Source organism: Cervus canadensis, chromosome 15, assembly GCF_019320065.1.
Source record: "Cervus canadensis isolate Bull #8, Minnesota chromosome 15, ASM1932006v1, whole genome shotgun sequence".
NCBI lineage: Eukaryota > Metazoa > Chordata > Mammalia > Artiodactyla > Cervidae > Cervus > Cervus canadensis.
The window spans coordinates 7,532,315-7,643,785 of NC_057400.1; the positions used below are offsets into that span (position 1 = coordinate 7,532,315).

General features: G+C 42.8%; 3 protein-coding genes across 5 annotated transcripts; 2 read left to right on the top strand and 1 right to left on the bottom strand.

Annotated features, from left to right (window-relative positions):
• Positions 1–22,255: 22,255 nt before the first annotated feature.
• DBI (diazepam binding inhibitor, acyl-CoA binding protein) lies at positions 22,256–27,358 on the bottom strand. The gene is made up of 4 exons (XM_043487912.1): positions 27,217–27,358; positions 26,088–26,205; positions 23,878–23,940; positions 22,256–22,544 (listed from the first exon to the last, which is right to left on the bottom strand). The coding sequence occupies exons 1-4, from the start codon at positions 27,223–27,225 to the stop codon at positions 22,471–22,473; spliced, it is 264 nt and encodes an 87-aa protein (XP_043343847.1). The 5' UTR covers positions 27,226–27,358; the 3' UTR covers positions 22,256–22,470.
• Positions 27,359–27,362: 4 nt separating this feature from the next.
• Positions 27,363–98,869, top strand: C15H2orf76 (chromosome 15 C2orf76 homolog). Of its 3 annotated transcripts, XM_043487909.1 has the most exons (9): positions 27,363–27,492; positions 51,072–51,328; positions 63,033–63,102; positions 64,045–64,212; positions 64,390–64,534; positions 74,061–74,111; positions 82,683–82,720; positions 90,644–90,725; positions 98,671–98,869. In XM_043487909.1, exons 5-9 carry the CDS (start codon positions 64,402–64,404, stop codon positions 98,745–98,747), a joined length of 381 nt encoding a protein of 126 aa, XP_043343844.1. In that variant the 5' UTR covers positions 27,363–27,492; positions 51,072–51,328; positions 63,033–63,102; positions 64,045–64,212; positions 64,390–64,401; the 3' UTR covers positions 98,748–98,869. The 3 variants fall into 3 exon arrangements, with proteins under 3 accessions (XP_043343844.1, XP_043343845.1, XP_043343843.1); XM_043487910.1 differs by lacking the exons at positions 51,072–51,328; positions 64,045–64,212 and having other exon boundaries at positions 27,368–27,492; XM_043487908.1 differs by lacking the exons at positions 51,072–51,328; positions 64,045–64,212; positions 64,390–64,534 and having other exon boundaries at positions 27,368–27,492.
• LOC122453749 (signal recognition particle 14 kDa protein) lies at positions 87,816–88,655 on the top strand. The gene has a single exon (XM_043487911.1). It carries the CDS (start codon positions 87,862–87,864, stop codon positions 88,192–88,194), a length of 333 nt encoding a protein of 110 aa, XP_043343846.1. The 5' UTR covers positions 87,816–87,861; the 3' UTR covers positions 88,195–88,655.
• Positions 98,870–111,471: the final 12,602 nt, after the last annotated feature.

The window sequence follows — 111,471 nt, forward strand, 5'->3', positions numbered from 1 at the left end:
CCCCCCCACCCCCTCCCCGGTTCAGGCCCACATCCTCCTCCTGTCTGTTCCCTGACATCCTGTTCCACACCATCCTCTTCTGTCCCCGGCTCTAGGCTCCAGCACCTAACGTGGGTGATGTTTAACAGCCTCCTGCTGGACCCGCCTGCCTTCACTCTCAAGCTCCTCTGTCCCTGCATGTAACTTTCCATTCCCTTCTTCCCCAGGCCCGCGAGGCTGCTGGCTGCTCTGCCCTCAGAGCCTCATTCTTTCGGCTGGCTCCGGCTGCATGTGCCCACTGGCGCCCTGCGTGGGCAGCTCTGTCCAGTCTTAGGGTCCCTATGCTCATGGTCCCCTGGCGTGACAGGCCTTCCCTGGTGACAGCTGGACAGGCTGTCACCTCTTCAAGGACCTCCGTTGACTTCTCCAGCCAGAGTAGCACCCCACACACTTGAGCCTGTTACTTTCATATTTTTTTTCTTTTCTTTTGTATACATTATCTCACTCTTCAAAAAAAAAAAATGTATTGAAATACTGTTGATTTACAATGCTGTAGACCTTCATATTCTCTTGATCATTAGCTAAACTTCTCTACTGGTCTGTTTCCCTCTCTAAAATACAGCACGCAGCCTCAGCACTAGGCCTCTCTCTCACCCCTGCAGGCCCATGGCCGTAGCAGGGACTGGTCCATACAGCTTGCTATTTGATGAAGCAGCCTCAGATGCACTGTGGGCAAATCACTTCTGTTCTGTGAGCCTTGTCTTTCTGTCAAATGGGGAAACACATCCTTCTTTGTGGGGGTCATGGGATTGGACGGGAGCAGTGGGTGTGTGGGGTCCAGCCAACTGCCTGGCACAGAGTGTGGACTGACCCCTGACCCCAAGGAAGCTTAGAGGGGGCAGGCGGCTCTGCTTGGACGTTTAGTAGGCTCCTGCCCTGGGGCTTTCTCTTTTCAGGAGCTGGGGCACAGGGTCTACAAGATGAGGTGGGGCAGACACCCAGGGAGACTCAGAGGCAATAATGGGGAATCTGTTAAGAGTTGCCTAGTTCACCGGGCACTGTCAAAGCTGATGACTACCTCTGCCTGCCTTAAGCCTGGACGTCGGTTCCCTCCAACTCTCACCTGCCTTATGGGTCAGCCCCCTTGCCTGACCCCTGTCCTCCCCACCCCCTCCCCACCACTCTGCCCTCACCCACCGGGTCTTCCTTTTCTCCTCGCCCCTTCCTTGAGGTTTCTTGATTCCAGCCCAGTCCCATCCCCTCCATGCCAGACCTCCCTCGTACTTTGCCTCTCTTCCTGAAGGTCCAGCCCCGCATTCTGACCTCCTCCAGGGTGCCTGATTGCAACACAGACTTTGTTTACTGCATTCTAGTGGCCCAGGGGCTTCTCTGCCTGCCCTGGGGCTTTACTCTATAGCACGTCCCCCATGGCCAGGCAGGCAGCAGGTGTGAGGGCCCTAGGGCATCAGTGATGGTGACAGGGAGGTGGGGGAGGGGATTGAACTGACCAGTGGAAGGGATGAATGAATGAAGCAGGAACCAGACATCTTACCTGAGCATCCCTGTATATCAGAACCACCTCTCTGCCATGTTGTCTGAAGGTGAAAGGGAGTGATGGAGGTGGGCTTGGAGGGTGGTCTTTCTGTAGGGTCTTCCCTGTCTAAATTCAAGTCTGCCCTTGAAAATGGGTGCCCCTTGAGGGCACCAGTACCTGCATATTTTCAGGCAGAGTCAGAGATATTTCTAGCGCCTTCTCTTTTTTTTTTTTTGACTATACCGCAGGGCCTGGGGGATCTTAAGTTCCCAGACCAGGGATTGAACCCATGCTCCCTGAAGTAGAAGTGCAGAGTCTTAACCGCAGGACCACCAGGGAAGTCCCTCTAGCATCTTCTTTGCAGGGTTGGGCCTTGGACTTACCAGCACTCACTCTGAGACACCAGTCTCTAGGGGATGGTCTCCACTAACCAGACACACTCGACATATCCAGGGTGCTTATACAGAGCAGACTTCAGGCCTGTCCCTTCCCAACATGCACTGGTGCTCTTTCCTAATCAGTGTACCCCACCTGTCAGATCAAAGGGTCCAAAAAGCAAAATTAGATGCCAGGAATTGATCATGAGCGTGAATGGTGACAAGGGAATTTAAATGATTTGGACAGGGCTTCACCTAACTACTGGGGAGGCCCAGGCAATATCCTACCACCCACTTAATAAGATTTGATGTTTACAAGGAAGGCAGACTTCCCTTCCCTCAGAAGGTCCAGAGGAGTGGTAAGGGAGAGAGGTATGGTCTTCCTGGGGAAGTAGAGAGATGGGGTGGGGGGTAGCTTCCAGGCTTTGAGCCAGCAGGGTCTCGGAGTCTGGCTACTTACCACCTCAGTCTGTAGACACGTTAAAAGCAAAAAATGTTGTCAATTCAAAACTTGGGAGGTTTGGGGGACTTCCCTGGTGGACCAGGGGTTAAGAGTCTTCCTGCTAATGAAGGGGACACAGGTTCAATCCCTGGCCCGGGAAGATCCTCCATGCCTTGGAGCAACTAATCCCATGCCTCACAACTACTGAGCAGAATCTAGAAAGAAGATGATTTGGACCTCCAAGGGTCCTTTCACTGTGTGAACAGTGGCCACTTTGGATGACTGCCCTTTGGATGGATGGCCTTCCCAGGAGGTGCTAGTGGTAAAAGAACTCTCTTGCCAATGCAGGAGACATAAGAGATGCAGGTTTGATTTCTGGGTCAGGAAGATGCCCTGGAGGAGGGCACAGCAACCCACTCCAGTATTCTTGCCTGGAAAATCCCATGGACAGAGGAGCCTGGCAGGTTATAGTCCATGGGACTTCAAAGGAGTCAGGCACAACTTATCAACTGAGCACGCATGCCTTTGGATGGACTGTTCTCTCTGGGGCCCCCAATCTTACCCTCATATCTGTTCACTTCACCATGTTGCATGCCTGGCCCTTGTAGAATTTAAGTTGATAAGCCCAGACCTGTGTTGTGCTGGTAAATGACCCAGCCACACCTTCAGGGTCTGTTTCCACCACTTCTTCCCTGCCAGGCCCCAGATTTTATTCTCTGTAACTCTGCCTGCTTGAGACCCAGCCAGCTCTCTTGTTCAGATTTCAGAACTTCTGCTGCAGTTTCACCCCCATGGCAGTGATGGCCCCCTTCCTGGCTCAGGTTCCTGAGAGAGAATCTCCTTAGTCCAGGAAAGTGAGGTTGCTCGATGTAAAGGAAGCAGATGGCCTGAGTAGGTCACTCTGGGGCTAGGGGTCCAATCTTGTCCAAAAGAGCTGTAACCAAGAGCTGGGGTCAGGGCATCCTGCTGACCGAGCAGCAGAGGCTCTGGGCAAGAAAGCAATGAGGCAGGGGCTGTACGCTCAACAGAGAACCCCTCCCTGGAATAATGGTACCCCCCATCCTGGTTCCCTCCCCTGAAGTGGCGGAGAGTACGCTGTTCAGCCAGGCCTCTCAGACTCTCCTCTTTGCCAGCCTCCAAGCCAACTGTCTCCTTTCCACCTGGTATCAACTCGTGCGTGGTGAGGGGACCCTTCCTCCTCTTTTCAAGCTTTGCTCTGGGTGATATTTTGCCTCTGACCTCATGAACTGATCGTTTATTTACATTTCAAGAATTCTAAACACAGCATTTTCCAACTCCGATATATCTCCTGGCTATTCACGTGATTCTCAAACTTCTCCTGTAAATGACCCACCCTCATCTTGTGTTGGACTGAGGTTCAGAGCCCAGCCAATCATTCTTAGACCATAGCACTTGAACATCCAGATCCTCTTGGAATTTCTTTTCCTTTTTTCATTTCTCCAATGGGACTGCCTCCATGTGTTTGATGTATATCCTTAACCATTGTGTATCCTTGTGTGTGTGTGTGTGTGTGTGATTTTTGCTTTCCTAAGTGGCATTATGCTATAAATCTTGTTCTGTTTCCCACTATTCTAACCCAACAGCATCATGAGAGGTCATCCTTATTGATAATATGTATAAATCTGACTCAATGTTTTATACATAATACGTTGGGTCCCAGTAGTGGCTGGTGAGATCAGTTCTGCTGGGGCATAATCTCCATATACAGGAAGTGAATACAATATACAAGACAATATCAGAGTGCCTCAAACATCATCAGGGTAAATATTGTTTCATGGGAGCTTCCCAGGTGGTTTAGTTGTAAAGAATCTACCTGCTAATGCAGGAGCTTAGGAGACCCAGTTTCAATCCCTGGGTGCAGAAGATCCTCTGGAGGAGGGCATGGCAACCCACTGAAGTATTCTTGCCCGGGAAATCTCATGGACAGGGGAGCCTGGCGTGGTGTGGTCCATGGGATCACAGAATCAGACGCGACTTAGTGACTGAACACACACACATTTTTCCACGGATTTTTTTCCAAAAATAGATTGATTAGACTTTCTTGATGGTCCAGTGGTTAAGAATCTGCCTGCCAAAGCAGGGGACATGCGTTTGATTCTTAGTCCAGGAAGACTTCACAAGCCACTGGGCAACTAAGCCGATGCACAACAACTACTGAAGGCCGCTGCTGCCTAGAGCCAGTGCTCTGAAATAAGAGAAGCCACCAACACAAGAAGCCCTCACACCGCATCTGAAGAGTCGCTCCTGCTTGCTGCAACTAGAGGAAGCCCGAATGCAGCATTAAAGACCCAGTGGAGCCAAAAATAATACATAAAATGTTAAAAAAATACTAATAAAAAATAGATCGACAGATATAGGTTGCGTTGTAAAAAGTATTCTTTACTGAGGGTCCCAATAAGAAAACTTTAAACAGTCAAGTTCATTGCTGATTATTGCTTTCGATTGCTCTGTTATTCATCCACTGCATTTTATTTCTTCACCTTAGTGATGAACAATAGGTCACTCCAGGACCCACAGCCTACCACCAGCCACACTGATGAGTATCTTAATGTCTGTCATGTGAGCCCTCATGTCTTGGATGCCTCCAAGCATAACACCAAACAGGCTGAGCCAGAGTTCACAAAATAGAAAGGCTCATAGGCCAAATTAGACGCCTGGATCACACAGACTAATAAGTCAATTTAAAGCACACAGTGAGAAGACCAGGTGGGCAGGAGAGATGGAGTGGGTTCACCTGCAGACCTAGGATGCCGAACAAGAGGCTGGGAGGTATGTACCACCTGAACCTTGGTATGTGGTCCTCACCTGTCTTTTCCTTCTTACTCGCTCTGGTATTAGCCTTTTCCAAAGAAGGTGAATTGTTAGTGCAACTGCTGAGGTTTGAGCCAGGGTCCCAGCAGACAGAAGGTGACCGAGGGCAAACACTCATCCTATGAGAGTCAAAGGACAAAGGATGAGTAGGTCTGGCCACAGCTGTAACTCAACATTTAGTCTGGTAGACAGCCCTGGGCTTTCTGCAGCAGAGGACCCTTAGGGCAGAATGGCTGTCACCGAATAATAGCTGCATCCAGACCATGACTATTATGTGCCTTGTATGTACCTAATGTTTATAGTCTGTGCCTCATGAAAACGGAGTGGAGCATCTTCTGAGCATCTTCTGGGCCCTCCACCTCCTTTCATCTATATCCACAGTGTGTTCTCTGGATCTGTCTCATAGCTCTTATCTACCTATACTTCACAAACCTTCTGAGTTTCAGCCTTCCCAATTGCCTGACGGAGTGGAATGTTCTCCAGCACCCTGGCCGATGCACATTACCTGCTCCCTGGCCGCCAGGTCAGCGGCACATGAACACACTCAGATTTGTTACACGTGCCCGTGGCTGCACAGAATGACCCCTCAGTGGACACGAGCACCCAAAGCTGCAGAGTTTTCATCACCCAACATCCTGGCCAAATGTGATTTTCTCCTCCTGCTAACATTTGCTATTTTGATGGGTATAAAATATTGTGATGGGTACATAACTTCATAACCTCACCGCTTGGTGTCCTGGGTGCTCTTCTTAAAGGGTTTCACAAATCTATCTCAGATATTTCCTAGAGACTTTGCAGAATGCCAAGCCATTGAGATGGTGAGCGGGGAACCAGAAAATGCCCCTCTCTGGGGAAAATATCAGTGGGGACCGGTTGGAGCGGGAGAATTGTGGATCTGGGGCTCTCAGCCTACCTGTCCCATCGCCCCAGGCGGTCTGGCCCGGCTAGGCAGTGCTACAGACAAGGGAAGACCCCTCTGTCACTCTTCCCTCCCTTGCCACTCCAGGTTGCCACCCACAGGACTGGTCCCAACTGGGAATACATGGGGCTTCCCAAGGCTTGTCTACTTGGGCAGGATGCCACAAAATCCCAGCAAATCACTACACCTCCCTCTGCTGGCCTCTGCCTGGTATTGTTACTGAAAGGAATTCGTGGGTCCGGCTGCTTTCCACTCAAAAGGCAATAAACAAGTCAGGTTGGTGGAAAGTTTGTTTTATTTCAGAGCAGGGCAGGGTGGTGGACATCTGTCCAAAGGCCCCCTCTCTGCCCCTGTCAAGAGGGGGGTAAGAGCTTTTACAGACAGAGTTGCCAGGGGCGGGGGTTGCGAGGGGGCGGGGCGTGTTACAGGCAGAAACAGCACAGTCATCTCCAACAGTCATCTTCAAATTGGTTATCAGTGGTCTGACCAGCATCGTCTTGATTGTTTTAGGTCCAGTTAATTTTCAGTTCCGGGGTGCACCTGTTCCCACTTCTCTGTGGTCCGTTCTCAGAACTGTGGCGGCTCAAGTCCTGGGTATGGCCATCATGTAATTAACTCCTCCACCTGGGGTTTCGGTATCTCTAAGACAGCTCACAGGATATGGCTCAAAATATTATCTATAGCCCTTGAGAAAGAACTGAAGGTCCTTGACCATGTTTAATGACTATGTTATTATTATTTAGTCTCCTTTGACTGTTTTCCTCTGTTTCCGCATTTCTCACATCTCTGATTAAACTTACAGTTTGACTAAAGTTTTCCACGGGCAAAAGGCAGGCAGAGGGCATGGCACGGGGTGGGGGGCCTATGGTCCTGCTCTGTTCCAGCACTACAGTCAAAGAATCCACTTGTAAGCCCCCCAGCAAAGCCTGGCCCCCCGCTGCCTCCTCTAAACACACACCTCTGCTGACGCTGCCTGGTTCTCCTGGACAGGTACGGGCGTGGGGGTTGTGGGTGGAGTCTTGTCCTCTTGTCCACGTCACTCCATCCCACTGAAGCCAGGATCTCAGAATCCATGCCCTGACTGCGACAATAGGCACACAGTCCGGGGCAGCAACAGTGATGGGCCTGATGGGCGGACACATAACCCAGAGGGGGCAGTCCTGGGCTCCACACATGTACACTGTCCCAGTCCCCTTGCCCTGGGTCTCTCAGGCGGGTCGTCAGCCTGGGCTGTGTGTGGCCTCAGCCCTCCTTCTGGCGTAAGGTAACCCATCCCGGGCAGGAGGGAAGCAGGCCAATGTCTATTTTCTATAGCAGAGCATCACAGCTCCTGGATCCAGTCGGTGTCGGCTGCCCAGTTCCTTTCTTGAGAGCAGGGTTTGCTGTGGGAGTTGAAACAAGTGGAGAAGACCCCCTAAGAGGAAGCTGGGGGCTCCATAGAGGGGTGGTCACTTTCCATCCTATTTTTTGGATATTCAAGATGTATCATATACGAACATATATTTTTTGGCTGGCAGGATCTTAGTTCCCTGACCAGGGATCGAACTTGGCCCCTCAACAGTGAAAGAGCCAAATCCTAACCACTGGACAGCCAGGGAATTCCCAAGATGTATCATATTTTAAATCTATGATTATCATTTTGTTTCCAGATATTTTATAGCTGGTATGAATGCAGATTACTTTCTTATACGTAATAATACAATTGAATAGAGAGGGTCATGAGCATAATGTTCTTCCTTATTTCTTTGTATTTTGAGAAAAACTGTTAAGTGAGAGAAAAACACAGTTTGAGCCCCTTCCTGGCAAGGTCCAAGGCATGACAACTGTGTCCCAGTGCTTCAGATAGTTGTCTCTTTCTTGGAGTCATCTCTGGCTCTCAGTTTCCAAATTGAGACAAGTCCAGAGTTTTCCAGTTTTATCTTCTGCTTCAGTTATTTGTGACTATGATCAAGACTGCATCGTAGTTAACCACGGAGGATTTTATTCCAATCAGAGTTGCCATACTATGTATCTTAATAGGTTGACGATCCAGCAAAGAATGTGATGGTGGAAATGGGCATCTCTTTTCTAGGAGAGAATAGGTTTTCCTTTCCAGTGGCCTAAAAGACTGATGACGCTCTTGTTCTTCAGGCTGTGGCTCCAAAGAATGAGGCATGTCCCTGGCAGGAAAGCAGGCATGGCTGGAGCAGGGCATCGCCAGCTTCATCCCCGGAGAGGCTGAGGCACTAGTACATTGAAAGGCTTTGCATCCCGGCCAGGAGGGAGCGCATGTCCTCCGACTATTGACCCTGAGCGTCCTGCTTGGCCTTCAGTGGCCGGCAGGTGGCGCCAGAAGCTTCCTGTCCTCTGCACGGGCGCATGCGCACCTCTCCGGCGTCCTTGGCAACGGAGCAGATTTTCCCTCAGGAAGACCGAGGGCCCGCCACGGTGGCTCTGGGGCAGTTGCCTGGCTTGGTCGCGTCCGAGGAGGCAAAGCGCTTCCGGCTACGCCGCGCGTCTGAGGAGGTGATCCTGTGAAGGGGCTGGTTGTGCAGCGGGAGCCGGTGCGGGAGCCGGGACGGAGGTCGTGCTGCCGAGATGTCGGTCAGGCGCAGGGTGGTTTGTGGGGGACCGCACTGACGTGTCGTCCTGGAGCGAGACGCGTGCTGGGGACCTCGCAGCCTCGGGAGAGGGGTGAGCGGGACGCGGGGCCGGCCTGGGGAGACGCGGGATCCCTGGGCAGAAGGGAAAGTTTACGGTTAGCCCCGTTCTTCCGTTACTGTTTCCTCACCTGCCCTCGAAAGGTTATAAAAACGTCTGTTTTCCTTAGTGACTGAGAGTGTTTGCCTCCCCTTGTCCTTAGGGCACTGAGCTATTCAGTCACTGGTGCAAAGATCTTTACTCAATTCCTGATATGTGCGGACAATACGGATACAATAGATTAGTAGTTGAAAAAATACTGAAAAAGTGAAGAGGAAGTGTGTTACATTACTTTAATATTTTAAGTATGCAAAAGCCAGAATTTTCTATAACTTTAATTTCCTGACTTTAAAGGAACACAATTATCTAAAATACACTTAATATACTTCTTAACCTCATTTCCAGATTAAGATATTGCCATGCTTGACAGTTACTTTTAACACACTGACCATCTTAGATATGTGTAAATATTAGGTCATTGAAACATCTTTTGCAGAATTACAATGCAACTAGACATGTTAAAATAATAATATTCAGGCCACTACCAAGTTTTTATAAGAATATAATGAAGATACGGCAAATCACTTTTAGAAGATCCAAAGACAGTTGTGATTTTTTTAAAAAAAACTAGCCATTGTGTATTACTTAAGACAATTTAAGATGAAATATATTAAAACTCAAAACTTTAGCATATTTAAGAGCTGAGACAATGGGTGCTTTTTGTAAGTTGGACACTTTTGTTGCAAATTAGAAACTTTTGTAAATTATAAGCTTTCTCCTAATAACTTCAATATCTGAAGGCATTTAGATTAATTTTGTATATCTCTATTTGAATGGTAAATTAGAGTGTCTATAATCTTATTTTTTAATAAGCTCCTTTCCCAAAAGAATTGATGTTTTTATATGTAGTTCTTCATTCCCCATTTCTTTACTTTTCCTTTTTGTTATTTTTTAGATCAGAAAATGTATGTCTGTGTCTTGTTAAAGCTTTTCATTCTTCTGACGTATTTCAGGAGGTGCATTCTCTTCCTGTAAACAAGGAGAGAGCCCTTCTAATAAGCATGTATTATATATATAATCAGGATTTTTCCAAGGAGCACGTAACAGTTTCCACTTGGCTTACAGTATCTTCCTGTTTTGAATCCCGCATAAATATTTGTACAATAATGTCCTGTTACCAACACGCTTCTGGTTTCACCATGGTGTATTTCCTGATATGACTTTATCTTATTTTTCATTTCACTTTATGTTCTTTATTGGAGTGGAGTTGCTTTACACTGCCATGTCAGTTTCTGCCGTGCAGCAAAGTGAATCAGCCACATGTACACAGATATCCCCCCACATATCCTGTTTTTGGATTTCCTTCCCATCTAGGTCGCTATAGGGCACCAGGTAGAGTTCCCTGTGCTATCCAGTAGGTTCTTCTTCTTAGTTGTCTACTTTATACCTCAGAGGTTAAACCATCTGCCTGCAATGCAGGCAGAAGACCTGGGTTCAATCCCTGGGTCGGGAAGATCCCCTGGAGAAGGAAATGGCAACCCACTCCAGTATTCTTGCCTGGAGAATCCCATGGATAGAGGAGCCTGGCAGGCTACAGTCCACAGGGTCACAAAGAATCAACATGAGTGAAGCAACTTTGCACACACGTGGTGTATATATGGCAATCCCAATCTCACAATTGATCCCACCCCATTGACCCCGTTAGTGCCCATATGTTTGTTCCCTACATCTGTGTCTCTATTTCTACTTTGCAAATAAGGCCATCTATACCATTTTTCTAGATTTCAAATAATGGTTTTATTTTAAATATTAATCTAATAATACAGTATTTTTTACTTTGTTTTGTATCATATACTAATATATGCTTTAAGAGGACACATATTAATATTTGCTAAATGTGGTTAGTTTTCATGAGATGGTAGCTGATTGCATTTCATCTTGATGCCCATTGGACATTCTTATGAGTGTTTAAAGTACTTTTTAGAACAGATATGAAAATATCTCCCATCAGGAAGCTTCCACAAGCCTTTTATCTGTCAGCGGACAGACAGAATGAAAACCACAATCACAGAAAACTAGTCAAACTGATCATATGGACCACAGCCTTGTCTAACTCAATGAAACTATGAGCCATGACATGTAGGGCCACCCAAGACAGACAGGTCATGGTGGAGAGCTCTGTCAGAATGTGGTCCACTGTAGAAGGGAATGGCAAACCACTTCAGTATTCTTGCCTCGAGAACCCCATCAACAGTATGAAAAGGCAAAAAGATAGGACACGGAAAGATGAACTCCCCAGGTTGGTAGGTGCCCAATGTGTTACTGGAGATCAGTGGAGAAATAACTCCAGAAAGAATGAAGGGGTGGAGCCAAAGCATAAAACAACACCTAGTTGTGGATGGGACTGGTGATGGAAGCAAGGTCTGATGCTGTAAAGAGCAGTATTGCATAGGAACCTGGAATGTTAGGTCCACGACTCAAGGCAAATTGGAAGTGGTCAAACAGGAGATGGCAAGAGTGAACATCGACATTCTAGGAATCAGTGAATTAAGATGGATTGGAATGGGTGAATTGAACTCAGATGACCATTATATCTGCTACTGTGGGCAGAAATCCCTTAGAAGAAACAGAGTAGCCATCATAGTCAACAAAAGAGTCCCAAATGCAGTACTTGGATGCAGTCTCAAAAATGACAGAATGATCTCTGTTCGTTTCCAAGGCAAACTATTCAATATCACAGTAATCCAAGTCTACACCCCAACCAATAATGCTGAAGAAGCTGAAGTTGAATGGTTCTATGAAGACCTACAAGACCTTCTAGAACTAACACCCAAAAAAGATGTCCTTTTCATTATAGGGGACTGGAATACAAAAGTAGGAAGTCAAGAAACACCTGGAGCAACAGGAAAATTTGGCCTTGGAGTACAGAATGAAGCAGGGCAAAGGCTAATAGCATTCTTCCAAGAGAATGCACTGGTCATAGCAAACATCCTCTTCCAACAACACAAGAGAAGATTCTACACATGGACATCACCAGTTGGTCAATACCGAAATCAAATTGATTATATTCTTTTTAGCCAAAGATGGAAAAGCTCTATACAGTCAGCAAAAACAAGACCAGGAGCTTACTGTGGCTCAGATCATAAATTCTTTATTGCAAAATTCAGACTTAAATTGAAGAAACTAGGGAAAACCACTAAACCATTCAGGTATGACCTAAATCAAATCCCTTACGATTATACCGTAGAAGTGACAAATAGATTCAAGGGATTAGATTTTATAGACAGAGTGCTTGAAGAACTGTGGATGGAGGTTCATGACATTGTACAGGAGGCAGTGATCAAGACCATCCCCAAGAAAAAGAAATGCAAAAAGGCAAAATGGTTGTCTGAGGAGGCCTTACAAATAACTGAGAAAAGTAGAGAAGCTAAAGGCAAGGGAGAAAAGGAAAGATATACCCATTTGAGTGTAGAGTTCCAAAGAATAGCAAGGAGAGATAAGAAAGCCTTCCTCAGTATCAATGCAAAGAAATAGAGGAAAGCAATAGAATGGGAAAGACTAGAGATCTTTTCAAGAAAATTAGTAATATCAAAGGAACATTTCATGCAAAAATGGGCACAATAAAGGACAGAAATGGTATGGATCTAAGAGAAGCAGAAGATATGGCAAAAATACACAGAAGAACTATACAAAATACATCTTTATGACCCAGATAATCATGATGGTGTGATCACTCACCCAGAGCCAGACATCCTGGAATGTGAAGTCAAGTGGGCCTTAGAAAGCATCTTTGTACTCTCTTAATGGTGTTTCCCACTGTGGTTTCAAATGAAATTCTAGGTAATGAACAGTTTTCTTTCATCTCAAGTGAAAACTTGCTGGTGGGCCCTATAGTTTGATACTTTCCTCTCACATAATAAAGTGTCCTTAGATGAAGTGAAATAAGCCTTACACAAAGGATATACAGGTATGATTTCACTCACATGAAGTTGTAGAACAGGCAAAACTAGTTTATGGTAGAAAAAAATGAGAGTGATGTTTGCCTCTGGGAGCATGATGACAGACTGACTGGAAAGGAACGTGAAGGAACTTTTTGGATCAATGATAGCGTTCTATATTTTTGTTGCAGGAAGGGGGACCCCTTTCAGGGCCCTAGACTGAGCTCTTGTCTAACACTCAGAAATGGATTGTCCAGTGCTGACAAAGCAAGAGACTTTATTGGGAAGGGGCACCCCAGTGGCGAGCAGGAGGGTAAATGAACCCAGGAGAACTGTCTGCCATGTGGTCTGCAGTCTCCGGTTTTAGGCGATGTGCTGTCCAGATTCTCTCTGGTCAGTCATTCTGGCTCCAGGTCCTTTGTGGTATACACATTGCTTAGCCAAGATGGATTCCAGCAAGGAGGACTGTGGGAGATTGGTAGGACTTTTGGCGTCTCTTGTTGACCTTTCCCGAATTCCTGTGGTTGGTGGTGGCTTGTTAGTTCCATGTTCCTTGCCAGGACCTCCTGTTGTAAAGTAACTGGTGCAGATGATTGCTATCTGGGTGCCTGGCCCAGGGCGAGTGGTTTCATTCAGCATTTCCCCTAAGATTTTGATAGGGATCTGGGTTGTACAGGTCCGTGTACTTGTTGAAACTTACCAGTTGGTATATTTAAGATTGTGCATTTTATTATAAATAAATTTTATTCCAAAGAAATAATAAAACTGTAAGCAAGTGTTGAACTGTAATTAATAATATTCCATAACATCTTACAGAAACACCAGAATGAACTTTTTGGCCAACCCTATGTATACGCTTAAGTATTCAGGGAGAAGCATATGAATGCCTGCAAGTTACTTTGAATGGCATCCAAAAAATGGCTCAGGTTGCCGGATAGAGTAGTGGATCTAGCTATATGATAAAACAGCTAGAGTAAAATGCTGTGGTAAAAATCTAGGTAGGGAGTACTCAAGAGCTCACTGTAAAAAATAGTATTTTCACTACATGTTTTCAGTTTCATTAAAAATGGGCAGGAATCAGTTGAAAGTCCTTGAAACGTCCTTTAGGGTTCAGGGAGCCTAAAAGAAGGCCAGCTTCTCTTGCTCTGCTGTGCTGTGCTTAGCCGCATCGGACTGTTTGCAACCCCACGGACTGTAACTCGCCAGGCTCCTCTATCCAGGGGAGTCTCCAGGCAAGAATACTGGAGCGGGTTGCCACGCCCTCCTCCAGGGGACCTTCCCAACCCAGGAATTGAACCCAGGTCTCCCACACTGCAGGCGATTCTTTACTGTCTGAGCCACTAGGGAAGCCCAAGAATACTGGAGTGGGTAGCCTATCCTTCTCCAGAGCATCTTCCCAACCCAGGAATCGAACTGGGGTCTCCTGTATTGCAGGTGGATTCTTTACCAGCTGAGCCACCAGAAACTCCCCTCTTGCTCTGCAGTCACCTGTTTCTGCAGATTCTTTCTCAGTCTGTGTCCTCCTGTCCTGCGGCTGCCAATGCAGGAGAGCGGCTTCCTCCCTCCTAGCCAGCAGCTCGTATTCCCATGCAGGCTTGTGTGTCTTGACCGGTCAGCCTGGTGGAGAAGGACTGAGTCCTCACCTACCGCCTGCGGTGACTCCAGGAAAAGCTAGGCACTTAGCCTTCTTCTCCCAGCCTGTGGCACCCGGCCTGCCCAGCCCCGGGGGAGGCACCTCCGCCCCATGCCCCTTTCCTGGGCGCAGTCCAGCTCTGCACTCCTGCCATCTCCAGGGGCTTCCTAGTTGACCATTTCACATACATGGCCTTGGTTAATGGAAAACGTCTGGCCTTGTGCTCCCTGGCAGAATGAGACTTTGGAGAGCAGAGGTGAAACCGAGAAAGAAATGTCTGCTCCAAAGAAATGAGCAGAAACTGTGCAAGATGGTGAAAGATGGCCAGGAGGTTGAGAGAGAGAGAGAGAGAGAGGGAGAAAGAATCTGTAGGAGCAGAGGTCACTAAAGAACCTGGAAAAGACAGCCCTCAAGCACTCTCCCTTTCAAGGAAGTCTCAAACTGCAAGACACCACTTTTTACCTGCCAGATTGTAAAAACAAAAGAAATTTTAAGTGATAATATTCAATGCTGGCAAGGAAGTGATAGTGAAAAGGCACTATTGTACATTAGCAGTAAGAACTTTTTATGGAAATAATTTAAAAATATGTATAAAAAATGATACATTTTGAATCAATAAATTACATTCTAAGAGTGAAAAATCAAAATGTTTTCAAAGATTTGTATATAAAGATGTTTAACAAATTATCATACTAATAGCAAAAAGTGGATATTATCTATCAGGTTACAAATTAAATTACAGTCCAACAAAGTAATGCAACTATTTTGCAAACATTTTTCATGAAATGGTTTTAGGAGAGAAAAATCAGGTTACAGAATTTTATATACATGTGATTGCCATTGTATGCTATAAGATTATGAGTTAACTTGTTCTCTTTTTCACATTTCTGGCATTTCCCAAGTTTTCTGCAATGCATGCGCATTGTTTTTCAAATCAGAAAATTTGCTTAATTTTTATTACTTATTTCATTTTTGGCTGCGCTGGCTCTTCATTGCTTTGCACGGGCTCTCTCTGGTTTCTGAGAGTGGGGGCTGCTCTTGATTGTGGTGCGCCGGCTTCATGCGGTGGCTTCTCTTGTTGTAGCGCACAGGCTCTGGGAAGCTTGGACTTCAGCAGTTGCGGCATGTGGGCTCAGTAGCTGCTGAGCACGGGCTTAGTTGCTCCGAGCATATGAAATCCTCCTGGACCAGGGATTGAACCTGTGCTCCCTGGATTGGCAGGTGGACTCCTGTTCACTATGCCGCCAGGGGTGTCCAGAAAAAAATTGTTTTTAAATGCCGCACAGCCTGGGACTGGGATATGAGAGCGATGTCTGCATAGGGATTTGGGATATGTTGTAAAGAAACTGTATCTGAAAAGACTTGTTTAAAAACTCTTAAAAAAATCAATTTCCAAAATCTTTTGCTTATAATATGAAAGTGCAGGTCCCAGTTTTGGATCGTGTTGATGTCAATGTTAAGTTGATAGGTAGAAGGAACAAAGATTACTGCTTATAAGCAGAGCTCTGTCTGTACTGGGCTGGAGCCATGTATTACAAATTTCCTGAGTGTACTTGTAAGCACAGGGTATGAACTGCCCATGATGATAAAGGTTGCTGCTACTGCTGTTTTGCAACATAGATGGCATTAGTTGCAGATTCTCACTATCCACAGGGGAAATCAGTCATGGGAAGGAGTGGGGGTAAGAGAACTTCCAATTATGGAGCTCCTATAGTTTGCACTGTGCTGTGAGTTTTGCAAGCATTAGCAACCATCTAATCCTTAGAGTAGCCCTGTGACATATTGTTATAGTGTTGTAACCAGGAAGTGACAGAAACCCATGTTAAACCAGCTGAAGCAGAATGGGAGTGTAGTGGTGTAGTTATCTGGAAAAGACAGTTTGATGGCGGCCACATGCTATATGGTCATAAATCTCTGGCAGGTTATATTAATATTTTCCCAAAAGAGCAGCAACAGTGTCTCCCATCTCACCAGCCTTTCCTACATTGTGATCATGAGACCTTCCATCAAGAATGGGGTCCGTGTTCTTTCTTCTTGAATTTGGGTTGGCTTGTGACTATGGTAGGGGTCATGCCACGTGACTTTCCAGGCTAGGTTATAAAAGGCAGTACGATTCACCCTGAGTCTCTTGGGACACTCACTCTGGGAACTCAGCCACCATGCTGTGAGGAAGTCCAAGCCACGTGGAGAATTGTGGGTCGGTGTCCTGCTAACAGCCAGCATTAACCACTAGACATGTGAGTGAGGAAGCTCTGAGGTGACCCCCATCCCCACCATCATCTAGCCTCAGCCGTATGAGCCATCCCGAACAAGAGCCACTCAGCTGAGCCTAGTTAAGTCCAGAACCATGAGAATGATAATGAAATCGTTGTTAAGTCACTAACCTTGGGGGTGACTTAACAGCAACAGATATCTTTTTTCTTCTGGTATCCAAATAGAATCTCAGGTAAGAGATTTTATTGAAATCATTCTTTGCTGTGCCAAACAGCTTCTTCCATGCTTCTGGGAAAGATGGCAGCAAGCAGCTCCCACTTATAAAGTCCCTACAGTCAGAGATTTTGGAGGATGGGCGAACTTTCCAACAAGGCCTGGCCACTTAGGTTCTATGCCCCTGGCCTTGAGATTGGTTCAAAGACAGTCAAGTGACCTAGGCAATCATTCTTCCCTAGGATTTTCATGCTGGGACCTTCAGGAAAAATGACCCTTCTTATATTCTAGGACTCTGGTGGACTAATTGCCCTGGAATAGGGGAGGGGGCATTATTCCTCAAAAGCAGGAATGCCAGTCCAAGCACACACGAGCACAAAAGGTACACAGTTTAAGATCAGGGAAGAGTCTGGGCTCTCTCAACCAGAACCTCTCAAATTTTTATACTCTAAATAGATGAATCCATTCTTTAGTCATCCTAAATGCTTTTTTTGATAGTGTGTATTCATTTTTCTCTTTTGTGTTAGGCGTTTATTAAAATCTCCACTCAATTCTGCACCATAGAGATTATCCCTATTTTACAGACCCCCCCCCCCAAAAAAAAATTGAGGCTCAGAGAAAATAAGCTGGCTCAAGGTCAGAAAGAGCAAAAGTAGCCACTTTGTGGTTCAAATTTAAATCTATCTGGGAAGCCCATGCTATTTCCACCACTACATATCTTCTGGTGAACTGAGTGTCCCTCAGGGCCACACTTAGGCAAAGCTGTGTGAAGGGCTGAGGTAATCCTTCTCTCCGACCCCCTCTCACTTTGTAGTCCCCACCCTCTTTTGGTAAGTTTCATGCCCTGGTGCCCGTGGGTGATTTCTAAGTGTGGTCACCTTAGCGGCAACCTGAGCTCTAGCTTTTTCATGATTTCCACCAAAACCGTGCTGGCTCCCATACCTTAAGGCTGGTGATTTTTAATTGCTGCTGCTGCTAAGTCGCTTCAGTCGTGTCCGACTCTGTGCGACCCCACAGACGGCAGCCCACCAGGCTCCCCCGTCCCTGGGGTTCTCCAGGCAAGAACACTGGAGTGGGTTGCCATTTCCTTCTCCAATGCATGAAAGTGAAAAGTGAAAGTGAAGTCACTCAGTCGTGTCCAACTCTTCGCGACCCCGCGGACTGCAGCCCACCAGCCTCCTCCGTCCATGGGGTTTTCCAGGCAAGAGTACTGGAGTGGGGTGCCATTGCCTTCTCCGGACTTTTAACTGAGGTGAGCCTAATCAGGTATTCGCCAGAGAGCCCTCTGGCTACTGGTGTCTCATTTGCACTTGACAAAGGCCTTAAGGGTCTTCTGAAGAAGGGCCACTGCTGGATGAGACCAGCCCACCGACAGCCATATGAGGATTATTAGCAGGCATATTAGTTTCCTGGGGCTCCTCTGACAAATCACATAAACTGGATAGTTTAAAACCACAGACATTTATTTTACTACAGTTCTGGATGCTAGAAATCCAGATTCAAGGTGTCGGCAGGCCTGGTTCCTTCTGGAGACCTAAAGAAGATCTGTCCCATGCCTCTCTCTTAGCCTCTGGTGTTGCTGGTAGCCCTTGGCATTCCTTGGCTCCTAGATGCCTAATTCTAGTCTCAGCCCCTGTGTTTACATTGTCTTTCTGTCTATGCATATCTGTGTCTCAAATTTCACTTTCTTTTCTCTTATAAGAATAACAGTTACTGGATTAGGGCCCAGCCTTAATCCAGGATGATCTTGTCTTGAGATCCTTATCTCAATTGCAACTGCAAAGATCCTCTTTCCAAATAAGGTCACATCCTGAGGTGTGGTGTGTGTATTTGGGGGCGGTGGTGCTTAGTACTTGGACCTATATCCTGAGGGAACACCGTCCACCCCACTCTAGCAGAGCATTTGGAAGCCCCACAAGTTACACGCTGAACCTATTTGATATTACCCCTCCTAACTGCAGAGTCCTTTACCGTCTTTGATATCTCACTGATTACTCTGGAAAGGCTTTGCAGGGGTATCTAAACGTTTGCAGGCTAGACTTTATTAGTTCATTCATTCCTTACTCACACTCACTCCTGAGCAAGGATACTTATCAAAACATCATAAAACAAAAAAGGTGTAGGTCTTCTATTCCTGGTCCTCCAAGGATCGAGTTGCATCCGAGGCAGGAGGGTGTTGTGAAGCAAGGGGGGTTCTCTGCTGGAGGTGCACAGAGGGCACTCCCGGGCCCTTCTGGCGCGCTTCCTGGTTTACAGCTTTCAGAACAAGGAGGGCATCTGGTGGGGCTTTGCTCATTTGGGGGGTCGGTTCTTAGCTACCCCACGTCCCTTCAAAAGACAGGTTGTGTGTACTCACACAAATAAATAAAAGGGAAGAACCGTTCTGCCCCTTTCTTTCCTGGGAGCTGCTGAGGGCAGAGGTGCTGTTCTGCCCTGAGCCAGTCCAAAGCCTCAGCTCCTTAAAGCCTGCCTCCACTGGTTATTTCTTTTGGTTCATTCTCAACTCTGAATACCTGTAATTTTACTTTACACCTTTATGCTCCTTAAACTGTCCCCTCAAAACTTTCCAGCCTGATTCCTGCAAGCCAGGAACCCCTGGGGCCTTCTCATTCCCCTATTCTGCTCCCCTTCCTTTCTGTACTGGACCCCATGACCTTCTGCTCAGCCCCAATTTACTGATGAAGAAGCTGAGGCTTACAGAGTTGACACAACTTGCCCTATGTCTGTGTAACTTGGGCAGTGCTTAGCCAAGGTCCAGTTGCAATCCAGGGGCCTAAGATGTGTGCCCTAAGATGTGTCCCCTAAGATGCCTGGTCTCTAGCAGCAGTTCCCAGGCTTTTTGGATCTTGGAACTACTTTAGTGTAGGGAAAACATGGTGACCTGGCACCCCGCCCCCGGCTAGGGAAGGCCTCCAGGCTGCTAGCAGTCACTGTTTGCTGGGCATTGTGCCAAGCACTTAACCCATTTTATCGGCTCATTTTCCAGATGGAAGAAAATGTGGCTCAAAGAAGATAGATGATTCAGCACCTGAGAGAGGCTGGAGTGGGATTCACATGTGAGTCTGTCAATCGCCTGCAATGCAGGAGATCTGGGTTCGATTCCTGGGTCAGGAAGATCCCCTGGAGGAAGGCATGGTGACCCACTCTATATTGTTGCCTGAAGAATTCCATAGACAGAGGAACCTGGTGGGTTGCAGTCCATGGGGCCTGTAAAGAGTTGGACACGACTGAGTGACTTTGACTTTATGTTAGCCTAGCGAGACAGGGGTCACCAGGTAATGAGTGGTGACTAGAGGGGATGTGACAGACGTGGACAAGCAAGGCCTTCCTGGTCAGAGAGCCCTGGGTTTGGATCAGCTCATCACCTGAGCCTTCTTTTCCTCATTTGAATAATGGGCATGGTAACACAGCAAAGAGGTACAGTTCCCACCCCAAGGCACCGTGGATAATTTCAGAACTGAAGCAAAGAGCCTGACCCTGCAGGTCCTTTGCAAATAATGGCCATTCATCAGAGGCATGCCCTTGGTGGGCAGAGGGGCCTTGGGTCTGTCTTTTCACTCCAGTGTCTCTCCCATTGGCATCCACTGGAGAAGAGATTCGAGTCGTCATAGTGCCATCTAAGCAGTAACTGCAGAGGGCCACACTGTGCTCTTTGTCCGGGCTTCCCTAAGCTCAGGTCCACTCCTCTGGGATCCTGGCTGGCAACGAGGCAATGAGATGTCTGAGCACAGGTCTGCGCTGCCTTTCCAAGCTGGAAATAGGGCAGGGTACCAGGTAGTTGATTTTCTTACCCACACCATCTCCAGTGTTAGACTCGGGCTAGGTCCCTGACTGATAGATACTGCAAGGGATGCTGCCAGGGACAAAAACTGGTTTGAAGGAGGGTGAGAGAGAAATTCCTGATAAAGTGCTACACACGTGGTACCTCCTTTATGGCAGGACCTCCTCACACCCCCTGGAGGCTACACGAGGCCTGACCCTGGAGCCAGGTCTATTTAAGACAAGCGCCACACCTTGGACTTGAAGATTGTTTTTCCTCTGGCTTACTCCCCAAAACAGCCAATAACTGAGCAAAGATGATCTAAATATGGGTCCAGGTGGGTGGCTACGGCTCCTTACTGCCTCCCTTGGGGCTCAGAGGTGCCCCCTGTGCTGGGTGGTCTTGGCAGCCTGGGTGGAGTGGAGCCGGGTGGGAGGCCAGGTTCCCTGCCTCGGATGCCCTTGATCACATCAGCACCTAGGAACTGGCACTGCTCCTCAGGGCATCCCCTCACCTCCACCGCACATCTGAACTGTGGGGCTTTGTTTTCCATGGGCAGCCTGGGCTGGAACTGGATGACTCACTATTCTCAATAATCACTGACAGTCAGACTGACCGTCTGAACGCCTTGACCCCTGCAGCTCCCCATCACCTATGGTCAAATTCTGTACTTTTAAACTTGGCTGTCAACTTCCCACTACCTAGTCTCCTTCCACACTGAAGGCACGCTGTATTCCAGCCATACCAGATGCCCTCCCTGCTTGCTCCTGTTTTTCCCCCCAGTGCTACTCACTTCTTTGAGGCCACCTTGGCTGGTCAGGTATCTGAACCAAGAAGACCTGCACCTGAATGCTGGTCCTGGGTTTCTTTACCAGCTGAGTGACCTTAGGCAAGTCACTGCAGTGCCCAGGTCTCACTGTTCTGGAGCAAGGCTGACTATGTCTAGGAGCAGGGCACTGGCTCTGGAGGGGAGATCTAAGAGCTGCCTGGCCTCAGAGAGCCTCTTTAAATTCCTTTTTGCCTCAGCATCCTCACCTGCAAAATGGAAATATGACTGCCTCCCTGGCAGGACTGTGGAAGTGACTGAAGGGGAACATGAGGCACAGAGGGTCTGACTGCTGTCTCCTTTTGTTCCTACTGTTCAGCCACCTGCAAAGTCAGGCCTCAGCCTGTCTTCTTTGCAGCCTTAACCCCTTGCCCTTCCGAGGTCCTGATGCCCTTCTCCCTGCTGAGCCCTCACTTCCCCTGCTTGCTTTCTGCCTGCCCAGCTGCATGTCACCAAGCTTCCCCGATGGACACTGGGGGTGCTCCCTGAAAATGCATGTTTCACCCTGACTGGGGCTTCCCTCCTTGCTTGTTTACCCTGCAACCATGGACTGGTTGGACCTCAGCCAGACCTCAAATGCTCATCAACCCTGCCTTCCTCAGAGTATGAGGCCAGCAGTGTTCTTGACAGAGGGCTGGCAGTACCTGCAGACTGACGTCTCAGCCCACCTGACTGGTGTAGTTGAAGTTGGGGAAGATGGAGACAGTGAAGGCCACTTCTGTGATAACTCCTCTGCACCGAGGTGAACACATGCCAGGTCTGAACAGGTGGGTGCGCCTGCCCACTCCAGCAAAGTGTACAGGGGGAGCTAGAGAAGTTCAAACACTTCTAGATGAAATCTTTAGAAAAAGTGAAGAAGAGAGATTGGAACAGAGGACATTATTTCAAGAGCCCAAGTTATCAAAGACGTAAAGTAACAAAGATACTTTTAATTCATCTACTGATAAAAATTACTCAGCAAGGATTAATAACTGTTTCAGCTCCTAATCTGTTAGAGTCATATCCTGGGCTGTCTTGAGCTCCTGGTTTAGCTAGTTATCTATTAACTTCATCCACAGTATTAGAAAAACAAGGCATTAAATCAGTTTAGGTGAAATGAATGGCTGGCAGCCAAACCCAGTCTCTTATATTCCATATTTTTTCTTTAGTTCTTCTGCTTTGTCAACGTAAGCTTTCATGGCATCTTCTTTAGAAGTCCCTGCAAGGCATCAACAAGATTATTTGTCAGAGAGGCAGTGCTATAGAAAGGCAGCAAACTTTAGAGCCCCAGGTTAATGCTGCGAGCCTCAGTTTCTCACCTGTGAAAGGGCTGGGGGTTCTACCACCTACACCTCACAGACCTGGCCGGACATGACTTTTGAAGTCCTTAAGGAGCTTGGCCCACAGGGAAGGCTCCATAAAGCACTGAGCTCATAATGTGTGTGCAGCTGCCTGAGGCCTGTCACTGGCTTGCTGGCCAGATGAGTATCCCACTGGGGACACAGGTTGTGTTCCACTGACTTTCACGATTGGCTTTGATCTATCAAGTGTTTCTCTGTTGGGCCCTTATCTCTCAGAGCTGTTAAGCTGCCAGGGAAGAAACAAAGCCAGATACCCTCTTCTCCCCAGAGAGCAGCTTTGGGAGCTCTGAAGACAAGCAGCTGGCCCTTGGAGGGGAAGACAGAGGACACTGGAGATATCTCTCAGAGATAGTGATGCCTGGTGTCCTGGATTCTACGCTGAAGGAGAGACTCAGTGGGAATCAGTGTGTGTTCTGGAGTAGGGGCGAGTACATGGGGCCTCAGAATGGTATGGAAATGCCCAATGGGAATGGACAGTCAGAGGGGCATTCCTGTTTCACTTACTTGCAGATCCTAGGAGTGTATTTATTGTATTCTGGCCCCTTTTGAATTCAAGGGTTTCTCATTTGCAGGAAGACAGAGGGCTTATTCAGAAACGAGCAAGCTAGGACACAAAAGCTGGCAGGCACTTCAGTGCCAGCTTCTGGGTCTTGCCGCCGCAGGTGGCATGTGATTAAGTCACAGCTGGGATACTTCTTGGCCTCTGTTCTTAGCATATAATAGCTCCATTCACTGAGGCTACGATGTGCCAGCAGCCTGCCATGCATTAATTCATTTCTTTTTTTAGGTGTCTTTCTGGCTGGAAGGGAAATAGGGAGGGCTACTTGGGCCAGGGGGTCACTGCCTGGCCTTGTGAGGGAAAGGAAGTTGTGGACAGGAAACCATCCCTATTCTGAATATTGTAAAGCCCAAGGCAACTTATCACCTCCCAGTCTGTTTGTCAGTGGCCTGGGCCCCTGCCCCTGCACTCTCCAGATGATATTGTGACTCAGAGATGGTGTTTTTGGAAATGGCACAAATGGTATCATAAGTGGTCTAGTTTTTTTTTTTTTACCATTCTGGTCTAGGTCAGATTGGTTCCCAGCATGTGCCTCATCCATTCTGTTCTCTCTCCTCACCCCTTACACTCCTTAATGAAGAGTATTTTATTACTGGGGTTCCCAAATGAGGGAAGCGTATTAGAACAATTACCTTTCAGCTCATTCCAGGCATCCCACTTGGCCTTGCCTTTGAAGTCCAACATTCCAGGACGTTCTTAAACAAGGGAAGGAAAGACATTAGACCTGCTGCAAGTTCTGATGGGGAACTTTATCCATTTTCTTGCCATGATAGCCATATTTTATCTTCTTTTTCCAGGCTTTGCTATGGAGTTAAATGGGTCTGATATGGTGGGTTCTGCCTTCAGAAACTCACATGTACAGAAATTCAAACTTAAAATCTAGAGAAAATAGGAGGAAAACTGTTCTCATTACTGGAGGGACCCTTTCTTATAAATTTATAACTCCAAAATTTCTTTTAAAAACTGTACTTTATTTTTTTTAAACAAGTACCACAATCCATTCACCTGGCTTGAAATTCAAACACCACAAAGGGATTACTATAAAGTTTCCTTCCACTCTTCCCACCCAAGGTCTCTCTCCCATGTTATTGTTATCAGTTTTGTAGGTGTCCTTTTCTGTGAACCGTCTGTTCATATTCTTGCCCCATTTTGCTACCAAATTGTTAGTCTATTTCTTATTGTTTTATGGGAATTTTATTCCCCCCCACCCCACCCCGAGGGCAAGCTTCCTTTAAGATATACCCTGGTTTTATACCTGCAGACCTGTTATCAGGTCTGGGGAAGCTGTTCCCCTGGGGAACACACTTACCACCTCCCCGCTGACCTAGTTCACTGCCATGCTAAGAAGAAAGCCCAGGGGAGCAATCGCAGTGTCCACAGCCAGGACCACAGTGTCTGAGAAACATACAGTCTCCCCCGAAGTGCTTGCCAGGAAGCATTCCCAGGGACACCTGAGGGAAACTGCGCCCCAGAATCATCATCAGAATCTGAGATTAGCACATCCCAGTAGCCCTCTCATGATGATGCAAAGGTGGTACATTTGCACTGTCTAACTCAGGGTGCCAGCTGAGCACCTGAAGTGTGACTGGGGAGTGAACTGTTGACTTGATTTTAACTATTCTCAGTTTAAATTTAGATAGCTGCATGTGGCTAGTGGCGGCTGTATTGGACCGAAGAGGCCTAGAGTGAGCTGATCAGGAAGTGATAAGAATCCCAAGCCAGTCTACCTACACTAATGCGAAAGCAGGGCAGAGGACAGTCTCTGTGACAATCATGTTTGTCAGAAAAGTGTCTCAGTCACTCTGGCCACCCCCACTTCATTTCCCCTGCCTCCCTGGGAAGGCGCAGAGTTTATAAACCCAGGGTAAAACTCACCTTCACCACAAGACCTTTCTTAACTAAGCTCTCCCTGTGATTTTTATTTTAAAATATTTTATTTATTTGGCTGTGCTGGGTCTTAGTTGCTGCATATAGGATCTTTAATTGTGGGATCTAGTTCCCTGACCAGGGATCGAACCTTGCCCCCTGCAGTGGGAGTATGGAATCTTAGCCACTGGACCATCAGGGAAGTTCCACTCCCTGTGATGTTTGATTTGGCACTGCCCAGGATCCTTAGCAGCCAGCCCACCTGCTCTACCCTCTGCCCTAACTGCAATGGAATTAGGGGCTACGCTCACCCTCCTAAACAGGAGCGAGGGGTGACCTCCTCTATGCTACTGTGGCCACCATCTCTGAGTACCTGTGTACAATGCATCATGCTATTGCCTTAGGGGCAGAATGAAAACTGTCCAAGCGAGAAAAGACATTATAGAATATGGTGGTCCAAACCAAGGTCTCAAATCTGTACTTAGATTTTTTGACAGGGAACAAATGGGGAATTGCTGTCAGAAAAAATGCTTCTGACCTGACGCAGAAAGCCAGCCTACTCTGGCTGTAGCAGCTGACATCAGGCTTGGCCCAGCTGCCAAGCGCCCTGACTTTGATCCTGTCTGACTGGGGTGGAAATAGTGTGGTTCAACAAAACTACTACTGAGCTGAGAGCTTGGAGCAAGTCTCTTCAAAGCTGGGATCTTTGTTCCTCCCAAATAGATAGAAAATGCTGGTGATAACGAGACAAGTCCTCAGACTGGGATTTGAATTCTGCTATCTGAGCCACCAAACCCCACTCAGGAACATTATCTTTGGGCAACCTCTCCCAGCTTAAACCCCAGGAACCACCTTAAGTGTAGGGCTGTGGGTGGTTTTGAGAATGAAGTTGCCAGAGATAACAGTTTCAGTACCAACCAAAGCTGCCAAGCCTACTTTGATGAATCTGGGCCCTCCCAACTCCACCTCAACATACCTGTATTTACGTCACCCACAGTTGCCTGTTTGTAGTGGCTGTAGAGGAACAGCATCTCCTCATCTGCCGGCTTGGCCTTAAGCTGCTTAACTTCCTCAGCAGCTTTGTCAAACTCAGCCTAAATATGAGGGAGAGAAGAGGGCTGACTAGAGTTCGGTAATGAGGATGGAGGGGTTGGAAAGGAAGCACTCTCTTGCCCTGCTGGTGAGGAAAAGCAGTCTTCCTCATCTCCTCAACAGGGCAGCTAGAGAGATTCAGCAAAACCAGGAGGATAAACACATGCCTTCACTCACTTGGACAACTATGTATGGGGCTCTCTCACTAAACCAGATATCACGTGCTGGAAACAGAGGTGAAGGAGGCAGGCTGACGCTGCAGTGGACACACACTTCACAGAAAAAGCACGGCCAACTGGCTGACCCGACAGAGGTCTCAGGACAGCCCTGACTTGCGGCATTGGGTGACTGAAACAGCGGAGAAAACTGCATGAACGCAGCGCTTCAGCGGCCAGAGCCCGCTGGCCCCCTCCCTCCGAGGCCAGGGGATCCGGTGCCAATCCCTGTCCCAGCGTCCGGACTGGAGACGGGGGAGGAGCCAAAGATCGCCCCCCACTGCTAGGTCCCGGGAAAGCGTCTACAGTCAGAGAAGGGAAAGGCCTCTAGGTCACCCCTCCTCAGGCTGCGACCCTCCCCTGGCCTCGCGCTGGACACTCGGCCCCTACTTCCCCTGACCTCCAAGCTCTCAACCGCGGCCTCCTGGCTTCTCCACTCTATCTGGCACCCCTACTCCTGCCTTGTCCTTCCGGATAGGGCACTCTGTCCCCTTAGTCTTTCATTCTATGAAAACCATTACATCCCATCTGTCCATGTTGGACGCTAGCTTCCGACCTCAATTCCTGCTTCACTGCGAACGAAGTCTTCCATATGGCAACTTGCCAGCCGTTGCGGGCTCAGTAACCGGAAAGTTCCGCTTACAGGGCTCTGTTCGGAGTCTGGGCTGGGCAAGGGTCCAGAAATAACAGCAGAGCACGGAAGGGAAAGACCCTGCGGGGTTGTGTCTGCGGGATAATCCCCGCACCAGCTTCCCACCTCGTGGCACCTTCGTAGCCAAGGCTGGGCACGCGTATTACCTGAGACATGCCGGCGGTGTTGCAAAGATTCCAGGAAGCCCGCGGAGGCGGCGAAAAGCAGCAAGCAGTAGCACGAGATACTCAACTGACAGCGCCTTTGGAAGCGCAGCCTTAGGCCTCTCCAGCGGTGCTCGGACCAGCGAGAGACAGCCAATCAGGAGCTAGATGTACGCTGGGGGCGTGCCCAACCGCCCCTCGCTGCCAACCCTGCTTGAACCCGCGGGGTTTGCTTGCGCAAGCGCAGCGGGGAGGAGCCGAAGGGGACGCCGGGAGCAGGTGAGGATCGCGGAAGTAGGGCGCTCTCGGTAGTGACTGCCAGGTGGTCAGAGCTGGAATTGGGTTCCCGGGTCACCGTGGGGAGTGACCCGCGAGGCAGAGAGGGGGGGTGGAAGCTGAAGAGCGGAGGTTTTAAAATTTGTTTCATTAAATCGTGTGTCCTGCGTGAGGTGCCGGAAGTCGCGCCGCTGGACGAGTAACGGCTCACGCTTGGGGAGGGCGAGGGGCCCGGTCCTTCTGTGGGGACTAGAGACTTTCTGGGGGTGGTCCCTGGAGAACTGCGCGAGGGTGGGAAGCTGGAATGGTTCCCAGAGGGTCGAAGCCAAGGCCTCTTCCTCTGAGTGATTGACACGTTCTGTGACTTGCCATTGGCCGTGATTTGCAGTCCTGTTTTGTGTGCGGTAATCTATCTGGTGCCCTCAAGTCAGGGACAGTGTCTTATTTGTCTTGACCTGCCTGGTGTCTCAGACGGTAAAGAACCTGCCCAGCAGTGTGGGAAACCCAGGTTGGATCCCTGGGTCGGGGAAATCCCCTAGAGGAGGGCACGGCAACACCTTCCAGTATTCTTGTCTGGAGAATCCCATGCACGGAGGAACCTGGAGGGGCTACAGACCATGGGGTCGCAAAAAGCAGGACTCAACTGAGCGAGTAACACTTTCACGTTAACAGACTCGGCCCGGACTAGGTGCTCAGCAGACAGCTGTTAAGACTTTCCTTCGTTCATGAGTGTGTACTGAAATCTTGTCAGGTTACTTGCATTGCTCCAGACCGTAGGGTGAAGGATTAAGGGAAGGTAACTTTTGAGAAAGCCCCTCAAGAGGAAGCATTCCAGGCAGAAAATGAGTGTAAATGTATGAGCAGGAAGTGAGGGGAGGATAGGAGATGAGGCTGGAAGGTTAAGGAGGTGGCAGGCTGGCTGGATGATGCAGAACTTTTGAGTTTTATTCTGAGTGAAATGGAAAGTTAGAGGCTTTTGAGCAGAGGATAAGGACACTAGGGCAGTTTTGCAAAGTTGTTGCAGAGGCTAATATTCTCCGTGGGAGAAAGGTGGGTGGGGAATTTGAAGGTGATACCTAAAGACCAAAGGGAGAATTTTCTGGCTGTGGTTACAAAGGAGCTAGGTGAAAGGAGGGAATTGATGGAAAATAAGTCTCCAGAGATCTTTTGATAGAGACCGTTCCTCTCCAGTTCCTAATTTGTAAAGAGGAGTGGACTGCAGATCAACCTCCAGCTTCTTCCCACATTAGTTTATAGCTGTAGGTGTTTAAAGAAAGTCCAAGTAGACGCTTTCAGATATAACTTACTAACTTAATGGAGGTCAGGCTTAATGAAAAGGGGAGAAGTGGAGATGTAATAGCAGGGAGCACATCTCGAGTCTTCAGCCCATGTGTAATTTTGTTTGAGAAAGCAAAGCCAAACGAATTAACAAATTTTGGAGCTAACTTTGGGGAAATTACATTTGAATTGTAAGAGATGTGAATTTCTTCCCAAATGACAATTCAGAACTGTCTTTTTGCCCTTAGTCCCATATGAAACTTGGGTTCACTTTTGCCTCCATCCTTTGGTGCTCACAGCTTCCTTGATGAGATTCAGGTTATTCCCTGTGTGGATCGTATTTGCAGTCAAATATATTTTCTAGTAGGCAGGTTTTGTGCTTCCCTGGTGGCTCAGTGGTAATGATTCTCCCTGCAGTGCAGGAGCCCCAGGAGGTGTGGGTTAACACAGTTATTGTGTTTGTGTTGTGTTTGGCACATTTGAAAAGATTAGGTGCCTCTGAAAATGGAATTTTCTTTTTATTCCTCCAAGGTTGGCTAGTGTGATTGAATTTTGACTGAAGTTAAACATTGCAGAAAGCAAAGCTAGTGTTTTGAATTAACTTGGTAATCTCCAGCTTAAGTGGGGTTGATTTTTTGGTTGCTTCTTTGGAATATATGCCACTTTAAAAAAAAAAAACTGACCTTCCACATGGTGGTTTTGTGCCCAGGTTGCTTAAAGTGACTGAAGTATGGAACTGGTCTCAGGGAGCCTGAGTTTGCAGCGGCTTCAAGTGGGGCTTCAGTTCCTTAACCAGAGATTGAGACTGGGTCGTTGTGGTGAGAGCCCCAAATCCTAGCCACTAGACCAGTGGTCAGTGACAAGGGCTCTGGCCCTTCAGCTTTGCAGAAGAGAATTTCCACAAAGTCAGAAAGTAGTGAAGCAAGTGGAATATTTATTAAGAGGAAAAAGAGTACATTATATGTGGATAGGGACACAGGGGGACTGAGAGAGAGTCCCTGAGTTTTACCTTCGTGGTAATTTGAATTACTTTTATGGGGCATTTCTTCCAAGTTTCTGTTGGCCAGTCATTTTGAATTGCCTGGTTCAGAGTCCATGTTTGATACATCTCAGGATCCTCTCATGTGTGTGCATGTATCTCTTAGCCAAGATAGATTCTACCGAAAAGGCCTAAGGGTAGAACATCTCTTATCATCACTTCCCTTTTGACCTCCACTGAACCCTTTTGCACATATGTAGCTGGGGAGTCGCCTGACTTCAAGAATGGGAAATATGTGGTCTGGGCAGGGAACAGCCTCCTCTCTCAATTTTCCTGTTATTCTCCTGGTGGAGTTTTGGCCCACAGAAAATGAATCTTCAATTGCTTTACCCTGGGGGGTGGGTGGGTGGGAGGGGAGCCATGGCATCTGCCTCCTGCCTCAGAACTAGTAGTGATTGCAGATCCCAGGGAACCGGGTGCTATGTGATCTTGAGGAGAAGGAAGAATGTTTTTCCTTGTTGGGGATCCAGCCTAGGCCAAGTTTTGAAATAGCTGAAGGCATGCTTGCCTTGTGCTTCCTTCCCTCACTTTTCAGTGACTTCCGCCTATGGAAATGCTGCTTTATGGCCTGTTACCATCTCTGCTCTAGGGAATTGGAATGTCACTCAACTTTTAACATAAAGAGAGGGTAACACGTCAGCAGCCGGTATTCAATTTTTAAAAGTGAATTTTAGAGTATATTTGGGGTCAATAGATTATATGAATTTTAAAAAAACAATTTATTTGTTTTTGGCTGTGCTGAGTCTTGTTGTCAGGCAGGCTTTTCTCCAGTGGAGGCTAGCAGGTGCTGCTCTCTAGATGTGCTGTGAGAGCTTCTCATTGCAGTGGCTTCCCTTGTTGGAGAGCATGCACTCCAGGGCACACGCAGGCTCCAGTAGTTTCGGCTCCTGGCTCTAGAACATGGGCTCGATAGTTGTGGTGCACAGGCTTAGTTGCTCTGCGGCATCTTCCCGCACTAGGGAACCATTCTCCGGCACTGACAGGTGGATTCTTTACCGCTGACCCCCCAGGGAGGCCCAGAATTTTTTTATTCTACATTTTGACCCTCCTGGAAGGGTCTTCATATTCCCAAGAAAGGACAAGGTTGTTAGCTCTGTTCATCTTCTTGTTAGCAGCTATCACAGTTGGTGATTATTTTTTGTAATTATTTTATTTACAATCACTTTTATTTTAATTTACTCCTCTACTGTCTGAGCCCCTGCCCTACCTAAGTCAGGGAGGATACGGATCACTGAGTATCAGTTGGTGCTCCGTCTCCAAGTACCTGGCACTTAAATGGTGGGTGAATGAACAGAGTGCTCTTCTCTCTATGAAACATTTTCCTTCTGATTAGCCATGAACTTAGAAACCAACCAAGTTTATTAGAACTAAATGTGAAACTACGAGCTAGAGTAAAGCAGGTGAACTCTGGTGCAAGGGCTGTGTCATCTCTTTGTTCTGCCCTCAGTCTTGGAAATAGAACACTTGAAATGTTAGGGGAGATGAGAACCTGATGAGCTGACTTGTCAGCCTAATTGACCCTCCGAGTTAGTGGAGGGGCCCTAATCATTACTGCAGTTTCCCCCACATCCTTGTCTTGCAGTTTTCCCCCACATCCTTGTCTTGCCAGTTTTGGCTACTCACAGGCTTCACTTTCTGGGTGTCAGTGTAAAGCCAGCCAGGCAAGTTATATTAACAGGTGAAAGCAGTTCTTGCCCAGTGGGTGTGAATAGTAGTTTAATATTATGTTTCTTGGTGTAAACCAAACCTCTAATTTCTAAGAGTAACCTAGTCATTAAAACGTGAAAATCATTACCAAAAGCTTTATGGTAAAGCTTTACTAGAAGGCAAGGGTTAGGGTATTCACAAATGATGAATTATATTCATTTTGTATTTATTTTCTGGTTTCTTGACATAAGAGACTGGGGTTAATCATTTTTGTGACATTTTATAATTGTAGTTTCTAGTTTCGGGAGTCAGGGAGCTCTGGTTTACCATTCTCTGGCCAGGTAGTCCATGGCTTGGGGTTCTATTAGCTCATGTTGTCCTGGAGAAACAACCTGAGTTTGTTCATTAATGATGATACCTATAATAGCAATTTTAGAAAGATGTTATCAGTAACAGCGATTGTAGTCATCTGACTCTGGTTGCTTACTGCTCAGTACCCAATTGAGGTCAGAAGGGATAAAAAAGGGAATAAAATTTTGGATAGAGAGATTAACCATAAACTTGGTAAGGGAACTTGATTTTAGGGGGACTTGGGTTCAGAGGCACTTGGGAACTGCTGCTGGGATAGGAGTGGGGAGAGCTGGATAGAGTTGTGGCCTTTATTTTGTGAAGGTGGGGGAGCTGACAGCTGAGGTGAAAATGTACCTTTTCTCCCGCCCACCCCCCATCCCCCTGCCTTTTCTCCTCTTTTGTCTCTTTTCCTTTTCTGATGAAAAAACTGGTAAGAGGAGGCCTGGTTACCAGAGATCTTAACCAGCCCTTGCCCTTTGCCGTTCTTTTCTTCCTTTGGGTATTTATATTTGGAGAATTGGGTGAGAGAACGGGCACGTGGGTAAGACATCCATGAGTGTGTGAGTCTCACCTTGCCCCTGTCCTGTTTTTGCCCAGCCAATATGGGATTGGGGGGTGGTTTGGGCTTAGTTGAGACATGAAGACCAGGGCTTGCGTAGAGGTGGGGGTTTTCCTGGCAGGAAGTGACCTTCACTGGCTGGGAGTTAAGAAGTAAGGAAAGTTACTTATAAGTTGGTCATGCGCTGGTGATGTGCTGCCTGTGTTCTATTTAGAAATACTTACAAATGTGGGCAGGCATAATGAAGTGCTTTACAAAGATAACTTAAGTTCAGTACAGTAGTTCCTGTTCAACTTCACTAGAAATATAAACTCTCCTCTAAATCTACTTTGTCTTCCTCACTTTGCCTGTTTCCCTAGTTTCAAGTTGTACGTGACAAACTCTTGGTAAATGCTTTGAAACTAGGTTGTTAGAAATGAATTTTCTAGTGTGCTTTCCTATTGTCTGTCAACAACGACAAAAAATAGAAGTATTAAAATTTGATAACAAATGATTTGGCTGGTAATTCCTTTGGAGATAATGCAGTTTTATTTATTTGCTTATTTTTGATTTTTTTTTTTGGATGTGGGCCATTTTTAAAATCTGTATTGCTTTTGTTCCAATATTGCTTCTGTTTTTTGTTTTTCATTTTTTTGGCCCCCAGGCATGTGGAACCTTAGCTCCTTGACCAGAGTTTAAACCTGTGCCCCCTGCAGTGGAAGTGTGGAGTTTCTTAACCCCTGGGCAGTCAGGGAAGTCCCTCTGTGCTGTTATCCCTTACACTCTTCACCTGTTTCGTCCTGGTGGTAACGACTTGCACAGCTATTGTACATACCACAAATAGTACATTGACAATAATAGGTTGAAGATACAGAACATTTTCATCATTGTCCTTTTATTGCCCTGTGATAGCCACAACCACTTCCCTCCTGTCCTTACTCCTCCTCTGCTCCTGACAACCAGGAATTTATTCTGTTTCTATAATTTTGTCATTTCAAGAATGTTATGTAAGTGAAATCATGTAGTTTGTAACCTTTTGGGATTGGCTTCTTTACTCAACATAATTCTCTAGTGATTCATCCAGATCATTGTATGTACCCGTAATTAATTAATTCTTATTGCTGAGTGTATTCCATCTTTTGGATGAACCAGTTTGTTTAACCATTAACTTGTTGAAGGACATCTGCACTGTTCCCACTTTTTAATTGTTACCAATAAAGCTGCTGCTAGTCACTCATGTACAGATTTTTCTGTGAATGTTTTCATTTTTCTGGAATGAAAGCCCAGGAGTGCAGCTCTGGGCCATATGGCCATTCCATGTTTGGTTTTGTAAGAAATTGTCATTGTGTCTGTACCATTTTACATTCCTATCAGTAATAAAGGAGAGATTCAGTTTCTCCACATCCTTGCCAGAATTTGGTGTTATCACTTTTTTATTTTCAGTTCAGTCCAGTCACTCAGTTGTGTCCAACTCCTTGCAACCCCATGAATCACAGCATGCCAGGCCTCCCTGTCCATCACCAACTCCCAGAGTTTATTCAAACTCATGTCCATCGAGTCAGTGATGGCATCCAGCCATCTCATCTTCTGTCATCCCCTTCTCCTGCCCCCAATCCCTCCCAGCATCAGGGTCTTTTCCAATGAGTCAACTCTTCACATGAGGTGGCCGAAGTATTGGAGTTTCAGCTTCATTATCAGTCCTTCCAATGAACACCCAGGACTTAATCTCCTTCAGGATGGACTGGTTAGATCTCCGTGCAGTCCAAGGGACTCTCGAGAGTCTTCTCCAACACCACAGTTCAAAAGCATCAATTCTTTGGTGCTCAGCTTTCTTCACAGTCCAATTCTCACATCCATACATGACCACTGGAAAAACCATAGCCTTGACTGGATGGACCTTTGTTGGCAAAGTAATGTTTCTGCTTTTTAATATGCTATCTAGGTTGGTCCTAACTTTCCTTCCAAGGGGTAAGCGTCTTTTAATTTCATGGCTGCAATCACCATCTGCATTTTTTATTTTAGGCATTCTTACAAGTGTGTAGTGTATCTCATTGTGGTTTTAGGTTTGCATTCCCTAATTATCAATGATGTTGAGCATGTTTTCATGTGTTTATTTGTGCCATGTGTATAATCTCTTCTCTCAATTTTCTGTGTCTTTTGCTTGTGTTTAAATTGAATGTTTTTAAATGTTGAATTTTGGGAGTTCTTAATATATTCCAAATACTATTCCTTTGTTGGATATGTGGTTTACAAACATTTTCTTCCAATTTTTAGTTTGTTTTTTCATCTTCTTAACAGTCTTTCACAAAGCATAAGATTTTAATTCTGGTGAAATCCAGTTTTTCCAATTTTTTCTTTTATGGATTACACTTTTGGTGTCATGTCTAGTAAATCTTGACCTAGCCCTAGATTCTGACAATTTTCTCATTTTTTTGTAAAAATTTTATAGTTTTGCATTTTAAAATTCACGTAATTGATTTTGAGTTAATTTTTATAGAAAGGTATAAGATTTAGATTGAGGTTCTCCTCCCCTCCCTCACCTTGGATGTCTAATTGTTCCAGCACCGTTTGTTGAAAAGATATATTTCCTTTAATGAATTGCTTTTTGCACCTTTTTCTGTAATCTCTTGGGCATATTTATGTGGTCTTTTCTGGGTCCTGTCTTCTGTTGATCTGTGCATCTGTTCCTCCACCAACACTACACAGTCCTGATTATTGTAGCTGTGTAATAAATCTTGAAATAGGGTAAACTAATTCTACTTTATTCTCCTTTTTCAGGATTGTTTAGTTATTTTAGTTCTTTTCTCATTCCATATAAATTTTAGAATAAACTTGTCTATGTCTAGAACTTCTAGCACTATGTTCTAGAACCATAACTATATTGAATAAGAGTGATGAGAGTGGATACATAACTTGCCTTGGATTTGTAGGGAATATTGGTCTGTGGCTTTTGTTTTTATAATGTTTTTGGTTGGTTATCCTGTAACTATAAACTTCATAAAATGAATTAGGAAAGGTTCCCTCCTCTTCTGTTTTCTAGAAGAGAATGTGTAGAATTCTTCAGTGAAACCTTCTGGACCTGGAGATTTCTCTTTTGGGAGTGTCAAAATTATGGATTTTCCTTAATAATTTCCATAAAAGTTCCATTCCGATTATCTATTTCATATTGGGTTAATGGTGGTAGTTGGTATATTTCAAGAAACTGGCCCCTTTAATCTAAGTTGTGAAATGTGTGTATGTAGATTTGTTCATAGTATTCCCTTGTGATAGGTACAGAGTCTTAGTGAATATTTCTTGTTTCATTTCTGATATTTATCATTTAGATCTTCTCTCTTTTTTTGGCCAGTCTTGCACAAGATGTGACATTTTTTTTTTTTATCTTTCTGAAGAACTAGCCCTTTTTTCATTGATTTTCTCTTTATTGTCTTTCTGTTTTCAACTTTATTGATTTCTGTTCTCTATTATTTCTTTCCTTCTGCCTATTTTGGGTTGTTTTGCTTTTATTTTCCTAGGTTCCTGAGATGAAAGCTTCCTGACTCTCCACCAGGCCCCCTCTGACACTAGCTGCTTTGTTACATTAACATTTGTGAAGTGGAGCACAGGTGGCTGGATTGTGACCTGTGGTCAACGGAGGACCACAGAGAAATTGAAATAGAGAAGTTTATTATTCACCCGTCCTGGAGGAAGTGCACCGCACTACCCGAGGACCCACATGGGGAGGAGGTGAAGACTGAGCGCAGGGAGAGAGTGAGCGGTAGGACCTGGAGCGCGTGGTCTGTGGTGGAATCCCTGGGCTTCCCAGTCTGACACTGGATCGATCAGTTCAAACCAAAGGTGCAGGGTTCTAGTAAGCTCTGTGGGGGTTTTATCTAAGGAGTGTGAAAGGGCAGGCCCTGGAGGCAGGGGAAACTGGTGATCACAAGGGCTGTTGGGGAAGTCTTATCAGGAGCTTGTATTTCCTTGTGATTCAGGGCTGTTATCTAGGGCACATACTTCCATGAGGGGGCAGGTTTCAGTTTAAGGTCCTTGCGGGGCTATACTGCCAAACAGAATGTTTGCTGGGGCGGCAGTACCGCGTAGTAGCTCAGCTAAACTCCACAGCGCCCCCGTGGGGAGGGGACGGCCTTTTATTCCTGTGCAGGTGGGGGTCCGAGCTCTTGACTGACTCCAGGGTGCAGAGGAATCAAGCTGATGATTGTCCAGCTCCCTACTCAGCCTTCTCTAATGTGACCCTGGCGGGGGGGTTGGGGCTCCTCCTTAAGGCCTGGGAAGGGTAGAAGTCTAGGCTCCAGCTCTGCCTTTGCTAGTGGGGGTGGGGCTGCAGTTTCTTATGTGATTTCTGGCTGGATTAGAGGGCTCCTTTGTCTAAAAGTTTTCTTTCTTGGCTAGGCTGCCCCTTTTCTGGTCCTTTGGCTAGATAGAGAAGACTTTATTCAAGCTTCCCCCCGCCCCTCTTTCCCTGCACCTGTTCGTGATTCTGGGTTGCTGACTTCAGCTCTGTGTCCAAGATATGTGAAAACCCAGGGACCTCTCCACCATGTTGTTCCTTAGGTCTGTAGGTCCCTAGCTAATCTGCTGCCCTCCCTCCACCTTTCTGATCCTCTTACATTTGTTTTATAGATAATGTCCAGGATTTTTAGTTGTATTTTATCATGACATATAGCAAAAGGTACATCTACTCCATCTTCCTAGACACAGAAATGGAGAATAGTACCACTTAAAATGCATCGTTATTTTCTCTGTGAATTAGACTAGGTTCTGAATTCATAACCTAAGTTGGGGCTTTTAAAGTTGAATAAAAACTCAGTGTTCTCCATTCTTTTCAGAAGAGCATTAGTTCTGTTTTGGCTGTTTGAAAGTTGTTTCATGTGGTTGAAGCTTACAACCTCCCAAATTCAATAGCAGGATTATTTTCTTCTTAAGAAGCCAAGTGGTAGGGGAATATAGGCAATATTTTGTAGTAAGTGGAGTATAACCTTTAAAAAATGTTGTTTACTTGTAACTTATATAGTATTCTATAGCAACTTCTTGAATTAAAAAAAAAGAAGCCAAGTGGTCAAACACAAGCCAAGTCGTTTGCCATTAAAAGTGAGTTTGTGCTGTGCTATACTAAGTGGCTTTAGTCATGTCCAACTCTGTGCAACCCTATGGACTGTAGCCCACCAGGCTCCTCTGTCCATGGGATTCTCCAGGCAAGAATACTGGAGTGGGTTACCATTTCCTCCTCCATGGGATCTTCCTGACCCAGGGATCGAACCTGTGTCTCCCACGTTGCAGGTGGGTTCTTTACCACTAGCATCACCTGGGAAGCCCAAAAAGTGAGTTTCAGTAAGGCCAAATCCAACTTTAGCTAGTGCTTAATATAATGTATGTTTAAAAATATTAACTTAGAAACAATTTATTTTAAAAAGCATCCTTCCTGGGATGGGTGATACAAAAAGTAAGTCTTGAATTTATCTTAACAGTATTTTCGGGCTTTCCAGGTGAGGCAGTGGAAACCCGCTCCAGTCCTCTTGCCTGGAAACTCCCATGGATGGCGAAGCCTGGTGGGCTGCAGTCCGTGGGGTCGCTAAGAGTCGGACACGACTGAGCGACTTCACTTTCACTTTTCACTTTCATGCATTGGAGAAGGAAATGGCAACCCACTCCAGTGTTCTTGTCTGGAGAATCCCAGGGACGGGGGAGCCTGGTGGGCTGCTGTCTGTGGGGTTGCACAGAGTCCGACACAACTGACGCGACTTAGCAGCAGCAGCAGCAGATGGCCCTAGTGGTAAAGAACCCACCTGTCAGTGCAGGTAGAAGTAAGAGACGTGGGTTTGATCCCTGGGTTGGGAAGATCCCCTAGAGGAGGGCACGGCAACCCACTCCAGTATTCTTGCCTGGAGAATCCCTGGTGAGGGATTCCAGAGGAATCCCAGGCTCTAGAGGAGCCTGTAGTCCGTAGGGTCCCATAGTCCATAGGGTCACACAGAGTCGGACACAACTAAAACGACTTACCACATGACAGTATTTTCTGATTATGTGTAACATTCCTGGAAATGTTGCTGCAGTGACACTGACTGTTCTTTAGTAGAGTCTGCCACATACATTATTTGTGTATAGGTGGCTCTTGATGGAAGTCACAAGGCGTGTGTTCTAGTCTTGTCTCTGCTGCTGAATTAGCTGTTATTCTCGACTCACATATCCTTTGTTTCCTCATCTGCAAAATGGGTGCAGCTGTACCTGCTTTGCTGATAAGTAATTGAGGATTATTAATGATATTTCTAAAGCATTTAGCACATTCAGAGTAGCTGTTATTCTCATCCTTATTGCAGTTTGTTAAAGCAAAAACCTTGAAGCATATTCATAACAAAATTAGAGATAACTTGCTCCAGTCCTTCTTAGAAGATCATAGAGTTGGGATTGAGGAGTCTGAGACTTTTCTTCATTGACACCATTGTAATTTTTCAGGGACTGTTTGCAGTACCATTTAATACGGATTGGTATAAAAACAGACAGTTACAGATTGTTTTTTTTGGGGGGGGGGGCCTGGTTGAATCGTATTTCTAGACTCAATTCTAGTGTAAATATATGGAGGCTTCCCCACATCAACAAGCAGTTCTTGATGCTAGGAGGGTATCCAAAAATTCAATTCAGTTCTGACACTATCTGCCCAGATAGAATCAGATACAGTAGATAAAGGGCTCAGTTGCACAAGTCCGCCCTCCTCTGCAGAGGCCAGTCACACAAGTTGTTATCTGTGCTTTTGACCAGCTACAGCCTGGAGGTTCTGTTGACCCCTCCAATTCAGGATGTCAGCTGCAAGTCTAGGTTGCAGCCCATACTTCTGATCAATTGGCTGTAAATCAGAGCCACAACTCCCTCTTGGGGTTCTATTAGCTTGTTAGAAGAGCTCACAGAACTCAGGAAAACCTGTTTACTCACTAGCTTACCAATTTATTATAAAAGGATATTAAAGGATATACATCAACAGCCGGATGAGATACATGGGTTGAGGTCCTACAAAGGGACTTCTGTCGTCACGGCTGATGAAGCTGAGCATGGGGGCATGTGGAAGTGTTCTGGTTCCCCAACGTGGAAGTTCTCTGAAAAAGGTCCAAAAAGCTTCTTTTGGAGTTGTTTATGGAGGCTTCATTACATAGTTATGATTGACTAAATCACTGGCCAGTGGTGATCGATTCAACTTCCAGCACAGGGTGGGACTGAAAGTTAGTTCTCCTGACCACCAGCCCCCAGTTTGTGTGGCTCCCCAAAGTCACCTTCCCTGGAGCGGTTTTCAGAAACTGAGGATGAGAGACCAAATACCATTCCATTGTTCAGGAAATTCAAAGAGACTTAGAAACCATGAGCAGGAACTGTGGATGAGGACCAAATGTATATATATTTCCTATAAATCATGACATTTCTGTGTAGTGAGGCTTCGCTGTAACTGTAGTTCATATGTATTTTGGACTGCACCCTGCAGCATGGAGGATCTTAGTTCCCTGGACCAGGGATCCACATTGGGCCCCCTGCAGTGCAAGTGCTGACTCGTAACTCCTGGACCACCAGGGAACAGCTGCTGTTCATATATTAATAGTTAGGTTACTTTCAAAAAGGAAAGTTTTCGTTTAAGCAGACAAATGTTAAAACTGTCATTCATGCCCCTTTATCCACTGCCTCCCTCTGTAAGAACACCTTTCACTTCTATATATGTCTTTGCAATTTGGCATTTGTGTTAGTCTCTTAGGGTTGCTATAGCAAAGTATCATCAACTGGGAGACCTGAAACAACAGATATTTATTGTCCCATAGTTCTGGGGGCCAGAAGTCCGAAAGCAATGAGCAAGCCTGATTCCTTGTGAGGATTTTGAGAATCTGTTCCTTGTCTCTCTCTTATTTTCTGGTAGCCCTAAGCATTCCTTGGCTTGTAGAGGCATCACTTCAGTCCCCCATCTTCACATGGTGGTCTTGTGTGCTTGTCTTTACAAGGCCCTCTGCCTTCATAAGGACGCTAGTCGTGTTGGATATGAGGCCCAGCCTACCCCAGTACGACCTCACCTTAATGAGTTAAATCTTCAGCAACTGCATTTACAGATAAGGTCACATTCTGAGATACTGGGTAAGGGTTAGGATGTCAACTTAACTTTTCAGGGAGAACACAGTACCACCCACAACAACATTCACCTAAAAGTCAGAAATAAATGAATCGGTATTAAAAACAAGCGCTTTCCGTCATGCATTGTTGTTTTATAGTAGGGGAAAAGAGAGCGAAGGAATAATAAGTGGAGCCGAGTCAGTCAGAAAAGGTCCTCCTGATGGGGTTCCAATTACACTGATAGGGAGGATCCAGTTTTAGAAAAAACAAGAATGTTTCAAGCTAGAGAACAACCTGTTCTCTAGTTTCTGGAATAATCCAGAAATAGCTGGATGTATTGGAAGAACTGAAGGAGGACCAGTGTAATTGTTGAGCAGTGGCATAGTGGGGGAGATGGTGTCTAGGGCCAAACCATGCAGGGACTAGCTGGCCATAATGATGAGTTCACTTCTTTCCTTTAGGGGCTCTGGGGAGCCTGTGAAGAATTTTAAGCAGGGGAGACATATTCAGATTTACATATTAAGGAGATCACTCCTGCTGCTATATGTCACATGGATTGAGAGAACTGGACTGGTATTGGGACCAAGACCAGTTTCCATTATTTCAGTAGAGACAGTGAGAGTGGAGGCTTAGACTAGTGTAGCGGAATTGGAGAGAAATGGGGAAATTCAAGATACGTTTTGGGGAAAGAGCTGAGAAGATTTGCTGGGTTAGCTAAAGAGTAAGGAAGGAGGAATCCTCTGCTGATGGCTTGAGTAACTCGGTGTAATGGACTGAGATGGGGAAATTAGGATTAGGGGTTGGGGTCAGATTTAACTGCCAGGTTCAGTTTGGGATATGTTAAATGCATGGGGTGATATCTAAGTAGAGAAGTTAAGTAGCCCACTGATGTCCGAGTTTTGAACTTAGGTCTGAAATGTATTTGAGAGAGTGGTCATAGGAGCAGTAACATTTCAAGGTCTCAGAGAGGAGAGGAGCCTGGAGAAGATCTAGGAAAGGAGCAGTGCAGTAATAGACAGCTGAAGAGAGTGTGTCCCAGAGGCAGACAAGGATAAGCAGGTCCTTCAGCTTTGTTGAGTGCTTCTAAGAAGTTGAGTGTGATCAAAGGGATATGAAGAAAAGGAGAGAAGTGTATTCAGTGGATCCGACCTCTGCCATTTTAACTGAGGGGTGAGTGCGAAGTCTTTCAGTTCTATTCAGTTCAGTCACTCAGTCACGTCTGACTCTTTGCAACCCCATGGACTGCAGCATGCCAGGCTTCTCTGTCCATCACCAACTTCCAGAGCTTGCTCAAACTCATGTCTATTGAGTCGGTGATGCCATCCAACCATCTCATCCTCTGTTGCCCCCTTCTCTTCCTGCCTTCAGTCTTTCCAAGCATCAGGGTCTTTTCCAGTGAATCAGTTCTTCACATAAGATGGCCAAAGTATTGGAGCTTCAGCATCAGTCTTTCCAATGAATATTCAGGACTGATTTCCTTTAGGATTGACTGGTTGGATCTCCTTAGAGTCCAAGGTACTCTCAAGAGTCTTCTCCAACACCACAGTTCAAAAGCATAAATTCTTTGGCACTCAGCCTTCTTTATGGTCCAACTCTCACATCCCTACATGACTACTGGAAAAACCATAGCTTTGACTAGATGGACCTTTGTTGGCAGAGTAATGTCTCTGCTTTTTAATATGCTGTCTAGGTTGCTCATAGCTTTTTTTCCAAGGAACAAACGTCTTTTAATTTCATGGCTGTGGACACGGTCTGCAGTGATTTTGGAGCCCTAGAAAATAAAGTCTGAAGCTGTTTGCATTGTTTCCCCATCTATTTGCCATGAAATGATGGAACTGATGCCATGATCGTCGTTTTTTGAATGTTGAGTTTTAAGCCAGATTTTTCACTCTCCTCTTTCACTTTCATCAAGAGGCTATTTAGTTCCTCTTTGCTTTCTGCCTAAAGGGTGGTGTCATCTGCATATCTGAGGTTATTAGTATTTCTCCTGGCAATCTTGATTCCAGCTTGTGCTTCATCCAGCCCAGCGTTTCTCTTGATATACTCTGCATATAAGTTAAATAAGCAAGGTGACAATATACAGCATTGACGTACTCCTTTCCCAATTTGGAACCAGTCCATTGTTCCATGTCTGGTTCTAACTGTTGCTTCTTGACCTGCATACAGATTTCTCAGGAGGCAGGTAAGGTGATCTGGTATTCCCATCTCTTGAAGAATTTTCTACAGTTGATTGTAATCCACACAATCAAAGGCTTTGGCATAGTCAATAAAGCAGAAGTAGATGTTTTTCTGGAACTCTCTCGTTTTTTTGATGATTGAATGGATTTTGGCAATTTGGTCTCTGATTCCTCTGCCTTTTCTAAATCTGGAAGTTCTCAGTTTGCATACTGTTGAAGCCTAGTTTGGAGAATTTTGAGCACATCTTTGCTAGTGTGTGAGATGAGTGCAATTTTGCAATAGCTGGAACATTCTCTCTCTTTTGCATTGATCACTGAGGAAGGCTTTCTTGTCTCTCCTTGCTATTCTTTGGAACTGTACATTCAAATGGGTATATCTTTCCTTTTCTTCTTTGCTTTTCGCTTCTCTTCTTTTTACAGCTGTTTGTAAAGCCTCCTCAGAAGCCATTTTGCTTTTTTGTGTTTCTTTTTCTTGGGGATGGTCTTGATTCCTGTCTGCTGTACAATGTCACAAACCTCCGTCCATAGTTCATCAGGCACTCTGTCTATCAGATCTAGTCCCTTAAATCTATTTCTCACTTCCACTGTATAGTCATAAGGGATTTGATTTAGGTTATACTTGAATGGTCTCGTGGTTTTCCCCACTTTCTTCAATTTAAGTCTGAATTTTGCAATAAGGAGTTCATGATCATGAGCCACAGTCAACTCCTGGTCTTGTTTTTGCTGACTGTATAGAGCTTCTCCATCTTTGGCTGCAGAGGATATAATCAATCTGATTTTGGCATCGACCATCTGGTGATGTCCATGTGTAGAGTCTTCTCTTGTGTTGTTGGAAGAGGGTGTTTGCTATGACCAGTGCGTTGTCTGGCAGAACTCTATTAGCCTTTGCCCTGCTTCATTCTGCACTCCAAGGCCAAATTTGCGTGTTGCTCCAGGTGTTTCTTGACTTCCTACTTTTGTATTCCAGTGCCCTATGATGAAAAGGACATCTTTTTTGGGTGTTAGTTCTAGAAGGTCTTGTAGGTCTTCATAGAACCATTCAACTTCAGCTTCTTCAGCGTTACTGGTCGGGGCATAGAGTTGGATTACCATGATATTGAATGGTTTGCCTTGGAAACGAACAGAAATCATTCTGTTGTTTTTGAGATTGTATCCAAGGACTGCATTTGGGACTCTTTTATTGACTATGATGGCTACTCCATTTCTTCTAAGGGATTCCTGCCCACAGTAGTAGACATAATGGTCATCTGAGTTAAATTCACTCATTCCATCCGTCTTAATTTGCTGATTCCTACAATGTTGATGTTCACTCTTGCCATCTCCTGTTTGACCACTTCCAATTTGCCTTGAGTCGTGGACCTAACATTCCAGGTTCCTGTGCAATATTGCTCTTTACAGCGTCGAATCTTGCTTCTGTCACCAGTCCCATCCACAATTGGGTGTTGTTTTTGCTTCGGCTCCATCCCTTCATTCTTTCTGGAGTTATTTCTCTACTGATCTCCAGTAGCATATTGGGCACCTACTGACCTGGGGAGTTCATTTTTCAATGTCCTATCTTTTGCCTTTTCATACTGTTGATGGGGTTCTCGAGGCAAGAATACTGAAGTGGTTTGCCATTCCCTTCTCCAGTGGACCACATTCTCTCAGACCTCTCCACCACGACCCAACCGTCTTGGGTGGCCCCACACGGAATGGCTTAGCTTCATTGAGTTAGACAAGGCTGTGGTCCATGTGATCAGATTGACTAGTATGCAGAGTACATCATGAGAAATGCTGAGCTGGAGGAAGCAGAAGCTGGAATCAAGATTGCTGGGAGAAATATCAATAACCTCAGATATGTAGATGACACCACCCTTATGGCAGAAAGTGAAGAAGAGCTAAAGAGCCTCTTGATGAAAGTGAAAGAGGAGAGTGAAAAAGTTAGCTTGAAGCTCAACATTCAGAAAACTAAGATCATGGCATCCGGTCCCATCACTTCATGGCAAATAGATGGGGAAACAATGGAAACAGTGGCTGACTTTATTCTTCTGGGCTCCAAAATCACTGCAGATGGTGATTGCAGCCAGGAAATTAAAAGATGCTTGCTCCTTGGAAGAAAAGCTATGACCAACCTAGACAGCATATTAAAAAGCAGAGACATTGCTTTGCCAACAAAGGTCCATCTAGTCAAGGCTATGGTTTTCCCAGTAGTCATTTATGGATGTGAGAGTTGGACTATAAAGAAAGCTGAGCGCCGACGAATTGATGCTTTTGACTGTGGTATTGCCAGGCTTCAGCAATACTTGAACCGAGAACTTCCAGATGTTCAAGCTGGTTTTAGAAAAGGCAGAGGAACCAGAGATCACATTGCCAATATCTGCTGGATCATCGAAAAAGCAGAGAGTTCCAGAAAAACATCTATTTCTGCTTTATTGACTACGTGAAAGCCTTTGACTGTGTGGAGCACAATAAACTGTGGAAAATTCTGAAAGAGATGGGAATACCAGACCACCTGACCTGCCTCTTGAGAAACCTGTATGCAGGTCAGGAAGCAACAGTTAGAACTGGACATGGAACAGCAGACAGGTTCAAAATAGGAAAAGGAGTATGTCAAAGCTGTATATTGTCACCCTGCTTATTTAACTTATATGCAGAGTACATATTGAGAAACGCTGGGCTGGAGGAAGCACAAGCTGGAATCAAAGATTGCTGGGAGAATATCATAACCTCAGAATGCAGAAATGACACCAACCCTATGGGCAGAGAGTGGAAGAGGGAACTAAAGAGGCCTCTGATGAAAGTGAAAGAGGAAGAGTGGAAAAAGTTGGCTTAAAGCTCAACATTCAGAAAACTAAGAATCATCGGATCTGGTTCCCATCACGCAATGGGAAATAGAATGGGGAAAACAGTGGAAACAGTGTCAGACTTTTTGGGGCTCCAAAATCACTACAGATGGTGACTGCAGCCATGAAATTAAAAGACTCTTACTCCTTGGAAGGAAAGTTATGACCAACCTAGATAGCATATTAAAAAGCAGAGACAGTACTTTGCCAACAAAGGTCTGTCTAGTGAAGGCTATGGTTTTTCCAGTGGTCATGTATGGATGTGAGAGTTGGACTGTGAAGAAAGCTGAGCGCTAAAAAATTGATGCTTTTGAACTGTGGTGTTGGAGAAGACTCTTGAGAGTCCTTTGGACTGCAAGGAGATCCAAGCAGTCCATCCTGAAGGAGATAAGTCCTGGGTGTTTATTGGAAGGACTGATGCTGAAGCTGAAACTCCAATACTTTGGCCACCTGATACAAAGAGCTGACTCATTTGAAAAGACCCTGATGCTGGGAAAAATTGAGGGCAGGAGGGGAAGGGGATGACAGAGGATGAGATGGTTGGATGGCATCACCGACACAATGGACATGGGTTTGGGTGGACTCCAGGAGTTGGTGATGGACAGGGAGGCCTGGCGTGCTGCAGTTCATGGGGTAACAAAGAGTCAGACACGACTGAGTGGCTAAACTGAACTGAATTGAACATTCTTTAGCATTGCCTTTCTTTGGGATTGAAGTGAAAACTGACCTTTTACAGTCCTGTGGCCACTGCTGAGTTTTCTAAATTTTCTGACATACTGAGTGCAGCACTTTCACAGCATCATCTTTTAGGATTTGAAATAGCTCAACTGGAATTCCATCATCTCCACTAAGTTTCTTGGTAATGATGTTTCTAAGGCCCACTTGACTTTTCATTGCAGGATGTCTGGCTCTAGGTGAGTGATCACACCATCATGGTTATCTGGGTCATTAAGATCTTTTTTTGTGTAGTTTTTCTGTGTATTTTTGCTACCTCTTCTTAATATGTTCTGCTTCTGTTAGATCCATACCATTTCTGTCCTTTATTGTGCCCATCTTTGCATGAAATGTTCCCTTGGTAGCTCTTATTTGCTTGAAGAGATCTCTAGTCTTTCCCATTCTATTGTTTTCCTTTATTTGCATTGATCGCTGAGGAAAGCTTTCTTATCTCTCCTTTCAATTCTTTGGAACTCTGCATTCAGATGAATATATAAATTTCATTTTCTCCTTTGCCTTTGACTTCTTTTCTAAGCTATTTGTAAGGCCTTCTCAGACAACCATTTTGCCTTTTTGCATTTCTTTTTCCTGGGGATGGTTTTGATCACCAATTCCTGTACAATGTTAGGAACCTCTGTTCTAAAGTCTTCTTTAGAATAGATTGAAGAGAGAATGGGAGGTGGGGAATTGGATCAGCAGAGTAAACACACCAGCCCTGTGCTGGGGGCAGACACTATCTTCCAAGGCCATAGGCTATATAGATATCCTGAGAAAAGATAGCTGAGAGCAGAGGCCGCCAGTGCTTCTGCTCAGTAACATATGCAGAAACTCAGACTCATGGAAAATTGTCTCTGGCTAGGAGCCACTCCCAGGTGGCACTGGTGGTAAGGAACCCGCTTGCCAGTGCAGAAGATGTAAGAAATGTGGGTTTGATCCCTGGATCGGGAAGATCCCCTGGAGAAGGGGCAACCCACTCCAGTATTCTTGCCTGGAGAATCCCATGGACAGAGGAGCCTAGTGGCTACAGCCCACGGGGTCACAAAGAGTCAGACACGACTGAAGTGACTTAGCACGCCCGGCAAGAGCCACTCCTCATTTCTGTAGCATATTCCAGTGAATTTTCCTTTGAGTATGCCACTCTCTCAGCCAGTCTGGTTAATCTGCCGACAGGCTGGGACTAAATCAATTCTGTTCATCTCAGACAGCATTTCATTAGGACTACTGTCAGTAAGACTCCAAGCCGCAAGCCTAGGGCAACCTGCAGTATCAACCTCCGCCATACCACCAGGGTCCTGAGCAAATCCCGGAAACCACCCATGGGTCTTAGAAAACCAGGGGCCTTTCTCTTTAAGTTTCTGTATTGACCTTTCCTCTGGGTGCAAGACATCAATCTAGGTGCAGCAGCTTGTATTAGCCTTGTCACAGACTCCACCCTGGGCAAAAGGCAGGAGTCTAGAGTCTGCCACCCATCGCCACGCTGGCCAGTGAGTGAACCCTTGCTAACCTGCTAGCGAGGTGGTGTTACTTATCACTTTAGCTTAAGCTGGGGATGGATTTCAAACCACCTTTTCTGTTTGGATGGCTCACTGGGGGAAACTGCCCATAGGGTCTACTTAAGATAGTTAACCCTCCTGGAAGCTTTCCTGAGTTCCCTAGGGCTGTTTTGGAGAGATTGCTACCTCTAATCTAGTCTCCGGTAGTCTGAGATCTTACTCATGTGTGTTCTTAGATCTGTGTTTTGGGGGAGAGGCAAGTGGTCTGGATGTGCGCGCGCACACACACACACTCACGCATACAGTCAGTCACAGGCCTGGAGTGCATTTGGTATCCCTGGAAAAAAATTTCTTTACAGTTTGCAATTGGGACTCACATGATTCAGAGCACATAGGTTGTCAGGGCCTCCAGTATGACCCTTGACCTTCTCAACCCAAATGTATCACTTGGGTTCACGTTATTGCACTTGGGCCTTGTTTTTGGAGGCACTGCCTGAGGGCCAGCAGTCGGTCTGTCTTGTTGGTTTAGGCTGCCCGCTGAGTGTCATTGTCTGTAACATGACGTGCTGAGCAACGGCTGTGGGGATGGGGTGGAGAAGACGTCTGGAGGTGTGGACAGATGTCTTGTATGAGAAGTACAGGAGCTGGGACAGATGTTCTGAGACACTTGTTTTCTTGGTGACAGTGATCACATTGGGATCAGAGCCATCTGTCAAGGGGTGGCAAATTCAGGAGTCAGTTAAATTTAAAGTGCTTATACCAACTTTGGGGAAGCTTGTCAGGGTGTTTTGCTTCATGTGAACTGCTCCGGGGCAGTTCGGAAAGATGAAAGATCGTTAAGGAATGGTCCTTCCCACCCGTATCTCCTGGGGTACAGGTTGTTCTCTTCAGTGGTGAGGTTAATACCCTCCCTCCGCCTCCACAAAAATGTGTGTGTCCCATTCCAGGCCCGTGGACACCGCTGGGTTTGAGCTTAGCCAAACGATCCGTGAACTGAATCCAGGCATTTAGGGCAACCTCGTTGAACAGAGCGTCCTGCTGAGTCAGTAGCTGTGTCAGAGAGGTGAGGAGCCCGAAACGCAAAGGAGTGCCTCTGAATGGAGGCTGTCTCCCTTTGCTAGAGGCTCTAGTTTGCAAAATCATCAGCCACAGAGACTGGTACCTCAACGAGGTCATTGGGTTGTGGGAACCAAAGTTAGAGGTGTATTGCAGCTTGTTGGACCACTTTTGATGCAGCCAGTTGATTTGGGCACCACTCAGGATGCTGCCTTGTAGGTTAAAAAGACCATGTAGAGTGTCCATGTGAGGACTGTATCAATCAGGATTCAACTGGAGAAGCAGCAGAACCAGTAGGGACAAAATGCACAGACACACACACACACATGGAATTGACTTACTCTGTGGTGGGGACTGGATAAGCAGGTTGGAAATCCAGAGGCCAGCAGTCAGGAAGCGCCCGTGAGGAGCAGACTGGACCCCACAGACACCAACCAAGGCTCGTGGTCCCAGGCAGCGGTCAGGAGGGAGGACCCAGGGGAAGGGAGAGCAAGTGCAGCCCTCACGGTAGTTTGGACTCTCTGAGCTCAGGGACGCCTACATCCTCCTGTGCTGTGCTCAGTCCACCTCTTTGCGACCCCATGGACTATACCCCGCCAGGCTTCTCTGTCATGGGGTTTCGCCAGGCAAGAATACTGGAATGGGTTGCCATGCCCCCGCTCCAGGGGATCTTCCCAACCCATGTATCCAAACCAGGTCTCCTACATTGCAGGCAGATTCTTTACTGCCTGAGCCACCAGGAAGTCCTCCTAAAGGGCTTCTAACTGATTAAGTGAGGCCTGCCCAGGAAAATCTCTCTTTTGATTAAGGCCAGCTGATTATGGACTTTAATTGTATCTACAAAATGTATATGCTACAAAATGGTCACTGCCCCCTTCTTCCTCTGACATTCTGGAGAGAATATCCCTTGTGCATTCTGGGGACCATAGCTCAGCATGGCCATGATGAGCCACCCCAGGCATATACTGTCTCTAGTACCAAAAGAGTGTAGCAAGGTGCTAGGCTTTCTCTTTGGTGGTGGGAGGCTGAGGAGACAACTGTTCTTGATCACCAAAGGGCTTGGGCATTGTGAATCCATCCACATAATCCCAGGAAGCTTTACTTGTTGAGTAGGGCCCTGGATTTGGCTCGCAGAGGTGGGGTAACAGCACAGGCAGGACGGTGGAGACAGGTGTCTGACTTGCCAGCCAACGGGACATGTTTTATATGTTGAAAACTTTGAACATCAATGGGTAGGGAGGGCAATTACATGTTGTCTTGACCCACCCAGTGATGACACACAGCAGGGGAGCTTCTCCCACTAGCATTTCTCTATAGCTCTTCCTCCTGGGGGAGAATCTCCTCTGGCACTGTGGACGGGGAAGTATTAAGGGTATATAAGCATCATTTGTACAATCATGTAGAAACACAGCAATACTTTGAGTTGGCCTGAAGCACCCATCTGCTACATCATGTTAGTTTCCCTCTCCCATTGTGAATCTTGTCCAGATTCCGTGAGCTGAATCTGAGTACCTCCTCCTGCACAGGGCCAAGTAGGACAGTGACATGGGTGCCTGTATCCACAGAGCCACAGGTATTTGAGTCCCTCCTTTCCTTGGAGTTCTCCAGTGTGCTTGGGTGCATCAGGTCTTCAGTCTCTCTTGGGAGCAGAGAGACCTCAGGCCGCCCCTGGTGCCTCTCCTAAAAGCAGATGTCAGGGTAGAGGGCCCAGGGCAGGATCAGAGTTACAGAGGGGTAGAGGAGCTTTGTGCCAGTAAGCATGCGCGTGTGTGTGCTAAGTCGCTTCAGTTGTGTCCAGCTCTCTGTGACCTCACGGACACAGGCTTCTCTGTCCTACCAGGCTTCCCTGTCCGTGGGATTCTCCAGGCAAGAATGCTGGAGTGGGTTGCCATGCCCTCCTCTAGGGGATCTTCCCTACCCAGGGATTGAATCTGTTTCTCTTACGTCTCCTGCATTGGCGGGCAAGTTCTTTACCACTAGCGCCACCTGGGAAGCCCCACTTATCTTTAGTTTCATATGGCTGGGTGGCTATACATGGCTCAACTTAATGAATTTTTCACTTACCCAAGAGCTCTGCGTCCTCACTGATGACATAATCTGTTTCAGCTCTGAGGACTCTACTCAATAGCTGCAGCCACATTGCTCCTCATCTGGAGCCAGGGGCTTGTGCTTCACTGCCTCAGTAATACCCCTTCTTCCTCCCACCCGAGGGAGCGTGAGCAACAACAGAAGGTCCTCGGGCCGTTTGTTTCAGTCCTATCTTCTGCTGCTTGTCCTCTAAGGTTAATTAGCCCTAACACCCATCACTTGGAGAAGAACCTTTGTTACTGGATCCCAGGGAATCTTCTTGTGTACCCTAAGTCCATGGGACCCTTGTCTTTTCTGTTCCAGAAAGCCATGTTTCTGCCAGCATCCCATCCTTGTCACCTACTGTCAAGAACTGTGAAGAGTCTTGAGATTTTACCCAACTTGGAAGCCAGCACCTCAGCACCTCAGCCTGTCACGGTTTCCTGGATGCTGGCAGAAGACATGGGACTTGTGGTTCTGAGACAAAGGACTGTGTGTCAGCACAGCCAGCAGCATGAGCTCCCCGTCTGTGCCGTTGCCTTTTGCCCCATGAGTCCACAGCTGTGGAACCCTGAATTTAGGTAATCCAAATATTGCAATATTTTTCAAAGAACTATAGCCAGCCTACCCAGCCTTAGCCCAGAGGGAGCCATTGCGTTTGTTACACTAGACAGGAAACACACCCGCCCTCTCTGCTGGAGGGGGAGCATGTCTGTCTTCCTGGACTGTTTGCTCTGTGCACACCCTTGGAAAGAACATTTGCGCGCTGGAGCAGCCAATGCCTCTGCTCACGGGTGTGCAGACGTGTGAGGGCACCATGGGGAGGTGTCTGCAACACGCTGATGGTTGTGTATCGGGAAAAATCAAATTTGTGTCCATGTACCTTGTTACACACAGGAAGGACGGCGTGAAATATTTTTTCCAAATGGTTAACTCTTTTTTTTTTTTCATTTATTTTTATTAGTTGGAGGCTAATTACTTTAAAATATTGTAGTGGTTTTTGTCATACATTGACATGAATCAGCCATGGATTTACATGTGTTCCCCATCCTGAACCCCCCTCCCTAACTCTTAAACCCTTTGGAAAACTCAACTGTCCAGAATAGTTAGTTCTCTGAGAGTTTTGTTTTCTTCCTTGAGCAGAGAAACCAGATTATGATTTTGTGTATTTGTCCCAAATCAAAGGTCATAAAGGCAGGTCTGTGGAATTGTAGGTGCTGATTTGTCAGTGAGTGATACAGTCAGGGTGAACAGCAAGAGTTTACTTATTAGAATTGACCATGACTCTTTCTCAGGAAAGGCTAGCTGCTAATGTCATTTTGCAGTGAAGCAGTTACAGAATGAGAATTACTTGCATAATCATCTGATTTAGCTAATATTTGTTGTTGAGTCTGTAAACTATGTCCGACTCTATCGACCCCATGGACTGTAGCCCGCCAGGCTTTTCTGTTCATGGGGCTTCCCAGGCAAGAATAGTAGGATGGGTTACCATTTCTTTCTCCAGGGGATCTTCCCTTCCCAAGGATTGAACCCACGTCTCCTGTATTGGCAGGCAGATTCTTTACCACTGAGCCATCAGGGAAGCCTTAATTTAGCTAATTATTTGTCTTGCACCTTCTGTGTTATCTTAAACATCTAATGTATGAGACTTTATTTTTTTGACCTACCTAAAAAATGGCTCAGGTCAAAGACTTTAAAGTCTTTCATAAATTAATACATTGAAAATCTCTTTCTCAAAAGTTTTGTGTCACTGAAAGATGAATAAACTGATTTTTCTAATATAGTAGTGTTTTGATTTGAATTATACAACTAAACATTTGGAAGAAAAAGACTAGGAGATTTTCACATGTTTATTTGATTCTCTGATGGACCTGTTCTATAAAGTTATAGCTTATGATCTTAAAAATTATGCTTTTGAAAATATTTAAAGCAAATTTCTGTTAACTTTTTTCTTTTTATTATAATGACCAGTTTTGGTATTTCATTTTTACCAAGGTCTATTTTTAGAATAAAAGTTTGTTCTTCATTTATGAGTTTAAAAATAATTACACTTTTAAAGTAGGTTGGAATAGATTAGAATGGAATTAACATTTTAGGCATAGTCTAAAATAAATGACTTGATTATAATTTGTCATTCTTATCAACTTTAGTTAAATTGGAATTTTGTATAAACTTACTAGTTTGCCAAGGTTATGTTCTTTTTAAAAGGTGAACATTTCTCATTCACCTATTTAGCAGTGTGCTAGGTGCTTAGTACTTTTAAGAATAGTATAAAGAATGTAGGTCAATTGTAGTGAGGTGGATGAACCCAGAGCCTGTCATACACAGTGAGGTAAGTCAGAAAGTGAAAAACAAATATCATATATTAATGCACATACTCATGACCCTGTTTACAGGGAAGGAATGGAGATGCGGATGTAGAGAATGGACTTAGGCACATAGCAGGGGAAGGAGAGTGTAGCGTGGATGGAGAAAGTAGCATTTACATATGTACACTTTGCTGTTGTGCAATCGCTAAGGCGTGTCTGACCCACTGTGACCCCGTGGACTGCAGCATGCCGGTCTCTGTCCTTCGCTGTCTCCCAGAGTCTGCTCAAGTTCATGCCGATTGAGTCAGTGATGCTGTCTAACCATCTCATCCTCTGCTTCCCCCTTTTCCTTTTGCCTTCAGTCTTTCCCAGCATCTGGGTCTTCTTCAGTGAGTCGGCTCTTCCCATCAGGTGGCCAAAGTATTGGAGTTTCAGCTTCAGCATCAGTCCTTGAAGTGAATATTCAGGACTGATTTCCTTTAGGATTGACTGGTTTGATCTCCTTGAAGTCCAGAGGGCTCTCAAGAGTCTTTTCCAGCACCACAGTTTGAAAGCATCAATTCTTGCACGTACCATACATACACTATCATGTGTAAAATAATAACCAGTGGGAAGCATTCTGTAACACAGGGAGTCCAGCCTGGGGCTCTGTGACCTCCTGGGGGGTGGGGTGGGAGCGGGGAGGGAGACACTGTAGGGAGGGTGTGTGTGTAATTACGACAGATTCGCGTTGTTCAGAAGAAACCAGCACGACATTGTAAAGCAGCTATTCTCCAATTAAAAAAGGCAAAAACGTTAAAGGAAAAAAGAACGTAGGTTTTCTCCCCTCTCCCTCTTTGGCCTCAAACAACTTTTTCTAGGGGTAAAGTCACATATTTGGGTGATATTTAGTAGTACCTATGTTTATTTTCTTCAGAATCATTTTCGTATTGAGTAATTTTCATCTTAGCAGTACTCTTCTTTTTCCTACTTTTACGCCAGTTTAGTTTCCTCATATAAAAGAACAATAAACTATATTTCTTCTTTTTATTGATTTGTTTCAAAAGGAAGGCAAATTAACTCTTTGCTGTGTTTTATTAGTTCCTAAATCTAGAGGAAAACCAAGCATTTAGTGTAATATATGTTTTTTGTATGTGCTTAGGACATTAGTTTTTTGACAGCTTTACCTTTTTCATATGGGTAAGACAAGTTTTAAAGAAAAGTTGCTTTTGTGACAATTTTGATTTTACAATACTTAAATTTAGGGGGTAGATATAACTTTACAAAATACATCAGTTTTTCAAAGTGATTCACCTTAGGAATCTGTTAAATTTCAAGTTACGTACACCCTTTCTCCTTCCTGGTGATTACAGAATCTGAATGCTAGCTGCCTGAGTGGTGAGTGCTTTTCTACGCTTAAAACTTCTGATTCTTTACGTGTATGTGTATGGCTGAGTCCCTTCACCTGAAATTATCACAACATTGTTAATCAGCTATACCCCAGTACAGAATAAAACGTTTTTTAAAAAAGCTTCTCTTAAGGACATTTGGATTCTCTTCCATTCTCTGACAAAAAGTGAAGAGCATGCTTTCTTCAAATACTGGAAAGCACGTGAAAGTGAAAGTTGCTCAGTTGTGTCCAGCTCTTTGCGACACCATGGACTATACAGTCCATGGAATTCTCCAGGCTGGAATACTGGAGTGGGTAGCCTTTCCCTCCTCCAGGGGATCCTCCCAATCCAGGGATTGAACCCAGGTCTCCCGCATTGCAGGTGGATTCTTTACCAGCTGAGCCACCAGGGAAGGCCAAGAATCCTGGAGTGAGTAGCCTATCCCTTCTCCAGCAGGTCTTCTCGACCCAGGAATCGCACCGGGGTCTCCTGCATTGCAGGTGGATTCTTTACCAGTTGCGTTATCCCGGGGAACCCGGAAAGCACATATCCTTTTTTTTTTTTTTTAATTGTAATGCAGTCAATCCTTGTTATTCACAGATTGTGTATTTGTGATTTGCCTACTCGCTAAAATCTCCTTGCAACCCCCAAAGCAATACCCAGGCACTTTCTTGGTCATTCTCCAGTCTGCAGGGCTGTGACATTATTTGAATCAACAAAATTCACATTGCCAGCTGAGGTAAAAGGAGGCAACTTGCTGCCTTCTTGTTTCAGTTCATACTGTAAACAGGTGTCCGCATTCTGCTTCGTTTAATGCCGTGCTTTTCACATTTTCATGGTTGTTTGTTGGTGATGTCACTTTAAAATGGCCCCCAAATGTCTTGCTGTCTGTGTGTGCCTTAGAAAACATGTGTGTTAAGCAAACTTTGTTCAGGCACGACTTGTAATACTACTGGCTGTGAGTTTAACCTTTATGAATCAGCAGTGTAAGTGTATATCAAATAAGGTATCTTTAAACAGAAATGCGCATAAAATAAGGTTATGTATTTACCAGTTGGTGAGAATTGTGACTAGAGGAAACAGGTGTCCCAGACCCTGACTCTGTATTCCCCCCGGAGCAGTGGTCCAGTATTCATGAATTCAGTGTTCGAGACCACTTTACAGACAGCATCTACTGCAGGTAACTGGAATCCGCTGTAGTTATTTTATTTTATTTTGCTGAACTGATGGAGATCATCAGTCAAGTATTTTAGGCATACGTGTGTTTCGTGCTTATGTTAATGCTGGGCTGTGCACTTTGATCTCAGGAGCGCCCTGGCGAGTTTCCAGCTCATCAGCTCAGAGCTTTGCCTCAGGGAGAGGCACCAGCTCTGGAATGAAGGCCATTGCGTGGTTAGGGAACCTGGCTTGCAGCTTGGCTTGGCTTTCCCTGACCACTCCATGCTGACTTTCCACCTTCCCTTTTCACGCTGCTGCAGCCTGGGCCATGAAAAAGCAGCTCTGACCTGACCTGTGAGGCTGGCCCAGGAGGGGAGGATACTGGGCTGCATCCGTTCTTGGCTCTGATGGTGCAGGGACGTGGGATGTGGGAGCTCCACATGAGGGTCTTCCTATGTGGGTTTCGTGCTTGCTTTGTTTTTAAGTTTTGCTTTGCTATGGTTATGGGTTTTTTTTCATTATCCCAAACCAGCTTGGTAAGGTACCAGCCAGAACAGGTTTTTTAGGCAGGGAAGTTTAAAGACCTTCCTAAGCCCTAGACACTGTTACTTTTCAAATCCCCACCCTACATTGTAGAAAATGGACCTGTATCCTGTACTAAATCTAAGATTTATATGTAGACTTGAATTGCTGTTGAAATGTTACTTGTGTTGTAGTTACTTAAATGTTAAATTTGATTTTTTAAAAATTTCATGTTCTAGAGCAGTAAGTTTTTTCTCCAGATCTCAAGCATTTTCATGGGCCCTGGAAAAAATTCATAGGCACCTGGATGCTTCTCTAGTGGCTCTGTGGTAAAGAATCCGTCTAGTGCAGGAGGTGTGTGTTTGATCCCTGGGTCAGGAAGATCCCCTGGAGAAGGAAACGGCAACCCGCTCCAGGATTCTTGCCTGGAGAATCCCATGGACAGAGGAGCCTGGTGGGCTACAGTCCATGGGGTTGCAAAAGCGTGGGACACGACTGAGCGACTGAACAACAATAACTGTGTCTGTGGTGCTGGACTGTGTGTCAGGAATTCAGGTGTTCCTTAGCATTGCAGCATCCAGACACTGATGGGGGCTCTGATGTGCCTCGTGACACATATGTTGCTTTGGTACCAAAACAAGCCATGAACGGATCACTGCGGTAAGATGTGTCAGGTGCTGTGGGTGGGCAGAGGGCCTTTAGCTGAGTTGGGGCAGAGGAGAAAGTATTGTGATGCTGTCCTGGAGCAGATGGTGCCAGGCCAGGTTTTGGAGGCTGTCTGTGTAAGGTGAAGAGTGGAGGGACAAAGGGAGTTTGCAGAAAAGCTGGGGGTGGAAAGGTGTGGCAGGGGCTTGGAAACAGGCTGATGTGTGTGGGAAATTATGGGCTGACATTACTGCTGGGGTATTATGTACAAAGTGGGTTGTGGTGGTGACAGATACCATCAGAGGAGCAGGGAGGGGCTGAGTATGGAACACCTTTTGTGCTTCTTAGACAAGTGTAAACTCGTCCTGGGCATGTGACCTGCTTTTAGGGCCTCTTGACTGCCGAGTAATACTTTCTGGATTTATCAATAGTTGGTATCCTTCAACACATACCAGTAATATAACTAAGTTTCTGACCCTCTCTGTCCTTGCCAGTATTTGCTAAGTTCTGTTTTGTTTGCCTTTGCTCAGTAAACTCTTTTTTCTTAAAGGAAATGGAAATACCTTAGTTTTAAAAATAACTTTTTGTTGATGTATACCACATACCTCAGAAAAGTGAAAATGTACGTATACAGAGAAATTAACCTAATTTCAAAACACATGCTCGTTCTTAAAACATCAAGCAATATTAAAAGTTTATAAAACAAGTAGCAGTCTCTTGGATTTCTACCATTCATAGCTGCTGTGAACATTTTGGTCAGTGCTGCTCTGGACCTGTCTCTGATCTTATGCAGACACCATACACCCATGGTTTTCTATCTTATTTTTTCATTCACTAATATCTCATAGCCATCTTTTAAAGTTAATATCCCTGGATTCATTTCACCCTTTAGTGGCTGCAAGGGATTTCATTTTATGGCATGATGTAATTTACTTCATTGATGAACTCAATTGATTCAATTGATGAATTCAGTTACTTCATTGAATTCTAATTTTTATAAACTATTAGAAACACATCAGTGGAAAAAAATCTTCCTTGAATGTACTTCTTTGTATACTTTTCTTCTCTTAAAATAATTTTATTATTAAAATTAAAATAATCTTAAAATTAATCTTAAAATTTCGAGCATATAAAAATTGTGTAGTATGATAAGGTCCCATATACGTCCAGTTTCAGCAGTTACCAGTGTTCTACTTTTTTTTCAATCTACACATCCATAATTGTTTTTCCTCTGTCAAGAGTATTTGAAAGCAAGTACCAGTCATAATATCATTTTATCTATATACCTCAGTCTTCTAAGTTAGACTCACAAGCATAATAATATTAAATAAACAGAATTGATATTGATTCCTAATATCTTCTAGTATTACACAGATTAAGATCCATGCATGATCTAAACATTAGTTGATATATCTCTTTTAAGTCTCTTAGTTTATAACCTTCCTCACCTTCTATGTATGGCATGCTAATTATTTGTTGAAGAAAACAAGTCATTTATTTGGTAGAATTTTCCAGTCTGAACTTGGCTGATGACCTCCTTATGGTATCATTTAACTTGTTCTTGCAGACACTGTCATAACCCCTAAACTGGGAGTTAGATCTAGAGGCTTAATTCATTTGTTAAGTTGGATGACTAAGTTTAGCCCCTGACGTATCCATTCTAAAGCTTCTCATCAATCTTTTACCTAATGGTTTTGTCACCCCTTTATGATCACTGCCTACTTTCATTACTACATTAGGGTTTCCAAAATGATGGCCTTTAGCAACTTTTATTTTGAGATAATTGCAGAGTCACATGCAGTTATGTGAAATAATACCAGTGATCCTTTCTGCCCCTCATCCAGTTTTCCCCAAGGGTGACATCCTGCTTCAGGGTGGTCTTATATCAATCACATGTAGGGAACTGATGTTGATACAATCCATGGACCATATTCACGTTTCACTAGTTTTACATCTTCCTCTGTAGGCATGTGTGCATGTGCATGTGTGCTTGGTTTTAGGCAATTTTATCGCATGTGTAGATGAGTGTGGGTAACACCACGGTCAAGAATTAGAAACTTTCCGTCACAAGGCTCTCTTTTGTTACGCTTTTATAGCCAGAGCCGCCTCCTTCCCTCCTTGCTAACCGGGGACGCTAATCATTCTCCGTTTCTATCCTTTTGTCATTGCAAGAATGGCATACAGGACTTCCCTGGCTGTCTGATGGTTAAGAGTCCATCTTCTGATGCAGAGGGCATGGATCTGATCCCTGGTCTGGGAAGATTTCACATGCCATAGGGCCACTCAGCCCACGTGCCCTACTGCCCATGCTCTGCAACAAGAGACGCCACTGCAGTGGGGAGCTGCTCACTGCTACTGGAGAGCAGCCCCTGCTTGCCACAGCTGGGGAAGGCGCACGTGCGCGGTGAAGACCCAGAACAGCCGGGAACAAACAAACAAACAGAAGTCTGCTGCTAAAAAAGAATGCTGTATAGTGGAACTGTGCAGTATGTGACCTTCTGAGATTGAGTTTTCTTTTCAATTTAATTGCCTTAAGATCTATCAAAATTGTTATGTGTATTAGTAGTTTTTTATTACCCAGTGTTTCGTGATATGAATAGACCACACTTGGTTTAACTATTCACATGTTGAAGGATGTTGGGTTGTTTCCAGTTTTGGGGTATTAAACATGGATATACTATGAGCATTTATATATAGATTTTTTTATGTGAACATAAGTTTTCATTTTTCTGGCATAAATGCTCAAGAGTGCATTTGCTAGGTCTATGATAAGCATGTGTTTAGTTTTATAATAAATTATCATATTCTCTTCCAGAGTGGCTGTACCATTTTGCATTTCATCAGTAGTCAATGAAAGATTAGTTTCTCTGTACCCTCAGCAATATTTGGTGTTATCATTGTTTTTATTTTAGCCATTTTGATATTTATGTAAATGATAATTTTTAAATTCTGTCATTCCTTCAGTGCTTTTTAGCTGTCATTCTTCTTTAAAGAAGAAACTTTTCATCAGCTGTTTGGTAATCTTGAAATACAAACTGTATAAGAATCTTATTATTTTTCTCATTTTCAATGCCCTGTTCCCTACCTTGGTAAGCCAGTTTTCAGGAAAACAAATAAGTGCCCCTTTAGCTTCCAGAGTGACTAATTGACTTAAAAAAATATCATTAGAAACTCATGGATTCTTAAATATTTGATGTGATTGTCTTCTCTGGGTAAATTAGTAGAAGGAAAATTGTCATGTCAAAAGGTAGGCAGATTTAAAATTTTGATATCGGTTATCCCACTCCTCTCCAGAAAGTCTGTCATTTAATGTTCTTGGCAAGAGTATGTAAAATATTTATTTTTCTATATCCTTGCCAATGCTGGTGTGGCCAGTTTTTAATTTAAATGTATTTTAATAATCTGTGGCTAATCAGTTTCTTACTATTTCTATTTTTCAGTTCTATAGTTACCAGTAATATTGACTTAAAAATTAGCCTATTGCTCATTGATTACCTTTATCCATGTTTCTATCAGGACATTTGTCTTATAATTTTTTTTTTTTTGCTATATCTGTCAACCTTTTCCTTGGTGGTTGTTGATTTTTATTTGTTTAGAAAAGTCTTTTCTACCTTAAGATTATAAAAGTTTATACCCATTTTTTGATGCCTTCCTGTGATTTTATAGTTTAGTTTAAATATTTGTTCTACATATAGTTTATTTTGTATGAGATATGAAATAAGGATCCAAAATTATATTTTTCTAAATGTCTGACCAGTTTTCCTAATGCCGTTGATTAAGGTGTCTCTTCCCCACGAGTGTGAAATGCCATTTTTGTACTAAGTTCTTGACTCTTGAGTCTCTTCTGAGTTTTCTGTTCTCTTCTGCTGATTTCTCAGTCTTCAGTGTCACGTAGTTTATGGTACTGCTGGTCTCTCTCTCTCTCTTTTTTTTCTTTTATGACTTTGCTAAGTTCACAAGCATTTTCTTCTAGATTAGAAATACTTGTTTTAAATCCAGACCACCGTGTTATATTTTGATGGGGATTTTGTTTAATTTATAGATTAATTTAGGGAGAATTATTTCTTTACAACTCTGAGCTTTCATAGTTAACATGGTCTGTCATTTCATTTATTCACATCTTTTTTCTTGTTTTTGAATATGTTTTGTTAATTTACCTCTAAATTATTGCTTTTGGTTTCTCTGTGCCTTCATTTGAAGGATACCTTTTAAACTTGATCAGATTCGTTTTTTTAAAAGTAGGTCAAACCTTCTGGGAAAACATCAAATTTATAAAACATCAAATTTATACTCGCATTCCAAGTATGTCTTCAGTATGTCTGCCTCCCTAAACTATCACAACCTATATTTCCCACAGTCCTTGAGACAAATTAAATAATGGCCTCATTCTAATAGTAGCTAATATGGCTTAGTTACTGAGTGTATATTACTACAAATTTCTGATGAAGATGACAATACATTGTTGATCAAATTAGACAGTAATGCACATTTGGAGTTTTAAATTGAAAACTTCAGCTATTTAAGTACAGCATATGGGGCAGCTTTTTTTTTAAGTGGGAAAAACAAGCCTACAATTATAAAAGTTTCATAAGGCATACATGGGCTAGCTTGCTTGGCCTCTTTTCTTTTTTTTTTTTGCTTGGCCTCTTTCGTTAGTCCATTTACATCATTTATTTCATTGCACCTGGGAATCTTGTATCTTTGTTTGCCGCCTACATGAGCTGTCTTTATGCCCAAACTTGTTTAATCCCAAGTAGACCTTTGATAAAAGCAGCTACTTTTTATTGAGATCCAACTATGTGTTGGGGCTGAGAATTAGAGTCAATAATTAAGTTTGATCTGTCCAGCTCTGAACTCTTTAGGAATTTGGACTTCATTGTAGGGCTTCTGTCTCTGTGTGTGTGTGTGTGTGTGTGTGTGTGTGTGTGTACTGCATTATAGGGCTTCCGTGTGTGTGTGTGTGTGTGTGTGTGTGTGTGTGGTGTGTTTTGGAGAGCTTCTTTGTTGTTTTGGGTGCTAGGTGAGAGGAGGAAGAAATTGGTCATAATTTTCACAAACCTGTTAACACTGCGTCTCAAATACGGATGCTTTTTCCCTTTCTTTTTTTGTTTATTTATGTATTTATTTGGTTGCTTCGGGTCCTAGTTGCAGCGTGCAGGATCTTCGTTGTGGTGGGGGCTCTCCAGTTGTGGCTTGCAGGCTCCAGAACGCGTGGGCTCAGTAACTGCAGCACTTAGTTGCTCCTCGGCGTGTGAGGTCTTAGTTCCCCCACCAGGGATCACACTTGCGTCCCCTGCATTGCAAGGAATTCTTGCAATGGATTGTTAATCACTAGACCACAGGGGAAGTTCCTAGAGTCTTTTATGGTATCCCTTTTTTGAGAGAGATTCTTTATTAGGTATCTCAGTAAATTTTAAATTATAATTTTGTAGATGTCTTGTTAAACTGCCATTATTTGGTAAGTTTTAGGGTCAGAATTTTGGGGAAGCCCTGTAAAATCAGATTTAATAACAAATAGTGTAACAGCTAATAATGGAATTTCCAAAGATTTAATTTAAGCTCTCAAGCCACAAAATAAGATTATACAATGAATCCTTTATTTTAGAGGAAAAATACTATTTTTAATTCAAGACCATTTAATTAAAACTATTTGTTTAATTATAACAGTACACTATAATCACAGATTATTTTATGCATTAAAACAGCTTGAACCTTTGCTTTTCACACGTAATGTGCTGTATATTCTCTGAAACTTAGTGAAATATTTGTGTAAGCGTGTTGTGATTCAAAGAAACTTTCCAGATCAAATTAGTGTGGCTTCTTTGTGTATATTATGAAATATTATGTAATATTATGAAATAGTCCAGACACACTAAAAGGCTTGGAGAATAGTAGCTATACTGTCCCTATACTTAACATCCTGCTTAAGATATAAACTGCAACCAGTATGATGGAAACACCTGTTTTACTTCTCCCTAGTTGCATAATCCTTTCTTTGCTCCAAGAATTATCTCTTTTTCAACGTAATAAAACCTATGTTTTTGAATTTTGTGTAAATGATGTGTTATTCTGATGCTTTTGTGACTTGCTTTTTTTGCATTCACCATACTGCTTCTGAGATTTCATCTGTGTTGATGTGCATGGTTCAAGTTCATTCATTTTCACTGCTTGAAGTATTTTGTTGAATGAATGTACCATAATTATTCTCCTGCTGATGGACATTTAGTTGTTTCCAGGTTTTGCAATTAACAAAAAATGTTAATATTGATGTTCTTTTACAGTTCTCCTTGTGCACACATGTGAGAGATTCCCAAGAGTACCTACATATGAATGACATTGCTGGCTTGAAAGGTATATGAATCTTCAGCTATACTAAATATTGCCCAATTGTCTCCAGAAGTAGAATCCATTTGGATGCCCACCTTAACTGATTAAACTCTCATTGTTCTGCAGTCTTGCCAACAGTAGGTATTGTCAGGCTTTTTCACTTGTCAGTTTGACGAGTAATATGTAGCTCATTGTTATTTTGAATTTGTCTGATTACTGGTGAGGTTGGACATCTTATTTTATCTTATTAGCATTACAGGTATTTTTTTTTTAGTACTTGTGTATTATGGCTGAAAGTTATATGCAAAGTTAAAAGCATGAAGTAGATGCTGCTGATTAGAAATGTACCATAATTTTATTTTTAAAACGTTGGCAACTTTGCAGATTTTTTGGAGGAAATTATTTGGGGTGATTTTTTTAAAACAGTATATTATATATTAGATCATGAAATTTGGAATTAAATTGGTGCTTGAATCCTGGCTCCATTTTTTTATGACCTTGGGCATTTAGTGCAATGAATTTTTCCTCATCTTAAAATAAGTATGGTTTGGTAATAGAATTAAATCTGATAACATTAACACTGGCATGCAGGACTAGTTTAGGGTGAAATAAACATATTCAAATAGTGTGGACAATGGGTGATACTATGCATACTAAGTTGCTTAAGTTGTGTCCAACTCTTTGCAGTCCTATGGATGCTAGCCTACCAGGCTTCTCTGTCCATGGGATTTTCTAGGTAAGGATACTGGAGTGGGTTACCATGCCTTCCTCCAGGGGATCTTCCCAACCCAGGGATGGAACCCTGAATCTCTTTCGTCTCTTGCATCGTCAGGTGAATTCTTCACCACCTGGGAAGCCTGGGTAATACTATGACACATGATTAAATCAGTTCTGAAATCTGGCAGCATTAGTGAAATGAAAATGCGCCCCAATAGTTGATGCTAATGTAAGTGAACTTCCTCGCAGGCCAAATGAGACTGGTGGTGTAGCACACCAGAGCGGTAACGGTGCAGCCCCACTTCTCCACGTACACCCACACTCCTGAGTCGGTCGGTGTTCATCTTCTGTACCTTGTCAGCTTTCTGCCTGTCAGAACATCAGTGACTGTGGTTAAGCTGTCCAGGATCACAGTGGGTAGGTGGGAGCGACCTCGGGACCCTTTGGTTGTCCCGGAATCTGGCCCTTAGGTTGTCTGGGAACTCTGTCGTTAACTGTGCAGTGTGGGAGAGGCGGGCTGGGTGCCTGAGAGCTGATGGAGGAAATGTAGGCTGGTGGATAATTATGAGTTGACGTTATTATCCCTTGCCACAGGAATTTCTGCACATGGCTTCCGAAGATGTGACCATTACAGTTCGCCTCATTCGTTCATTTGAGCATCGCAATTTCAGACCTGTAGTATATCATGGAGTTCATTTGGACCAAACTGTAAAGGATTTTATAGTATTTCTAAAGCAAGGTATGAGATGTCTCAGCCACTTTTTTTTTTTTTTAGTGTTTCAAAAAGGAGTAGTTGAGTATTAGAGTGAAGTAATCTTTTAAACGCACTTTGAAAGATATTAATCTGTGTTCTAAGCCAAGAGTGAGGCTTGCTCCTGCTCTGGGCCTTGTTATCAGCAGCAGTATCTCTCCAAGGCTTATTTAGCAACAGGTGTGCCTTCCTCAGGGATTGTCATTATCATGTTTGACTTCTTTTTTTTTTTTTTTTTTTAAATTAAAAAGAACTTAAGATCTCCGATTGCTCACGACAAATGGCTTTATGTATTTGGAGGCTCGTTAACAAGAGAAGGTAGTGTTACCTGGCTGAGCAGAGGGCATCCTGGGGAGCATGACAGGAAGGTAGCAGGCCTCTGTCTGTGCAGCCAGGAGATGACGAGCGCATGTGGTCATGTGGGCACAGAGTGACGACCGCCTCACTGGTGTAGTGTATCATTCCAAGCTCGGCATACCTCAGGTGTGAATGTAGTTTTCATTTAGATAGGTCCTTGGTGGGTTTCTATCCTCTGGTCTTAATTACAGAAGTGTTCCAATCATCAACATTTGATGAAACATCTAGAATAAGCTTTTATTGCTTTAATTGAATTGCAATTTATATATGGTGTAATGTACAGATCTTAGTATACAGTTCTGTGAATTTTGGCAGATGTTGCACTTTATATCCAACTTAATTTTTTTCAGCTGACATAATTTGAGACAGAGAAGTTGTGAAAACTCCTAAAAGCTCTTCACCCAGGTTCCCCAAATGTCAACATTTTGTTACATTTATTTTTCTCCTCCTCCTCCCCAATTCGTTTCTTACTCTTCCACTTCATTTTGCTCTCTGAACCATTTACAAGTGTGTTGCAGACATGATTCCCTATTACCTCTAAATATTTCAGTGTATATTTTCCAAAAACAGGGAATTTGCTTATATAACTGTAGTTCCAGTAATGAAAATCAGAAACTTAATATTGAAACAATGCTATGTCTTCAAGAAAACTAGAGATACCAAGGGAACATTTCATGCAAAGATGGGCTCAATAAAGGACAGAAATGGTATGGACCTAACAGAAGCAGAAGATATTAAGAAGAGGTGGCAAGAGTACGCAGAACTGTACAAAAAAGATCTTCACGCCCCAGATAATCACGATGGTGTGATCACTCACCTAGAGCCGGACATCCTGCAATGTGAAGTCAGGTGGGCCTTAGGAAGCATCACTGCGAACAAAGCTAGTGGAGGTGATGGAACTCCAGTTGAGCTATTTCAAATCCTGAAAGGTGATGCTGTGAAAGTGCTGCACTCAATATGTCAGCAAATTTGGAGAACTCAGCAGTGGCTACAGGACTGGAAAGGGTCAGAGGATGAGATGGTTGGATGGCATCACTGATTCAATGGACATGAGTTTGAGTAAATTCTGGGAGCTGGTGATGGCCAGGGAGGCCTGGCGCGCTGCCTGTGGTCGCAGAGTCAGACACGACTGAGTGACTGAACTGAACTGAACTGAAGGTGATAGCTGCCAGGTTTCTCTACTGTAAATTTTGATTGTACTTGAAAAGTAACTTGTTAGGGATATGCTCTGAGACTACGTGAATGTCCTGTTACTTCCCAATCTTCCATCCACTAGTTTAACATTAATTGATGATTCTTGCCTGAATCAGTTATGATGTTTGGCAAATGGTGATTCTTCTTATTCCATCGTTCCTTTTACATATATTAGTTGTTTTTCTACAGTACGGAAGAGCTTTTTACCCTACCCCCCATTCCTACTCCTGCCCCATTTATTTAATCTTTGGTTTATATCATTGTGGACTCAAGGATTCTTACTTTATTTGGAGGGTTATGATTCTTTATTTTTATTTTATTTTGATGCTCTAATCATCCTCATTTTGGCTGGGGGTAGCCAAAAACACTATTCAGAATTGCCAATGAAAGACAATAAAGCACTCCTGAATGAAGAAATTAATTAAGATTAAAGGAACTGAATTAACACATGTCTTTGGATTTTCTTTTGTTACAGAAAGAAAGGACACGGCCCCGTGTCCTTTTAACATGTCCACGTTGTTCTTTGAGCACTTCCTTACTTTTTGATCTAAGATGTTCCAGATGTGTCTTGTTCTTTCCCTACCCCAGCCCTGGAATCAGTCATTTCTCTGAGAAGCTATGATTCCATTACTGGAGAATGTTATTGGGAAACCACAAACTTGGTTTATATGTGTGCAATGCAAGTGTACATAGTTAACTTTTAAAAATGTAGTGAATTCTTGACATTTTCCTTCCTGATTGACTTTGTAAAGTTTCTAAACTCTTCTCCCTTACTTTTTTTTTTTGTTTTCATCTAATTCGAGTGGTTTTACTGCTCAGTGTTACTTGCCTAAGAAGAAAGCATGGTGTATTAACTCATAGAGAAGACAGGCTAGTCACTCTACTTGATAGGGGGAGATTGAGAGTTGGTACTAAGATATTGCCAATTACAGAGTGTCCTGTTTTTGAAAGGCTATCACCAAAAGTATATTCAGATTTTGAAAGAGAAACAAATCCCTATTTTATTTTGAAATCTGTGTGTGTATTATAGGTTACAGTGTTTCTTAGTGTTACTACGGTAAGTGCTCTGGTGTTCTTGGTACCGTGCAGAATAGATCCTCTGAAGCCCTTGAGAACAAGATGTAATCTTCAGGCTGCTCCAGTGCCAAGGGAAGACATATTCTCCCCAGGGTCACTGTGTTCTTTTCCTTCCCAAGTACCGCAGAATTGCTCCCCATTAGAGCAGTGGTGTGGATCACTGCAAATGCTCAGCACAGCCTACTCACATCTTTCACCTGTTACTTGTTTCTATTAATATTGTGCATGTGGGAAATGTGTTTCACTGATTAAAAGATAAACTTTGGGCTTCAGGCCTGTTTGAGCTGTGTGCCCTGTGCCTGTCTTTGTCCTCTGATTTGAGGTACGGTGGAACCCTACAAAGTTCATGAATTTACCTTTTATAAATTGTGTACATCACAAAGACCAAATAGCTTATTACTGAGGAATTTTTGAACTAATTTGTGCTAAGAGCTTTACGTAGATTTTCTCGTTTCCTCCTCACAGCATTCTTCTAAATTAGGAACTGTTATTATCTCCATTTTGCAGATGAAGAAACTGAAGAACAGAAAGAGAAGTCGAGACGCTTGCCTGAGATTACATGGCAAAAACTAGGCAAAGCTGCAGTCCAACCCTTGCAGTTTAGCTATACAATCATGTACTCCTAAACAGTACTCTCAGTTGCCTCTTTATTCTTCTCTATTGCCTTGCTTGCTTAAATAGAATCTCTGAAACAAATGGATTTGCTTAGAGTCAAAAGTCTTTGAATTTAGTTCATCATGCTCTACTGTTTTATTTTTAGTTGAAGTATAGTTGATTTACCATGTTTCAGGTATATAACAAACAGATTCACACACATACGTATTCTTTTTCAGATTCTCTTCCATTGTAGGTTATTATAAGATATTGAATATAGTTAGTTCATTGTGCTATACAGTAGTCCTTGTTGTTTAAATTTTATACATAGTAGTGTGTATCTGTTAATTTCAAATTTCCAATTTATCCTTCCCACTCTTTCCCTTTGATAACCATAATTTTATTTTCTATGTCTGCGAGTCTATTTTTGTTTTGTAAATAAGTTCATTTGCTTTATAGTTTTAGATTCCACAGATAAGTGATGTCATATATTTGTCTTTCTGTGTCTGACTTCATTTAGTAAGATAATGTCTAGGTTCATCCATGTTGCTGCAAATGGCACTACTTTGCTCTTTTATATGGTGAGTAATATTCCATTATATGTGTATACCACATCTTCTTTGTCCATTCCTCTGATGATGGATATTTAGGTTGCTTCCATGTCTTGGTTTTGTAAATAGTGCTGCTGTGAACATTTCAATTAAGAGTTTTTGTCTTTTTTGGATATGTGCCCAGGAGTGGGATTCCCAGATCATGTGGTAACTCTAGTTTTAGTTTTTTAAGGAGCTTCCATCCTGCTCTCCATAGTGACTGCACCAATTTATATTCCCACCAACAGTGTAGGAGGGTCCTGTTTTCTCCACACACTCCCCAGCATTTATTATTTGTAGACTTTTAAAAAATATTTTCATTTATATATTTATTTGGCTGCACCAGGTCTTAGTCTCTGGGCATGTGGGATCTAGTTCCCTAACCAGGGATTGAAGCCAGGCCCCCTGTACTGGGCACATAGGGTCTTGACCACTGGACGCCAGGGGAGTCGCCTATTTGTAGACTCTGAGGGTGGCCATTCTGACTGGTCTGAGGCCTGGTCTGATCTCATTATAGTTTTGATTTGCATTTATCTAATAATTAGCAATGTTGAGCATCTTTTCATGTTCCTGTTGGCCTTGCTTTAGTTTTGAACACCGAAAGCTGGAAGGATGCTTGACATCATGGCATAGAGAATTTTGTATACAAACCGAATGTTCATTGTGGTGGATGACTTTTTGGAGTTATTTTAGATGCCTTCTTGCCTTTCCAGTTGTCCTTTTGATAAATCACTTATTTCATCCATAGCTTAACATGGTCCTTCCCATAATTGTCTGTTTCTCCCTCAACCAAGAAACTTTGGTTAAATTTGATCCATTCTGCCTTGAGGATCATTGAACCACTCTATCATGCCATTAAAATCTAAAGTTGTATAAATATAACAAATAAGTGTAGTGGATATAAACTAGCATTTATAAATAAGTGTAAATATAATAATACATAAGATTGTATCCATATATAAGCATATAAATATAATAAAACAAATCTATTATTAACATACGGAAAATGGATATTGATCAGATATTTTGATCACAGAGGTACCATGTATTACTTTATATAGATGACAAATTTTCAGACTAATATACAAACCAATTATCTAGACTAACTACATTTTAATTATTTGTTGATCTGGCATTTTAATACTTTGCAATACTTTAGATTTGGGTTCTGAATGTAAAATTATTTTGTCTATTAAATAAAGAAAAGCTGTGGCGATTTTATCCAGACTTCCAACTGAGAACTCAATTCTTTATACCCCCCTTACTCCTGGTGAATTGTTACTTTGTAGAGCAGTCTGTTCTGTTGGGTGACTACTAGAATAGTTAGAAAGATTTTCCTTATCTTTTTAATCTTTATTTATTTGTTTATATCTAATTCTCCCCTCCACAGTTTCCCCTACTATTAACATATTAGTATGCTGCATTTGTTGCAGTTAATGAACCAATATTGACGCATTATTAACTACAGTCCATAGTTGATTCAGGTTTCCTTAGTTTGTAGTGATGTCCTTTTTCTGCTCCAGGACCCCAGCCAGGATACTACATTACGTTTAGTTGACGTGTCTCCCTGGGCTCTGTGAACTGTGGCAGTTTCTCAGATTTTCCTTGTTTGAGGACTTCGACTGTTTTAGGGAGTACTGATCAGGCTTATTGTAGGATATCCCTCTATTGGAATGTGTTTGATGATTTTTCTCATGATCTGTCATGATTTTTCTCAGTCTGACCTTCCCCCTGTTTTTATAAAGTTTATTGAAACACAGCCACACCCATTTATTTACATATTATATGTACTGCTTTTGTGTTTCAGGGGCACTTACATAGTTGTGACAGAAACCATATGGCTCACAAAAACTAAAATATTTTTTACTGATCTTTACAGAAATAGTTTGCTGATCCCTAATGTTGGTGATTCCTCCTCATTGCATCATATCAGGAAGCACTTGGTTATTGGTAGTATTTATGAACTTACTGGATCAGCTGTTTATTAGAGAAGGATTAAACGTAGGAATGGCCAGAGGGAAAATATGCATAGGACAAAGCATGGGGAAAGGGGATGGAGCTTCCATGCCCTCCTGGAGTGCAGCATTCTCCCTGGTGTCACCGTGCGTTCACCAGCCTGGAAGCTCTCGTGATAGATGTTTAAGTCATTTGGTGAAGAGGCTGTCTACTAGATTTCTCTGTTGTAAACATATCTTTCCAACTAATAAATAGTTGAGACCATATGTGTATGTTGTTTCCAACAGTTTTAGCATCTATTTTGTTTTTAAATTCATTTTTAAATTTTTTGGCCACGCCAAAACTGTTCCTCAACTAGAGATCGAATTTGTGCCCCCTATATTGGAAGCCTGGAGTTTTAACCACAGGACTGCCAGGGAAGTCCCGGTTTTAGTATCTATTGATGATCTTTACCCAAATCTCTGGTAGTTGCAGTAACTGGGATTTTTTTCTAACTCTGTGATTCCTTCTGTGTTTATTATCTAGCATTTTTTCTGTAAAGAGGCACTCCCCTGGTGCCCCTCTTATTTAGAAAGGAACAGGATAATTTTACAGTAGCACCACCACAGAAGATACCAGCTTTAGTCCTACCCTTCTTAGTGTGGCAGATGGAAGTTGGGAGGGCTAGATTCTAGTCCTGGCTCTTGACACTTTGGGCTGATCGACTGCCTTCTTGGGACCTCAGTGCTCTAACCTGCTGATTAAAGGGATTAAATGATGCATTTTTACTCGTGTCTATTTTTGAGCACCTGCCATGTGCCAGGCACTCTGTTAGGTTTTGGCAACATGATGAAGGAAATAGGCTGTCTTCCCCACCCTCAGGGAACCAGTATTTATTAACATATAATGTGCCAGGCACTGTCTTAGGTTTTGGGAAGACAGGCCATTGTGTCTTAGTCTTTAGGAATTTATGAATTAGTAGAGAAGAGAGACCAAACTAAGTAAACAAAGCTCTAAAATTGTAAAAAATGTTATGAATGGAGGAATATGAGAGGAGACCCCTCTTTTAGTAGGGCTGTCCAGGAAGGCCTCTTTGTGGAGGTGACAGCTGAGCTGAGATCCACAGATAGAAGGGAAAAACGGGCTTCTTTCATCTCTGTCATAGTCTCTCCTCTCAGAAGCCTAGACTGAAGGTAAGGCGGCGATCCGGTGTCTTGACTGTAGACATCTCTAAATGAGAATAGTTTCATGGCACTGTACCTTAGTCCTTTCTTCAGGGAGTTTTGCTGTCTAGTTTAGGAAATACAAATGGCAGTAAATTAAACAGATCTAATTCTTCTTTCTGATATTTAGTTAATACTTCTTTGGCCTATAATTCAAAAGTGAGAAGCAAAAGATAAAATGAAGTTCTGTCTCTGCTAAGGCTAAAACACAGGTTTCAGATGGAGGTTGGGCGGGTGAATGTGGACTCCACAGACAGGTTTCCTTTGGCCTACGGCATTTTTTTTTTCTTTTTTGGCTGCATAGGCTCTTTGTTGCTGCGCGTGGGATCTTCATCGTGGCACATGGGCTTGTTGCCCTGTGGCATGTCTTGCCGGGGAAATCCCATGGAGAGAGGAGCCTGGCGGGATACAGTCCATGGGGTTGCAAGAGTAGGATATGACTGAGGGACTCAACCACCACCAATGTGGGGATCTTAGTTCCCCAATCAGGAACCGAACCTGTGTCCCCTGCATTGGAAGGCGAATTCTTAACCACTGGATCACCAGAGAAGTCCCTGCCTACAGTATTTTAAAAGTCAATACAATCCACCCAACCGCCCCCCCCACCCCAGACTTAGGGTTCCCATTTGAATCTTTAGGTGACCAACTAGAGTGAAGGGACCGCCCCTCCTTTAGTGGGACGCTTGCTGGTGCCTCACGGCCCTCTCCTGATTGCCCAGCCTCACTCAGTCCTGTAGTCTGGTTGGCCTCCTGTGCTTGTGTTTGCCTGAGAATCATCTCAGCAGGTTTTCATTTTGAGTCTAAATATGCTTGGGACTGGCCGGGTGTGGGGCTGGGTGATTCTGGCATGTGGCAGGTGAGATCAAAGCCCTAACTGTGAACACAGCTTTGTTAAAGGATTCACAGGGAGGGTGCCCTCTCAAGAGTGGGGACTTGTCTCAGCAACTTCTTATTTGCCCTGTCCCTGGAATACTTGGTAGTGGGTACTTTAAATGCTTGTAACATAAATGAATAAATCATATTTTAATTTTGGTATTTATTTGGGCTTTAAAATTTGGGCTTTCCTGGTGACTCAGTGGTAGAGAATCTGCCTGCAGTGCAAGAGATGTGGGTTTAATCCCTGGGTCAGGAAGATACCCTGGAGAAGGGAATGGCTACCGACTCCAGTATTCTTACCTGGAGAATTCCATGGACAGAGCAGCTTGGTAGATCCATGGGATTGCAAAGGAGTCGGACAAAACTTGGCAACTAACACTTTTTCACTTTCACTGACCTTTAAAAGGTTAAATGTACTTAAGCACTTTTCCTAATTCATATGTGTAGGTTTTTAAAAAAGTTTTCTTTGGTAACACATTCTTGTGGTTTTTAAGATGAATGTGTAAAAAGGAATACAGTGAAAAGTCTCCTTCCCACTTCTGTTCTTTATCTGACCAGTGCATCATGCTCTCTCCCATGGAAGTGTAAACAAGAGCAAATATATATTCTTATTTTTCCTCTCTTTTTTTCAAAAGGTAGTGTACTAAAAATAATGCTCTGCCTTAGGCCTCCTTTGCTCTTAAAAAAAAAATTTTTTTTTTTTTAAATTTGTTTAATTTTTGGCTGTATCAGGTCTTCGTTGCTGCGCACAGGCTTTCTCTAGCTGCGGCACGTGGGGGCTGCTCTCTGGTTGCTGGGCACAGACCTCCACTGTGGTGGCTTCTCTTGTTAAGGAGCACCAGGCTCTAGAGCGTGGGTTCAGTAGTTGTGGCGCACAGGCTTGCTTGCTCTGTGGCATGTGGGATCTTCTGGACCAGGGATGGGACCCGTGTTCTCTGCACTGGCAGGCAGACTCTTACCCACTTGGACCCCCAGGAAGATCTGCTTCCTTTACTCTTGACATATCTTGAAGATCTTATCATATTAGTAAAGAGCTTCTCCTTCTTTTTTGGTTGTTTTACTGGTTGTTGAAAAATACGTTTAATTGTTTGGACATAGTATAGTTTATTTAGGAAGTCCCCTCATTGAGAGACACTTGGATCTTCCCAGGCAGTTGCTATTGCAAACAGTGCTACAGTGAGTACCTTTGTTTAAGTCATTTCACACACACACACACACACACACACACGAGTGTGCAAAGTATATTTCTATGGTGAATTCTCCAAGTGGAATTGTTAGGTCAATGCATATGTAATTTAGATATATGTTACTTAATTTCCCTCTGTAAGGGTAGTAGTTTAATTAATTATTAATTAAAACTAATACTAGTGTTTGAAAACACTTTTAAAAAAAATTTACTGTTTTCTTTGCTGAGTTAGAGTAGTTACATTATAGGTTATATGAATTTTGGTAAGAGTGATAAGATTGTTCTAGATCATTGGTTTCTACTACTGACCCCAAGAGATTCTCAGATTCATATGCTAAATGAACATCGACTATATAATAATGTTTCACACATGTACTATATATTTCAAGTGTATGTAGATGCTATTGTATAATAAAATGCCAATTCTCTTAATACTATGACTATTTGAATATTTTATAATAAAAATACTTTTTATCTTACAGATATCCCTTTGAGGACCAGCCTTCCACCACCATTCAGAAATTATAAATATGGTAACCAATTTTTCTTATTCTTTTAAAACATAAATTTCACATTAGTTTTATTTTGAAATAAATTTGGTTTTCAGAAATGAGTTTGAAATCTGTATATAAAAACCAATATGGAAGTTATTTAAAAATATAGGAATTCTAGTATATCATTAAAGTATATACTACTTGTGTCATCAAGTTGCGTATTTATGAGGAATAGCATGTTTGGAAAACTGAAGTGAATTTCTTTGTCAGGTAATCAGAGAAAGGAGAAATGATTAAAGACTAGGAACTAAAAGAAGAGATTTAACATTTTAGATGTCAATAACTTGAGTACGTTGGCTTCCCTGGTGCCCCTGTGGTAAAGAATTTACCTGCCAACGTAGGAGCTGCTGCGGCTGCTGCTAAGTCGCTCAGTCATGTCCAACTCTGTGTGACCCCAGAGACGGCAGCCCACCAGGCTCCCCCGTCCCTGGGCTTCTCCAGGCAAGAACGCTGGAGTGGGTTGCCATGTCCTTCTCCAATGCATGAAAGTGAAAGTGAAAGTGAAGTCGCTCAGTCGTGTCGGACTCTTAGCGACCCCATGGACTGCAGCCCACCAGGCTCCTCCATCCATGGGATTTTCCAGGCAAGAGTACTGGAGTGGATTTCCCATTGCCTTCTCCAGCCAACGCAGGAGAGGTAGGTTCAATCCTTGGGTCAGGAAGATCCCCCGGAGAAGGAAATGGCAACCTACACTAGTATTCTTGCCTGGGAAATCCCATGGGCGGAGGAGCCTGGTGGGCAATAGTCCGTAGGATTGAAAAAGAGTCGGATTCTACTTAGCGAATAAACAACAACAGCAACAACTTGAGCATGTTACATAGTAATTTCATATGTTGCAAAAATCACTGATTTTAAAATGTAGTAATAAGTCAAGAAGCTAGGTTTCATTATTCATTATAAAGGTGTTACAGTTATTAACCTTCAGGATAGTGACACTCACCAAACTTTGGATTTGAGACTTCACTTGAGAATTACGATGCACCTAATAAATATTTCTGTTAATTGGTGCAGACATTTTAAAGCATAAATTTTTAATTACCCTAGATCATTTCTGGAGTGTTTTTTAATTCTGCTGCCATTTGGTAGAGCAACTTTTGACATAAAATACTTTGAAATCACAGTCTTCACCGTGTGTATGCATTTTAATATCCAGAGACTAATTGTGAGGTCACAAGGGGTAGTCAAGCAGAAGTTAAAGGCACTGAGTCAAAAGTACTTTGATTTATTGGACTTAAAGAATTTACATACTAAATATTGAATAAGAGAAAGGAATAAAAAGCATGATTAAGTAAATATGAAACTTTTCAGTTCTGTCTTTCACGGCTTTCAAAGTGTCAAGCCTTGAGATACAACCTTAAACTTGAATCTGCCTACAGATGCCACTTCAAATTAGCATAGTTACATGTGGGTTCCCTTTTTGCATGCTGTGGATGTGTATTCAAACTTGTGTTCCATGGAAATTATTTTGAAAGATAAGTTTAAGATAATGAAATTATCAAAATATCTGGCTGCTAATCATCATGATGGTAAATAATGTATTCCTTCAATTTTTCCCTTTGTTGGTATTTGTGTATTTAAGTGTGATGTTGGGTACATATATTAGTTTGTTAGTGGGTGGAGTATCTTCTTGTATTGATTCTTTTATCATTTTATAGTGTCTTTCTTTCTTTATGGCCTTTGTTAAAAAGTCTGTTTTGTCTGACATGAGTATTTTGCCACCCTGCTTTCTTATCCTTTTTGTTTGCACAAGATATCTTTAAAAATCTTTTTTTGTTTTATTTATTTTTTAAATTGAATTATACTTAATTTATAATTTCTGTTATACAACAAAGTGACTCATATATATGTATGTATGTATGTGTGTGTGTATATTCTTTTTCATTATGATTTATTCCAGGACATTGAATATAATTTCCTGTGCTATACAATAGGACCTTGTTGTCCATCCATTCTATATGTAATTTTTGCATCTATGAAACCCAAGATTGCCGGGAGAAATGTCAATAACCTCAGATACGCAGATGACACCACCCTTATGGCAGAAAGTGAAGAGGACGTCAAGAGCCTCTTGATGGTGGTGAAAGAGAGGGGAAAGTCTAGCTTAAAACTAAACATTCAAAAAATGAAGATCATGGCATCTGATCCCATCACTTCATGGCAAATAGATGCGGAAACAATGGAAACACTGAGAGACTTTGTTTTCTTGGGCCCCAAAATCACTGCAGATGGTAGCTGCAGCCATGAAATTAAAAGATGCTTGCTCCTTCAAAGAAAAGCTATGACAAACCTAGACAGCGTATTAAAAAGCAGAGACATTACTTTGCCGACAAAGGTCTGTCTAGTCAAAGCTATGGTTTTTCCAGTAGTCATGTACAGATGTGAGAGTTGGACCATAAAGAAGGCTGAGTGCTGAAGAATCGATGCTTTTGAACTGTAGTGTTGGAGAAGGCTCTTGAGAATCACTTGGACTTCAAGGAGATCAAACCAGTCAATCCTAAAGAAAATCAACCCTAAATATTCATTGGAAGGACTGATGCTGAAGTTGAAGCTCCAGTATTTTGGCTACTTGAGGCAAAGAGCTGACTCATTAGAAAAGACCCTGATTCTGGGAAAGATTGAAGGCAGGAGGAGAAAGGGATGACGAGGATAAGATGGTTGGATGGCATAACCGACTCAATGGGTATGAGTTTGAGCAAGCTCCAGAAGATGGTGAAGGACAGGGAAGCCTGGCGTGCCGCAGTCCATGGGCTCACAAAGAGTTGGACACGACTGAGTGACTGAACAAGAACAAACCCCAAAACTCCCAGTCTGTCCCTCCCCGCTGCTCTTGGCAACCACAGATCTGTTCTCTGTGGTTTTGAGTCTATTTCTGCTTTGTAAACTCATTTCTGTCATATTTAGATTCTACATTAAAGTGCTATCATATGGCATTTGTCTTTCTGACTTCACTTAGTATGATAATCTCTGGTTGCATCCATGTTGCTAGAAGTGTCATCGTTTCCTCCTTTGTTATGACTGAGTACTGTTCCATTGTGTATATGTACCACGCCTATTTATCCCTTCCTCTGTTGAAAGACATTTATGTGGCTTCCATGTCCTGGCTGTTGTGAACAGTGCTGTTGTGACCATAGGAGTGCATGTACCACTTTGAATTATAGTTTGTCCACATGTATACACAGGAGTGGGGATGTTGGATCATATGGTACTCTAGTTTTAGTTCTTTAAGGAAATTCCATAGTGTTCTCTATAGTAACTACACCAGTTTACACTTCCACAAACAGTGTAGGAGGGTTCCCTTTTCCCCACACCCTCTCCAGCATTTGTTATTTGTAGACTTTTTAATGATAGCTATTGTGACTGCTGTGAGGTGGTACCTCACTGTAGTTTTGATTTGCATTTCTCTAATAATTAGCAATGTTGAGCATCTTTTCACATGCTTATTGGTCATCTCTTTGTCTTCTCTGGAGAAATACCTGTTTAGATCTTCTGCTCATTTTTTGATTGGGTTTGTTGTCATTGTTGTATAAGCTGCTTGTATATTTTGGAAACTAAGCCCTTGTTGGTCGCATCACTTGCAAATATTTTGTCCCTTTATGTAAGTTGTCTTTTGTTTTGTTTATGGTTTCCTTGGCTGTGCAAAAGCTTCTAAGTTTGATTAGGTCCCATTTGTTTATTTTTCTATTGCCTCTTGCCTTGGGAGACCAACCTAGACCAACCTAGACAGCAACCTGTGACCACCTAGACAGCATATTAAAAAGCAGAGACATTACTTTGCTGACAAAGATCTGTCTAGTCAAAGCTATGGTTTTTCCAGTAGTCAAGTATGGATGTGAGAGTTGGACTATAAAGAAAGCTGAGTGCTGAAGAATTGATACTTTTGAACTGTGATGTTGGAGAAGGCTCTTGAGAGTCCCTTGGACTGCAAGGAGATCAAACCAGTCCATCCTAGAGGAAATCAGTCCTGAATATTCATTGGAAGGACTGAAGCTGAAGCTCCCAGTACTTTGGCTGCCTGCTGTGAAGGACTGACTCATTTGAAAAGACCCTGATGCTGGGAAAGATTGAGGGTAGGAGGAGAAGGGGACGACAGAGGATGGGATGGTTGGATGGCATCACGGACTGATGGATCTGAGTTTGAGCAAGCTCTGGAAGTTGGTGATGGACAGGGAAGCCTGGCGTGCTGCAGTCCGTGGGGTCGCCAAGAGTCAGACGTGACTGCGCGACTGAACTGAACTTGGGAGACTGACCTCAGAAAATATTGGTGTGATTTGTGTCAGAAAATGTCTTGTCTGTGTTCTCTTGTAAGAGCATCATGGTGTCTTGTCTTAGGTTTACGTCTTTAAGCCATTTTGAGTTTATTTTTGTGCATGTTGTATGGATGTGTTCTGACTTTACTGATTTACATGTGGCAGAATCACTTGCTAAAGAGACTTTTCCCCCTTTTATGCTGTTGCCACTTTGTCAAAGATTTTTTTTTTTTTCACATGAAAATTATAGTAGCTTTATTCATAACCACCCAAATTAGAAGCATTCACGATAGGCTTCAATAAGTGAATGGCTAAAAAGACTGTGGCATGTACATACGACAGAACATTATTCAGCCACAAAATGATATAAACTAATCAAGCCACAAAACAACACAGAAAGTGAAAGCAAAGTCACTCAGCTGTGTCTGACTCTTTGCAACCCCATGGACTATAGCTGACCAGGCTTCTCCGTCCATGAGATTTTTCCAGGCAAGAATACTGGAGTGGGTTGCCATTTCCTTCTCCACACTTTGTCAAAGATTAATTGACTGTATTGTGGTTTTATTTCTGGGCTCTCTGTTATGTTCCATTGATCTATATGTCTGTTTTTGCCCCAATACCACGCTGTTTTGATCACTGTAGCTTTGTAGTATTGTTACTATTAGAGTATCAATTGACTCCTTCCCGAATTCTGGGAGGGTTTGCCTCCTGTTTTGTTTTTTTTCCTCAGGAGTGCTCTGGCAGTTGTGGTCTTTTATAGCTCTATACATGAATCTTTCCTGTCCCCTCACTTTCAATGTATGTGTGTCCTTCACCCTAAAGTAGGCAACATATTGTAAGCTGTTGTTTTACTATCCAGTCTGTCACTCTTAAGTCTTTTGATTGGAGCATTTAGATAATTGATAATTAAGGTAATTATTGCCAGATATGTTTTTATTGCCATTTAAACCTTGTTTTGCAGTTGATTTTGTACTTTTTCCTTGTTCCTTTTTCTTTTACCATGGTGGCAGATAATGTATCTTTCTTATTAGTCCACCTTATTAACATCCACTTGTCCTATTGTTTCTATCCTACTCAGATGAATTGGCAGGAAAAACGAACACATTTGCCTGTGAAGAAATTAGAGAAGCACCATGGTTTTGGTAGAATTCAAGTGTCTGTGTTTGGCCCTTTAACAGTCTGCCACTTCGTTTTTGACAAGAAACGTTGAAGTGCTCCTTGCTCACCTGTCCTTGTCCTGCCGTGTTGCTACAGTCTCTGTGGGCCTGAACGCACTGGGTGTTGGGAGTGGAAGGGGCACAGAGTCAGATTTCATTTTTGTTGGTTGCCATCTCTGTGCCCTTGGGCAGAGGTCCAGTCTCTCTGCCAGGCTGCGAAGTCAGAGCTTTCTCAGAGCCCTGCCTCCCATTCAGTTGGCATCTGCATCTATTACTGATTTACTCTGGCCCGACGGTGTGTTCCTAAAGCACACACCCAATGTGCGCAGTGAATGTTTGCTGTTGTGCAATGTGAGGCTGCTAATTCTGTTTGTTTCTAAGGCTGTGTGAGATTACAGTAAACAATGTGAACACATTAAATACTCTGAAAATGTAAATCTTGTTTTTGTCTGTATGAGGTTGTTTTCCTCAAGAAATCTGTACTAAGGAAATAGTACCAGCAGAAGTTGTTTCTGTTAATAATTAAAATTGTTGTGTTTTTTTTTAAGAAGTAAAAACAAGTGGAAAAGATGATTTAACAAAGAAAGGGGCATTTATTTTCTTCCCAATTCTTACCAATTTCTGTTGGAGAGAAAAATCTGGTGAAAATTTATGTTCAAAGCATTTATTTTTCTGCTAAAAATAAAAATTGCCTCTTTATTGTGGTGCTGCAGAGCATATCAGAGTAAAGATATTTCTAACTTAAAGAATTATTAGCAAAATATATAGAACATGATGACACTTGGAGAGGTCAGTCTGCAATTTTGCAGGTCGATTGTAATGGACTTTAATCAAGGTCCTTTTGTTTAAAAAAACAACAACTACTATTGGCTTCTCTAACTTGTCTCTAGTAACAAACAATATATATTTATAGTGAGAAAAAGAATAGGTATATTAGATATAATAGTATAATATTAGATACAATATTATATTAATATTATATAATATATATAATAATATTAGATATAATAGTATAATAGATAACTCAAAAGTCATATCTGTTTATTTTCTTGTGTACATTGTAAGCTTGTTTTTAGCCATTGTGACCTATTTTATATCCTAAATGTGTATATTTTGCTTAGGTTAGATTGATTTTTATAAGGCTGACCTTATAGTAAAAATTGTAATAGGCAATTGAAAGTTTACTATTTAAAATAATGAGCATTTCAGAGTGCCTGTTCTTAACTAAATAGGTACCCTAATTTTTCTTTATTATTAGAACATAGTTAAATCAAGGTTTTTTTGTCTTTAACAGAGTCTTTCATTTCACTGAAATTCCTTGTTGAATCAAATAGCATGATTGATAGAAATGAATTTTAGCTTAAGGTTAAGAGTTTACTCACATATAATAATATGTGTAACTATAGTAAATTAATTAAATGGCTAGGTAAAACTGAGTGGAGAATTAGAAACTTTCTGAATTTAAACCTGTTGAATGCTATGTCTGTTTTATAATTAAGAACTGATTATTGCCCAGTTAGAAATAGCCAATGTAGAGAAACTACTTACTGGAAAAACACAGTGTAGCCTGACTTCAAGATAAACAGATTAAGGAGTGAAGGAGAGATTGAATAAAGCAGATTAGGTGGTGTGAGCCTGTGTAGTATTTGAAAACCAGGAGACAGATATTGGTAGTCTTTGGGTATTAGCAGCCTTGATCAGATTACCAGTGCATCCTTGGTGGTGTTATATTCTGAGAGTGGTAGCAACTTGTTGCTATGATCATTTGACCTCCTGTCACTGAATCTCTTCTGAGAGATTAGTAGAAAAATAGTAGTAGTAGACATTAACAAAGACAGACTTTTAAAAAAACCTTATTTGCTAATCTTAGCATTTAGGGACTCTAACAAACAAGATAGAGTTATGTCATTCAGCTATCTTCCTAAGGGCTGAGTTGACTACAGGTTATGGTACAAACACAGTTGTATTTGTCAAAGTTCAGTTGCTCAGTCGTGTCTGACTCTCTGCGACCCCATGAACCACAGCACGCCAGGCCTCCCTGTCCATCACCAGCTCCTGGAGTCCACCCAAACCCATGTCCATTGAGTTGGTGATGCCATCCAACCATCTCATCCTCTGTCGTCCCCTTCTGCTCCTGCCCTCAATCTTTCCCAGCATCAGGGTCTTTTCAAATGAGTCTGCTCTTCGCATCAGGTGGCCAAAGTATTGGAGTTTCAGCTTCAACATCAATCCTTCCAATGAACACCCAGGACTTATCTCCTTTAGGATGGACTTGCAGTTCAAGGGACTCTCAAGAGTCTTCTCCAATACCACAGTTCAAAAGCATCAGTTCTTCGGCACTCAGCTTTCATTATAGTCCAACTCTCATATCCATACATGACCAGTGGAAAAACCATAGCCTTGGCTAGATGGACCTTTGTTGACAAAGTAATGTCTCTGCTTTTTAATATGCTATCTAGGTTGGTCATAACTTTCCTTCCAAGGAGTAAGCGTCTTTTAATTCCATGGCTGCAATCATCATCTGCAGTGATTTGGGAGCCCAAAAAGTAAAGTCAGCCACTGTTTCCACTGTTTCCCCATCTATTAGCCATGAAGTGATGGGACTGGATGCCATGATCTTAGTTTTCTGAATGTTGAGCTTTAAGTCAACTTTTTCACTCTCCTCTTTCGCTCCTCATCAGCCAGAGCTTTAAAATATTTTATACAGTGATATTTAATTTTAATGATATGCAAATGTAATATTTCTTTTACAGCATGTTAGATTTTTAAGTGAACCTGATCATAAGGCAGGGACCCAGATTTCTCACTTTCCTAGCTGCCACCCTCCCCATCTCACCACAGACCTCATCTCACTTTGTGTATGTGTGCACTCACTTGTGTCTGACTTTGTGACCCCATGGGTTGCAGCCCACCAGGCCCCTCTGTCCGTGGGATTTTCCAGGTGAGGATACTGGAGAGGGTGTCACTTCCTTCTCCAGGGGATCTTCCTGACCCAGGGATCGAACCCTCATCTCTTGTGTCTCCTTCATTGGTAGATCCTTTACCACTATTGCCACCAGGGAAGCCTTTTAATCTCACTTCGATAAGTTTGAAATGAAGCTTTAGAATAATTTTAGTAAAAAGACAGTTTGTTTTTTTTCTTTCAGATAAACTGAAGATTGTTCATCAAGCACATAAATCAAAGGTATGTTTCATATGTACAGTATCTGGCACATAGCAGGTAATCAATTTTGGTTGACTCAGTGAATAAATGAATGAACATGTGTACTTCTTCTTTTTTTTCCATTTATTTTTATTAGTTGGAGGCTAATTACTTTACAACATTGTAGTGGTTTTTGCCATACATTGACATGAATCAGCCATGGATTTACATGTGTTCCCCATCCTGATCCCCCCTCCTGCCTCCCTTTCCATCCCATCCCTCTGGGTTTTCCCAGTGCACCAGCCCTGAGCACTTGTCTCATGCATCCAACCTGGGCTGGTAACATGTGTACTTCCAAGATATTTTTCATTATAATAGCATTTTTCATTTTGAATTTACCCTTTAAATAGCCTTTTATCCATTAAAAGAAAAATAGAAACCCTCTAAAATTGTATTCCTGTTGGTAATAGATTCTTTTTTTTAAAAAGTATTAATTTAAAAAAAAATGTTGTTAATATATTGAGTTGACCAAAAAGTTTGTTCGGGTACAGAAAAATGAACTTTTTGGTCAACACAGTATATCAAGCAAATGTTTAACAAGCATAAAACTTGTTGAAATAAATTCAGCTTACAAATAAAGGAAATCAAATATTATATCTAGTCCAATTTCTTTGATTTTCTTATTTCTATACCAGAAGAGAGCATTATGAAAATAATGTGTTTTCTCTCACTTAACTCTCTCTGTATGTTAAGAGAAGGCCCCGTACTGTGGCTCTCAGAAACAGACCTACTAGTTTCACAGAGGACATGGCCCTCCCCAAAGAGGACTGCTTAGTTATGTGTTTATAGTATGTTTACATTTCCGTCTTCATACTTTTTTAGAACAATGTTTTTATGTTTGCATCTCATGTAGATAGACGAGAGTGATCTTTTTTCTTGAATCTCAGTGACCTCATATAGACTTCTCATTGAAACAATAATCTCTATTATAGAAACTACTCAAGGACAAGGGACTGTATTTTATTCCTCATATCTCCAATACCTAGCACAATGCCTCATTCAAAGAAGTGTTTCCGTAACAATTTTTGAAGGAAGTATTTATTTATGGATTCATTTAATTTTATTCTCTTTGCTAGTCATAGATTATGCCCCCCATAAACTCAGTCAGCTTTCAAATAAACGTATAACAAGAGGTCATAAAGAGGATGGCATGAGGGTATGTCTGTTGACTGTGGGTTAGTAACTCAAAAAATTTTTTTTCCCTGTGGCTTAAAACAACACACATTTACTGTCTTAAAGTTCTGGAGGTCAGAAATCTGAAATCAGTTTCCCTGGGCTAAAATCAAGCTGGTTCTTTCCGATAACTTTATTTTTCTATGCCAAGGACTATGTATACAAATTTGACAGCATCCAATTGTCAAATGCTTTGAAATTTAGTGCTTGAGTATGTCTGGGACTATGGTGTGGAATCTTTACTTTGTATGGATGCTAGAATTGTATCTGGCCACAGACTCCATCCGTTTTCTCTTGTCCAAGCCAGGACTGTTTTTAGGCTTGTCCCTAAAATGTGGAGAATGGGAATCTTGATCTTATTGTAGAAAGAAAATAAATAAAGTTAGAATGAAACAATAGGCTCTTTAAAAATGTTGTCATCCTCCATTTAGTGTTGCATTTATATCATAGCTCGCTCATATGCTCGTTTCCTAAAAGGGAATAATAAGTAGAGTATTCTTTTATCCTAATGAAGACCTAGTTCATAATATTCAAATTAATCAGTATTATGACATTTTAAAAAATCAGGAAGTTTTCCCGCTATAGTTGAAAATATCTTAGAATTGTTTCTTATATTTAAAACATATGTTCCATCTTGGCACATTAGAGTTGTGAAATTAGAGCCCATTTTTCAGTTGAGCAATGTATTTACTTAAAGATTCTACAAACAAATTGAGTCACTGAGGATGTTTCTGGAATCTGGCTTTATAAACTTACATCTAAATCATAGAGATTCTAGTTGAGATTGTTGTTATTTAGTTACTAAGTTGTGTCCAACTCTTTTGCGACCCCATGGACTGTAGCCCCACCAGGCTCCTCTGTCCATGGGATTTCCCAGGCAAGAATCCTGGAGTGGGTTGCTGTTTCCTTCTCCAGGGGATCTTCCCGACCCAGGAATGGAACCCACATCTCCTGCATTGGCAGGTGGGTTCTTTACCCCTGAGCCACCAGGGAAACCCAGTTAAGAGATAGTTCTTTAGATTTCCTCTTTAACTTTTGTAAGGAAGGAGTCAATATATTTTTACAGATACGATTTAAAACTTCTACCCACATGTTCCTCATTTGTGGCTTTTCCAACTGCCAACCATTTTTCTCATTTTTGCATGTGCATTCTACTTCCCATTTACAAGGCCTATAGACATCACTGGCTCAGCCTGTCAGTTTTCCAACCCAGCTGTAATTTTAGTCTTCTTCCTTAGCCAAAGGGAGAAACTTCCAACTAACTCCTATATCTTAATGAACTTGTTCGCAAAAGGCATGTTCCCCATTTCCCCAAATTTCTAGGTTTAGACTTTCTTAATTGAAATTATCAGGTGTCCACAGAAATCTGGTGCCATCAGCACAATAAAAAAGTGATTGGACACCTTCCCACCAAGCCTCCTGTTTGGGTGATGAGCTCGGTGTTTGTTGGATGAATCAGTAGTCCAGTGCAAGTAATTACTATAGTATGGTTCATTTCAGCAAGAAAATGGACTTGTGTGTCTGTGTGTGTAGTATGGAGTATAATCAGTAGGCTTCTTATAAAGTCATAATAATTCCTACCAAAAAGATTTGAAAGAAAAACCCCAATTTCTGTCTTACATTTTATGAGTTCGGAAACCGGATAGCTATCCTTGTTAAAAGTTTATGAAAGGAAGAAGTCACACCCTGTAGTAAACTTTGTAAGAAATATGCAAGACCTTTAAGAAGGAAACTTTAAAATTGCAGAGAGGTTATTTGGTTGTCCAGACTCATTGAGCTGAACTTCTCTTAAGAACTATGTGCTATCTTTATATGAAATTCCATCTTAATTTAACAAAAAAGAAAAACATGCAAAGAGGATATAAGATGACATTTAAGTGGAAATGGAAAGAACATTTGGATGGGAAGAGGCAACAGTATGAAGATGTCAGTTCTCTCATAGTTAATTTACAAATTTAATGCCACCCAAATAAAATTCTAGTAACAGTTGTGTGTATATATGTATTTGTATATATATATGTATGTGTGTGTGATGTATATATAAAAGCTAAAGAAACTGATTATAAAACATGCAAAAAATAAATAATGAAGAATAGTCAGAAAAAAGAGAAATGAGAGTGACTAACCCTGGCACATTAAGACATACTGTAAAACTATAGTAATTAAAACAGTGTGGTACTGTCACATGAACTGTTAGTTCAAAGACACAGAATCAGAAGTCCAAAAATGGACCCAGTTATATATGGGAATTTAGTATATAGTGAATACTGCATTTCAGATTTATGGAGAAAATATGGAGGATTCAGTAAATGTTACTGGAACAGCTGGAAAACAGTTAAATTGAATCCATATCCTTTTCCTTATGCCAAAATAAATACTCAAATAAGTCTAAGATGAAACCCATAGGTGAGGATGGAGTTTAACTAGATTAACATTAGTGGATAATATGTTCAAGCTGGGTGTTGGGTACATGAAGGGTTCATTGTACCATCATGCATACATTTTATGTTTGAAATACTCTATGATTAAAAGTTTAAAAATGAAGTTAATTACAATGTTTTAAGGAAACATGGGATTTTAAAGTAATCTTACACTGAAGGTCTTTTTAAGTATGATAGAAAATTAAAAGATTGATACATTTTCCTTTATTCATTCAGTAGACATTCAGCACCTTCTTTTAAAAAAAGGTGCTAGAAGGAAAGTGAAGGAACAAATGAAAACTGGGAGATTGTCTAACTTGTATTGCAGAAAAGACCTAATTTTCTTAGTGAAAAGTGAGTGTTAGTCACTCAGTTGTGTCCAACTCTTTGTGACTGGCGTGAGTAGCCATTCCCTTCTCCAGAGGATCTTCCTGACCTTGGATTGAACCCAGGTCTCCTGCATTTCAGGCAGATTCTTTACCATCTGAGCCTTCAGGGAAGCCCAGTTTTCTTAGAATGTAACAGTATTCCACAATTCCATTTAAAAAATTATCCTACAAGTTTATTAAAAGATAGAAGCTATTCACACCTTTGGAAAATCCCATAGACGGAGGAGCCTGGTGGGCTACAGTCCATGGGGTCACTATTCACACTCAAATAAATATAAATTAATACTCTTCTTGGGGGCTTCCTTGGTAGCTTAGTAGGTAAAGAATCTGCCTACAGTGCAGCAGACCCAGGTTCAATCCCTGGGTCAGGAAGACCCCCTGGAGAAGGAAATGGCAACCCACTTCAGTATTCTTGCCTGGAAAATCCTATGGATAGAGGAACATGGAGGGCTACAGTCCAGGGGTCCAAGAGTCAGACACAACTCAGTGACTAAACCACCACCACAACACTATTCTTAATCTACATTTGCTAGATTGGCAACATCAGAATCTTTCGATAATGCACTGTGCTTGTGAGGGTATGGGAAGCAGGGACTCTCCGTGATGGGTAGCGGTGGTATAAGTGGGCACCGCTTCTTTGGAGAGTAATTTGGGAACGTCTGTCAAAATAAAAATGGTACTTCCTCTCTGACTGAACAGTTCCACTTCTAGGAATTTATCTTACAGACAAAACTTGTACATACACCAAACGATACTTGGACAAGGGTGTTTGATGCAGGACTGAGGAGGATAGGAAGAGATAGGAAACAATGTGGATGTCAGTCAGTAGGGACAGAGAGAGTGTTAATCCTTCCGTTGGAATATACTGCGGCCTTCATAAATTATGATGCAGCTCTTAAACTGATTTTGAATGACTTTAAGATATTTTATGTTGTATTGGGGTATAGCTGGTAAACAGTGTTGTGATAGTTTCAGCTGAACAGCCATACATACACATGTATCCGTTCTCTCCCAAACCCTGCTCCCGTCTCGGCTGCCGCATATGGAGCAGAGCTGCATGTGCTGTACATTAGGTCCTTGTTGGTTATCCATTTTAAATAGAGCTGTGTGCGGCTGACCGAGCGGAGCCAGCAGCGCCAGGATGGTGCTGCTGGAGAGTGAACAGTTCCTGACGGAGCTGACTAGGCTCTTCCAGAAGTGCCGGTTGTCGGGCAGCGTGTTCATCACCCTGAAGAAGTATGATGGCCGAACTAAACCCATTCCAAGGAAGGGTTCTGTGGAGGGCTTTGAGCCCTCAGACAACAAATGTCTGTTAAGAGCTACTGATGGGAAAAAGAAGATCAGCACTGTGGTGAGCTCCAAAGAAGTGAATAAGTTTCAGATGGCTTATTCAAACCTATTGCGAGCTAACATGGATGGGCTGAAGAAGAGGGACAAAAAGAGCAAGAGTAAGAAGAGCAAAGCAGCACAGTGAAGGGCACCAGCTTTCCCGCTTTCACCAACTAACCACTGAATTGCTATTTTTCCTTTGGTTTTTATTTTTGGCCACAAAGCTGAGTTTCTGACTCCCTTATAATGACTGTTTTCATGTGAGATTAGGGTCATTTTTGGATGGAAGAAGGGCTGCAGTGTTTACAGGGTAGTTACAAGAAGCCAGTTTATCTTAGATCTGGCTAAGTGGTTTGTGTTGGACAGTTGTATGTTCCTGGATAGTAGTTTACAGACTCTGTAGCCATCTGTAAAGAGCAGTGTATTATTTAACCTGTATTTATCAGCACTGACCAACTTTTATTCTTTTTCCTGCCCCATAAAAAGTTTCTGGCCACAGCTCCTCGTTCTGGAATGATGTGACTATGAATAGGCTTGAGGCCCTGTCTTTTGGTTTACTAGAACTGAAACCTGACACTTTTATTAAAAGTTGTGTTATTTCATGGATTTCCCAGCTGGCTGTATAATTTTATCATCTTAGTGCCTTTAGCAAATTTGAATGAGTTTCATAGCCAAATAAGAGTTTGCTTAACCAGACTAAGGATAAGCTTATTAGAGAATCATCAAGAATAAAGATTCCAAGTTAATGATGATAAAAAAAAAAATAATAAAATAAATAGAGCTGTGTGTACGTGTCCATCCCAAACTCCCTAACTATCCTTTCCCCCAGCAATCCTAAGTTCGTTCTCTACGTCAGTGAGTCTCTTTTTGTTTTGTAAGTTCGGTTGTATCCGAATGACTTTGAGATATTTTAAGAGAAGTTAGAACACAGCATATACCATGCCATCATTGGTGTGTAAAAGTTTATAGGCACATCTCTGCCTGCACGTACGTGTACAACAACAGTCTCTGGAAGGATGCATAAGAATTAGTACAGATTCTCTGGAGGAGAACTGGGTGGCTGGGTGGAGGAGGGAGGAGCCTACTTCTCATTCTGTCCATATGTACTTGGAGAATTTTGTCTTGTGAGTATGTATTGCCTATTCTAAAATGATTTTTCAGTAAAGTTTTCTCCCCCCTTTTAATCTGTGCGCGTTTAAGCCCCCGTGCTCCTTCTATGAGTAAAGCTGTGGAGCATGGATCCCGGGGCGGCTCTTCTGACTGCTGAGAGGCCTTTCTTGTGCGCCTCCGTCTCAGCCATATTCTGGAAAGAGAATCTGGTACTAAACAGCTGCGTTGCGGTTGACAGGTGGTGCTGTGTGCCCGGCGAGGGCTCACTACTAGGTGCTGTTTAGAGGCAGGCTCGGTATTTATGACGTTTAAGTGGATTTGTGAGTAGCATTGGAGAGCAAACTCTCCCTAAATCACAAAGACAAATGTTAGTCAACAGGACTTGGGACCAAGTGTTTGTTAGCTGGAGGAGTTTTTAAATATGTGAGCTTTCAGCGGAGGCAAACTTGCTTCTCTCAGAAGTCAGACTGGTTAAAACTGGATCTGTTGCAGGAAGAGGGACGCCTACCAGGACCCAAGACTGAGCTCTTGTCTAAGACTGGGAAATGAATTGTCCGAGCAGACTCACATGCTGAGAAAGCCGGAGACTTCACTGGGAAGGGGCTCCTGGGTGATGAGCAGGCGGGTACGGGGACCCAGGGGCACTGCTCCGCCATGTGGCCTGCAGTCTCGGGTTTATGGTGATGAGATTAGCTTCTGGGTTGTCTCTGGCCAGTTGTTCGGACTCAGGGTCCTTCCTGGTGGAGCAAGCATGTTCACCCAAGATGGATTCCAGCGAGAAGGATTCTGGGAGATTGGTAGGACATGTGGCATCTCCTTTTGACCTTTCCCAAATTCTTCCAGTTGGTGGTGGCATGTTAGTTCTGTTTTTCTCACTAGGATCTTCTGTTGTAAAATCATGCAGATGGTTACTGTAGTGCCTGACCAGGGTGGGTGGTTTCTGTCAGTGTTTCCACTAACAGAACCTTAATCCCCTGACCACATCCTCTGAGCCTGTATCCTAGCCTGTCTGAATCCGCCTGGGTTATTGTGAGGATGAGATGATGATGAAACGGAACACTGACAGCTAACACAACTCCCCATGTGACTGGCGCTGCACTGGGGGTTTATGTACTCCATCTCTCTTCATCCTCACCACAGGGCAATAAGAAGATGCCTTGCTACCCCTCTTTTTTTTTTTTCCTAAGGCTATGTAATTTATTGAGACCACGCAGCTGGATATTTGTGGAACCTGAATTTTTAACCCAGCTCCAGCTCGAAAGCTCTGTGTTCTAGCCCTGTCTCCCTAGTGCTTTATGTAGCGTGTATTTAGTAGGCACTCACTGTGTACCTGTTCACTGCTTTCCCTACAGTGATGAGAGCAAAATGTGACTTGGATTATTGCTGTGACCCAAAGTAACAATTCAGTTGTCTTTGAGGAATCTCACCAAATGTGAAACTAATAAAAGTACTGGTAAAAAGTGGATTTTTTTTTTTCTTTCTAGACAAATGAACTTGTGTTGAGTTTGGAAGATGATGACAGACTCCTGTTAAAAGAAGATAGCACCCTGAAAGCAGCTGGAATCGGTGAGAAAGTGTGTGTGTGTATGTGGAGCTGGAGGGGGCGCTGGCTTTCCCGGCCTGGATGGCAATGTCTGGCTGATTATATTTGGACAACTCAATGCAAAGTAAATGCTACCCTTGGTGCTCTTTACACTACCTGATAATTATTCAGAGGGGAAGGACAAGAATGATGTACATTCAGATCATTTGACTGAGGGCAGTAGATATCTGCTCTCCCAACGTTCAGCATGCAAATAGTTCTTTCGAGAAAGTATGCTCAGAATTCTGCTGAGGGTTATTTTAAGTGATTGACAGGTTATTACTCACTTAATAACCTACTTACTCATATCAGCTTCATTTGAGCTGATAGTTTAAGAGAAAAGGGCCCGATAGAAGTATCGTGGAATAATGAAGTGAGATGTTGTTTGTATAACAAGCAGCATGGTTTCTGATAGTTATCCAAATCACTCCGAGCCGACCAAGTCATGGAATTTCAAATAGGAGCCTATGGTGTGCAGTTGAAAAATTGCCTGATTTAACCTTTCAGTTTGGAATATGCATGCAGTTTTATTTTAAAGAAATGCTATGTGACATGTGTTGTGACCATTAGATGTCACTGTAATTCTACTTACATGTATACTTAGAGATGATGTGGCAGTACAACGAAGGTTTTAAGGGAAATGTGAGCAGTTGAAGGCGTTATGCCTCTGACAAATCACACTTACTTTCTAGTTTTTTGTATGCACTGGTTAAGGGACACTCTAGGGTTCATGAGGTCCATGTTAGGAATCCTTAAATTGTTTTGGCAGGTGTTTAATTGTTGTCTCATCTGCCAGGAATTCATTTTTAAATGACACATGTGGTTAAAGTGGGCTCCTGACATCTCTAACTTAGATGTGATTTTGAATGCCGTGTTATATAATCTCAGACTTGTTTTCTGTGTCTAAGTCTATACTCTTGGCTAGATTTAGTGTCTTTCCATATTGTGACTACATAAGATTGATTGCTGTTATTTGAAAAAACAATGTTTAATTTGGCCTTTACTTCTTCTTAATTTGGTGCTTATTTTATTATAGCAGGTAGCACTTAACTGCTTATTAAGTATAAAACTATACTTGTTATAACAGGCTGGTATTGATACAGGCCAGAGAAGGCAATGGCAGCCCACTCCAGTACCCTTGCCTGGACAATCCCATGGATGGAGGAGCCTGGTAGGCTGCGGTCCATGGGGTCGCTAAGTCGGACACGACTGAGCGACTTCACTTTCACTTTTCACTTTCACGCATTGGAGAAGGAAATGGCATCCCACTCCAGTGTTGTTGCCTGGAGAATCCCAGGGACGGGGGAGCCTGGTGGGCTGCCGTCTATGAGGTTGCACAGAGTTGGACACGACTGAAGCGACTTAGCAGCAGCAACAGCATTGATACAGAAATCGACAGCTCCATGGAAAAGACTGGAAAATTAAAAAACCAACTAAAAAACAGTTTCATGGTATGAAAAAATTTTGACCTCTCAAATAAGTGGAGAAAAGAATGAATTAGCCAGAAACTGTTGGGCCCATTGCCAAAACATTTGGGAAAATAAAACTTAAGTTCTTAGTCCTTATTGTAAAATAAATTCTATATAGATTAAATGTTTACAATGTAAAAATGTTTTTAGGTAAAATGTAGGTCAGTAGTTTCATAATCTTGGGGAGAAGAGCTTTCTAAGCATGCCCTTGAAGCCAGAAGCCATAAAGCAGGGAGAAATGATAGATTTAACCACATAAACACAGTTAAAGGAGAAGCAATAAATTGTGAAAAAATATTTGCAGCATATATGACAAAGAAAGCCTGACTTTATAAAGAGGTCTTATAACTAGTATAAAAAAGAGAAATAAATTACTGATAGAAGAAATAGCTAACATAAATAGTTCAGCCCTATTAGTAATGAGAGCAATATATATGAAAATAGAGACTGAATTTTATGTAGTTTACTACTCTAGTGATTAAGAATTAGAGGCTGAAGTCAGAGTGCTTGGGTTAACAGCTTGACTACCACGTACTGTCTGGGTGACATTGGGCAAGCAATAATTTAAGACTAGCAGACATGAAGAACAGCGGTTGTATCTGAAGGAATGTTAGAAAATGTATGTTCCCTTGTACTCCTTTTGGGAAGGTGTATTACCTCTAACTTTGTTGATCAATTTGACCAGTAAGACTTTCTCAAACTTACTAAGTAATTTTCTCTCATATCTATTACCAAGCCAACAGAAGTATGCTTCTTCAACTCTGTGACTCCTCCCAGGTTGTGATACATATTCAGAAGTGTTAGCTCTCACCTTCCTGGTTTGAGATGCACTGATGCAGAGCTTTATTGGATGGAAATAGAAAACGTATTGTGTGATACCATCATTATTTTTAGATGTATTTACATGTCTGTGTATGTATATGAAGAGGAGATCATCCACTAAAATTACAGAAATGGTTTCCCTGGGTGGTGGGATTGCCAGCAATTTTTTTTTTCTTTATTCTCCATTTTACCTAATTGTTCTTGTAATTTAAACTTTCTTGTATAATTTACATGTGTTACTTATAAAGTAAGGGCCCAATTTTAAGGAATCGACTCCTAAATTTAGGGAAAATTGGTTTGAATGACGGCTCTGCATCTGTGACCCTCTGGAAGCCATTTAGACTCTCTGAACTTCCACTTTGATTTCTGTAAAATGAAACAAATAATAAACGTATTTCAGAGGGTTGTCATAGGGTTAAATAAAAGAATGTATATGAAAGCATCTAGAGCAATGCATGTAAACACCCTCAAAAACACTTCATTTTATTTGGAAACCATTTTGGAGAAAGCAGTTGGCAAATGTTTTGAATTTGTTAAAATCTCAAGTTGTTGGTTTGTCATCAATTTGAGACTTATATAACAACCACCTATAAAGGTATAAATCAAATCACTTTTTTTTGGGGGGTCATTCTTGTTTTAAGGCCATGTATATCTTCGATCAGAATTGGATCGTTTTCATGGGTTCTCCACTGGTTTCAGGTTGTTACTTCAAACTGTTCTCTTGCCCTGGTTGAGGGTGTCTTCCATCCCTGTTGGGAGCAACCCCCTCTTCTGCATGTTCCCCTTTGTTGCTGAGAGCAGTGTTTCTGTACCCTTGAGAACAAGCCACAGTTATTACACATGGGGAAGGAGGTGATGGCCCCAGGAGAGGAACAAAAAATTCTCAGTGGGAGTAGAGTTGTAAAAGCAGTACTTGAAATGTGTGATTTTTCTAGGGAATTTTCCCTCCTTTGGTGCTGTGCCTGGTTAGGTTTTTAGGAGGTTTTAGGACAAAAATTCTCAGTCATCGCTCTCTCCCTCCTTACCACTTGATCTTGCTGTAGCGCTGTCAGTCTGCCATCACAGCCAGTTGCCATGGGAATAAGGCCAGTGTAACAAATGTATCATTATGACTTTCCTGTAAAAATCATGAAAGGAAAAGAAAGCCTGTGAGGGGGGAAATTAGGGGAACAAACTGGTTTGAAGATTTCTTTTCTCACCGAGAAATTCTCTAGCCTTTCATCTACATTGCCGATCCCAATTGTATATTCTACGCTTGACGTCAGGGAAGGTTTTTGCTTGTGGATTTAGTCCTAAAATACATCAGTAAAAAGATTTGTTTTGTGGAAGAAGGAAGAAGGCCTTACCTAGAATTGTTATTTATAATTTAAAGATCTTGTTGTTAACAGTTGTGGTTTTACGGACTAATTCCCCTAAGTGATAAATTTTCATGTTAAATATTTCTGGGGTTATATTTTATCTCTTTCATTTTGCTGCGTTCTACTGTTGCTATCTTTTTTCTCCGGTTTAGGAAAGAAACTGAGATAGGGTAACTCTTCTGAAGTCAGTTTATGTTTTACTGGAAATATTGTAGAACAAGACACGGTCTGGCAAACTAAGTGCTCACCTCTGGGAAGAGTGCGCATCAAGCCACATCTTGTAATAATTCCCTGATTCCCTTGTGGTTTGTTTTCACTTTCTGTGTCACTCCCCTATCGTCTGCCCACAACCGAAACCCAGTCTTGGTGCCCGACCCCTCTTGGTGATCTTGGCTAAGCGGCTCAGACTGTAGGATTCCTTGGCTCCACTTCTTTAATCAGGATCATGTATGATTAGTGTTTCCTGAAGGTTTGAGTCCCTCTCCCATTCTCTTTTAGGTGGTAATATCTTGGGGCATACATGCTTTCCTGCTTTGACAGCGTGTTTCACTGGCTGTTCATGTTAACATTATAGCAGCAACGATCTGGTGCTTGATGAAATAGGTGGCAGGCCCAGGGAATTTGGGATCCCAGAGAAAGAAGATCAGAAGGAACCCCCCAGACATGATTCTTCCCTTTTTGCCCTCCCCTCGGGCTTCCCTGGTAGCTCAGATGTAAAGAATCTGCCTGCCGATGCAGGAGACACGGGTTTGATCCCTTGGTCAGAAAGATCCCCTGGAGAAGGGAATGGCAACCTACTCGAGTATTCTTGCCTGGAGAATCCCGTGACCGATAATCCTGGAGGGCGACAGTCCACGGGGTCACAAGGAATCGGATACGACTGAGCAACTAACACGTTCACTTTGCATGCTGATGTGGAATCACAGTGTCCAGTCTATCAAAGGTCAGACTCATTTCTATATTTGTTTTCTCCAAACTATAGTTTGAAATCTTCTCAACCAGCTTGAAAACAGATTCTCAAGTAAATAAGAAATAAAAGACACACGGTTGTTTGGAACTACTTGTTGGATTGTTGACCTCCTTTGGCGAAAAGTTAGAAGTACAACAGAGCTGTGGGCATGGTTTTGAATGATTTGTAGATTAGACTTTTGTGACACTTGCAAGGATGAGTCCTGGACCAGGCGAGACAGTGAACCTGTCCTTTTGGTGTCAAATTGCTGCAGAAATCACACCTTGCCCTTCCTGGCTTTTTTTGTTTTGCCAATGACCTGGAGTTATTATTCACATTACAGCCTGCTCTGATCATTAATTGTACTACAGCCAGGACACATGTCTCAGCCTCTTTTCTCAGACGACAGTTGCTGTGCTGCACGCGACTTTATGAGGCTCGGGATTTAGAAGCCATACAGTAAATCCTTTTTGATAGATGGCTTTATTGAAACAAGTTAGTTGAGGAGTTTAAGTACATTATACTCAACTTTCCTGAGATTTCTACATTTAAAATTGGTTTTTCTTCTTTTTTAAAAAAATTTGAAGTTATTATTTTCCCATTCAAGGTGTATATGTGTGCATTTTATAATGGAAACATTATAAACTTCTTAATCATTAATTTCATATCCAACATTTGAATGTCCTGGCTTGTGTTTGTTTCATTAAACTTGAAATTCAGTATTAAAATGATCCACAGATGTATTTGGCGAGCCCTTACGTGGTTTCATTTGCTAGTCAGACAAAGGGATGAGCTGGTGGCGTATTTATTGGATTTGAGAAGCACATTCATTTCACATTCTCATGCCAAGGCACCCTGCACCTGAGTGCACTGCCCTGCAGCACATTTAATTTAAAATCAGGTGCCCTAGGGGACCAGCATGTGGCAGACTTCCTGGGGTTCTTCTGGAGCCATTTTAAATAGAATTGGGCATGATGGAGGAAAGGGTGATTACGTAGAGGTCTTGAAAATCTTTTGTAATTTGTTTTCACTGTAATTGGCAAGCAAATCTGCAGTCTAAATACGTGAAATCATTGTCTCAGACATTTTTCAATAGGGTTCTGTAGATTTAAGAAAAAAACATTATATTCTGTTTTTGCTTAAGGACCACATTACTAAAGTTTAAAATCCACCTTATGTCTTTCTTCTGAATGTTCAAAGCCGCTAACTCCTAATTTGTGTGTTATTCTCCAATTTGTTAAGGGTGAACATTTTTATCAACCTGGACCATTTGAGTTTAACCCATTTGTCAATGTAGTTTTCCTGAAAAAAAAGTCATTCATCTGAAAATAAAATCTTTACCTTAGATGACCTCATTTTTAAGCCTGTAGTATATAAATAATGGATTGATCTATAACTTAATTAGACCCAGGAGAACTTATGTGTCAAAACAGAAATGCTTTGTCAGTTCTTTCTATACATTAATTTAATTCTAAACCTATTACTGGTATCCTGAAGAGCCGTAAGATGTACTAGTTTCTCAAAAGGGGTATACAGATAAATGTCAATTGCGGTAAGTGAAAATTGTAATCACAGTTAGTGTGTATTGAGCGAAGTGCTGTGTGGGCAAATCGCTGTGTAAAGTTCTATATGTAAATAGCACATTGTGTATGAAATCTTGCATTGTGATTATTAAGAACAGGGGACTTTTGCTTATTCTCCTAATATCAGGAGGAGGATATTAGAATCACTTGCAAATTATGTAGGTCTACCTTTGGGCTTACTTCTCTTCAAAAAAGGAGCTCTTTATATAAAGGATAGATCTCAGAATATCTTCTCTTTGAATACTGAATTTTTTGAAGCCCCCTTTTCAACATTTTACTAATTCCCAGTATAGAGGTCTTAGCTTTTAATTTAAATGCCATTTTCTTGTAATATTTAACTGTACATTAACTTACTGTTTGCCCAGGGTGCATTTGTTTACAGCCCCTCTCATCGATTCCCAATTTCTTTCTGCTGTGTCTTCCCTGCTGGCCTACACACACACACCCAGGCTTATTGTGACAAGAGTTCCTGGTCTGATTTTTATCAAGATTAATCTTCATTTAATCTTAAATATATAAAAGGGCTGGAATGAGGATCTGAGACACTGGGTGATTTTATTTTCTTCTTTCAACATTTCTATATTTTCTGTAAAGACCACAGGAATTTAGGTTTGAGAAACATCAAATTTGGTATACTTAAAACCAGCAAAAACACTTTAAATGAAATGTTATGCTAAGCTGTTTAATTTCATTCTTCTGTGATAAATTCTAATGAAGAGATGAGCGCTTTAAACTGGGAGACCAGTGGTAATCCTTGGCATCCTTCCTTATTATCCTATTTATTTGGCTTGAGGAGTTTCACTTGTCTGTTTTTAGAGAATATGTTAATGGAGTGATCAGTATTCATTACAAATAATCTTGTCTGTTTTCTTGTCAAGATTCTAAAGGCCCTTTTGCTCTTTCTGTAAAAGCTAAGCAGGCTGTATTAACTTCTGATTTAATTTAAAAAATGGGAACTTGTTGGCGCAATACCTTAAAGAATTGCATGTTTAATAATTGGAAGGCTTTCCATCAGATTTGTCTCCAGTCTGAATTAATAATGTTGCTGACTTATTGTTTTAGAAGACAGAGTCCTTGACCTGCTAGGTTGAAAGAATTGTGACTGCTCTGAACCTTTGTGGGTCCTTTAGCTGTGCCATATCCCTTGTGAATAATTAGAGGTATTTGAAGGTATTGTGGTAGAAGCCAATTTGTGTCTTTCACTTTGCATATTGTTGAAGCCTCATGAATTAGTCATAAGCGGGCAAAAAATTAACTTCTTCAGACACATATTTTGATGGGTCATGAGGGAGAATGTAAAGTGATCTGTAAAATATTCTACTGATCCTCTAAGTATTAAATTATTATACCTACAGGCTAATTTCAGAGGGGGGGAGAAAAGAGTTTTCCTCTTCCTTCAGGAACAGAGTAACACATTTGGAAAAAAAAATAATGGCTTATTATTTCTAGGATTGTCAAGAGGACTATAAATGAACAATTTTATGATTTCTTGAAAACCAGATTCATGTGTTAACTCTTGTTTTTAATTTTTTTGGTTATTTTTCTTTTTACTTTTAAATTGGTTGAATTCTAGATTCTCGTACTTAAACTTCTTGTTGATTTTGTGAAATGTGAAACCAAACTCGCTTTTCTAACTTTAGGCCTTGGAAGCACTGAATCAATGAAATATGGATTTCCATACTTATTTAAAATCTAGTTTTACATTAAAAATTTTTTTCCATTTTCTGTTTTTCTTTTTTTTTTTTCAGCCAGTGAAACTGAAATTGCATTCTTCTGTGAAGAAGACTATAAGAACTACAAAGCTAATCCCATTTCATCCTGGTGAAAACCTCACAGAGCTTCCTTTTTTGCATACTTGTATTAAGCTCTTTATTCCACTAGTGAGTTTCTGAAATTGACAAATAAACTTAAAAAAATTAATCCCAGCCTCTGCCGTTTGAGGTAAAACCTGTGGTGTGTTCTCTCTTGTGCAGGTCTTATTTCTTTCTTTCTTGTTGTAAAATAGTGTATTCATTTATAGGAAAAAGATCTGGTTTTAAGTGAAAGAAATAATTGTTCAAAAATCACCATGGAGTGTTGGCTCTTTAGTTATAATTTGTTTCTCGAAATTAGAGGTCATTTTGGTGACTTGCATGTTGGATTCTTTAAAAAAGATTATAAGACTAAGGGCATTCTCTTTTATTTTGCATTTGCTCCAAAGTTTCTAATTAGAGCCCCTGTTACTACTATCTTTGTCTAGCAGGGATTCTTATGACCATGAATGACCATAAGAGTCTCTTAGGACCATGAATGCCATCTTTTCACTCACTGTGATAAACACCACCACACATGAAATTAAACTGGGTATATTTTAGGGAGGTTTTCTGATATAAGAGAGTTTCTTCTTTCTTTTCCTGTTACAGCCCACACAAATAACATTGCCGAAATGTGTTTTTCTGAGCTGTGTTTCCTGACTTCAGGAGCAAACTATAATAGAATCAAACTCATTTATTTGGCGAGAGGAGGTAGCAGGAAGTTTACACTTCTGGAGGAAAATTGTCCATTGAGAACAAGTCTAAGTCATGGATGATACATTCTTTCAAAATAATATAATACTTTGATGTCTGACTACCAGCATCTGAAGAATAGTGGATTCAAGGGGGCCTCTCAGCCAGCGTGTATCTAAGCAGAACTCTTAAGAGAGGTTAGTTGGCTCTAGAATTGTTCCATGAAGCCTTAAATTGCTAGTAAGGCTTCATTGTGGTGAGGTTAATATAAGAAAATCTATTCTGCTAAAACAAACAAACTAACAAAACAAAAATCAAACTTGAAAATCTGGTTCACATAGCCAGAAGAAGCATTGCTTTGTTTAAAGGCAAAGCACTTGGAGTATAGAGGAAGAAAAGGGCAGAAAGTCCATTGAGCTAGGCCTTATAAGTCATGCTAAGGAGTTGGAACTTTACATAGTAGGTAGTTGGGAGCCAATGGGAAGATTTAAACAGGTAAATTATATGATTAGATTTGTATATTAGAAAGTAAGCTTTGGCAGCAGTGTCCATATGGCAGAGAGACTAGAAGACAGTTGTCATAGACCAGGTGCAGTTTGGAAGGCCTCAACCTAGGACCCAGCTGAGGGGAAGGGAGAAGAGGAGACTTTGCTGAAGTAATGCTAACCTTTGGTCATGCATTAAATGGCAGGCATTGTGTTAGCTGTCTACATGTGTTATTTAATTTTTATCACAACTCCTTAAAGGGCTTCCCAGGTGGCACAAGTGGTAAAGAACCCACCTGCCAATGCAGGAGACACAAGAGACACGGGTTTGATCCCTGGATTGGGAAGATCCCCTGGAGGAGGGCATGGCAACCCATTCTAGTATTCTTGCCCGGAGAATCCCCTGGACAGAGGAGCCTGGTGTGGGCTGTGGTCCGTAGGGTGGAAAAGAGTCAGACATGACCAAAGTGATGTAGCATGCACAGCTCTTTAGTCTTGATAGTGTCATATCTGTTTGTAGATGAAGAAATCAGGGCCCAGAGAGGTAAAGTAACTTACCTGAGGCAACACAGTGATGTGCACTGCAAGCAGAGCCAGGTCTGTCTGAAATTCTTGACCTTGCCCATTTTATCCTGTGGCCTCCTAGGAGAGCTATGAGGTAAAATCTTTGGGGCTTGCTGAATGGCTGTTGTGGAAGGTGTAGAAGAAGGAGGAAAGGAGACTTTAATTCTTCCAGATTATTGCTGGAGCGAGTGACTGCATTGATGGTGACAGCCTGAACCCAAACAGAAAAGTAAGTAAGTAGAAAAATAAGTTAAAGCACATTCAGTTTGATTATTTTTCAAACATTCAGTTTACCCACACTTTTTTTCTTTTTTAAGAAAAATCAGGCATTCTTTACCTGTATGTATGTCTAATCCTTTGTTTTGGCCTGTATTTATTTTCCTTGTTAGAAAGTTACAATATAGCCTTTTCTCACTTGTAAACACAGATGTAAAAGTCAGAAATTAAAATATATTATGACTAAGAAGGACTTTTATCAGAAGTGAACGATTGGTTGAAAACCTAGAAAATTTATCATTGTACATAACTTGCAAAATCTATAAACAAGAAGGAAATTGTGCTATCTCAAGAGATGCCAGAAAGAAGCATATGATGATGTGCAACCCAATGTGTGCATAACAGTAGAACAGAATCTCCCTAACCTGATGAAGGCTACCCACAGGAAACATACTAATGGAGAAGTGCTTAAGCAAACCTATGAGATGAATGGCACGGGGTTGTGGAGGGGGTGGGGGGGTGGGCCACTATTACCAGTGCGATTCAGAATGGTTCTGCCTCATATTGCAGCCAGTACAATAAGAAAAGTAGTGAGAATCATACTTTGAAGTTGAAAAGGAGGAGACAAAACATTTATTTGCAGGTAATATGACTGCAAGAGAATCAACTGACAAGTTATGAGAACTAACAGGAGACTTTGAGTGCTTAATAATGAACTTAAAGTGTGCGCAAAAGCTATAAAACTGTTAACTAGAAGATATAAGAGACCTAAGGAGAGAGATACTACACGTTCATAGGTGGAAGCTTTGGTGTGTAGTAAAGATGTTGACTTATACCTAATCTGTAATCTAGTGCAACCTCAGTATTTATATTGGGATTTGGCAAATTAATTTTAAGGTTAATTTGGAAAAGCAAATGTATAAGAATAGCCAAGATCAGTTTGGAAAAACAAGGAGGGAGGATTGCCTACCCCATGTCAAAATATATTGTAAAACTGTAGTAATTAAAACAGCTTGGTTGTGATACAGCAAACCAAAAAATCAATGAATAGAAACTGACTAATGTCTATGGAAACTTAGTATATAATAACAGTATTTATAATCAGTGGAAAAAAAATGGATATTTAGCACCTGCCTAGGCCTTAAAAAAATGACTAAGGACCTTACTTCCTACCATTCACTGAAATTTCAGATGGACTAAATAAACATGAAAAAAGAAATGAACTTATTAGAAAAAAAAAAAGATTATTTTTATGACCTCGGGGTAAGGATGGCTTTAAAACACAAAACGTGCAAATGCTATCATTTGCTGAATTTGGTGTATTGGTATGAAAAACTAGATTCTCCTCCCACCCCCTGCCAATATAAACAGATTGAAAGACAAAGACTGGGAAAAGCTACTTGCACATATAAAGTAGACAGAGGATTAGTTTCCAGAATATATGAAAAACTCTTATAAAAATCAATGAGAAAAGGACAAACCTGCAACAGAAAAATGGACACATTTTGTAAAGAAGAAATTTGTATAAATGGAAACATATGGCTTATAAAAATTTGAAAAGACACACATCCTGTGATTCAAGGAAATTAAAACAGCAGAGAGTCATTTTTATTCATCAAGTTGGCAAAAAGTTAAAGGTTTTGTTGGCAAGTATTGACAGTGATGTGTGCCTACATTGGGAGTATAAATTCGTGTGCAGTCACTTAGTCAAGCAATTTGATGTACTGTCTGTTAAAGTAACAAATGCGTGTCTTCTCTTGACCTAGCAGTTACACTTCTTAGAATGAATCTCAAGGAAACCCTCTAATGCCTGCAGAAGAAGGCATTTATAAGAGAATTGACTGCAGAATTATTTTTAGCAGAAAAACACTAAATGCTGTTAGTAGAGAGTAGCCAAGTGACATTTGGTATATCTGTATTTTGTGTTGCTACTTAATCTAAAACAATGAGGGCCATTCATATTACTTAGTGACATGGGATAATCTTTGAGACATCTTGATGGGTGAAATTGCAGAGGGTATCTGCAATTCTGATGCAAACTGATGTCATTTGTTTAAAAAAGGCAGAATATGATAATATATATAATGTTATGTATATGTGTGTATGTGTGAACACACACACTGTATACACATATGTACATATACACCAAAGAACATACACCAAACTGATAACATTGATTACCCCTGGGTAGGGGCCTAGGATTGGGAGGTGAAAGTGGTAAAAGGCTTCATCTGTAATATTTAAGGAGAATGTATCTGTGTTAAGAATTAGTAAAAACTAGTGCATGTATAGAAATTAAAAGAGGCAGGAAAAGAACCCATGGGGCAATTGCTATTAATATTTTGGCATAGTCCACCTAGGTTATTTTTTCTATGTATTTTTTTAATGTTTCTGATCTTTTTGATGTGTTTTGAGTTATACAAGTAATACGTGCTTGTTAAAAACAACTCTAGAGGACTCTCCTGGTGGTCCAGTGGTTATGAGTCCAGCTTGTAATGCAGGGGACGTGGGTTCCATCCCTGGTGAAGGAACTTAAGTTTCACGTGCCACGGAGCAGCCAAGCCTGTGAGCCCGTGCACTGTGACGTTCAAGCGCCACAATAGGGAGTCTGTGAACAACCACGAAAGATCCCAAAAGACGCGACGAAGGCTCGACGCAGCCTAAGTAAATAACTAAAAACATCTCTAAGGTGAAATAAAATGCCCTTCAGTGGTCTCTTTTTTGCATGACTTGGTGTTCAGACTTTAGTTCCTTTTTTTTTTTTCTGCACATATATCAGTTTTTAAGTGTGCATTTTAAAGCATTATCATTTGAATATTTTAAAATATTCTCTTATATAGAGAAGTCTCATTTTCTTTCTTTTCTAAAACTTTTTATTTTTGGCTGTGCTGGGTCTTCGTGCCATGTGCGGGCTTTTTCTCTAGTTGCAGCGAGTGCGGACTACTCTCTAGCTGTGGTGCTCAGGCTTCTCGCTGCAGTGGCTTCTCTTGTGAAGCAGACTCTAGGGCGAGCAGGCTTCAGCATTTGCAGTACTTGGGCTCAGTAATTGTGTCTCAGGGGCTCAGTACTTCTGGCTCACGAGTCTACTTTGCTATGAGGCATGTGGAATCTTTCCAGACCAGGGGTCACACTGGTGTCCCTTGCATTGGCCAGGTGGATTCTTAACCACTGGACCACCAGGGACGTCCTGGAAGTCTCGTTTTCCTTTTGAAAAATCACTGTGTACCAGACACTGCATGTGTTGTATATATTAAGTCCTCTCATTGGATAGAGCTATGAGTATCTCCATCTGTGAAGGGGAGGTGATGATGCCCACCTTACAGGATCTTAGTGTCAAGAGAGACACTGTCCACGGGGCACTTATTAGGCAGGGCCTGGTCTAGGGTAAGTGCTCATCGAATGTCTTACCAATACTTCTGAGTCATGAAGCAGCATCAGCTTCAGTTTGAAGCCCCAAACCCTGAGGCACTCAGGCACTAAGCCACTTGCCCAAGGCCTAAAATCTGGAAGGTCAAAGAGCAGGATTCTTCTGGCTTCAGATACCATATTCTGCCACTCTTGAAAAACACGGTGTGTTGGGCCTTTGGAGAAACATGATATGAAGCTTGTCAACCATGGGCTGAGAGATGGTGCCCCATTTTTGTTGGTTGTCACCCCTTCTCCAAGCATTTTTACCATTCTCAGTTGAAGAGAACTTTCTTCCTCTTCTTGTGCCAAACGAACATACAGGCCCCAGCCCCACTTAATAAGCGCACCTAGTTTTATGTGTCTGAGACTTTTTAACACAGCAAGGTGTTTTATTTCCCTCTCTTTCTGCCTGTTTTAGATACATGCAGGAGAGGTGGTGATGCTCTTGCCTGTGTGGGACACCAGGAGAGCTGGCCTGGCCTGGGCCTCTTGGGAAACTGCTGCTCATTGCCAAGGAGGGGAGGGGAGGGGAAAATGAGGGGCATGCAGGGCATGCAGGGGCAGGGGCCAGAGGAGTCTGAGGCTGCTGAACCGCATCTCAAGAACACAGAAAAGTCCAAGTAAGACAGTGTCCAAGGATCTGGACTTGTTCATTTTTTCTTCACTGTGTGGGCAGGCATGTGTGTTGGGGGAGGGGTTCTGATTATGGATTATAGGCAGTTTCCTTTTATTTTACTCTTAAAACTCATAGTTAATCAGGTTAGTTAGCAAAGGTAACTGAAACAAGTGCTACAGTTAATTTCTTGGTTTGAGGTGAACATTTTGAACCCTGCCGTCATGATGGGGGGACTTGGGTGTCTGAGGGCCTGGAAAATACCCGTCTTTCACTTTGAACCCCCTGTGTGAAGCTCATGACCACTATTGACCTTTCACTCAGCACTTCCAGCATGATAGAGAAGAGTATGGCTTTTGCCATCTCTCTCCATCAAGGGAGACGTATTTCTTCAATGAATCAGACCTGAGACCAGTTCTCCCATCCCCAAGTGTGCGTTTTGGGTTATAATACTAACACTGACCTTGGATAGCGGCCCTTGGAGACTCATTTTTTTTTTATTGTAAGTCAGTGAGAGGATTATATAATGTGCAGTGACTTAAAGGAAACATACAGGATATGTGTCATGCTGCTTCATGATGTCAGTTTTCTAGAGAGCAGTGACTCAACTCTTCTGTGCTTCTGGCTCTTCACACAAATATTCAGTAAATAATGTCATTCATAGGCAGCGAGATTTAGGATGGAGAAAATCCATTTCAGGTCTCAGGTGATGTCATATGACTCCTGAAATATGTGAAGGCAAACGGTTTGGGGAATGCTGGGAATGCCTTAGAGATCAGGCCTTTGGTTTTAGCGTCATTCCTAAGTCCAATACACAGGAAAAATGCCATCCCCAATAATAAAATTTTTGTCGTTCATGAGTGAGCAGAGGCTCTGATTCTTTAACAGGACTAAGGCAAGTGATGAAGACAAGATTGTGGAGGCTTCTTTCCCCCATTCCTCACTTGGTGGGAAATGAGAAAGATCAAGGACTGTTATCTGCATTCCTTTCTTTGTTCAGTCCTACTTAGTGAAAAACAAGAACCCCAGTTAATTTCCTCATCATTATTGCCTCTCTGCCTCTTCCTCCCTCACATAATCCCCAGTTTTGTGCTTTCTGCCATCAGACTGTACATCACCTGCCTGCCCAACCCCTTGTTGCAGGACCCAGCAGCAGTCCCCCTTATGCCTTGCAAACTCAGGTCAGCTTTTGGCTCAGGCCAATACTACTACTGTCATGATTTGGTATAGAGGAGCCTTCCAGTACCATGGGGCCTTGCACTCGACTGTCAGCCGACTGCTTTCTCTCATGTTCACCCTCCAGCCATAGTTATCATCACTCATCACATCCTAGTCCATAACTTCTCAATATCATGCCTCTCATTCATCAACCACTGTGTACTCTCTTTCTAGTTCTTTCCCTCTGGTGCCCCCTCCTGCAGTTCTTCAGCCTCGCAAGACTCCACCAGCATTGACTGTACCATCTTTTCACTGTCCCTCCTCCTAACCCCGTTGAGATTCTGTGGTCCTTAGGAGAAGACTCTTGTGAGTCCCTTGGACAGCAAGGAAATCAAGCCAGTCAACCTTAAAGGAAATCAACCCTGAATATTCGTTGGCAGGACTGATGCTGAAGCTGAAGCTCCAATACTTTGGCCACCTGATGTGAAGAGCTGACTCATTGGAGAAGACCATGATGCTGGAAAAAAGTGAAGGCAGGAAGAGAAGGGGGCCACAGAGGATGAGACAGTTGGATGGCATCACCAATTCAATGGACATGAGTTTGAGCAGGCCCTGGGAGATGGTGAAGGTCAGAAAAGCCTGGTGTGCTGCAGTCCATGGGGCTGCAGAGAGTTGGACATGACTTAGCGACTGAACAGCAACAACTGGTCCTTTGTATGGATCCTGGGTTCCCTTACCACCCCCAAGTCCCCAGGATTAATTCTACCCTCTGCCTTCTCCACATGTGCCTGGCTGGGTAAAGACATGTGGGCTGACAAACCATTTTGTTTGGTTCGTGCCTGCTAAACTCAGGTGAGTTCCTGATGCTGCGCTGCAGTTCTTACACTTCCCTAGTTCCATCACTCTCCTTGGCCCTCAATTTTAACACCTCCTTTCCAACTTTGAGCTGCTATCCCTGCTTCCTATTTCACTTGAGAAAATAGAGGTCATCAGAAGATAGCTTGCTTCTGTCCCGCCACAGTTATTGATGAAAGAGAAGACTCCTTTCGAGTCTGGCCTCTACTTGTGTATCCGTCCCTGCCTTTCAAGCAGCACCACAGCCCTTGGCCTCTGTCCCTCTCCTGCGCGGTCACACCCGCCCTGTCCCGCAGGTCCTTCCCACCGGTGTGTAAACAGAGACACGCTGTAACGTCTATCATCTGGGCCCACAACACTTGCCCCGTTTTCGCTTTATAGCAAAGTTCCTTAACAGAGTTAATCATACCCTCCTTCTCCCACTTTCTCTCTTCCCAGTTTCCCTTGAACTCACTCCAGTTGGGCTTTCATCCCCATCACTGTACTGACTTGGGTCTGGTCAGGATCACCAGTGGATTCCCTCTTGCCAAAGGAGTGCGATGCTTTGGCTTCAAATTACTGGACCTTTCAGGAGCATTTGACACAGATTCACTTGGCACCCTCCTGCTTGTGAAGACTATCTTCATTTGGCCTTCTGGTGCTCCCCCGGCCTCTCATTCTGATTTCTTTTACTGGTCCTTCCTCATCTTCTTTACCTTTCTACTCCCTTGATGACCTCATGCATCTCACAGTTTCAAATGATAACTAGATGCTGTGGACTCCTGATTTTTTAGTAATTTTATTCATTCATTCATTTTTGGCTGCCCTGGATCTTTGTTGCTTTGCGCAGGCTTTCTCTAGTTGCGGTGACGGACTTCTCATGGCAGTGGCTTTTCTAGTTATGGAACACAGGCTCTAGTGTGAGGGCTTCAGGAATTGCAGCACGTGGGCTTAGTCGTTGAGGCATGTGGGCTTGCTGCTCGAAGGCATGTGGAATCCTCCCAGATCAGGGATTGATCCCGTGTCCCTTACATTGGCCGGCAGATTCTTAGCCACTGTGCCACCAGTGGATAAGTTAGAAGTCCAGTTAGAAGCCCTGCTAACCCTACTCTTAAAAAATCTTTTTCTGGTCAGTCTCCTACCAGGATGTTCCCAGTATATAGAACTGTGCTGGCACTTAATAGGACAGCATAAATATTTCTTGAATGAATGAATGCCTTTGGGACTATAGCTTAATCTTAAAGCAAAACTTTACAGACTCTTGAAGCTCATCTCTTAGCAAAGTAGACCCAATCCAAAGTAGATTGGATAAGTTCTAGACACTTTTTTACTTGAAGACAGTCATCTAGATTTGTGTACTAATAGACTGGGCCCTGTAGTAATTGGCCAGCAGTCCTTAGTGCATATGTGTTTCAAATGGTATTGAGGAGGTGAGGTTAAAAATCTTGTTACAGTTGGTGTTTATTTGTCTGAACCTGGTGGCTGTCACACCTGCCTATGCGGGCCGCTGACAGCTCTCTTCACTGTGCAGTCCCTGTGTGTGCCTGGAGGCCACCATGCGCCGCGCGTGAGGGTGTTTTACCAGCTGGAAAAAAACACAGTGTTGAGTACTCGCAATAGACAAGACAGGTGTCCTAGATTGTCATCTCTTTCTGTTTGAACTGTCCCTGGAAAGCTGAGTAGAAAACTGCACAGTGGATCCTACAACTGTACAAATTACAGCAGTATTTCTCCCCCTGCTTGCCTTAAAGCAAAGTTTCTTGTTTTAAAAGTGACCTAGAAGTGAACTTGTGGTGACATTTAAAATTATACAAATTGAAAAAGGCAGATGGTACACTTCTGCCTGTATTGGAATTATTTATCTTTCAGTGTTTGCTTTAAGCAAGTGTGAGCAGGAGGAAAGCGTTGGCTCTGAAGTCAGCCCCGGGTGGGAAGGACACACACACTGTCACTAGCACGGAGGTGTAACCTTGGGCAAGCCGCTCGGCCTCTCTGGGCCTCAGTCTCTCCTACTGTTGTTGTTTAGCCGCTAAGTTGTGTCCAACTCCTATGACTGCATGGACTGTAGCCCTCCAGTCTCCTCTGTCCATGGGATTTCCCTGGCAAGAATACTGAATTGGGCTGCCACTTCATTCTCCAGGGGATCTTCCCAACCCAGGGGTTGAACCTGTGTCTCCTGCATTGGCAGGCAGAGTCTTTCCCACTGAGCCACCTGGGAAGCCCCTTCTCTCCCCTCCCATGGGGGGATGATAGTGCTGGCTGCACAGGATTGCTCTGAGCTTTTGCAGAATGGCCTGCTCAGTGGCTGGCATACAGATAGTCTATTTTGGGAGGAACTTTCGTGTTGGCTGTTTTCACAAAGAAGACCATTCATCCTATTTAGGGACAATCTAAACAGAGAATGGGGTTGTCCCACATCAAACACTGGGAAGTAGAGCCAAGCCTTTACAGGTATTTCCTGCTGCTTGCCAATTTTCTCTTGACCTGTTGGTTCCAATGATATAGCCCAGTAATGTTCTTGGGAAATGGGGAAGAATTCATTTTTCTTTTTCCAAGAAATCTTCCTATCTTACTCCCTTTCCTGAAGAGCCTTGTCCTTGAATGCAGCTAACCCTTAACAATGTTAAATGTTTCTTGTACCTGCCCCTTTTCTTCTGGGTGGCCTTGTTCCCAGTTAGGATTGAGTTAATTGCCAACAGCAGAACAATTTAAATGCCCCCTTTAAAAGAATAAGGACTATTCTTTATCTATTCTCTGGATATAACTTGCTTAAAATGGGGATAAGGGCAGGAGTTGGTAGAATGAATGGATTCCAAAGAGGTGGATACAGAGGTTGTTTAAACAAATTTCATCTATGGGAATAACAATTTTGAAAAGCAGGTTTTGCCATTTGAATTTTCTAGATACATGTGTGGGATTCTTTATTAGTGCTGATTAATTCCTGGCCATTAATGTGACGATCATACAGAGCAGCTCTTTCTCTAACGTAACATCATTCTTGCTGTTTTAGCCCATATCCACTGCAGAGCAGAAGTCCAGGCAGCAGGTCAGGTGGGGGGAAATCCTCTGTGGACTCAGCGCCGTCTGCCTGCCGTCTGCCACCAGGTGTCAGCAGAGGCCGCTGGGCCGCAGAGTTGCCAGGGCAGAGGACCGAGCCCTTTGTCAAGGACTGTGCTTAGTGGATGGGCTTCCCAGGAGGTGCTAGGGGTAAAAACCCACCTGCCAGGGCAGGAGATGGAAGAGGCGCGGGTTCGATCCTGGATTGGAAAGATCCCCTGGAGGAGGGCATGACAGCTCACTCCTGTATTCTTGCCTGGAGAACCCCACGGACAGTCCATAGAGTCACGAACAGTCGGACACAACTGAAGAGGCTTAGCAGCAGCAGCAGTGGATAGGTTTGTACACCTGTCAAGTCGGCCTTGCAGTACTTCAGCAGAAGGTCAAAGCCTTCAACCAGCGAGTGATTTGTGGTACTCCTGTTCAGAATGATCGTGTGGTTTCTACTGCTTAAAATTTTGTTTCCGAAATCAGCGCCTAATGATTACAAAACCAATGGCTCCTTTTAGTCTGTGTACCTCTGTAATCTTCCTTATTTCTACAATGAATACCAATAACGTGTTCATGCTTCAGAAAATGCTCCTATTTATTTGTTGAGGATGATTTTTTGAAGGTGAGGATTGAGAGGTGGCGCGCAAGTTTTAATAGATCCTTTGTTAAAAGCTTCCAAGTATCCTGTATTATGTGCAACTTCCTTTGTTCGGCTGAGGTTAGATGCTTAAGCCAGTTCCTTCCCAAACCAGTGATGTTTGTGAAAACATTCTGCTTGGTGGAAGGCCTTGGGAGCTCTCTTTTTTTGAGCTTTAAAGCAGTGCCCACAGCTCTGGGAGCAGAGTGACTCGCACCTCAAGGACACAGAAATTACTTTGCTCAAGGTGGTATCTCTCTTCCCTTTTAAAGGTCGAATGTCCTCACACATGATTAGGCGATGTCTTTAACCCCGAACAGTTTGCAAAAACCCCTGTGTTTGTTTCTGAGTTATTTAAATTTTATCTTAAAACATCATTTTGAGTTAGTGAACAGAATTAAAAACCAATCTGGCATCGTACAGAGTTACCTCTGTGGCTTCTCTTCCTGATTCGGCTTCAGTCTGGCCGTTAGAAGAGAACTTTTTGTGTAGACAGAGGGCTGAGCTGGTGCTGGGAGTGGGGCCGAGAGTAGATTTTAAAACTTGGAAAAAGAATTCTTTATTTTTTATTTTTGGCTGTGCTGGATATTTGTTGCTGCGGGGGCAGGGAGGCGCTTTTTCTCGTTGCAGAGGGTGGCGGCTTCTCTTCACTGCTGTGGGTGGGCTTCTCGTTGTGGTGTCTTCGCTTGTTGCAGGGTACAGGCTCTAGGCACACAAGCTTCAGAGTTTGCAGCGTAGCGCGAGGGCTCCATAGTTGTGCGGCGTTTGAATCTTCCCGGACCGGGGATTGAACTGGTTTCCCCTGCTTTGCAAGGTGGATTCTTAACCACTGGGCCACCAGGGCAACCTCTGACAGTAGGTTTGAAGTAGCAGCGTCTTTTTATAGCTTTGGGGACTCTATTGGTGTCTAATCTCAGCTCCCAGTGCTATGCCACTCAGCTCTTGCATGCATGTACCACAGCTGGTAGATGCTTCCAGACTAAGACACTGATGAGAGACTTGGCGAAATGTAGGATGAGACACAGTGGCTGAAAAGGAGGAGGAGAAGCCTAAGAAGCCTACTGGATGTAGGAGTGAGTCCAACCCTCCCCTGCCTCTCC

Excerpts from the sequence above, each read along its gene's own strand:
- DBI (XM_043487912.1), bottom strand. Across the intron at positions 23,941-26,087 it reads TGTGGGTGACGTAAATACAG|AACGTCCTGGAATGTTGGAC; the intron begins GTATGTTGAGGT and ends CCCTTGTTTAAG. Across the intron at positions 22,545-23,877 it reads TGCCTGGAATGAGCTGAAAG|GGACTTCTAAAGAAGATGCC; the intron begins GTAATTGTTCTA and ends GATGCCTTGCAG.
- C15H2orf76 (XM_043487908.1), top strand. The coding sequence starts at position 27,382 with ATGTACGCTGGGGGCGTGCCCAACCGCCCCTCGCTGCCAACCCTGCTT. Across the intron at positions 63,103-74,060 it reads TGACATTGCTGGCTTGAAAG|ATATCCCTTTGAGGACCAGC; the intron begins GTATATGAATCT and ends TTTATCTTACAG. Across the intron at positions 82,721-90,643 it reads ATCAAGCACATAAATCAAAG|ACAAATGAACTTGTGTTGAG; the intron begins GTATGTTTCATA and ends TTTTCTTTCTAG.
- LOC122453749 (XM_043487911.1), top strand. The coding sequence starts at position 87,862 with ATGGTGCTGCTGGAGAGTGAACAGTTCCTGACGGAGCTGACTAGGCTC.